Consider the following 144,179-nt stretch of genomic DNA (forward strand, 5'->3'; position numbering starts at 1 on the left):
CAATTACATATGAACTGATTCGTATTACTGAAATATACATGGAAGAATAAGAAGCTATTTTTGTTTCTTTAGCCCTAGCAAAATAATTCAAGCCTATTACTATATATTATACTGTGATTATAGTTCATATATTCATGGAGATTGTACCAAAGTTACCCTATGATACCCATTAAATTCAATGGTAAATATAGTAGAGAGTTTGAAGTACACTTTAAATGAAACAATTCAAGACTTATAGGCAGTAAAATTAAAATCAATTAAATGAAACTTCATTTAGATAGATCACTCTGAACTCAAACATATAGGCATTTTTCTTTGTAGAAAAGTTTACCAGCAAAGCATAACATTTCCTTTTCAATGGGACTCATCAAATGGACCAGCATTAGATCATTATCTACACTGAAGTGCTATCATGTTCAATTCACTTATGAGTCTACTTATTTAGATAATTTCTTCACTGTTGACAAAATTCTTCAGTCATTTTCTAATCAAATCTAATCACCCTATTACTATACTCTCATCCTATTTCAGTACATTCAGAAGTAACTACTTTCTGGAGATCTGATGGGGAAATGACCTAGAGGAAGAATTCCAAGGAAAGAAAATTCATAAGGTAGTAAAAGAAAACAGGACTTTAAGCCAATCAATACTAGTTGAAAACTGTTAAAAACTGAGAATGAGATGTGCAGATCACTCATTTAAGCAGAAGTTTTGAAGTGGGCTCTTTGGTTTGCTTTCAGACTCCAGAAATAAACTTTAAAGGGTGCATGAATGTTCTAAGTTATGAGCAAAGATTTTATGGTCACAAGGATTTTTAGGGAAAGAACATATGTTTCTTAATTTCAAAATCATTCTTAACTATCCAAAATATCAAAACCACATATGTAGAAAAAAGTCATGGATAGGTAAAAATGACACTCAAAATAGAAATTAACTTTGAAATGAATAAGTGAATTTTGAATATAATGAATTTTCTATTATTGCCTAAAGCAAAATAGGCATTTAATTTATCTAAAAATGGTTATTCCAAAAGTAATTTTTATATGTCTTTGATACATTTTTTTAAAATTTTTGCACTTAAAAGTTATGGTATCCAATGTTTGAGTAAATAGCAACATTTCAAACAAAAGTCACAATTATACTAAAACTTTTTAGCTCAGAAAGAATCGACAAGCTTTAGCCAATTAAGATGTAGATTTCTCAGAAAAGTTGAAGGTAACATGTTGTCCTCAAGAAGTCAATCCACTATACAAAATTTGAGAGCAAGAAGTCACTTGGAATAAGGCTGACAAGAATATATAACAAGCAATATTTTCCTCTGTGAAGAATCCTGAGCTGACTTAAAGGAAATTCTTACTTTCAGTTCCTTTGTGACACCATCATTCTAGAGTCTTATTAGAATGGGGCTATCATGCTCTCCAAATTCCTTTAGTTTTCTTTTCTTTTAAGAAGATAGATAATTAACACTTCCCCTGTCTGACATAGCAAAAAATCTTAGTCATATATGGAACACTATTTTGGACAAAAAAGAAGAAACAGGAAAATGAAGTGTTTTGAAATTAAACACTGATCTATAATTATATGAATTGAAAATTTCTTCTGCCAGTTTACCATTTTAATATTTAGGCATAATGCATTGTATTTTTCCTCCATAGCTATTTAGATTATTTTTCTGTATTTTAGTATCCTTTCAAAAATAATTTTATAAAACAACCATATATACCCATTCAATAGTAATTTCTTTGGCCCAAAAGTATTGAAATAAATTTATTAATTGATTTACTCCATTTCTCATTTTATGAGGAAGTTTATGTGAGCATATACATATTATACCATTACCTGAGAAAACAAAAATTGCAGTAGTCAAGTCAATCAAGGAAAATCAAATCAAAGTCTATTCGGAAGTATAAGTTAACCACGTTTTTGAAAATAAGTTTCATATCTTTCAATATTTTTTATAAAAGTTGGGCAAGAAACTTTGGCAAAGACCTGAAGTACAGGTATTCTGGGATTTACCTAATTTGCAATTCTTCACTTTTTTGGTAGTGGTGGATAAAATAAAAACACTATGTCAGTCTTTGAACTTTTACAGTACTTTGGTAGAACTCACCATATTGTTTTGCAATGTGTCTCCTCAAGGGCAGAGAGGAAATCTCATTTATCTTTGTATCCCAGCATCTAGCAAAAGAAGTGGAGCATAATGAAATTTTAATCCATTATGCTTGCTGGAATGAGCCACTTTGCAGATTTTTCGTAGAATCACCACCTGTCATATAGCTTGAAAAAGGTCAAGGTCATGAGCCAATTAACATGAAGGAACCTAATTTATAGTCAAAGTTTTCCTTTGGCATCAAATTGGAAGCATTAACCTGAAACACTGTATCAAATGGTATAGTCATGGGTTTAAAAAACAAACACGACAATGGAAAACCATGCAGAACAACTTTCAAAATCTAAGCATATGTGTATGATGTCAAATCAACATTCACACAATGGCCTATGAAACAATGGCCCTAGCTTACATTGTTAACTGAGTGAGAATTAAATTGGTAGCATCCAGGGTCTTAAAATCAGCTTCCTCATCATTTAACATGGAGCCATGTTTAAAGTCATAAAATGAAATCAAGGTTCCCAACCATGGTAACAAATTCTTGGAGTAGGGCCTATACATCAGTAGTAGAATATGTAGGTTAGTTGTGAGCTGCAGCTTGCACAGAGAGTGAATTGCAAATAATAGTATGGAAATACAGAGTGCAGTAACCTGCAGTATGCATCCAGAGAAAGTGAAAAATCAAAATAAAATGAATCAAATTCTTAAACGCCTGTTAATATTGTACAAACAAAATGCTTGTATGCTTAACACTTCACCTGACTGAATAGAATATTCTTGCAACCATATCAAAAAATGAACAAAACAAAACATGGAAGAAAATGACAACCTTTCCTATATTCTACGAGTAGCTGCTTTCCCAGAAAACCATATCTCTAGCTCCTTGCTTTTCATACTTGGTCCCCAGATTAGAATACCTGAGTGATTGTCAGAAATGCAGAATCTGAGACCCAACCTACTGAATCATAATCGGCATTTTAGCAAGATCCCAGGTGATTCATAAGCACATTAATGTTCAAGAAGCACTGTTCCAGCACAGAGTTCTAACAAAGAATTTGGCCCTTGATAGGATTTTCAAAAGATTTGATATAACTATGGTATGAAAGTGTTGCTGTAGGAAGACATTTCTTGCACTGTCTTCCATAGTGAGCAAGTAGTTCACTTATATTTTAGGATGTTTAATATTTTTAAGTTAAAAAATGACTTTTTCCCCCAATGTGGGCTTGTATAAACTCCCAGTTATATAATACCTTGCCCATTTTCTGTAAGACTATGAAATTTCCTAAATTAATCCTCTAAATAAACAGAAAGTTTGTCTTCATACCATTACGGAGCTAAACCATACCTGACTGGTTACATTTACATTACTGTGTTTTCAGCATTCTTTTTGAATGACTTATGACCAATTCTACACCTACATTTTCCTCAAACGCTGAACAGTTCAACAGTTCATAAGGTGAATAATTAAGTTTCAAGGGAATCTACAGGTGTTTGCAACTTGGAGGTTCTGGATATAGTATCAAAACATGACTAGAATTGGAACCTTACAAATGAGTTTGAAGAACTGACCAGACCCCTAAGCAGAGATGAGAGAGGTGTTGTTGGTGTTTTTGTTTTGCCTTGCTTTGCTTCCTACGCCGTCTAGATTTGGACGCTATATTTAACGTGCTTAGAAAACGTACCTCGCAGCTACAGACTGTCCTGGAGCATTCTTCGCTAAGATTTTTGTGTCTTTTATCGACATTTGGGAGCAGGGCCTCGGCACGCACCGTTTCAGCACCAAGGACAGCGCCTAGTCGCCTGTTCCTAGGAAGGGGTGGGGTTTCCGTTGGGTTTGTGGGAGAGGATACAAAAAAGAACTCCAAACGAAATATTCAGTCCTCACTTAAATCTATACAGCTTTCATTCTCATCTTTCTCTTCACCTGAGTCCGCGGTCACTGTGCACTGCAAAATACCCGCGGCATAGCTAGGAATGCAGCGAGGAAAGGAAAACAAGGATTTTAGCAATAAATTAATGAATCTCTCACTGCTTTAGGAAGCCAAGATGGTAATGACCCCCTACTGCTTGCCTGCAGAGTGTAATATGAGCGAAAAAAAGCGCTTTTCTTTCCTCCAACCTCTTTCTTCTTAGCAGAATTAGGGTAGATAGAGCCTGTTGCTACTGCGGTTGGTTCCCTTCCTCCTCTCCGTCCCACACACACTGTCAGACACTCTCGTATTCCCACACACGTACACTCACACACACACGCAAATATTTACACACTGTTACACCGAAGAAGTCCATGAACGTTTTCCTGAAAATACACGCGCGCGCGCACACGTAGTTCGCGGGCGCCCACGTCCTCTGTCTCTCACCAACACAGACATTTACACACGTAGGCCAAGAAACCGCTGAGCACGGTCCTGTGACTCCACGCAGGCTACCAGGATACGGTTTTACGTTATTACTGAACCGATCAGCTAACTGATAAACCTGCCAACTCAAGTCTCCTCGCTGGATTTCATCTCCATGGCAACAAGCATGGAAGGTGAGACATCGCTGCCTGCGAAGTAACTTTCTCCCCCTTCCTTCCGCATTCGCTAACACGATTCCAGTGCAGGTCCAGATGAGGAGCATATCCTCATTCTCTTGTATTTCTGAAGCAAGGGGCGGAGAAGAAGGTGGGGGACTGCAGGTGTAGTCAGTACAAATTCTAAAAGGGGAAAGAACCTTAATGTTTCTTTTGCTGCTGCTGCCAACAAGGATTTGTGTGTGTGTGCGTGTGTGGGTTCAGCTTGCTCATGCTTCTTCCCTAATGTTTTGTAGGGAAGTTTCCATGCTTCCTCGATTTAATATGTAAAAAGAGAACTAGAGACAAACAAGGAAGAATGATAATGAAGGTCTAGGATTCTCTAGCGAGAAATTTTGAGAATTTTCAGACCAGGTTTCCCAGTGCTTTTAAAGGAATTAGAGTCAGAGTCTCCTTGAGGATCCATCCACAGATTTCCTCAGAGGGATATTCTCCTAAGTGGAAATCTGTAGGGTTTGGGGTGGATTCTGGCAGATAAGGTTGTGAACCTCTGGGAAGCCCTGAAATGTATGCACTTCATCACCATGAAGACATCTGGGTTTGTACTTCAATGTTTTCCTTTGATTCCAACAGCATCCATTGCTATGATTAACCAGTTCTGTGCAATGTGGCCTTAATAATGCCTTTTTCCCTCTTTACTTTGAATAGGTTTTAATAACCTTGATATTTGGTATGGGGCATGTATATGTGTGTATGGGCGGGCTCATTATTTTTTAAGCATGGGTTTTCCTATATGTCTCATTTCATGAAAAGATGAATGCCATATCCTTAGCATTAGAGATTATTATATCTAATGAACAATATTAAAATAATTTTCATTCAGGAACACTATATTCTAATAGTTGCCCCATTTCAGATATACTATTTGTAATACCATTATTAGATAAACAAGAGGGGGGAAAACCTGTTGATTGAAATAAAATACAGAAGGTTTGTTGTTGTTTTTTTTAAAGGAACCTGCTTTTTGATATTGGCTTCTGCAATTGTACATTGTTGTTCATGCAAATTAAATATTATATTTGAGAATTCATTCTCAAAAATGAATTCTTGTATCTTCTAACTAATGCATTTATTTCACAGAAGAAATAGACCCCATGCATAACACTCATGTATATGAAAGGCCCATGGACAACATTCATGTATATGAAAGGGTATATTTCAGGTATAAAAATACTGTTATCCTTGCTTGGTAACTCATAATATAAATGGCATAAAATGATTTATATGACTGTTTTTATTAAAATGTACTGGTTGCTAACTACAGAGCAACTAAATGGCATCTGGACCTTTTGACATCTACAGGTATACCCTTAGCCCAAGCCTATGACTCATCAAGACTTAGAAATTCCAGTGCCTGACAGTTGCCATGAAGGAAACAATGTGCTTTCAACCCAGTTGCTCATTTGTTCCAGTGACTATGTCTTGAGACAGAATTTTATAGCTAATAGTGGTGTTAAAAATATATTTATGCACTTTAATCATAATGCATTTACTCTGATATTTGAACTGTGTAACGTTGATAATTTTACCCAATATTTTGTGCTTTTACCTCCATCCAGTCTTTATATTCCATTCTTTTTTTGAAAATTCATTTCTCTCCTTCTTTTTCCTCAACTTTTTTTCTCATATAAATATATTTATTCATGGTTTTGTAACCACATGATCTAATTTCTCTCATATTCCTTTCATTTTCTGTTTCCCAGGAAATGGGAGATTAAGTTTTTTCCCTGGGGTAGGAAATAAAATGTCTATTGAATAGAACTTAATGATTTTTTTTGCCATCTCATTAGAGAAAGTAAAAATGTAAATTTCATCCAAAGTTGCATAGTAATTTTGTATACCTTACTAATCATGAAGACATCAGTATTGTAACTGAAGACTTCAATTTGTTCTTAACAATATTTTTATATCATATTATGCTCTATATCAATAGAAAGGGGCAAAGCTCAGAGCATTTGGTAGTATATTCAAAGAAACTTTACGCAGAGTGTTCAAATGGAACAAGTGTTCATTTCACAAGAGCAAGTGAAATGGAAAGTTTGGACAAGTTTTTGAAAATTTTAGGCCTGATACTGGTATTTTAACAGCTACGTATATGGCTTAAATTACCAAGGCCATCTATTTCCTAAACAGATTTATTAAGTGTTGCTTAACTTCTACTTTTAATTGTAATGATTGGGGCCAGACTTCTTTCAAACTTTGAATTTTACCTCTTTATTTGTTCTCCTTGACCTGCATTTTGTTTTCATTTTTAGTAGAAAGTAGAATTTTAAGATTAATTTAAAAATCTAAGTTCTTCCTTTTAAGATAATAATAAAACATCTTTTCTTTCCCAACCTAGTCGTTTTTGTTAAAAAGGAGATTTTATAATTCATTGAACCCCAAATGGATTTGCTTGGCTCTTCTTTTAAGTACTGATTATACAGTCTTTGCCTTATTATTGAAAATAATTAGTCTGAAACTCTCACCTTCTGCACCTTTAACTTTTGAGTAAGTAAAACTTCTTTTCTGTCAGATTTCCTTTATGGACTCTATTTTCTAATTACCCATCCACTACTAAACCCCTTCAACTTAGGGCACTCAACTAAAATTAGGATGATAGTGAAAACATTCAACTAAAATTAGGATGATAGTGAAAAAATTCTCATTGTCAAATCCAAGGCCCTGTAATTCTGTGCTTAGTTTCCTCACCACTGCAGAATTTGACACTGTTTACCAATGCCTACTTCTAAAAACCTAAAGCAAATTGATCTAGTTTCCTACTAGATAACATTTCAAATATTTGAATGCAGTTGTTGTCTTCCTTGGTCTTCCCTTTCCTAAGCAAAGCTCAGTAATTGTTCACTTCCCTTAAGTTTTGATCTGCAGATGTTTTTAAATACTGGGCTCTTTCAAATCATGGAAACACTCTTCTACACATATTTATTTTATTTGACAATAATACCCTTAAATTTGCTCTCCACCAGCAATGTTATGCTGGATAAATTCACGTAGATTAATACATTAAAATTTGTCTTTTCAGTGTCTACTCTGTGCCAGGCATAAGCACCACAAGTTCAAAAAACCCGGAACTGAACTCTATTTACTTTCTAAACCTACACTTGGCCTGTTTTTTCTTTATTTTGATAATGAAAGCACTATCTTTAGATTCAATCCAAGCTTAATGCAGTGGAATCATTTTTTTATGCCTCTCTCTCCATGGTCCAGAAATTTCATCAGTTTTCAAATCCTATCCCACCTCCCTTTACAAATGTCTCTCAAACCAATACTCTTTTCCACACTCCTATTCCGTAGTCTGGGCCCTCATTACTTTTTTTTTTTAAGATTTATTTTTTATTTATTTCTCTCCCCTTCCCCCTTCCCAGTTGTCTGCTCTCTGTGTCCATTCGCTGTGTGTTCTTCTGTGACTGCTTCTATCCTTATCAGTGGCACCGGGAATCTGTGTTTCTTTTTGTTGTGTCATCCTGTTGTGTCAGCTCTCTGTGTGTGCGGCGCCATTCTTGGGCAGCCTGTACTTTCTTTTGTGCTGGGCAGCTCTCCTTACAGGGCACATTCCTTGCTCTTGGGGCTCCCCTATGCAGGGGACACACCTGTGTTGTACAGCACTCCTTGCGCGAATCAGCACTGCACATGGGCCAGCTCCACATGGGTCATGGAGGCCTGGGGTTTGAACTGTGAACCTCCCATGTGGTAAGCGGATGCCCTATCCATTGGGCCAAGTCCACTTCCCCCTCAATACTTTTTATACAGACTTTTCTCATGATGAGCCCTCCCTCAAATCTATATCTTCTTCAGTCTCATCAACAAGCCATTCAACCTTTAAGAAGTTTCCCATCCCTTGAAATATATATTTCAAATACTTTACCTGAGAGCCACAATATTCCACAATTTAGCTTCAACCTACCTTTCACATTTTATTTTCCATATTCCCTTTGCTTGGACCAAATTTTTCACTGTCCTATGAACAAACCCAGCTCTTTCCTGCCTTTATGTTTATTGACATGTTGTTTCCTTCTCCACAAGGGTCTAAATCCTTCCATTTCTCAAAACTCAGTTCAACTTCGATATCTTAAAGAAAATCTTTCCTGGTCTTCAAATAGTGAAGTCCCTATTCCTTCTAAATTTGTTTTTCTTTTTTGTCACTCCCTTCTTTCACCAAGGTAATGAAGACAGTAATATCAACTCCAAAGTTGTTGTGGAGATTAATTAATAAAGCAGTATTTGTATACAGTAGATGTTAAATATAAGTTCGTTTCCTCTTCCCTTTTTTATTGCCTTTATAGATGACTACATTATTTTATAATTGTTTATGTCTGGCTCCTTTCCTTTATTGTTTGGAATCTCTTTGAGTAGACTTGTTCATGCCCAATTCAATTTATAATTCCCAATGTTCCTGGAACATAGTAATTAATAAATATTTCTGGATTAAGGTATAATGAACATATATTACTTTATATGGCCTGATCTGTGCATAAGAACAGTGCTATTACCTTCTATTGTTTGTACTGCACTCAATATAAGGCATCATTTGATTTTTCAGTAACTACTTTATATCTTTGGCTCATATTAACTATTGATTAATTGCAACTTGCAGATTTATTTCACATAAATTGTCAAGTAAGGCCTCATCCATTTGGGATTGGTGTATCCTTCCCCCCATGCCTATGTAAATACAAGCTTTTAGAAATGTTTCTATTAAATTTTATGTTCTGGCTTCAATCAAGAATTCTAGTCTATCAAAACTGCCTTGAATCTTGATTCTGTTAGCTACCATATAATCTTCAGACCTGCATTGTGCCAAATTTAATAATTGTCACATCATTGTCTTCAACCTAGTCCCTGGTGGAAAACACTGAAGAAGGTGTAGATAAAGCCAGAGTATTGTAATTCTACATTGGAGACCTGTCTCCTTGATTACAGAACCAGACATTTATTAGGTAGTTCAGTGAACTATGAATCTACATAAAAATTCCAGGCATATCTTACCCTCTTCCCTATGAAGCTACCATGGGAAGCTTTGCCAAAGTTGTGCCAAAATTAATAAACCATGTATGGACTATTTCCATGATTTACTGTATTATTAGTTAACTTTCAAGGAGGAAGTAAAGTTCACATTACTTCTTATTAAACTCATGTTGATTTTAGGTGACTTTTTACATGTTGACAAATTACCTGTTAAATAACTAATTGTAGATTTGAAACAAAGATTAACTCCAAGCTACTAATAGATAATTTTCATAATTTTCCCCTACATTTTTTTAAAGATTTATTTATTTATCTCCCCCTTCCCACTGCCCTGTTGTTTTTGCTGTCTGTATCCATTCCCTGTGTGATCTTTTGTATCTATTCCTCTTTTTGGTCTACTCTTCCCATTCTTTTCTCCTCTACAATTCACTAAGATTCAATCTGGGACCTCTGATGTGGAAAGAGGTTCCCTGTTAGCTGCGCCACCTCAGTTCCTGGTTTTGGCTGTGCTTCACCTTGACTCTCCCCTTCATCTCTCTTTTTGTTGCATCATCATCTTGCTGCATGACTCACTTGCACAGGCACTGACTCATCATGCAGGCATTCAGCTCGCCACACAGACACTGGCTTGCTGCGTGGGCACTGGCTTGCCAAACAGGCATTGGCTTGCCACACAGGCACTCTTTCTCTTCTTCTTTTTCACCAGGAGGACTCAGAGATCAAACCTGGGTCCTCCCATACGATAAGTGGAAGCCCTGTCATTTGAGCCACATCCGCTTCCCTCTACTTCTTTCGAAAATGAGGCTTTTTCTGTCCCCTTCCATACTTTTGGAAGCTTTCTAATGGGCAATAATTTCTCAAAATTCTTGAAATTTTATGTGCAAATTATAAATCATCTGTGCCTGGGAGTTTAAACTTATTCAATGTTGCTAAGTAATTTGCTTACATTCTTGTCCTCTTGTAATGTTTGCTTTTCCTATCATTTCTAAAGACCACTCTTCCATGGTTAAAAAGTAAATAGTTCTGCCTTCTCTTTGTCAACTATTAATCCATCTTGCACAAAGTAGTGGTTTAATCCTTCACTGATCAAATTCTTTGGTCTGAATATATAATATATGAAATCCTCCCACCTCTAAGCCTTTGCTAGAACAGTCAACCAATTGAAAAAGACAAGAGCAGGAGAAGAAGGTAAGTTTATACCAGAAATCTTAAGCTAACAAAAGCCACTGCAACTGGATATAAAACCAAAATATATGATGGCTACATACCTTTCTTTATACAATAAAAGGAAATTCATAAGGTTGTTAAGAAAGATCCACTTTCTCTGCTTTTGACTATTCTAGAACACATGATTCTTTCAGGGACTATTATATGAAGCAATTTGATGGGAAAGTCTGAAAGAGCTGTTGAGTTTTTATACCTATTTTCAAGACTCATCCTTGAAATCAAATTAAAATATTCTTGTTCATTTTAACTAAATGCATTTCCATATTTTCTAGATGTTTAAACATTAGAATTTTTTAAACCACAATTTTATTTATCAAAAATTGTATCTTCAACAAATTTAGTTTAACTTAATTCAAATATTTATTGAGCATCTATAATGTGCCAGGAACTTTGGTCACCACTTGAGAAGTAGTTATTTTTCCACTAAAAATAAGTGTCTCATAATTCACATATTCTCAGAAAATCTAAGAACTAAGAATTACTGGTATATGTTTGATAAATCATAAAATTTAAGAATTTTGTATCTCTAGCTAGGAAGACATCTTGTTTTCATTTAATAATGACAAATGAATCAAGTATTTTGTTGCTACATCAATGAAATGTCTCATAACCTTTTGTTGGTTTGTTGGGTCATGGCTTTTATTAAGAATAATAGAGTCTAGTGGATTAGTCACTGACCAAAAGTGAACAGAATTAACTGCTCCAATGACCAGCTATGATGTTACATCTGCTTTAATTTTTTTTTAATTTTTAAAATTTATTGAAGTATATAAACATACATAAACATACATAAACAATATATGTATAGTAATAGTTATGAACTTACAAAACAAACATATATAACATCATACAGGATTCTTGTACCTCACCCTACCACCAATACCTTGCATTGTTGTTAAACATTTTTAACTAATGATTAAAGAGCACTGTCAAAATATTATTACTAACCAAAATATTTTCCCCCAACCCACCCTATTATTATTATTATCTTTATATCATTTATATATGAACATAGGTAAACAATAAGTGTATAGGAAAAGTTGTGAGAGCTTACAAAGTAAACATGCATAACATCATACAGGGGTCGCATACATCAACCCTCCACATACACCTTGCATTGTCATGAGACATTTGTTACAAATTATGAAAGAATATTATCAAAATCTTACTACTAATTATAGTCCTTATCTTACATTTGGTGTATTTTTCCCCAACCCACTCAATTACTATTTTTTAAATATACTTTTTATGACAGAAGCTGTAAACTTGTGAAACAATCATGCACATGTGCAGAATTCCCAAACGACACCCCTCTAGCAACACACCACCCCATGGTGGAACATTTTTTACAGGTAAGATAATACCATTTGATTGTTTCCACGACCATACTGTACGTTTGGCACATATTTTCTATACTGTCCCATTATCAACACAGTACGTCTTTGGCATAGATGCAAGAAAATTATATAATTACTGCTAACCACAATCCATAGATCACTCCAGTTTTATTTTTTTCATGCTTCTCCAAATTCCCACTGACCTGCAATAGTGATGTACATTTGCTCTAGCTAACAAAGGACACTTGCATCTGTACCATCAACCACAATTCTCATCCACCTCTTTGTTTACCATGCAATTCAGTTCCTAGATTATTCTCCAGCATTCTGTCAGTTGGCATTTACATACCTAGACTACCATTTTCAGCCACAACCCTATTTACAAACTAACTGTTACTATGTGTTACCATCCACTCTATACATTTTCACACTTTTTCAGTAAAGCTAATTAAAATTTCTGCATACATTAAACATTAGCAGTCCATCTCAGTCCTCCTCTTATCTCCCATAAGAATCCGCCACCTAATACCAGGTCCTAAGGATATTTTCCTACAATTACTTCTAGAAGCTTTATGTTTCTTGCTTTTATTTTTAAGTTTTTGATCCATTTTGAGTTAATTTTTTGGTAAGGTGTGAGATAGGGGGTACTCTTTCCTTCTTTTGGCTATGGATATCCAATTCTTTCAGCACCATTTGTTGAATGAACTGTTCTGCCCGAGCTGCATGGGTTTGACAGTCTAGTCAAAAATCACTTGACCATACATGTGAGGTTCTGTTTTTGAACAGTCATTTTGGCTCCATTGGTCTATGTGTCTGTTTTTATGCCAGTGCCATGCTGTTTTTACCTATAGCTAGGTAATATGATTTAAAGTCTGGAGATCAGGCCTTGCTTTTCTTTTTTATGATGTTTCTGGCTATTCAGGACCCATTACCCTTCCAAATAAATTTGATAATCATGTTTTCAATTTTTTAAAAAATGCTGGTGGAATTTTACTGGGATTGCATTGAATCTGTATATCAATTTGAGTAGAATTGACATCTTAGTGATATTTAGTCTTCCAATCTGTAAGCATGGAATGTTCTTCTAGTTATTTAGGTCATTTTTAAATTTCTTTTAACATTGGGTTGCAGTTTTCTGAATATAAGTGCTTTAAATCATTGGTTAAGTTTATTCCTGACTACCTGAGTTTTATCTGTCATATTTTATTTTCACCACTTTTTTGACAATTTTAATTACTTTTATTGATACAATCTTCATTTCTAGACTCTCTTCCAGGCTTCTCTCTCCTATCTTTTCTTTTCAGGCTCTAGCACACCCTTTAGAATTTCCTGAAAATCTGGTCCCTTGGTTAGAAGTTCTCTCAGTTTCTGTTTATCTGTGAATATTCTAAACTTGCCCTCATTTTTGAAAGACAGTCTTGCGAGATATAAGATTCCTGACTGAAAGTTTTTTTCTTGCAGTATCTTATATATATCCTACCATTGTCTTCTTGCCTCCAGGATTACTGATGAGAAATTGACACTTAATCTTATTGGGTATCCCTTATATGTGATGTATTGCGTTTCTCTTACTGCCCTTAGAATTTTCTTTTTGTCTTTGGCATTTGACATTCTAATAGTATGTATCTTGGAGTTGGTCTGCTCGTATTTATTCGGATGGGAATACGCTGTGCTTCTTGGCATGGATATCTATGTCCTTCAATAGGGTTGGGAAATTTTCTACCATTATTTCTTCAAATATTCCTTCTGCCTCTTTTCCCTTCTCTTCTTCTTCTGGGACACCCATGACATGTATGTTTGCATGTCTCTTGCTGGAATTTAGTTCCCTGAAACCTTGTTCAATTTTTTTCCATTCTTTTCTTCATCTCTTCTTTTGTATGTTCACTTTCAGAGGCCATTTCTTCAAGCTCACCAATCCTTCCTTCTGCCTCCTCAAATCTGCTATTATATGATTACAATGTTTTTTAAAATTTCCTTTGTTGCACCTTTCATTCCCATAAGATCTGCTATTTTTCCACGTACGCTTTTAAATTCTTCTTTGTGCTCATCTAATGTCTTCTTTTAAAAAAAATTATTTACTTATTTATTTCTCCATTGTCTGCTTTCTGTGTCCATTCACTGTGTGTTCTTCTGGTCTTCTTGTATTCTCATTGGGTGGCTCCAGGAATTGATCCTGGGACCTTCCAGAGTGGGAGGAGGTGATCATTCTCTTGCGCCACCTCAGCTCCTTGATCTGCTGTGTCTCTTATTGGGTCTCCTCTGTGTTTCTTTTTGTTGTGTCATCTTGCTTCACCAGCTCTCCATGTGGGCCAGCACTCCTGTGCAGAGCAGCACACCTGCATGGAGCAGTACTCTGTGCAGGCCAGCATTCTGCACAGGCCAGCACTCTCTATGGGCTAGCTTGCCATATGGGCCAGCTTGCCTTCACTAGGAGGCCCCTGGGTCTCAAACCCTGGGCTGCCTACATGGTAGACCAGAGCCCAATTGCTTGAGCCACATCCACTTCCCCCAATGTCTTCTTAATATCCTTAATCTCTTTAGCCATCTCATTGAATTTATTAAGGAGATTGGTTTGAATATCTATGATTAGTTGTCTCAACTCCTTTATGTCATCTGGAGGTTTATCTAGTTTCCTTAACTGGGCCATAGCTTCCTCTTTCTCAGTGTGGATTGTAATTTTTAACTGGTGTCTTGGCTTCTGGCTGACTAGAGTATTTATTCTGGGTGCAGTTTTTCTCTTTAGTTTAGGGCTTCCTGTCCTTTCTCCCTTGCTGGTTGGGCAGTAGGAGCCAAGGATGTAGTTGGTGCTATAAGCTGTGGAGGCTCAAGTTGCCCTCATTACACCTGGGACCAATGATTCTTCTCCCAACTTTCTCCTTTGCCAGGGGTAGGAACAGAGTCACATCTGTGTGTAATAATCCAAGTCATGCGGGCTTAGACTATAGTAGCCCAGAGAGACTGATGAAGTTTCACAATCCTTTCTTCCCTACCTAGGGCAGGGATGCAGCTGCAGGTGTGGACAGCAATCTATGCAGTGTGGGTCTAAGATGACCAGAGTTGCCCTGGTAGAACTCTGATTATTCAGTCTGTGTCAGTCAAATGTACCTATAGTTACCTGGATAGGCTGGTGCAGGGCCCACTAGCTTCCTCCCTGCCAGAGGTGAGACTGAAGCTTAGGCTAGGGCTGCAGGTCAATCAGGGTGAAAGAAAACAGTTCTGACCATCACTGTGATTTTCAGTCAGCCCAGCTTCCCCTCAGGCTGGGTGCAGAGTCAAAATGGTGGCCACCAGCTCCTTTCTGACATGAACAGGTTCATACTTTAGCTATTCTTACAGTTATACTTTAGTAGCCAAATTTATTAATCAGTAGCTGAAATTGGTGGCCAACAGTCTCTTCCTCCCCTGTTTTAGAGAAATGAAGCTTCAAATTCCAGCCACAGAATATCTCCTGGGGCGGCTTGAGCTGCCAAAGTAGGATAATCACCAGCCTCTGTGGCTTGGCCCATAATTTCCTGGAATGGCTGGCACCAGTTCCCCCAGCTTCCTCCCTGCTGGAGGTGGCTCTGGGGCTTATGCTAGAGCTGCAATATAACCTGGATGGAAAGAAGCTGGTCCTCACCAGCACTGTGATTTTCAGTTCACCCCACTCCCTCTTGTGCCAGACACAGAGTTAAGATGGCAGCTATTGGCCTCTTTCTGACTTGGACAGGTTCAAACTTTAGCTGTTCTTAGGATTATACTTTAGTTCGCCAAATTTACTCATCAGTAGCTGAAGTTGGTGTCCAGTCATTTCTTTCTCCCCCATCTTTGGGAAGTGGAGCTTTCAATTCCAGTGACAGAACAGCTCCTGAGGCAGCTCGTGCCTCCAGTGGAGGATGGGCACTGGCCTCCATGGCGTGGAGCGCTCTACTTAAGAGTCTTCTCTGCAGATGCGCAGTCTCCTCCTTCCATTCTTTCAAGTATGTTGCAGGATGCTCTTCTGGTCTCCTGGAGCTCCCAAACAGGTGCTTCAGCTAGCTCCAGATAGCTCTGGGTATTTACTAACTGCTCTGTAGCAGGAGCTGGCTCTAGGAGCTTCTTACTCCACTGCCATCTTGATGGTTATCTCTGTTGTTTAATTATTAAAAATAATAATAAATTTAGATGATACCATAACTTTATTCAATTTAGGCTGTTTCTACTTGATGGCAAAATGAACTAGATGAAAATTGAACATATCATTAAAAATGCCCAGGTGTTTTCAGTTTTCTGATACCAATTATTACAGGTTGTGTTCCTCAGAATCAGAACCTGAGACAGAGTTTAATGTGCAGGATGTTTATTAAGCATGTGCTTTAGATCAACACCTGTGGAAGAATGGAAAATTAAACAGGAGTGGGCAAAAACTGAGCTGTAATGTGGACCCAAACACAAACAGTGCTGGCACTAGAAAAGCCCTTCAGAGTTGTCTCCCTTTGGGTCAAGATGACGAGTCATTGAATATGGTCTGCCCTGGGAAGGGCTGTGACCTTGGGTAAGACAGTTCTCTTGCAGTTGAGGCAATCCATGTAAGGTGCTGACAGCTGAAGACTGCTGACAGCATACCCAGCTTCCAGACAAGTCCTTCATTGACAGGAATCTGTTGGGCACACCACAGTGTCCAACAATAAACCAAATTTATTGCCTCCTCTTACCCACATGTCCCCTGAAAATTTGAAATATAATTGCCTAACAAGGTCATGACTCTAATGAAAAAATATTACTTGGCTGAATCAATCAGTACATGACAAATGTTTGACCCAACATCTCCATGTAAAACATCCTGCTTTTCATTTACTCCATCTAAGAAATAAATTAAGCAGATCATGTATGGATATCAGAAAATGATCTTTAATTGACAAAAGCAAGAAAACTAGATATTTAGTCAGAAAAGAATCTGGTTAAGTACCAATTTCATTAGATATTCATCCCAGTCTCTTATGTCTTTTATAAGACAAATAGTACAGTGAGAACTCAATGCTCAGAAAGATCACTCTCAGCCACTTAAGTAATTCTAAATTAAGAAAAATTTAAAGTATGTTTACTATGCCATACTTACTCGGGCAAAAAAATGATTTGGTGGAAAGACAAACAATATTTTCCTTTTTATTGCAGAAAAAAGCCAAATAATCAGCAGACTTGAAAATGTATTGAATATTCCAGCCACTTAGGGTATGAAGATAGAGCTCTTTTTAATCCAAACCATTGTAAAATAAAGTATTGACTAGTATTAGTTGGCATTTTAGATGGCAAATAGTTTTGAAAGCTACAAGTCTATTCTTATTCATACTCTTTTTCTCCACTGCCTATCTCTTTTTAAAAATATATTTTTATTACCGAAGTTGTAAACCTACAAAACAATCATGCACACGTTTACAATTCCCATACAATAATCCTTCACCAACACACCACACCGTAGTGGAACATTTCTTACAGATTATAAGATAATATCATCAGACTATTACCACTAACTATGGTCCATATCCACTGCCTGTCTTTTATCCCTTGTTCTGTCTCCGTTATTATCTGAAAATAAAGTAAAAAAAAAAAAAAAAAACTCAAGAATCAGTCACTTTAATAAACACAATTCTTGAAAATTATCAGAAACAACAACAAAAGAAAATGCCAGCAGTCTATCAATTCTCAGTTTTGTATGACAAGTACTATTTGGCTGTGGGTTAGTAATCATTTGTTTTCACTATATGGTAATTAAGATATCAAAAGGAAATACAACCCATTTACTCTTTGAACACTTTAGTTATAGTTTTAGAATCTCAATATTTTAGAGTTTTAGGAATGGAAACCTTATTGGGCTAGGGAATTTGTCCTAAAGCTGAATTTGCATAGAATACAAATTTAATAGGTTTAATGGATTTAATGTTTATTTAGGGTGTTCTGAAAGCTAATGGAGATGGAGGAGTGATGACCGATGACCCATAGCTATTGGTGATTGTTACAAGGAAGCTGCTATGTTGGGTACTGCTTGTCTTAATGTAATTTTTTTTTTTTAAAGATTTATTTATTTATTTAATTCCCCCCCCCCCCGTTGTCTGTTCTTGGTGTCTGTTTGCTGCGTCTTGTTTCTTTGTCCGCTTCTGTTGTCGTCAGCGGCACGGGAAGTGTGGGCGGCGCCATTCCTGGGCAGGCTGCTCTTTCTTTTTCACGCTGGGCAGCTTTCCTCACGGGCGCACTCCTTGCGCGTGGGGCTCCCCCACGCGGGGGACACCCTTGCGTGGCACGGCACTCCTTGCGCACATCAGCGCTGCGCATGGCCAGCTCCACACGGGTCAAGGAGGCCCGGGGTTTGAACCACGGACCTCCCATATGGTAGACGGACGCCCTAACCACTGGGCCAAAGTCCGTTTCCCTTAATGTAATTTTTAAAACATAGTTTCTCTCTGTCAGAAATTGATTTTTGGTGTATGGAGTAATAGCAGAGAAGAAAATACCAATACATAAGTATAACTTAAGGGAGTGAAAAAGAAGGAAGACATTATACCTTATCAAAAGGATCAGAATGTGTATCAGGCAAAATAACAGTGGAACTAGACTTTGAAACATGTACAGCTAGACCAGCTCACACTCTATGCTTATTAATGGTATTGTCCACATATGCAAAAATGAAGTGAAAATTAGATGACAATTTAGGTCAAGGAAACAGTGACTTAACTGCTTACCAACATACCAAGAGTTTGTAGAGTTATTTAAATATACACATTAATACTGGATTTTAGAGTATGTAGGCACAGTTTTATGTGTGCACGCAGGCAATTCTGTAATTTCTACAGTGGAAGTAGACACACCAATGCTCATTTGATTTTGATCCTTATCTGCTGTTATGTTCTTATGTGATTTAAGTCAAGAAAGTCTGAAAAATGCCAGATCTCAAAAAAACAACTACCTGCCCAATACTATACATGGATGAAACTAAACTGAGTCCAATTTTGTACCTAGGGCAAGAGGTGACTCCAGCAGAAATTGTGAAGACACCCAACGATGTGACAGTGAATAATGAGTAATACGTACTGTGACAATTCTTCAGCTAAGATGAGTGTCAACGAAGTATCAGCTTTTTCATTAACTCTGGAGCAAAAAACTGGCTTTGCTTTTGTCGGGATTTTGTGTATCTTCTTGGGACTTCTTATTATCAGATGCTTCAAAATCCTGTTAGACCCGTACAGTAGCATGCCTTCCTCTACATGGGAAGATGAAGTTGAAGAGTTTGATAAAGGGACATTTGAATATGCACTTGCATGAGAGTTCTACCTTTGTGGTTTCTATGGTTATACCGTTGGGGCTCTAGTGGTTGCACTTATAATTACCGTGAATGTGCTAGAGGGCCACTCGTTACATTCACTGAGTTCAATAAATGTCAGTGGGTAAAATATCCACCAGCCTGTGTAAATGATACCTCACTGTTGGAATTCCTCAATTTCCTCTGTGCCCACATGAGGTTTGAGGTTCTTAATGAATAGAGCACTAGGAATTAGATCCTTGTGCTCCAGTCATCTTTATTCTTAACCTTGAACGTCTGCCATAAATCTCTGCTTCCTTTCTTGTGTTAATGAACTATGTTAGAGTCTTTCTGCTTTTCCCCCTCTGCAATGCCCAGGCATCCACATTCCTGATTTGAGCACCTTTAACTTTATGGGTATCTTAAGCATAAGGCACTCTTAGCCCAAAGAATGAACAGAATATGATTTTCCTAATAATAGTCCATGGGTCAAAAAAAGGTTTGCAAGTGAAAAGATTTTCAAATAGCTAACCCCCGAAGCCTACAAGGAGCCACTTGCCCCAAAGGTCTTCAAGTCTCACAAAATCCTGAACCTTCTATTTCTTACAGTTCTGCAATCTTTTGCAATCAAACACCCTAGTCCTGTGGGCTTCAGAGGTGGCTAACCAGAGGATTCTTAATTTCCCTGTCAACTCTAGTGTCTTATGAACTCTACAAACAGGGACCAGAAAACTCAGAGATCTGAGATGAATGAGGACTTAAGATGCCATGAAAATTTTCTCAGGTTAGGACTCTCAACTCAGAGATCTGAATTCTAATGTTGGCTGAAAACTACCTTTATGATCTAGAAAGTCACCTAAGGGAAGCTTATTTTCCACATCTGCAAAATGAGGATTAAAAAAAACCCAATTGCCTATCCTGCAGGGATGTTGTTTGGACTAAGTGAATAACAGTGGATGTTAAAGCAATTTGAAACTCATAAAACATTGTTTACACATACCTTACCATCATTATTTATTATCCTCATCAGCAGTAGTAATAGAGGTTTTCAAACCCTAAAAATCAGTGTGACTCAGTGTAAATTACATCTCCAGTCTTCATTCTCTTCACTTGAAAAGTGAAAAGATAGAATTACATGATTCTAAAATTCTTTCCACCTTCAAAATTCTGATTCTTCTATGATGAAGGAATATAACAGGAAGAAAATAAACACAAAAATATTTGTGTCACTAGAGAACACAGAACTGACAAACATACCAAAAAGGAATAAGACTATCTAACATTTACTGATAATTGGTACTAAATTAGGTGCTTTCTATTGATTATATGATTTGATATCTTACCAATCCTTTGAGTTCAGGATTGCTATCTCCATTTTATTATTATCTCCATTTTACAGGAAGGAACTAAAGTTGAGAAAGATTAAGTAATTTCCAAAGGTCACCAACCTAGGGAGTAGTTACATTAGTGTACCCAGATTTTGTCTAGGTTCTTGGCTAAGCTGCAAGAAATGAATTTCAAGAGCAAGCCACATTGATTAGGCCAGTAATTTATTTAGGTAGGGAGGGAACAGAAATGGGAGAAAATAATAGCTCATGGGTCCCAAGTAGGGAGGAAGGGGCTGAAGAGGGATAAAGAGGGCTGATTTACAGATTACAATTCCCTATTATAGATTATAAATGCCCAGGTTTTACTCGCGTGGCCATCATGTCAGGGGAAAAACAGTAAGAGCCGGGCAAGGAAAGTAGGAACTGGGGCAAATTCAAGAAGAAGAAAACTGATTTGGCTTCCTGCTTGCTTTTAAACCACTAATTATTCCATCCCTTTGCTAATGGCATGGGAGGAATTCCAGCTGTTTGCTGTTTTGATTGATTACCCTACCCATCAATCCCCAGCAAGGGCCCAATGATAAGGTCCTTGGAGAATATCCAGGGCTTCTCTTGGCTTCTGGAAGAAATCTCATTCTGAATTGGAATTTCTTATGAGAGTCTTCCAGCTGTCATTTTGGGGGTACCGAAGGACACATGTTCAATTGCCGTGGTTTTTTTTCTGCCCAATTTCAGATCCATTGATTCCCTATCTAGCCTGCTTCATCTGGAATTAAACTTGTCAGTCCAACATCAGAGTCCTTGCTAGCATTCACTTTGCTATATTCCCAGGCACTATCCTTGGCATATCTACATATCTTATGAACATGGTGACTGCTCAGCTCTATGGCACTCCTTAATCCAGCTTTCTCAGTGAGACTCCCCGATGCCTTCCATAGGCTAATAGATTTAGAACATATCTGTGTTGGGCTGTGGATCTTGTGGCCCAAAACCACAACTCTAGGAAGCTCTTTAGTCCCCTTTAGGTACAGAAGTATAGTCTTGGAGCATCTAGCAGACAGCTAATGATTTGACCTAAGAACATCTCATTGGACCACACTTGGCTAGACTTACTGACAGCTGTATGCATCAAGACTCTAGGTTCCCCTTTGCTATCCAGATTTTTAAAGTGTTCTTAAGGATGTACATCCCAGTACCATATGTGCCATTTGTCTCCCAGGGAAGACATCCATCCATACCCATGATTTTGGTGAGTATATATAACAAGGCCAGATATTTAGTTCAAAATGAAGAAAGGCCCCAAAACCAAAGACTGAGAAAACTTTGAGTATGAACATTTATCCTAGAAGGTCAACTAGCACAAGCTTTTCAGATATTATCAATTCCATCCCAATATTATTTCCAACCCCACTGAAGAAAATCTTTATGAACAAAAAGTGTCTTCATCCATGGCCTATTGTATGCTTTAAAGTATTTTAAGGGAAGAGGACACACAGTAAGGAGAGGTCAGCATCTGTATTAATCCAAGCTAGAAAAAGGTAAAGGACAGATAAGGCTGGTTACAGTAGTATAACACAACATGAAAATTTCATGAATACTAATCCTCCTAGGAACAGATGTCCCATTCCACAGCTGGATCAGTCTCTAGCTACCTTTTCCCCAAGATCCTTATCAGAGAGGACAAGAGGAAAGATAGAAGAGTGTACCTCCCACCAATGTGCTCCTGTTACTTTACTCACTTGTCCGAACGGCTTAAATCAGTTTTACTTCTCAAGATTGGTCTTATGGATCATGTAATTTCATCCATATCCCTCAAATCATCTCCCATCTGCTTCAAATTGTCTGAATCTCCTTAACAGAGAACAAAGACTTTCATTTCACAGTTAGAGATAAAAGGCCTAGATGAAAATGTCTGGTTGATATAAGACCAAGACCTAATTTGCACTACAGCGTAGTCAGGCAGTTAGTTGGTCAATGTGGAAAAGAAAATTGACTGGTATCAGAGGCACTCACAATTTGGTAAAGGAATATGGTTAAAGAATAAATCAGTGGCCTCCTGAAAGGGACACTGGGTTGGGGAATTATTGAAGGAAAGGAAGAGAAGAGGTGACAGAAGTAACTGCAGATCAGTTCACAGTTGATGTCTCGATTAGTGAATAGGACTTGTTTTGGACCCCAGTCCCATCCTAACTACCCCTACTCTTAATCTAAATAACTGGCCACACCCAGCTAAATCTGAAATGTGACTAATTTCTATGCCTAATTATCCTCTAAATGGGGAGTCAGCACTCTCTGTTAAAAAGATAAATGGTTGTGCCAGTGGTCTTTCATAGCAGGGTGAGTTATAGTCTGTCTATAACTGTAAATGTGTTATCATTGTAAGTCTGTCTCTATTGCAGATACAGCCTCATGACATTAGCCTAACTGCTTAGCTTGACATCTACATGACTGAGAACATCTAAGGGGTTTTATTCTTGGGTACCTATTCCTAATCCTGTAATTTGTTCACCAACCTATTTTCCCCTTTCTAAGTAGGCATATTCCTATCTGAACATTTAATGATTTGCCCCAGAATCTTGGATGTGACTAACTAAAAGTCACAAGTCAACTTTAAGTATTGCTAAAAGAATAAAAGTCACCACTACGTACAAACTGGTACAGTTCAAAATTCTATACACAAATGAACTTTAAATAAATTATCTTCACAAGAATTCTACGACAAGGTAAGTACCATCATTATCCATATCTGCATTTTACAGATGAGGAAATTAAGGCAGAAAAAGACTAAGTAACTTGCCTAGGGTTACACAGGACCAGGACGTGACCCAGCATTTTGACTCCAGAGTCCTGCTGTTAACCTTAATATTACACTACACCATAACCACGCTTCTCAGACAACAGGAAAGCATCTGGATAGGACCTCATAAGATGTGAATGGGGACTCATTCAATCATCCTGACTGAAAACCAATGACAGAAGCTGCAGGAAGGAATTGTTTGTGCTATATTATTAATCACCAATACACAATTCTGAGCAAACCTTCCTCTCAAAGAAATGCAAAAATTGAGTTTGATAAAGATATTTTGCCAGGAGGAGACAAAATGTCATTCAGCAGTGTCACTGGGAAACTTACCCACAGCTTGGTTCCTGCTTAAGACAGTTATTCACTAGGTAGAAATATTTTTGATAAATCATTGATTCCACTCTCAATCTGCTCATTTCCCATGCAGAGAAGATCAAGGTAATATCTACTATAAGCAAGATCAAATAATTTCAGATACCATTTTCTAGCTACAAAGTATTGTCTCTGGAGAACTATATTTTGGTGGACATGCTGAACAATAAATAGAACTCCTTTGAAATGAAATGATAAGATTCAATTTACCTAGCTCCAGATAACTCAAGCAATAGTTGATATTTTGTTGGATAATTTCTGTTGAGCAATGTGATTCCCCTTATGAATTAAAGAAATTTTCCTTTACTTCCTGCCCAAAAGGATTAATGGTTTACTTCTAGTTACCAGTTGATGTGGTACTTAAGGTTCCTCAGGGCTAACAGCTGGGCAGGACTCACAGCATTCTTCCAAGCCAATCACTGTACAGTCATCTCTTTCAAGTAAGGTTCTAACCAATAAGAAGAAGCCTAAAGTTCTGGGCTGAAGCCTAATCGCCCCATATATGTCTGGGTGATGCTGAAGCAGGTTATGCTTCCTCAAAAGGCTTCTGGGTGGTAAGTTAAACATTTCTGGGCAGTGTAAAATCACATTTAATATTATATTATAAAGTAGATTCTAAGGTTGGGGTGAAAATTAAGATGTCAAGGACTATGAAGAGTTGTCAGATGTTCTGTAAAAAGCTAAAAAGATAACAGCTTCACTTTTAATTTTCCTAGGACAGGTTATTTGAGAATTGAAGTTGAGAACTTTTTCCCCCCGAAATACAGCTTTAATAATTGCATAAAGGAGGCAAAGTTTTGTTTGTATTTATCTCATCATTCTAGAACTTTCTTTGAAAAGCCAAATTTTAAGGTAAAAATATTATTTTGTTTTTCAAATTTATTATTCATTTATTTTAAGGTAAGAAATATTATTCTAAAAAAATGTCTTAAGATGGGCTTATATCATAGAACTGTGAAAATGAGATGAGTCTCTTCATCTCACAGTCAAATATAAACTTCTCAATGAAAATTGAGAATATTTCATGAAAAGGAGTCATATTCTACCTAAATATGGCCTGTAACTTCATTAAGGGCTATGATTCATTTCCTTATCCCAAATACTCATATATTTTAAAAGGTCTCATAATAGCATTTGCAAAACAAACCTATGAGCAAACAAAACATTTTGAAGCCCAGTAAAAGATCTAAGAATTTACAGAGACATCATTTGGATGGCGGTATTTTTAAAATTTATCTTTAAAATATAGTTTTCCACTTTTGCGTGGGTAACAAAATATTTCTGGAACAAATATATTACTTGAATATAAACAGATTTTTACAAACTATCAAGAATGTGTAGTATTTTAAAACATTACAAAATATGTTTTTTAATTTTATTTAGTAGTGTAATATATATATTCCCATCAATAAAATGCTTTATAGTTTAAGCATTCAGTACTATCAATGAACTGTATTATAAGTTGAGAATACATTTTTATCTGTTCTTACTATACTGGATTGTACAGATACATGTTTTCTAAAATCATATTGAATCCAACCGCACTGAGTCCAAGCAAATGCTATAAGCACAGGTAACATTTTAAGGACTCCATTGGAAAATCTGCTTGTCAAGCAGCTCCCCAGATATTTGATTGCTCAGGTGATTAAGTTTCTTGGACAGGTAATTTTAGTGGAATTAATTTAAAAGTTTATGTCTTGCGAAAGAAGATTATTCTTCATACTCCCACCCCCGCCTAAATATATTTGTATTACTTGGAACATGCTTAATTTTCTTTTTTCAGTGAAAGCTTTGAAGAACATTCTGAAGATTGCTTAGGAAAGAATACATCAAGGATCTATTTATTGAGTTTTTCTAGAACAAAAACCAGGAGATCTTTAATGTAATGACATTAGTGTTTACTTTGAGTTGGAAATATATAGGTTGTTTTTTAACAGTCAGATTATAGATTAGCTCAGTCGAAAAACTCCATTTTGGAAGATGTCACTGAACAACTCTTCCAATGTGTTTCTGGATTCAGTTCCCATTAATACCAATCGCTTTCAAGTTAACGTTATAAATGAGAGCCACGAGAGCAGTGCAGTCATGGATGACAACACTGACCCTCCACATTATGAAGAAACCTCTTTTGGGGATGAAGCCCAGAATAGACTCAGAATCAGTTTTAGGCCTGGGAATCAGGAGCACTACGACAATTTCCTCCAAAATGGAGAAACTGCCAAAACAGATGCCAGTTTCCATGCATATGATTCTCACACCAACACATACTACCTTCAAACCTTTGGCCACAACACCGTGGATGCCGTGCCCAAGATCGAGTACTACCGCAACACCGGCAGCATCAGCGGGCCCAAAGTCAACAGACCCAGTCTGTTAGAGATACACGAACAGCTTGCAAAGGTAAGCTTCGAGGGCACAGACAAGTATCCTCCCTCTTTCCTCCTCTTTAGTAATATATCAATGTGAAGGAGTCAGACGAAGACTGATGTCTGTTCCAAACTGTCCACCTTACTTACACAACTGTCCGCATTTCCCAAGAAACAGAAAATGTGCAAAACACATTTCACAAATGTTTACTGACTGAGGAGAGAGCACTGAAGAATGAATTCAGTGTGTCAAATCCCCTTTACAATTATAGTCTACTCACCTTACCGTTGGGTAAAAATGTTAAACTGAATACCAAGCTGGTTGGGCTTTAGTGTTAATGTCTCCATTCTAACGAGGGGGGGTGGGGGGCAGGGAGACTCTTCAAAGGGAGAGCAGAGATTTATAAGATTCAGCATTTTATCCCTTCCTTTTCAAAACATTGCCTGAGGCTCCTGAGCGCACTTAAGCACATAAAAGTAACTAAATTAAATTTAAGTGCAGAAGCAGCAGAAGTGACTAAACTTTTCATTATTTAAGGAATACAGCCAGGGTTTTGCTAGATGCATGAGGCAGCACTTTTTCCAATCTTGCAGCAGATCATTTAGATGCTTAGTAGATTTCCTCTTCCCTAACTTGCTCTAAAATATGAACTTACATTCCTCCTTTTCTGGAACACTGTTTAGAAAGGGTATCATTCTTTACTGGATTTTAGTTACTTGCTATGAAGAATAATTAGCTGTTACAGATCCAAATGCTGTTTACCCTTGCCAAAGTTTTGTGGTGAGGAGAAGAAAAATTGACTGGAAAAGTTCTCTTCATATTCATTCATTCATTCAAAATTTTTAAAAATTAAATGATTATCCCCACCCCCACCAAGGATTCTTTGAATATTGAGCTAAGGAAAATGCTGATAAAGGAGAAAACCTCCCTTTAGTTTCTGCTTTCCTTCTTTTCACGAGGAACCCTATCTATAAAACTTACTCCCTCTGACTGCCTCAGGGATACTACCACCAGCGACTTTCTGAGGAGAATCCCATGCTCTAACTCTGCTCCCTTATGCCCTCTCCTTCCACACTTATCATCCTATGCTCCCTATGGGTAGCACTCTGCTAAATGACTAGTTTATTTTTTAAACTCAAGATTTAGATTTTATCTGGGCCTTTTAGTGCTTTAATCAAAAGAAGTTAGGAATGTGACTAGTTGAGACAAACTGGCAGTCCCAGTGCATGGAAGATTTTGGGGAAGTGGGGCCTGTTGAAGCCCCTGGTATCCGCTGAGGTGCCATTTTCCTATTCTATGTGAGGGGAAAGGTAAAGAGAATGGCAGAAGATAATAATACGGAGAAGGAAAAGAGGGAACAGAAGATTGAGAGAAGAGGTGATAAGGAGTTTCCAAGATGTGAAAGGGGCAGAAAAAAAAAATGGGAGCATTATAGAGAGATTTCAATTTATTCTGAAGTAAAATGAACCAAAGACCTTCCAAAAAAGATCTGAAATTCCATCCCATCACACCGTACACATGACTCATAATTTTAAAGGTACGTCTTTTGCTATAATTGTGATCAATATTTAAATATTCTTTTTCACTACCCTTCCCCAAATTAAACAAAAGAGAATAAAATGTTAACTCTATAAAAAAGGTAATGACATAAATTGTTTTTATGACAGACATTCAGGGAGAGAAAAGTAGCTTATTTATAATTTCTAAAACCATTGCTTATGTAAATCTTTACACAGCCATATGAATGACCTTAAAGTAGGAATACCATAGCTGCATTTGACAGACTTGCTATCTGCTTGGACTATCATAAAATATCTGAATAAAATAGGTGACACTGAGGAGTTAACTTTGACTTAAAGCAAAATTTTTCTCAGAAACAAAGGAATGGCAAATTAAATAGATGAATAATTTGGTTTAGTTTCAGTGCCCTGAATAATCATTCCAAAGGAGTATAGTAACAAGTTACTCTTCTTATGGACTCATCTAGAGTACTTCGTCTTGATTAAATCAGACATTGGTATCCATATAGCCAAACTGGAAGAGGAAATCGGTTATAAGTATGGAGTCTACAATGGACACATTCCTGTAGATAGGAACATTCTAGAACTATTGAATTTGTGTGGACCAGCCCACCTCTCCATGTCTGCTACTTCTGCACTAGCCTGGAATTGCTCACATTAGCAATCTGAGCCTTCTTCAATTCATCTCTTTCTTCCTTACAAGTGAATTGGATTCGGCTATTCCCCAGTCTTTTTCCTCCCAAATAAAGATGAAGACTTGCAATGTGATGTAGCTATGCTGCCACCTCCTTGTGGCCCTTGACATTTTAGGGTAGTTTCTCAAATGTAGGAATGATCAATAGAACAAATGTTACATAATGACAGTAAGACACTTCACAGGTTTTGCATGCAAAAAGATATAAAAATCGTGTTTACTTAAGTCAGTTTAAAATAGAAAGTAACTGTCAGTAAGAGTAGGCACTATTTTTTGATCCATGATTATAATATTTTAAAAATCCATATAGCAATGGTGCATTCATATTGAATGGCAAAACATATTTAACCAGAAAATGATTGGATTGTGTGCAAATCCTGGTAATAATTTCCAAGTCAGAAAAAATTACGTGACAAGGTTGTCCTTTTAGGTAAAATGAAAAATAGATTTGAAAGATATTTTTAAAGTCTCTACTTTAAGTGTAACTCTTTGGAGTGATAGATATTGACAGAATTTGTAATCCCAATGATTTGAGGTTGTAGTTGTAGAAATTCTTTTCATTTTCTATGTAGTAAAACATTAAATGCCTATACTGGTAGTTAAGAATTATGAATTTCTGAAAGCTCAAGTTAAAAGCAGAAATAAATGACTCAGTTCCTTACTTTTTCTGCAATATTGTGTGAACTACATAATTTCTCATACCTTAGAGGATGCTTGTTAGAATTAGAGTTTATATGCATACAAAGTCTAGCAAATTGCCTGCAATGGGTTGACTCAATAAATGGCAGTTGATGATGATGGTAAAATTTATAGTAACTTTTCATTTAAAAAGTAAGACATACACTGATGAAATATTCAACAAGTACTAAAATATATACCGTAATGAAAAGTCTCTCTTCCAACTCAAATCTTTAGTTCTCCTCCCCAGGGTAATCATTACTGGCAATTTCCTGCAAATCCTTCAAGAAATTATCATGCTTATACCAACATGCATATTTGTCTATAAATACCTATATTCCTATCTATATAACTTCCATCTATTCTTTTTACAAACACATATCAGGGCATGTTTTATACATTGTTCTATGCTTTGCTCTTTTCACCAACCAATATATCAAAAAATGTATAATGATGTTAGACATCTGGCAAAAGATTAATCGAGTATTTTTACTCTGTAAAGAGAAGTCTGCTTTTGGTATCCAGCCTTAATTCTAGAGGCCACCTTTTCAAATACAGTTCCTAATTGCAGTGTAGCCAAAGTGGAACTCCCTTTCAGCATTACTAGCTACCACCACACTAGCTAGCCTTTCAGAAAAAAGATAATCATAAAGGATTCAGGAAAACATACAGATGTTCTATCACAGTCTGTTGTTCTGATGTTATAGAATAAACTGTTTGAGGAAATATTAAAAAACACTATAAAAGGTGCCATAAAAGATAGAAATACTATTCTTAAGGAAGCCGATCATAGAGAAACTGACCTCAAATGAAAACAACTAAATAACTTCACGTTTGGGTCATTAGACTGTTAGAAAATATAAATAAATGAAAAAGAAAAGCATTAAGAGTGACTTCAATTTAATAAGAACAAACTGCTCATTGAGAACTTTTGATGTGTCAGGCACTGTGATTCACACCTATTCACACCTGACATAAATTCTCATTCAATCCTTACAGGAAAACTTCAAGGTAGATAGTACTAAAATTGTTATTTTTTAATTGGTGAAGTTTTTATAAAATCCTAAGGACTGTCTAGAAGAGAAAACAGAGACTTAACAGAAGTCAATAACCAACCCCAGGTGACATGGCTAATAAGTTGATCCCTGTCTGTATGACTCCAGAGGCCCTGCTCCTCACCACTAGCATACTCTCCTCCTGACTGTGTCTTAGCTCTTCAAGCAATTGAAAATGGTGGAACAAACAGGAAAAGCATACCTCACTCAGGCCAGGCAGAGCAGGTGGTCCCAATTCATTCCTTATTTCTGAGACTGTATCAAAAGAGCATATTGCTTCTCCTACAGAATTAATTGTAGGTCTCAGTAATCTTCATTGTCATCAGAAGCATTAAGTATTTATTTATAAGAGGTGCTCTATAAAACGAGTTAAAAGATATGGCCTCTACCTTCTGGAATTTCATTATATAAGTCAAATGACATTATTATGGATAGGAATGAAGAACATGTAGTCAGGCTAATAAACATTAGACCAAATAAATCAATGTACTTAAATGTTCATATTTTATAAAATGACAAACAAAAATGTTTTCTCTAGAAAATAACTTTTCTAAATTGTTTCAGAGTTCAAATCTGGAACTTTATCATTCGAGTTGGGGATGTCTGAAATGTGAAATAATCTAACTACAGTCAAATAAAATATACATTAAAATCGAGGAAATAAATGCCTGAAAGTCCAGAGATGAGTGGAAATCACCCCTAAAATATTTGTTGGAATCAAACTCTGTGACTAAGAGCTCATTCTGAAACTTATTAGAGTTTCTCAGTACCTAAGACCAGATCCCCTGTAAACTTATGCTATCAAAATAATCTGTGGATATGCGGGAACCTCTTATACTTTTTAATGTAACATTTTTTTGTGATCTATCTATCTTTTAAAAAAAGACACTTTAATTTAAAAAAAGCAATTGGACATAGAAAAAAAATAATCTGTGGAAGCAAAACAAAAGTGATTGAATTCTATTGTAAATAGTTTAGTGATGGATGGTGACTACAGTGGGAGGTACCTTAAAGATATATTCTGAAAATATAAAAAATCTTTTAATTTTATTTTTTATATTCTTATTTATTGCACATAGCTAACTTTTGGCCTAAGTTATCAAAACTGCAAGATAAATTTTTCTGTGAGCTTTGTGATACAGTAAAAACATTGCAATTATAAATTGTGACTATTGGTACTGATTAGAGACATGCTTATAATAACTTGCAAAGCAAGAAAGAAACCCTCCTCGTCTTCATTATTTAAAATGCTTCTAGTTATCACAAAAGGATAGAAATACATACAAACATAGTAGTGTTGTGCAATAAGACAGGAAAAGATTATTAGAATGGTATGTTTTCATTCTGAAATGGGCCTTAGAAATCATAAGGTCCTTACTGAGCATGGTTTCAAAATAAAAATAGGGGTCAACAGAGTAGAGATGAAATAAGATTGACCAGCTATTGATACTTACTGAAGCTGATGGATGAGTACACAGAGTTTATTATGTTATTCTCTTTCTTTTGTATGTGTTCAAACATTTCATTAAAAAATAAAGTTTAACGCAATGGAGGAAAATCATCTAAACCTAAATATTTATGGAACTATTTCCTAGTGATGGTCTAAGAAGTCTACTGTCTTGATATTAAAAGCTCAAAACTTGAAAATATGTACAAGTAGCAAATATTGTCTATTTGAAATTTAAAGAATAGTCTTAGTTTATTTTGCTCTGATGATACCTATAAAGGTATTTATCTTTCTGAAGTCTGAAATATCACATTACATATTAAATGAAATAATTTAGTCTTTCATGATTTATTTTTCAATCTAGAAGAACCCATTAGGAATTTTCCCCCTTAAACTGATTGTGATTGAAGCTTCACTAAGTTTACCAACATTGGAGAGGAAAAAGCCTTTTATCAAACAGTCTTCCTTCCTTCTTCTTTTTTTAAAAAATGCACTTTATCTACTCTGAATATTTAATGTACACGTAAAACTCTCAGTAAATAAATCATTCCCTAAAGCCTCACCACTTAAAATGCATTTATGGAAGGTTACAGGGTCATCGTTGTTGTAAGGGAGTGTGAACAAATTAATTCAAAGTAGGAAGGCAAAATCTGGTTTCACAGAGAAATCATAAAACCTTCAGTCTTTGAGGCTTTGGTCTCAGGAACATGCACCAGTCAGGAGTCTCGTGAGCCATTGGTTATAGCTCGTAGCTGTCAGGGCTCCATACAACTCCAGCTCCAAGTCATGTTTAATATTTTGAAGATAAGTTGAGCTTATAAACACTATTCAGGCTGACTAGGGGGTATTTATTAAAGAGTAAAACCAAGTTTTGCTTTGCCATGTCAGAAGAGGAAGACGGCAAACACAGTAAAATGATTCTGCCCAAGAGTGAACTGCTTTAAGATACAATATTCAGAAACCTCTTCGATTTATCATCATAGCCAGTATTTAAGAATGTCTAATCATCTTGCTGGAGGACACACCCTGAATTAATTACATTGCCAAAACTAGATTCCAAGTCTCCTAACTTATCCAGTGCTGCAGTGTTTTTTGTTTCTTCATGAGAGTAAGCAATGGAAATGGATTGTTGTTTTTTTTTTAGGTACCAAGGTCAGGTATTAAACCTGGGACCTCTTATGTGGGAAGCAAGCGCTCAATCACTGAACCACATTGGCTCCCCTGAGTTGGTTTTTGTTTTTTTTTTTCTCATTTTTAAAAAAAGATTTATTTATTTATTTATTTCTCTCCCCTGCCCCTCCCCCCACCCCAGCTGTCTGTTTTCTGTGTCTATTTTGCTGCGTCTTCTTTGTCCACTTCTATTGTTGTCAGTGGCATGGGACTTTGTGTTTCTTTTTGTTGCGGCATCTTGTCGTCAGCTCTCTGTGTGCGTGGCGCCATTCCTGGGCAGGCTGCACTTTCTTTCGTGCTGGGTGGCTCTCCTTATGGGGTGCACTCCTTGTACGTGGGGCTCCCCTACACGGGGGACAACCCTGAGTGGCAGGGCACTCCTTGCGCGCATCAGCACTGCGCATGGGCCAGCTCCACATGGGTCAAGGAGGCCAGGGGTTTGAACCATGGACCTCCCATGTGGTAGACGGAGGCCCTAACCACTGGGCCAAGTCCACCTCCTCTCATTTTTTTATTTTTGTTTTGTTGTTGTTGTTGTTTGTTTGTTTTTAGGAGGCACCAGGAACCGAAACCGGGATGTTTGGATTTTTTACTCACAAATTTGCTATCAGAACCTTTATAAGCAACAAAAGACAGCTTCAGGGTTTTCCCTCCCCTTCTATGTTATAAATATACTTAAAACTTTGAAACTCTAGCTGGATGAACATATTTACCTAGGGGAGAGTTGAATATCCTATACAGATTCTATTTTTGAATAATTGAGATGTTACTGATTTCCATATGTAATGGTTTCTCTGTCATGCCCTCAAAGCATTATAATTCTGTAGCATTTTATTGGGATGCCATAGTGATAAATTGAAGAACTGTTGAATTTTGACCAGGAAGGGCAGTCACTGGAAATGTTCATTTAAGGGGAGATTTTAAATATCTTATTCACCCATTAGCCTACTTTGTAAAATGCTTTTTACAGTCATTGGTTTTCTCATTAATCCAAATCCAAGGATCATACAGTCACCATCGGAGTTGATCTGGGGCCAAGCAATTTCCTGGACCAAACCCACAAGTTCAGATTTAATCAGAAAACAAACATGGCTTCTATTCCCAAGACTGCCTTTAGGAAGGCAATGACTAAGGCCGAGGCTCATGGGATCTCCAATTAATCTAGAAAAAAAAGAAATTGCCCTTTTCCTGAAAGAGTAGCTGCTGATAGTCTGGTCACAGGATCTTGATTAACTAGAATATTGCCAATTTCATAAAAGTTTCACTTGAATCAAGTCAAATAAATGAATCTCCTAACCAAATATTCTCTTTAACATTCAAGGTCATTTTAACAAATTCCTCAATTCCCTACTCTTATTGATTATGTTTCAGTTATGGAAAATGAAAATTACATTTGACCCATTCACCTGTGTTATGTGTATAGAATCCTTTTAGAGAAAAATAGAATTTTTAAGTGACTAAAAAAATGGCCTCAAATGTTTCATCCATCTGAAGTTGGATGTATGACAGATGTATTATATAAACTTGCTGTCCAACACATTAGGCACTAGCCACGTTGGGATACTGAGCACTTGAAAAGTGGCTAGTCCCGATTTAGATGTGTTGTCAATATAAAATACGCACAGGATTTGAAGAATTAGTAAGAAAAAATGCAAAATATTTTAATTTTGATCATATATTAAAATGATAAAATTCTATTTATATTTGATTAAGTAAAATATATTATTAAAATGAATTTCAGCAATCTCCTTTTTCTTTTTCTTTTTTGACATAGCTATTAGAAAATTTTAAATTACATACATGGCTTGAATTTGTTGCTTGACTATACTTCTATTGAAGAGTGCTGGTATAGATCACCATTTTCTGTCATACCTGTTTATTCTCAATTTCTCTGGAATTTTTAAAAATTAACATCTTTACTCTAAGGTGAATACCTGAGGTCGGCTTTCAATTATCTGTGCAAATAGAGACTGAGGATGCTTAAGATTAAGACCTTGCTCAGGTAATTAAAAAACTAAATTTTAACTATTAAATTCAGCCTCCTCTTTCTCTATTTTTCCCCAGTGCTGTCAGAAAATAACAAAGTGATCTCGCTTCAGATTCATTCCCTTCATCTCCTTTTTTAATGTGGTGTACATAGGGGAAACAATGAGAGATGGAGTATCCAAAAGGGAAGGAAGAGAAAAGAAACAGGAGGCAAGGATGGATAAGAAACTGGGTCATCTGCTCCTAAATGGCAGAGCTCAGTGGCCTTCAAATCCAATTTATGGATTTAACAGCCATTTATGAATGGCCTGGTATATGGCAGACCCTTGGTTGGCATTAAAGCAACTAGTCTGTGTGATTGCCTTCGCCCAATTTAGTTGTCATTCAATGACTCTTTTTTGAAGTACCAGGATGGAAAGTGAACCCAGACCCTCATATGCGGGAGACCAGCACTGGTTTACTTCTTTGTTCTTGTTTTTTCGTTTTTGTTTGTGCGTTTGTTTTAGGAGGCACTGGGAACTGAACCTGGGGCCTCCCACGTGGGAGGTGGGTGCTCGACTGCTTGAGCCACATCTGCTCCACATTCAGTGACACTTATCTCATTGTATAACGTTATCGAAGTGTCAATGTTAGTCTCATGAGCAAAGATTTATGGGAGAAAAAAGCTGGGAAGAATTCCTATTTAGACAAGGAAAAGAGAAGAACATCCTGGAAGAAGACAAGAGGTCACTTGGAGTAAACAGCCCAAAATAGAGTCGGTTTACAGTGGATACACTAACAGTATAACCAAAGCCAAAAGAAGTGAGAGCCTGTAGATATGGCAAAGATAATGGTAAAGAATGTCAATTACCAAAGAATAAAGCCCTTATTATAAATACTGATTATTAATTTCACACCAGTCCTATTCTAGAGGAGAAAATTGTCATTGTTCAAGCCTTCTTAGCTAGTAGTATCAGGCATATCATCCTAGGCTTAACTCCAACTTAAATAAGATAAAGTTGTTCTATCATATTGGTAATTAAATGCTGTGTCTAAGAGACTTCTCAATTGGTTTCAAAACCCTTACTGGAAAAGACTGTAAGATTTTAGCCCTTACATATAGTCCTTCCTTCTTATTTCGACTCAGCCAGCCTTCTTAGTAGTCAATCATGAGACTTCTTGTACAAGAACACAAGCTACAGGGAAGTGGACTTGGCCCAATGGATAGGGTGTCCGTCTACCACATGGGAGGCCCGTGGTTCAAACCCCGGGCCTCCTTGACCCGTGTGGAGCTGGCCCACGCACAATGCTGATGCGCACAATGAGTGCTATGCCACACAAGGGTGTCCCTGCATAGGGGAGCCCCAGGCGCAATGAGTGCGCCCCATAAGGAGAGCCACCCAGCGTGAAAGAAAGTGCAGCCTGCCCAGGAATGGTGCTGCACACACGGAGAGCTGACACAACAAGATGGCACAACAAAAAGAAACACATTCCCATGCTGCTGACAACAGAAGCAGACAAAAGAACACGCAGCAAATGGACAGAGAGAACAGACAACTGGGGCGGGGCAGCGGGGAGGGAAGGGGAGAGAAACAAATAAAAATAAATAAATCTTAAAAAAAAAAAAGAACACATGCTTCAATTCTCAGGCAGAGGCACATGAAATCTGGAAGAAATTTCCCTTCATATAGGAATAGTCTTCTTGTAGTCGCACAGTGCCTTTCAACTTTTTAAGAAAAAGGTTATATATATATTTTTAAGCACTTTTTCATGGTCCTTCATTGAATTGTCTTAAAGATGCTCTGAAGTGAATAGAGAAGTTTTAGCATTATTATTTTAAATGAATAAAAGGAGGCACAGAGAGGGTGATGGAATGAAAGCCAGATCCTTCACCTAAGTGAGGAAGATTAACTTTCCCACCCTCCCAACATGCCTTCTTTGAGACCCTCATTCACTTTCACTAGGTTTTCCTCCCTTATTTGCTCCCCTCCTTCTCTCTTTTGTTCTAAAATTATCTAAATCTGACCACTTGCACCTAAGGAAACTCTCTCCCTAGTGGAAGAACAGCCCAAGGTTTCTGTCTCCCCAGGTTCCTTCCACCTCCCTTTGAAGTCTTAGTGGTCCCCAAATCACTGACCAACGAAATGACCCCATCACCTCTCAGGGCAAAAAAGTATATATCATTTTACTTAAGAAGACTGGAATGTGTTTCTTTTCTCTTAAAGTTCTACGTCAATTGTTTTGACTTGTCGTTGAACATTTTGGGTAACTGTTGTTAACCAAAGGTGATGTTTTTGCTTTCTGTAAAAATGCAGAATGTGGCTGTGGTCCCTGGTGCAGCTGACAGGGTCGCTAATGGTGATGGAATGCCTGGAGAGGAACAAGCTGAAAACAAGGATGAAGAAGATAAAGCTGGGGCTGTGAAGTTTGGCTGGGTGAAAGGTGTGCTGGTGAGAAAGCTCCTCTGTTTACAAATGAAGACTCTATGTTAAATGTGCCTAGAGGATGAAGTGCTAACAAGGTCTGAACATCACAGTTACCAATACTGGGTTTAAAGTCTCTTTCCATGCCCCTTAAATCCACAGGTAAGATGCATGCTGAATATCTGGGGTGTCATGCTCTTCATTCGTCTCTCCTGGATTGTTGGAGAAGCTGGAATTGGTAAGCACTTTCCCTTCCTAAATAACTTTGACTGTAAATTATAAAATGCCATAAGCAACATTAATGCTGAATGCGAGAAGAGGGTCACAGACGTAGTTTACACTCCAGCTCCTTCCTTTTACTTTACCTCCTTGACAGTGTCTGTCAGCAGGGGAGGTGAAACATTAACACCTGTGAAGCTGGAATTTTCCAGCTTGCCAACCAGGTGAATGCTCAAGTAAATATTTTGATCTTTTGATAGTTTTAGCTATAAAGGCATACAAAAAATTCACTTTTTAACAATAATACTCATATTTTGGGACATATTGACAGCTATCCCTCATTTATCACAGAATATTTCCCTTATGATTACTGGCAAAACTTCCCTAAACCAAAATAACTTGTGGAAAAACTGGTGAAAATGTGACCTGACTAATAAAAATGCTGACTCATTGAACATTTTCCAAATAAAGTAATTGTGTTACTTTTGGGTACTAGGAGTAAGAAAATAAAGGTTAATCAAATATTGCCAGATATAAGCTTAAAACAATAGATTTGATGACTCAGATAATATGTTCAACAATGCTAATTTTTCAAATAGAAAACAGATGACATTGAAATTAATTTAAGATGAATTAATGTTTTAAAATATATCCCACTTGAAGTATTCTTTCTTCTATAAACTCTTTTTTATTGAGAATATTTGTAAACTTCATGTGAAAAATTTATTTGAATTTTATCAAAGTTCCTGATTTATGTGATAAAAATTATTTATGTTTTACTCTCTGTATAAGCATGTATCAGGAAGCTACATTAGAAATCCACTTTGAGGGAAAGACTTATAAATCATTAGTATGAAGAACATAGAGGTTCAGATGCACTTTCAGATACTGCTCCAGACTGTATCTTAATCCACATTTAAAAGGTACTTGGTCATTAATTATTGCCTCTTCTAAACACATTTGGAACCATCAGAAGACCAACCCCCCCAAAAAAGGACTGAGTTGTAAACTGAACTGCTAAAATCAATTCCCATAGTTTTTCTGTGTTTCATGTTTGTCAACTGCTGGGTTCCTGACAAAGAACTGCTTACCAGTTTTATGATGCGTGTCAAATGAATGCTTGCAGCCTCAGGGTCCAAACTAAGTGTACACTGTTTCATGGAAAATCTGCATCTTAATATTGCCAAGTTTTTGCTCCAGGGTTTCATGCAAAATTAAGTTTTTAAGGGCAGTTTAGTAACTTATTGAGATCATCAAGAAACATTACTCTGTTTGGAGGTGTGAGAGTAGCCAAGGGCAAGAGTAATTCTTTTTAATGCAACTTATTTAACATCCATATGTTTGGGCAATAATCTGAACTTTAATCAGATCTTCTGTTACTCTTCATAGTCGACCCAGTTCCTCATTTTATTGCAAAATTGTAAATTATGAGGATTCCTATCCTCGGCTAACCTGCTTATTACTTTTAGACATTAGTGTTGTTTTAATAAGGACCTTTTCCATAAGTAGTCAAATAGTGTTTTAGAGGAGAATAGCATTCTACCTGAATGGGTGGCCAGTGGGTTTTCTTTTGTATGGATGTTGTTGGATTTTTTGTTCTGTTTTGTTCTCAGAAAAGAGACTTTAGTGAATAGTAGAAACTTATTATCACCTCTCCCTCAATTTTACTAGCCTTTGCTGTGACCCTAAAGCTACATGAGTTGATTAAGGCACCATCTGGAGCGCTTCTTGGTTCCTTATTGGAAAAGAAACGAAAAAAAAATTTTTTTTTGCCTTGATTTGAGGATAGTTTGGGGAAAGAAACATGAATATATTTTCAAGCCCAGACCCTGAGGATAAAGTCAGAAGGAAGCTGGCACCAGGGGTAACAGTAGCTGCAGCCCTTGGGTAACCATTCTGGAGTTAGGAGTTGGGCTATCTTGTTCCCAAAAGGTAATGGTAGAATAAGCCAATAATGCTGTCTACTTGACCTTCCCTGTTTTGGAGACCTTAGTCTGGGGCAAGATGGTTTCCCATAAGCTTAAACAACAGGCAGAGAAGAAAGGTGTGAAATACAGAGGAAGAGGTTTGACTGAATCAAGTCACTTATGCTCTGTGAGTTTCACTTTCTCATCTAAAAATGAGGGAGCTAGACCAGTTCTTTCCCAAGCAATTATCTGAGGAAAAAGCTAAAGGACTTGACTTAACAGGCAAACACAATTGGACATAGGCTGAGGGTTGATCAGTAGTCTTCAGACTGTGGTATGTACAAGAATTACCTGGAAAGTTAGGCTAGAAAATGCAGAATCCTGGAATTCATTTTTAAAACTCCAAACTCGATAGGTCTGGGTATTTTTAATAAGCACCTGACATTTCCTGAAGTGGATGGTTCAAGGAACACACTTTGAGAAAACAATGAACAGAATGTTCTCTAAGCTGCCTTTCACCTTGGGATTCTACTTTTGATTGTGTGAGAGGAGCAAATCCATCATTGTTCAAAAGTATAAAACTTTGTTGCAGGACTTCAAACTGTTTACAGAAATATATATGATGCAAAAGGGTAAACAAAGGATGGTTAGGAAGATAGAGGCCAAGGGAAAGTAAGGGTTGGGAAATAAAATGAGAGTGGATTTAATCCTATGAAATGCAAGCTCTATGGTTATGTACAGTTGCTGGGGATGAGCTAAACATTCAATACCAAACTTCCTCAAAACCAAGTCAAGAGTCAAATAATGAGCAAAAGATAAAAAGAAATCACCTTTCGTGGCACAAAGCCCGGAGGCCGCAGAGTGATGTAGGAGTGATACTTACCACAGGATCCCTTCCATAGATGTGAAGAATTTAGTGCAAACATTTCTCATAACATCTAGCTTTTAAAAGTCCAGAGGGGCCAAAGTAATACGGTCCAACATCGCAGCTGGTATCCCACAGTTAGCCTTTTCCCAATACACTTTAACCTGTAAAATAGGCGAGAATCTCCCATGGAAGCCCATGTGTAGTTGGGAGCGTCAAAAGGCCCTGCCTCCAGCACCTCATTCCCATTTCTGTCCTAACCTCCCTCCACTTCCCCTTCTCCCAGGGCATGGCCAGAGAGATTACGGCCTCTCTTGACAGGCTACCACTCTAAACATCCTTGATCCAAGAGAGCTTGCTAACGACTAGTCTTGAGCATCCTCTTCACATAAGGTAGCATATCAAACAGTCCCAGGTCAGAGTATTCTGAGATGCAGCCTGGGTAAGTTTAATGGCCATGGCCCCAGAACATACCCCCTGAGTTCTGAGCCAGCCTTCATTGACAAGTGTGAGCTCCTGGCTGCCTATTTCCTGAAGCCGAAGGCATACTCACTTTCCTCTGAATTCTGGCTTTACCACTTTCTCCTTAAAATTATTGACCTTTAACCATAAGATACTTGAAGGCAGGGTTTTACATTTCATTTGATTTTGTTTGCTCCTTGCATTTCCTATATAACTAACACACAGTCTGATGTATAGCAGACTTTCAATAAACAATAGCTATTTTGTCCATTGTGGATATGATAAAAAAGAAACTCTATCATTGATTGTGTACTGTGTTCTAGGCACTATGCTAGCCATTGTCCACATGCCTTATTTTTAATCTCATTGCCATATTTGGCTCAGAAGATAAGTAACTGACTGGAGATTATACAACCAGTATGTTTCTGAGCTCAACAATTTGCTGTACTGCATGTAATTTTTTGCCCAAATTTACATGAAAAGATTGTTTCCTGGAAGGATGAGCATTTGATCTATAGTCATATTAACAGTTTGGAATTGTATCGATCAATTATCATGGTTATAGGCGTCTAGAACTTCAAAATTGGGATTTACATTACTTTTTTTTTTATCTTCCCCCCCTTTGTGGCTTTTATTTTTACTTGCTCTCTGCTCTCTGTGTCCATTTGCTGTGTGTTCTTTTATGTCTGTATTTATTTTTATTTATCCCCCCCCTTGCGGCTTGCTGCTTGTTTGCTCTCTGTGTCCATTCACTGCGCGCTCTTCTGTGTTTTTGCTTGTCTCCCTTTTTGTTGCATCACCTTTAGTTGAATCACCATGCTCTCCAAGGCACCTGGGCCAGTGGCTCTCCACAGTGTGTGAGCTAGCCTGCCACAAGGAGGCCCTGGGACGCGAACCCAGGGCCTCCCGTGTGGTAGACGGGAGCCCAACTGATTGAGCGACAATCACTTCCCTTATTGTTCCATTTAGACCATCCTCAGTTGTTCAGTCGTGTGCAGCTTAGCATTGCACATCTTAACTCTTGGTTTCTTGGATCTTGTCACTAGTAGAGGCACTACAAGTAAGAGCTGAGCACTTGTTCAGTGGTGATTTCCAGGGCAACTTGTTTAATTCAGATGTGGTCCTTGAGTGATTACCCCAGACTTGCTGCTTTTATGTAAATGATCTAATGGGTTATTCCACTGTTTAATTGCCTTTATTTTCCTCTCTCAACTGAGGTCTTGGTGTGATTATCATCGGCTTAGCCGTGACAGTGACTGGTATCACTGGTTTATCTACCTCTGCTATTGCCACAAATGGATATGTCAGAGGAGGTAATTAGACTTGTGACTCGCACAATCATTTGTAAGGTAAAGGCAACACAAGCTCAAATAGTTCACCACTGACCTTTCTGGAGTATTTTCAAAGGTAATCCAAGTTCCTTTGTTTTTTTTTTCTAGGCAAGAGGGATGCAAGAAAAATGGAGAAGGATTTAACCTTTGTCAACCCCCAACTCTCTCATTCAGGTTACTCTTCAGCAAGAGAGAAGGTCACATGTCATGTTTTCTCTTTTCACAGCCAAGGTAGTTTCTCTCTGAGGACAAAAGCATAAGTCAACTTTTCCTTTCCCAAGGCTGCATTTTAGATGGTGTTTACTTTTCGAAACTGTCCTTCATCATAATGAGCAGTTCTCCGACTTGATCTTTATGCCAGTCATACCAGTTTCTCCTTACCACAAAGGAACCCAGTGGGGCCCAAGGCTTAGACGTGACAACCTAAATTAAAGGAAGTGTAGTTTGCAGCAAGAAGAAATACCAGGAAGAAAAATAAAATATAATATCTTCTATCTCTCATTGCTAACAGGTCTTGGAGTTCTCATAATTCTTCTTTCCACCATGGTAACTTCTATTACTGGGTTGTCAACTTCTGCAATAGCAACTAACGGGTTTGTTCGTGGAGGTAAAAATCTCTAAGATATCTAATGCCCTCATCACTTGCTACGGGTAGGCAAAAACTTTTTATATATTTCTTTTTGATGAGACCAAAGAAGTAGTTCGATGATCTTGAAGTCTGACAGGCTACGTGGATGAGCTGGCTGCAGAAGGAAGCAGAAGGTACTGTGAATAAAGTTCAGACTCAGAAGGGTCAGCTCTGGTTTCTTTTCTAATGGGACTGCTCTGGTGCATTTCAGGACCTGGCTTCCAGATGCTTTCTCTTTCAGGATACTCTGCACACCTCCTGTTGTTTTTTTAGAAATGATTCCTGGGCAAGACATCAGTGCATTTCAGGTGATTCCCAGACCCTCATGCAATGGGATCTTTTAGAACATTTCAGGTTTTTCATGAGGAGACTGATCCTTCCATGACAAGATTTGGACTGCTGCCTCCTGAAATTCTGGTGACTTCCCTCAGTACTGGAACCAAACACCTTTTTTGGGGGATTTTGCAGGTCTTGGAGTCATCATCATTGGCCTGAGTGTAGTAGTGACAACACTAACAGGTATTTCTATGTCTGCCATTTGCACAAATGGAGTGGTAAGAGGAGGTAAGCCAATTAATTTACTTACAGCTAAGTTTTTGGTTGCGTAGTAATGTTTATATTGGATTAAAATTGGAAGTAAAACTGGTATCCTGTTAATTAGTCCCCAAAGTCTAAGAAAAAGGAAGAAAGAAAGAAAACCTAAAGTTTAAATAGCAGGGCAAAATTCTTCTCAACTAAACCTGAGGCATTTCTAGAAAAGACTTCTCTGACCCATTGCCTCTGGTTAAGCATGTATATATAGTGGAAAGAGGCCAGTTATCTATTGGGAAGGCACAGAGTATTAGAGCAAAGCACGTGGCTCCTTTGTGCCTTGAGCAAGCTCTGCTGGCTCACTCCCTGTTTCCATCAGTGTGTTTTCTGGGCCCAAGCCTACACTCTAACACTTCCTACTCAATAAAATCCCTCCTGCACCCAACCCCCAGGATTCATCCCTAATACTGTGTTTCTAGTGGCCAACAAGCATGGGAAGGTTGTTAAAATAAATAATAAACAATAAAATAAATACAAGCAAACAAAGAGGTATTTTCATTTTCAAGTAATCCAGAAACAGGCAGGCTTTAGACAAAAAATGAACTGCGTGAAGTTTATCATTTTTCTTCTAACTTCCCTTCTTCCCCCTTGGTTTCTCCGGGTCTCTACCGCATACCTTAGCCAGGTCTCCCAACTTGGGGCCTTCTTGAACACCATCCCACACACTCACTGCATTCCTGACTCTCACTCCCTCTTCTGCTCAGTCTCTCATCTTGGCCGAGCCTTGATAACTGGCTGGCTAATATGTTGAAAATAATCTGGATAAAAGAAATAATGAGGATGTTAATGTTACATTTTTTAGAGAGTACTTTGACCCCTTAACCTAAAGGAGTTACTCTAGTGGAGGAAATCACATCTCAGTAAAAGATAGTTTGGACTTTCTGCCAGGTATGTTTGTTGAATATCATTCCTGTTCCAACTCCATCTACCCCTAAGACAAGCTCAAAAGAGGAGGTCATTAATTTTCTCTGGTCTGTGTTAATCGGGCCTCTCCATAGTCACTTTTTTTCCTTCAGAAACCTGCTTTAGGGAGTTAACCAGTCCTATTGGGTCATGTGTACAGAGACAGACAGAACTGCCTTGGACCAAGGAGTTAGCGATTGTTCTAACACCTTCCTACCTTCCTTCCACTTGCCAGTCCCCAACATATATGAATATTTGGTAATAACCATGACTTCTGTGGGCTAAAAAAACAGAAGACCAATTTAGATTATATATTGAGTAATTCATAGTGCTATACATGTATCTTGTTTTAGGTAGCAAACATATATACCACAAACATACACGCGTGCGTGCGCACACACACACACATCTGTACACCAGAAAGGAAGAAACCCGTTAGAAGAACTGTGATAAAATCCGCTCACTTCGTTTTCTGCCTAGGCCTGCCTATTCTGGGAAACTTTGTATATTAACTTAATCATTAGTTGCATTATTGCTTAAATGCTGATGAATACTTTGAAAAGACAAAGGATTCTTTCATAAATATTTCTGTGTTTCCATTTGTAGCATTTGTGTACATTTAGCTTTCAATAAATTGGGTTTTGTCAAGTCAGGATACTCCTATTTTAGATTATATGCAAAACAAAGGGAAGGCCTGCTATTCTTTAAGGTGCCACAGGTTCTTAAAATTACTAGGAAGTGATAATATTTTTATTAGAATAATTAATATTTCAAATGTTCTTAGACTTTCAAAATCATTTGGTCACAAAAGCTTAGTCCCTTAGCAGATTCTCAGTGTAAAACTTGTTTATTTCTTGTTTCAGGTGGGGCCTACTATCTTATTTCAAGAAGCTTAGGGCCCGAGTTCGGTGGGTCTATAGGCTTGATCTTTGCTTTTGCCAATGCAGTAGCTGTTGCTATGTATGTGGTGGGATTTGCTGAGACTGTGGTAGATCTTCTTAAGGTAACTAAATGCTTTTCTTTCCTTCAGCCAAGCAAGATAACTCAGTTCAGTTTGTTTCAGGGCACTAGGGGATGCCACTATGCAAGATGAGAGGAGATGAGTTTATTCTGCAGAATGTGAAAGTTGGAGATAGTGGAAGGAACCCTGGGCTTGGCACGAGACGATCTGGATTTGAGTCCCGGCTCTCATGTTTACTAGCTGAGAGACTTTGGACCTGTCCCTATACCCATCTGAGCCTCATTTTGCAAATCTGTAACATGGAGAGGGATAGTAACAATGTGTAATAACAATGTTCTCTTTCATAGATATGGGATACAAATCAAACGAAATAATGTATGTGAAATATTTTGTAAAATATAAAGCATTTGGGGAGCAGATGTAGCTCAAGTGGTTGAGTGTCTGCTTCCATGATGAAGCCCCGGGTTTGATCCCCAGGACCTCCTAAAAGCAAAAACAAAACAAACAAGCAAATGTATGAAAAAAAACAACTCAAGGGAGCTGATGTTGCCCACCAATTTCCCACATACTAAGTTCTGGGTTCAATGCCTGGCCCCGGTACCTCAAAAAAAAGAAAAATATTATGTATATAGTACTAGAGAAATATGGGAGATTATCAACAGTAATAATACTGTTACAGTATTACAGTTATTATTATTCTCCACAGATGCTCAAACATTAAAAAATCTCACTGGAGAAGACTGACATTTCGTAGTTTAGATGCCTCGTCTAGTATAGGGTATATGAGAGCAGGGCAATTAGCTGGCAGATGGACTAACCTCCAGTCCTCCTCTCCTGTTAATAATAACAGTTACTCAATTCAATTGGTAAAAGTACCTCTATTTGAAGATTAGATGAACAAATGAGTTTTTTTGTATAGTTCATGAGATGTGTTATCTTCAAGGGATGCATTATCCAGTTTGCTTCATCTATTCCTTAATTAAATAGCATTTATTTTCCAATATTAATGTTGGAAACCATTCGTTTTTATTCCTCTAGATTTTCCCCTGACACACAAAAGTAACACCATTCTTCTGAAACAAAACTTGATACATGCATGCATACATATTTAGTGCCACAAAAGCTTCAAAAGCTGTGAATAGAATGAACTTCTAAAATTTCCAATTCCTTACCTTGGCTACAAATAATAGAATGCTGGGTTCTTTACCTTTTCATATTTATAAGTGCTTCATTTTTCTATTATCCTATATAGCTCAAGGCATTAGTAAATGGTATCTCTTCTTAACATTAACTGTTTCAATAAAACATACATGCAAAAAGGCTGTACCTCGAACCATTTCTGTGATTTTTTTCCCAGGAAAGTGATTCAATGATGGTGGACCCAACCAATGACATCCGGATAATAGGTTCTATCACTGTGGTGATTCTTTTAGGAATTTCTGTGGCTGGAATGGAATGGGAAGCAAAGGTGAATTTTTCAAAATGATGTTATCAACAACGACTGGTCTGGTCCTGAACAAATTACAGTGGGGAGAGAGAAATAGAAGGAACCCCATATTCAAAGAGAATTACTATTATTATGGGCTATTGTGAGAGGAGCACGTTAGCACTAGTGGAAAACCAACCCTCAAAAGCACGAGGTCTGGGCAGTCATGAACCACAGCTTATACATCCCGTGAGCAGGCCTGTGCTTGGTTCCTCTGTGCACTGTCCTCACAGGGCCACAGACACCAAGGTCATGGCCATCTTCACACACAGACCTTTAAAATCAAGGCAACAGTGCATGCTGGAAACCTGTATCTCTGTCACAACCCTGGTGTCCCCCTTTGAAGTTGGCTGTGGGTGCTGAAGCCCCAAAGAAATGGCAAATGTGTTGGGAGAGCATAAGAGAGGCAGAAGCCATCATTCTCCCCAACAACCCCAGGACCTGAGCAGTGACTCTGAGGGCACCATAGGCCCTGTAACCAGAAAATATCTGGGTTACTAGTAATAAAACTGACAGTAAATTTCCGCATGATGGGAGCATGTCTTTGCCACCTTTGTAACTCCCTGCAGTGACTGGTGTAGTTGAGAATATTCCTATATAACTTGAGATGCCTCAAGTGTTTTCCAGAAATGAAAGATGGTAATGCCTCCTGTCTATATAAGGCAACAGGGAACATACCTGCATGGCATTTGTGCATTCACACATTAAATTAAAATTAAGATAAGTGCTTACCTTGTGCCTGATATTCTGCTAAGCATTAGGTGTTTGGCTGTGACCAAAATGGACACATTCCCCATCTTGGTCAGCACCTGGGATGACTGAGTGGGAATATGAGTAATAAAGAGCAAGTAAAAAAAAAAAAAAAACACAAATATAAAATGGTAAATTATGACCAGTGTTTTCAATCAGGGCACCAAGATAGAAAATAACAAGGGAGCCAACCTTATGTTATTTGACTCCCTTAAGATGGCAGTTAGTTAGTGACAGCTCTGCTGTCAAACTGCCTGGATTTCAATTTGTTTCTGTGTGACATTGAGTAAATTACTTAACTTCTCTGTGCCTCAGTTTCCTTATATGGGAATAATAATATTACCTTCTCATAGGATTGTTGGTGATATTATTTACAGGTAAATTATATAAAGTTTTACATCTGAGTCTGTTATATTTTAAGCCCTTAGTGAATGTTAGCTGCTATTTTTTAGATTGGGTAATCAAGATAGGCTTCTCTGAGAAGGACTTAAAGGAAGAAAATGTCTTTGCAAAGAGTAGGAAGAAGTGCACTCCAGGCAGAGAGAACAGTATATGGAAATGCCAAAACAGTAAACACTTTGGGATATGGAAGTACTGAAGGAAGATCATTTAGCTGGTCAACACCACAGACGCTTATGCTCGGCACATATTGGCAGCCTGATTTCCTGGGCACTGGGCATCTTGGGCGTTCTGTAATCCTTCCGTATTCTTGTACTCTTTCCTGCAGTTAAGTACTGGGAAGGGAAGGAACCCATAGGTGCTCTGCCTAATAAAGACCTCAACTCTATCAGTGTAAACATTTTGGCCCCAATTACAGTCCTGGGGCCCCTGAGGAATGTTCTTGAAATGTCACCTTCAACTGCCCAAGCACATGCTCTCATTGAAACTGTAACATCTACACCCAGGGAAATAAGACTTTTTAAAATGCTGTTTAGATGGACACGCTTATTATCTACCCTGAATACCAGAATCTTAACTGGAAAACTCAGGTAGAGACTTTCTTCAGTGGACACAAATAATTGTTATAATTAGATTTTTAAAATGTTAAATAAAGGTAATGTCCTCTTCTTTTATTTTGCCTTTCCAGGCTCAAGTGATTCTTCTGATCATTCTTCTCATTGCTATCGCAAATTTCTTCATTGGAACTGTCATTCCATCCAATAATGAGAAGAAGTCCAGAGGTTTCTTTAATTACCAAGGCAAGTGTGACAAACTGGTTATATTGCAATAAATGATTCTACATGCCCTCCATAACTCTATCACCATCTCCAACAAAACCACTCCAGCAGTTGGAATCCTAGTGTGGTCCAGAGAAGAGCCTGGAGTTGGATTCAGGAGACCCAAGGTTGAGTCTCAATCTTGCCATTTACTGGACAGGTCACCTAATGTATTTGGGCCTCAGAGTGTTCTGTTGAAGTGTGAGAAATAATAATACCTTCCTGAGGGGATTTTGAGAAGGAAAAGAGATAATGGAAGTGAAAGCACTTTGTAAACCTTAAAAGCTCATCAAATTGTTGTCACTGTCAAAGAGTAGAAATAGAGAGCACGTGCAGGGAAAGAGAACACAGCTTGAGCAATTTGTTCAACCATTGCAGAGCACCCAAGTCAAATATAATCATTTCTTTTCCCTTCCTACAAGACTTTTTGTACCTTGCTTATCTACAGCACTAACTAGTTAAACAACACAGTTGAATTTTCAAGCATAAAGGACTGTGGGAATTACTTGATATAGTATCATCCTGTGATAACTTGGCTGAATATAAAATTTGACTTCTCTCTCCTCTTCTACCCCAGCTATCCAGTCTTTCCCATCTTTCCACCCTAGCTTACTCAAGAATTCACTTGCTTAGTTTTTATATATTTCCTTTCATGATTTACTTACCATCAATATTGTATTTGTTTCCTTTGTATATTAAATCATCTTTCTTCCTCATTTTGTTTTCTTTTTAAAGGTTATCTTTTGTTTTCTTTGTATTTTATTATCCTTTTCCTTTCCAGTCTATTCCCTTCTTTCAGCTCTTGTTATATTTTTTCTGATGTTTTAAATTTTTGCTTATTTTTGCATCCCAGATTTTTTGTTCACATTTTTCCTTTCCTTTCCTTTCTCCCTTTTCTTCAGTATTTTTCTTCAAGATAGTTTCCTTTCATCTAAGTAACTTGGAGGCAACCATCAGTTCTAATATTTACCTGCAGGTTAGTATTTTTTTATGACCAAAGTTCCTCATTATAAATTCTCCCATACATGAGATCTAGTATAAAGACCTAAAATTCAATCTCTGGGAGTGAGAAGGGGGTTAGGAAATAAGTAGCAAAATTATAGGATAGCCTTACCCACAAAATTATCTTACAATTAAAAGAAAAGTGATGTATTGATACTTTAAAATATTTAGGTGTATGAGAATGTAGTTGGGCTTGTGCGTGTGTGTGGTATATTTGAGGGGCCATCAGTCATGGTTATGAGCGATTTCTCTATCTTCTCTTTTTTCCCCATCTTTTAGATGCAAAGAAATCAGGCAGCCTGGGTCTCCGTTGCCACAACGATTATTGATTTTTCAGAGTTGTTGTCTTAGAGATCTAAAAATTTGTGATACATGTTTTGACTATGGTCAAATAGTCACATAATGTCTATCAGAAATACAACATCTTCAAGTTCATTCCATTTAGAATCTAAGCATACATTTGCACTGAGGGCTATAGAAGCAGAAGGTGACTTTATCTCCTATGTTATCATTTTCTTATTTGCATTGTAGCATCGATATTTGCCGAAAACTTTGGGCCAAGCTTTACAAAGGGCGAAGGCTTCTTCTCTGTCTTTGCCATTTTTTTTCCAGCAGCTACTGGAATTCTTGCTGGTGCCAACATCTCAGGTGATTTGGAGGTATGTTGCTTTTTCTGTTTCGTAGTCCTGGGCAGCAAGAGGAGCTATAGAGATTCTCGGTGGTCATGCTTTTCTACTGAATTGAAAGCTATTCGATTTATGCAAGGTTTCCTGGTAATTTAAACATTTTCTCTTTTAATGCCAAGTTCTGACTCCTATTCCAAATAGTTCTTCCAGAAGTCTTATTCAATGGTATCAGATGAAAGAAGTGTATTGACAGTGTGTCATATTTCTAACAAAAGGAATATAATTCAGTGACAACCTATAGATACCATCCTTTCTCTTTGTAGCACATAATGAATCAGAACATGGAACATTCAGGAGTAAAAAAAACAAACCAAAATCATTACTGATACCTATGTCATTAAATTCATAGATACATTTATTCATTTAGTAGGCATTTAACAGGTACTCCATTCATATTACTTTAAGTATGTAAAGAGCATTTTATTTGTTAGGATATTGATTTAAATGTTTTAAAAGAGATCAATATCAGTGGCCTAACAAGATAGAAGTTTCTTTTTCTGGCACATAAGAATTCAAGCTAGTAGGCAGTCCAGTGGAGTAAGAAAGGTCTGCCTCAAAATGCAGCCAAGGAATTCAAATGACGTCTTTCCTGTTGTTTCATTAGCCCCAAGGAGTTTGCTCTCATCTTCGAGGTCCAAGAAAACTGACCTCTTCCAAGGCCCCTTTTAGTCTACAGGGAGGAAAATGAGGAAGTAGAGGGCAAGCAATTCTTGGAATTTGCACATATCTCTTCTGCTCACAGCACATTGGCCAGAATTTAGTCTTCTGGCTTTACTTAATTGCAAAGACATGAGGTCTCTAGGTGGGCAACTATGTGCACAGATAAAATTCTAGGGGGTTCTGGAATTAAGAGGAAGACAGTGAGAATGGATATTAGAAGACAATAAGCCTTCTATACCATAGACACAAAAAATAGAAAACACAATTTTTACCTCAACAAATTTATGGATGGATTAGAGGGTGGTTGGAGATAGGTAGGGAGACTGGAGGCAGAAAGGTCAGAGATTATCAATAGTCCAGACAAGACATGGCTGGGCCTGAATTAAGCCCATGGCAGGGGAAGGAGATCAAAGGGGTTAGTTAGGGCAGAGAGTTAGGAGAGGAATTGGAAAGGACATTTTTGCATGTGACCCACAGTGAGAAACATATATCACAACCCAATGCACACATACGAAAGTTTCTCCAAACAATTCTTTGCTTTGTTATAAGCAAAAGCTTTCTGATCTTTTCACATCAGTTCTGTTCTATTCTATTCCTTTCCTTGAATGCTGTTTGTAACCTAGTAAACTGATTTTATGCTGAAGTAAGTGAGGAAAAGGAGCTCAGATATAGCCACTGACTTTGAAATGGCAGAGGGACATCAGCGTGGAGCTGTCCCCAAATAACTAGATTTATGAGTCTGAAGCTCTGGAAAGGGGCTATGGCAGGACAGCAGGCCATAGGCATGGATGAACTCACCAGGTATGTGCAAGAGGAAGGGCAGCAGAAGACTTCACTCAGGAGGAAGCAAACATTCAAAGCATCAGTTGTGGAAAAGGAGTCCATGAAGAAGAAAGAGCAAGAGCTCTCTAAAAGGTAGGAGAAACCAGATGAGAGGGGGGGATCATCACAGTCAAGAGAGGAGGATGCTTTGAGATGTAGTCATTAATATGGTTAAAAGTCAGAATGGTCAAGTATGTTCAGAACCGAGAAGTGACCATATGTTGGAAGATGACAAAAGGCCTTCAGTACTTCCAGACAATATTTCTCCCTGAGAGTGAAACTAGAAATAATTAAAGCATAATAGATTCGGTTTAACTTTGTAAACATTTATTACTTATCCACCATAAGTATATGCAAGATGCTGACGCCTGCTGAGAGCTTCAGAATTCTTCCCAAGACGGTGCTTCAGGCTGCCAGTGATAGCTGACAAGAGCTGGCACATGGGGATGCTACAGATTTCCCATCCTGAATCTTCTATTAGCTAATTACACCCTAAGAGATGATCTGTAAATATGAGCCCAGAGAAGATTTGGGAAATACCTAAGTTTAATCAAGAGAGTAAGGTATGATCTCAGGGATACAAGATTAGGATGCGGATGACATACCCAAAACGTCAGTCATCTAATAGAGTTTATAAATCCATCTTAATATAGAATTTAATGAGGAAAGGTGAAGGAAATTCAGATTTAGGATTTCTGCTGGGGAGTGGGAACTAAGATTTAGAGTGAAACCTAGGAATAAGATTTTGTCAGGGTCTTGAGCCCTGTCTAGGGGGAATGTAGCCAGATTATACAATGTCAACATATGGTCATACATTTATATATTTGCATTCAAATTTACTAGGGTCAAGTTAGTTCTCACGTAAGTTCTAGGAAGTAATTTTAGAATTTGTAGAGTTTTGATGTAAGACTGTCTTCCATCGTCAAACCTCTTACCCTTACATATATTTCCTTTCTTCCACTTAAATCCATTCTTACATTTCATTTGGGTCCAGAAATCCTTAATCAATAATATTAATTTCAGAAGATAACACGAATTGGGGGATTGAGTGGGACCCACCCACTTCATCCACAATTGCCTTCTTCCTTTCATGACCTGCTCATTTGCACACACCTGCCACATTCACTTTTAGAATCAATAGTTTAGAAGGAGGAGGCTGAGTAGGTATGTGTCAGAACAAACCCAGTCTGCAGATATTTCTAAAAGAATGAAAGGAATTAACGCTCACAGAGCAGCACTGGAGGCGCCTGGATTACTCTCATGTGGAGGCGTATTGCTTGGCTCAGTTATCATTTTCAGCAGTCGGGATGAGTCTGCATTCACCATGAGTTAACTTTTTTGTTGGACTTGATTGGCAGATTTAAGTTTAAAAAATGCTCAGGGTTTATCCGAGTGCATTGAATGATTATTTGTGTTGATGAGTCTCATATCCTCTGGTGGAGGGACTATTGCCTATCGGGATCCTGCTTCTCTCAATTCAGTAGTTGTTGATTCTTACTACATGCCAGGCACTGTCCTGCATAAGCAATGACTACATTAAAATTCCTATTTAATAATCCCTGTTAGGTTGAAATGAATTTCCCTAAATTGAACTGAATTATTTAAACAGGTATGCTCCTTGAGAATTGATTATGATATGATTGAGCTCCCAAATAGGATATAAAACAGAATATTACATATGATGTGAGCTCAACTCAGTAAATGTATTTACTTTTACCACGTGCCTCTTCCTTTATGCCTGCTTATGGAAATTAAATTTTTCTATTACAGTTATTCCTGAACTAGATTCCAAATAAAAAAATTGAGGAATTAGAGAATTTAGTGGATCATCCTTTTGCTCAGTCAAAAGTGATTTTTTAAAACAAATCTGAACTTAACAGAAAACTAAGATACACACACAAATGTTGTCACTGTGCCACAAGTTTGTATATTTTCCTCTAACACTTCAAAGTCCAATATATCTGCATAAAATCCATAGGTGATAAAGAGAAGAGAGAGACCTTAGGGAGTGACTAGTGTACTTTTCTATAAAACTCCCTGAAAACCTCCCTTCTAGACAGAGAACTCTTCTGTTCAGCACAAAGTCTTATAGAATTCTTTAATCATTCAAAACCTGTCTTTGTTTGAAATGATCTCCAGCTTACCACTTTGCCATTGCCTAACCTTTTCTTTAGAATTCGCCTCAGGAAGTTTTGCCAACAAATTTGAAAATATAGGAAAAATTCCAAGTGACCTCTGTTTCTTATTCTACCCTCTCTTCTCCTACCTCCACATTATTTTTCCAAGGATCCCCAAGATGCCATCCCCAGAGGAACCATGCTGGCTATTTTCATCACCACTGTCGCCTACTTAGGAGTTGCTATTTGTGTAGGTAAGTTTTTCAAATGTCAAAATGACAAGGCATCCAGTTACTTTTCATGTCCAGTGGACTTCTAATGGAACAGAAGTAGAAAGTTTATTTTAAAGGCAACAATTTAAATTCCCTTCTTGGTACATTAATATTAATAATTTGGCTGCTTTAGGGGTTTGGATCCAATTAAGCTGTAATGCAGGTGTCTATGGGTCAGGCATAGGGTAGAGCTAATCTGAGTGTCATTCTACCAGAACATGAAGGTCCCATGTTCCTACTCAAAGTGATGATCCCACTGCTAAGGAAGCTACCACTTCCAACACCCACCACGCTTTGCACTGGAGGACAGTTCAGGAACAGAGCAAGAGACAAGAAACCCAAAGGGAAAAAAACCTCAGGAAAGTATGAAAGATGTAGAATTGATGACTGAGTCTCATCCTTGCACTGCTCTCCCAAATATGGAAATATCACTGTCACCAGTTGGCAGGAAATCAGAAAAAGACCCAGCTCTAGCAGTGTGGGCAGCCAGCCCCACATTGCTCAGTGAGCAGAAACTATGTGAATTATCCTACGGTTCCAGAGGCCGACTTCGGTTCCACCTGCCACCTGCAGCCACACCCCATCTGGGTTGAGTGCCAATTCATACTTACGATATAGTAGGAAAGAAAGAAATGTGGTTTCCCAACATTCAGAAAGGAAACTCCTCTCTGTGCACAATAGGGATATAACTCCAGGATGGACCACTGAGAAAGCCAAGATGACCATTTAACCAAAGGACACGTCCAAGTCATCACTCTGCTTACTGAAGGGAAAGAAGGAGTGTGCACTTATCTTGGGTTGGTTTCTAGAGAAAAAAAGGAGGAAAATTAAGTCAGGTTCTTGTCTCTTTCATTGCTTCTTATTTGAGAAGGTTGGATAAGGTGGTTAACAATATTGTTGTGGCATTCCCCAATTTTGTTACATGTAAACGAGATTTTGTTCTAATGCTTTAGGAAGCCAACACGTTTTTTAAATGACATCGAAACCATCTAGAGTTAATTTCCCAGATGGTTTTCTTGTTCACACAAGGTGAAAATGACAGGATAGGCAAAGTCATGGATGTGATTTCAGAGGTTCTTCCAGTTTTCCCCACTGATGAGAAAAGAAATCCCTCTACTTGAAAACACCCAAGCAACAGAAAAATGAATTGAGTACATATTACGCACAAGGCACTGGAATAGGCGTTGTGAGAGGGAAGAGAGAGAGAGCCCCAATGCTCAGGTCTCTTGCAGAGGTAGGAGAGAGCTAAGACAGCAACCATTCAGGGCAGTGTAAGTACCAGCCTTTGTTAAACAAGAAATGCTACCAGGGTTGAGAGGATGGTAACCTTCAGTTGTCAAGTCCTAGGAAGATTTTCAATGAAGGTAGGCTACGAAATGGACCAACTCATACTTGAAGTAAACTAAATATTTTTTAGGAGAAAACCCTCGGGGAGCAGCACCATCATAAAGAAATGACAAGCCATGGTTGTTTCCACAGGAGCCTGTGTGGTCCGAGATGCCACTGGGAATATGAATGATACCATCATCTCTGGGATCAGCTGCAATGGGTCAGCGGCCTGTGGGCTGGGCTATGACTTTTCAAGATGTCGACACGAGCCTTGTCAGTATGGGCTGATGAACAATTTCCAGGTTCGGCCTAAAAAAATGTTTATTGCTGTTGTTTTCGTTTCTAGAATATCATGCAGAATAAAACTTTGGACTCTGCAACTGACTATCTGCCAATTTGAAATTGGCAAAAAAATAATTTGTGTGGAAGGGAAGGGATTCTTACAGACATTATGTGATTATGCTTAATATGGTGGGGAGAGAATAGGCAGTTGTATGAATTGCCATAGAAAGACAAGCACCCAACACTATGTGTCCTGTGATCAATTACTCAAGAGTTCATGGTGGGGAGGGGAAACAGGTTAGTTAGCACTTGGAGTGCATTTCACTCAGGGCTTTCAGCTGAGGAAAAGCCTCTGAGCTGGCATTGGAGTGCCTGGAAAACAAGGCAGGGAGGGAAATTGTGAGTGGCGGAGAAAAGATAGAGAAGGAAGGTTAAAGGGAAGTTGCGAAAACTGTAGGACTTGAAACAAATTCATTTGCCTGAATGATTGATGAGCAGAGGGAAAGGCAAATTTGTCATGAAAGTTTCATTCATCTATTTTAAAATATCAACTAAGAGAAATTAACACAGCCAAAGTCATAATTCCAAAGTATGACTTAAATTGATAGAATCTCATGATGTCTCAGATAAAAATTATGTTTAATGAGTACAGAAATATCAGAGGTTTGAAAAACTGCAGGGTGCAGGAAGAAGAAGAAAGGCTAAATCCTTATTTGAAAACTGGTAAACAGCTAAGGCCTTCCCCAAACCTTATTGAAATACCACTTTATGCTGGATAGAATTTCCCATCATCAAAAAAACATTTCACCACAGGGAACGGAGAGAGGGAAAATGTTGTGAAAACCCTTGAAATTATTTCTATTCTTTTCAGTATCTTCTGGGTGTATTATCATGAGCATTTTAAAAAAATAAATAGCCAACTTCCCACCTTTTTTTCTATCTTGAAAAAAAGAAACATTAAGAACTTGCGCTGAAGTAGGAGAAAAACAACTAGCTCAAAGAAAGCCGATTCCAGTTCACAGAAAATGGAAGCGGAAGCATTTGCTAAAAATTTTGCTAATTTTTTTTCTGCCTCTTGGATGAGTCTCATCACATGAATCTCTCTTTCTCAAGGTCATGAGCATGGTGTCAGGGTTTGGCCCCCTCATCACTGCTGGAATCTTTTCTGCTACGCTCTCTTCGGCCCTGGCCTCCCTGGTCAGTGCGCCCAAAGTGTTCCAGGTAATGCAGGCACTAGAGCATACTCTTCTCTTTGGTGCTGTTTCCACAGAATGGGGATCAAGCTGAAATATTCATTCTCTCTGACAGTCATTTTCCATCATTTTTCTGAAACAGTTTTATGTTTGCATCTGGCTCAAGTGCTATGTCTGATGTCTGCCACATATTCAAGATGGACTCGAATAATATAAAGAATGATAAACTACAGTGTTAACGTGTGCCTCATATTGTAGATCACTTAATCTTTCCTCAAATCTTCTTGTTTGAATCCCCTAGGAAAATGACTGTGCATTGATACAAATGACGGATTTCTCTCCTTCTTTTCCATTAGGCTCTGTGCAAGGACAACATTTACAAGGCCCTGCAGTTCTTTGCAAAGGGATATGGAAAAAACAATGAACCCCTGAGAGGATATTTTCTCACTTTTGTTATTGCCATGGCTTTCATCCTTATTGGTTTGTAGTTTTCTTGTCCTCACTAAAAGCCAAAGAATTCTTCCAATTACTCATAGGGCTTTCCTTTTAGCTTGAAGAATTATCCATTTTATGTTTAATATCCCACTTGGGAATACCAGAGTCTGTCTAAGAAGGAAATGAGAAATCTTGTGTGTAGAGACTCTTTGAGGAACTTGAGGTGGACTTTGAACTTTAATCTGCTCTTTGAATCTGAGTATTGGAAATCCATCCAACCAAATGCAACTGATCCCTTCCTCCAAGCTGGGCAATCTCACCTAATCTATAGCTTCCTCCAACTGTCACCTGTCTTTACATCTCTGGGACTGGCAGGTAGCAGAATTTTGGTGTTTATGTTAGTGTTTCTCAAAATATGTTCCATTGACCATCTATTATCAGAATCGTCTGGGGCATTTATTAAAGCATAGATTTTTCAGGTCCAACCCCAGAGTTACTGATTCAGATTCTTAGAGAGATAAGCAATCTGCATTTTTTCACAAGCTCCTCAAGAGATTCATAGATACACCAATGTTTGAGAACCACTTACCCAGACTAATCTCTGCTTCCTCTCCCAAAGCAATACAGAAACAGTGGCATAATCTTGGAAAGGCACATTCATCAGCTTTAGCCTGCACATTCTTCACTCCTCCCTAAGGCACTACCTTTCCTGAAGAGCAAAAAGGCAAGGGCAGTGGGAACTACTCCTAGTGGAGCAGGGCCTTCCTCTGCACGGTGGTGCCAAATGGTAAGAGCTCCTCATCAGTATGGAACTCAGGCGCACGGAGGAGGAAGTGACAACAACTAAGGAATCCTCGCCAGAGTTCTACAGAGTTGAAGACGGGGAAATATTACTATGTTAGATGTTTTAAAAATCTGAAACAAAAAATGATTATGTACAGAGACATCTTTGATATGTAATTTAACCTTTAAGACCACAAATCATTGCCCTAAGCTGCATTTTAGTGATCAAATAGCCAACATCGAAACATTTTTAGGGGGTATAAATTAGGAATGTCCTTAAAAATCACTCTTTCACAACAGTATGGATTAGCTTCTAGACACAAGCCTCAAGGCAACTATTTCCTGTTGGCATCCTTGTTCTAGAATCATACCTAGCTGCCATGGGCATTTGCATCACTGAAGTTGTCTCTATATTATTTCTTTTTTTTTTTTTTTAAGATCTATTTATTTATTTCTCTCCCCTTCCCCCCTGCCCCAGTTGTCTGTTCTGTGTCTATTTGCTGCGTCGTCTTCTTTGTCTGCTTCTGTTGTTGTCAGCGGCACAGGAATCTGTGTCTCTTTTTGTTGCATTATCTTATTGTGTCAGTTCTCCATGTGTGTGGTGCCATTCCTGGGCAGGCTGTACTTTCTTTCCCGCTGGGCGGCTCTCCTTCTGGGGTGCACTCCTTGTGTGTAGGGCTCCCCTACGCGGGGGACACCCCTGTGTGGCACGGCACTCTTTGCACACATCAGCGCTGCACATGGGCCAGCTCCACACGGGTCAAGGAGGCCCGGGGTTTGAACCGTGGACCTCCCATGTGGTAGAGAGAGGCCCTAACCACTGGGCCAAGTCCGCTTCCCATCTATATCGTTTCTTATATTACATAGTAAGTAATCCAGCTGGGATTAAATTACACTGGATCTTTAGCCTTCAGGGTAAAAGTCTTTTGGAATATATGTAGAACTTTCTACAGAGGTAGAAAAGTACAAATGACTAAAAATAAGTCCTAGAAGTCAGAGAGAGTGCACTGGGTATACTCAAAGAGATGTACAATTGGAATTTTTTTGGTGCACTGGTATTTAATCTGTCATTCTGCAGAAATCTTTTGATTGTATATAGAGCAGCTAAAGAATGTTGGATTTGATGCCTCCAGAACAGCAAGAAGGGAATTTATCATCTGCTCAGGCCCCAAATGCTCTACCCACTCCCACCCAAATTTTCTGTAGGTAGAGTCTTGCTTTCCTATTTTCTGATTACTAAGTTTTTTTCTTCTTGCTTTATGAAAACTCTGACTCAGAATATCTTTTAAAATGAATGCAGCCCCTCAAAAAAGTCACTTACGTCTTAAACTTTGACAGATGCTAGCTATGTTTTCAATTTCCAAATAAAGTCAAGCTTCCAGGCTATCACAGCTGTTCAGCCCCTGGTCTCATCACTCATATGTACATGCTCAATTTTGTTTTTTTTTTAACAGCGGAACTGAACACCATTGCTCCCATCATCTCCAACTTTTTCTTGGCATCATATGCACTTATTAATTTCTCCTGCTTCCATGCCTCTTATGCCAAATCTCCAGGTAAGTTGACTTTTCACAACTAAAATAAGCAGTTATCTTAGCTCAATAAAATGAATAAGTCAGTGAAAAGTGCTAAATCTGTGTTTATAAGTTTCCTTATATCCTAGTGGGCAGCGTAATCCACTTTATTTCAGCAAGTTGGGAGATGACTTCAGAAATAGAAAAAGAATCATTTGAGCGATGGCCTTTTTGACCAACCGTAAAGTCAATTTTCTCCTGTGGCAATAAATTATTCATTGCAAGAGAAACCACATTTATTTCAGCAGTAGAAAAACACCACTATTTATTTCCAGGGTGAAAGTGACCACAGAAGTGGAATAAATGTATATATTTGAAACTTCCCTACTATCAATTTGTTTCCTGCCCATGGTGCAGAAGAGAAGGATGAGTAGTTCCCATAATTACCTGCTGAGTGCAGTAAATGCAGATTTGTGTTGGGTCTGACGTTGATGCCGGTGACCTCAGTACACTCCTTGGGCTGTGGTTTAAAGTGGTTCCAAATTTCAACCAGAGAACTTTTCCCTCTCTAGTCACCCCTCACCTCTCCTTTGCTTTCATTATCTAGCAGAGTTTTTTCAGCCTTTCCACCAGTAGAGACTTATCATTACTGACCTTCAGAAAGTTCTTCACCAAAATAACTTTTATCTAGGAAAGGTACATATTTCCACCCCTTTAGGGGCTGCCACCATCTCAAGGCTCCTTTGGAAAATCTGCTGTGAATAAGACAAAATAAATATCAGAGGAACCTTAATCCGTCAAGGGCCACTAAGCTACAGAACATAATAATTGAGGGCTGTTTTTGTGTAGTTAGTCTTTTCCTAGAGATCTTTTCCTTTTTGTTTCTATTTTGGTTTGGTCTTTTAAACAGAAAATAGAAAATTCTCTTCAGATAATAAAACAAATCATAGAAACGAGTCTCCTCTATGCTATATTACAGCAACTTTTGAAAACAAGATGAAATGTAGAACTGGGCAGAGGAAAGAGTGAAAAGGATGGAGGGAAAGAGAAAGAAGAGGAAAAAAGAGAGAGGAAATACAGAAAATCACATGGGGGAGACCACGGAGATACAAACCCAGAGAAAGTCTTCCTGTTTCACATGAATTCACAGACACACACACATTACACACACATCCAGAAATAGACAGAAAGCCAGACTCAGAAAAGTTAAGAGAATTTCCAGCGATGTCACTGAGGTGTTATTTCCATCTTGTGGCCATTTAGGAAATTGCTCACAAAGGGTTGTAAAGCTCTGTTGTGTTTTGGCAACTCCAAATATAAAACGTATTTCACCCATAAACCAAATGTGTCCTTCAAATCACAGTTTTCCCATCCTAAGCACACTGTCTCCCACTTCTTTCATTGCAGGGAACTAATAGAACATGGAAACCTCCACGCTTGTATGAATCATGTAAAATAATTTCATTGTAAAATGCATGGCATATTAATGCATTGGTTGTAAGAAGCCATTACTAGAAAAATTTCACCCTCTTTTCCCATAGATTATTATTTCCAAAAGAGTATCTTCTTAGGGTGATGGAAGAGCAACTAGGAAATCAAGTAGACTGACTCTTGACAAATGTTCTGCCTTCCCAATGGGAACAATATATCCATTGTCTGAATCTTCTCTTTCTTGGACATCACAGGGTCCTTCCTCCCCACCTGTCAGGCTCCCACCCTTACCATCCCTCCTACCTCCTTTCAGCTCCTGCTGGCATCAAAACCAGATGCTCACGGTGGTTCAGGAAGACAATCATGGGGCATGCAGGAGGTATAGAGGGGTCATGAATGGCACATTTTCCAGATGCTTAACATTTTCTATATTTTACCATATCCTTATTTAATATAAGTACCCCTTCCTAGGCCATGGACCCAAGATTCCAGGATAACAGAGTTAGAAACTTGACCTAAAAGCTCTGATTCTTTACGTCAGTAAAAGATTTGTTGCTTGCATCCTAATGATGTACAGTGGTGTGATGGTGGTTTTGTGGAAATTTTCCTGTGTACGTAAATATATATATATATATATATATATTTATATATATATTTTTTTTACTTCCAGGATGGAGACCTGCATATGGAATTTATAACATGTGGGTATCCCTCTTTGGAGCTATTTTGTGCTGTGCGGTCATGTTTGTTATCAACTGGTGGGCAGCTGTCATCACCTATGTCATTGAGTTCTTCCTCTATATCTATGTGACTTATAAGAAGCCAGGTAAGATGATGGCTGTATAGTATGGTGTTTTCAAACAATCCATTCATTCAACAAGCATTTATTGACACTTTCTATGTGCTTAGGTATGTCATGTGTTCTACGGATATTAAAAATACAATAATAATATTAGCTAATTTCATTGAGTACCTGTTACATGCCATACACTTATATTTTTTAACTGTTTAAGTTACTTCTTTTTTTAATTATTTTTTTTTATTTTTAAAGAAATTTTATATTACATAAATGTCACATAAAAAATATAAGGGATTCCCATATGGCCCATTCCCTCTGCCTTCCACACTTTCCTACATCATTAACATCCCTCATTAGTGCGATACATTTGTTACAATTGATGAACACATATTGAAGCATTGCTACTAACCATGGACTACAGTTTATAGTTTGTACTCTGTCCCACACAATTTTACAGTTTGTAACAAAATATATAATAGCCTGTATCTGTCACTGCAATGTCATGCAGAACAATGCTAATGTCCTGAAAATACCCCCATTTTACACCTATTCTTCCCTCTCCCATCCCACTGCCTTTATATCAATGATAAAAGTTCTTCCATTGCTAGAATAATAATAAGTATACAGTAGAAGAATAATAAGTTTACTTTAGTCCAGTGTTTATTCCTCCAATTCCTCCAGTCTTGAGGATTTGGGGATGGTGGTGCCCATTTTCTTCTAACTGAGAGAGAGTTTAGATCCCATGGGGCAGATGGATGGAACTATTTTGCTTGCAGTTGCAGACTCTCTCTGTTCCTTGGAATGGGCATTGTCCATCATCATCACCTTGTTAGTTGTCCTGGGTGAGTCCAATAAACTGTAAAGTAGCTATTGCAACTCTGCTGAAATTCAGGGCTCAACTGGCACATGGGTAATTCAAAGATTTACATATGTGGGACCTATATTCATCAAGTATAGTGCTAATTTTAGGTCCAAGTAAAAGGGACAGAAGAGCCAGGTGTAGAGAACTTATAAATGAGTCTAACTCTGTTACTTACATAAGTGTAACCTCTGGAATGACCCCAACTCATTTTGAAGTCTTTTAGCCATAAAAACTCATTTGTATTTGCCATTTTCCCCTTTGGTCAAGGTCTTTTTCCAGATGCATTGCTAGTTGGCCCTTGGTAATACTCCCTTGGTGCCAGGGAGGCTCATCCCTGGGAGTCATGTCCCACATGGGGGTAGGTGGGGGAGAGAGTGGGTAGAACATTTATATGCTGAGTTTGGCTTAGAGAGAGACCACATTTGAGCTACAAGGAGGCTTTTAGGAGGTAACTCTTTGGCAGTATATAATACTAGGCTAAGTTTCAATTTCAGAAGAAAAGGTTCATAAGTACAATCATCAATATCAAGGGCATAATGGTCTATCTTCCATCACTAGGCACTGCCCTTGTACTTGGGGGATTCTTGCTATCCTATTAGAGAATGGAGCAGAAATCCTCAGGATGGGAATTCAATATTCTTTTGGTTATCGTGTGGATCTCCACCCACCAAGACAATGCCCCATGAAGACTTGAACATATTCATATGCCTTAGAGGCATGCCTCAAGCCATACACTTATTTAATCCTCACAATAAAACTGTAAATTGAATATTATTAGTCTCATTTTATAGAGGAAGAAACTGGGTTCAGAGAGTTGACCCCATGCCAAGGTGATAGTAAGAATGTGAGAAAGCTGACATTTTAACCAGAGTATGTATGATACTAAACCCCACAAACTTTCTATTATATTATCTTCGGCCTTTAATGGTCTATTGAATAAGATATAGTCCCTGTCCTCAAGGAGTTCACAGACCCACACAGAAGCAATTAACTACAATACAATGTAGTAAGTATCAGGAGAGTGGCATGAACAAAATGCTGAGAAAGGGCAGGAAGCGATTAACACTGATTAGAGATGTCTGGGAAAACTTTCTTGGTCATGGCTTGTGTCCCCAGGGCCAAGCACTTAATAAATATTTGTCAAATGAATAAGTGACGCTAAAAAATGAAAGATGACTAGGGGTTAATGGGCTAGAGTCAGGGAAGGATATTCTGGGCAGTAGGAAAAGACTGAGTGAAATCAGGAAGCACACGAGTGCATGGCTTATCTGGGAAGCTTCAAGGCCATTAGCCCAGAGGGAGTTCTCAGTCAGAGGGAGAGGGGCTGGAGGCAAGCCTGGAAGAGTAGGTTTGAGTCAAATAATCAAGTAATTGAAATATTGCAGTGAAGAAACTGGACATTGTTAGCAACAAGAAGCTGTTATAGGTTGTTAACTGGAAGAAATGTAGTTAGATCTGAACTTCGAATGTCAACTTTGGAACCAGTGGGAAGGAGGGATTGAAGCAGGCAGGGATGAGGACTACAGAGTATAAGACTGACCAATACAGTCTCGGGAGTGGACAGATGCAGAGTCGTCCTTACGCCAACCCTTACCCTTACTTCACTAGGATCAGTGTTTCTTGTGTTTTTCTTTGTTTACTTTACACATATGTATATCATTTACATGCAGTGAAAGCCACCCTTTCCATTTATTTTTAAAGATTCCTTTTTTTTTTTAAGATTTCTTTCTCCCCACCCTCTTGTTGTTTGCACTTGTTGTGTCTGTTTGTCTTCCTTGTTTCTTTTTTTTAAGGAGGCACCAGGAACTGAACTTGGAATCTCTGATTTGGGAGGGAGGCACCTTATCGCTTGAGCCACCTCTGTTCGCTGCTTTGTTGTGTCTCTCATTGTGTCTTTTTTCTTGTATCTCTTGTTGCGTGATCTGGTTGCGGCATCTTGTGGCACCTGCCTATCACACAAGCCCCCTGTGTTCTTTAGGAGGCAGTGGGAACTGAACCAGGAACCTTCCATGTGATAGGCAGGAGCCCAGTCCCTTAAGCCATATCCGCTTCCCCTACCCTTTTTAGATGCACAGTGTAGAAATTTTGACAGAGTTATATGGTATTGTGACCGCCTTCATCATCAAGATTAAAATATTTCCATCATCCCTGAAAGAACCCTCAAACCTCTTTTGTAGCCAGTCTCATCCTCCCACCTCCAGCCCCTGGCAACTACTTTTCTGATTTCTGTCTCTAATGCTTTGCTCTTTCCAGACTATAATATATAGGGAATCAAATAGTATGTTGCCTTTGTGTATGCCTTCTTTCACAGAGTAATGCTTTTGAGATGCATCCATGTTGGTGTATTTTTAATTAGATTTTTCTTTTTTATTGCTGGATAGTATTCCATTGTATGAATATATGACAAATTTTTAAAAATACATTCACAGGTGATGAGCACTTGGGTTGCTTCTAGTTTTGGATGATTATGTATAAAACACTATAAACATTTACATACAGGGCTTTTGTGTGGACCTATGTTTTCATTTCTCTTGGACAAATATGTAGAGTGGGATTTCTGATTGTATAATAAATGTACATATAACTTTATATGAATGAACTGTTTTCCAAAGTAGCAGTACAATTTTGCATTCTACCAGCAACGAATGAGAATCCCAGTTACTCTGCATCTTTGTCAGCATTTGGTATTGTCAATTGTTTGTTTTAACATCATTTTAATAGATGTATAGTGTTATATCATTTGATTTGAATTTTCATTTTCCTAATGACTAATGATTTTGAGCATCTTATTTGCCATCCATATGTCTTCTTTAATGAAACGTCTGTTTAAGTCCTTTTTTATAAGAATGAAGTTTATTATTATAATGTTTTTATAAGAATAAAATGTGGGGAGTGGATGTGGCTCAGGTTGTTTGGCATCTGCCTCCTATATGGGAGGTCCCAGATTCAGTTCCTGGTGACTCCTGGAGAAAGACGAGCAAACAATGAGCAGGCAGATGAGATAACCATCTGGGGAAGGAGTAGGTGATAAATTAAAAATAAATAAAGTGGGAAACGGACTTTGGCCCAGTGGTTAGGGCGTCCGTCTACCACATGGGAGGTCTGCGGTTCAAGCCCCGGGCCTCCTTGACCCGTGTGGAGCTGGCCCATGCGCAGTGCTGATGCGCGCAAGGAGTGCCCTGCCACACAGGGGTGTCCCCCGCGTAGGGGAGCCCCACGCGCAAGGAGTGCACCCATAAGGAGAGCCGCCCAGCGCGAAGGAGGGAGCAGCCTGCCGAGGAAGGGCGCCGCCCACACTTCCCGTGCCAATGACGACAACAGAAGCAGACAAAGAAACAAGACGCAGCAAAAAGACACAGAAAACAGACAACCAGGGGAGGGGAGGGGAATTAAATAAATAAAAATAATAAATCTAAAAATAAATAAATAAATAAAGTGAAAAAATAAACCCAACCCATTTGGGAAAAAAAAGAATAAAATGTCCTAAGGAATGCCAAGCCTAGTGCATAATCAAAACTTAATCAAGACTAATCTTCTTTATCTCCAGATAATTATCACAAGTTATTTCTGACTCCAAGACCAAGACTAGGGAGAATGGGCCTGTCTACACATCCCTATGAAGGACTTTCTCTCTTAAAATTTAAAGGCTCCATTTAGTAATGAAATGTGTTTAAATAAAGGCAAAGGAGTGTTATGCTCACCTCCATAACTATGAAGATTAGGTCTTAAATTAACCAAAACTAAAATATATGAGGAAGAACCTTAACCCTCTTCATGGGCATCATGAGCTTTTCTCATTCAGCTTTTCTATTCAAAATATAAAGAATAATCTACACTGACTGTGTTCACAGAATGCCTCTTTTTTTTTCAATTTAAGAATTTGTGGTGATATCTTAAATTTGTTCAGGACCATCTTCCCAAGCCTATGCCTGTGCCATGGGAACATCATACAACCTCTCCCAAAAAGAAATGTTTCCAGGGCTACAGCTTTACAGTCTGTTCCTAAAGTGGAAGGAAGTCTCACTTCTAAGGATTCACATAATGTTCCTAGAAGAGCACACTGCTTTTTCTAGGAAATGCTACACTATATTTTCTCTAGTTTGGGTGCTCATCCACCACTAACATAGCTGTAGAAAATCACAGAAGGAAATGACTTGTAAAAACTATTCACAGTGTCCAGAGGAAAGGTCAATGCTATTTATGTGAATTTCCTCCTTTGTCTGTAGATGTGAACTGGGGCTCCTCTACACAGGCTCTTTCCTACGTGAGCGCTTTAGACAATGCTCTGGAATTAACCACAGTGGAAGACCATGTGAAAAATTTCAGGTAAAGCTGGCCTCTGGGCAAATGCTGGTGCTCTACATTAGAGGTGGCGAAGGTGGACAAATGCACTAGAGCGATTATAAGCTTTATGAATAGATTCTAAAATAAGTGGTCATACAAATCTGCCACATTTTCACCTGTAAAAGAGTGCTGAGTCTTTTCTACTCTGAACTATGCCCCCCTCCAACCTTAATCCCTCATAATGCCACATGTCACCCCTCAGATGAGGAGATAGACAGGTGAGCTAAGTGAAGTGTTTTCAGAGAGATCTCACCAAATCCCCACAGACCTTAACCACTGAGGTTGTCTCCATTCAGCTTAAGACTTTGTGGTTTAATGGAATTCTCTTAGGAGAAGTAACACTTTAAGCTATTCTTTAGTTATAATTTATTATGAAATGAGTCTCCAAAAATAAGCTTGAAAGGAGAATGGAGGAAAACACTGGTTAAAGAGGGACAGGTTTGGTTGGGGGTTTGGTATAAGGTAGTTTCCTAAGGAAAAAAAGACAGGGAAACTCAAGACCACCTTTTCCTTACTGCATGCTTTTGACATCACTAACAAAACTGAAGACATGAAGATGGCAAGATTGCCCAGCAGATGATTCAAGAATCCTGGTGGAAAACCTAAGAAATAATTAGAGAAGTCGTTGTTCCAGTTTGCCAAGCATTCTGTACTTGCCATTTACATGTGTTGTTCTGGACTACTGGCTTCCTACAATGGCCAATGCTCATGTCTTGTTTTCCCATTTCCAGGCCCCAGTGTGTTGTCTTAACAGGGGGACCTATGACAAGACCTGCTCTCTTGGACATAACTCACGCCTTTACCAAGAACAGTGGCCTCTGCATCTGCTGTGAAGTCTTTGTGGTAAGAGTCACTTCATTCAGGGAAGGTGCTTTTTCTCTCCCAGCTCACCTGGTGTTGTTTTAGGTGAGCGGAGCAGGTGCTTGCAGTGATAGGAGAACAGCCAGGCAGATTGGACAAGTCTGTTCCTTGATTCGTAGAGTAAGAACTCAAAAGGGCCTGTGATCCTGAATTTAAACGAGTGGTTGGAATGTGTTTCAGATTTCATAGGAGACCAACTAAAAGTGATAAATACTTCCAAACAATGGCCTTCGAGTAAAGAAAAAGAGAACTGGTCTCAGAAATAAAATGAAGGCATTTGGAATGATAACTGTCCATATGGATATAAAGGGTTGGAATGAGCAAGATAGAGAACTACTATATAAATTAACTGATGAAGAGAGAACCAGACATGATGGCCTTAAATGACAGCACATAGAATTTAGTTGAAATATTTAGATATACTTGATGACATGGCAGTTATCCAGGGAATTAAACTACGTTTATCATGCTTTAGATAAACATTCAAAGCTGATCTCTGTTCAGAGAATAGGTGGTGGACTAATTATAACTTCTTGGTAGTGATCTAGAAAGTATTCAAAGTAGGTGCAAAAAATTTAACCATAATTATTGGTCAATCTTTAAATTGTAAAGAAAGCATTTAAAATATTGTAAAGTAATTTAGACCTCCTAACCAGCCTACCCTACTTTGCAATGTTTCCCCATAACTTTCTTCCTTGCTTTCTCTCTTAATCTGTGTCTCTCTCACACATCCACCCAGTTACCCTGCTCAAAATTTCCAACTAATTCAATGTATTTTTACAGTACTTACCTATTCTTCAAAGCACTTTCCTATAGTTTCTCTTATTTGATCCTTATAACATCCTAGTGAAGTAGGAAAGAAAAGAAAAGCCCTGTTTTCGTTTTCACAAATTGGGAGAGTGAGCTTCAGGAAACTCAAATTCTTGCCCAGGGTCCCATGACATTAAAAAACCAGGATTTCAATCCAGGCCACCTGGCTGTGCTCTGCATTATGCCACATGAAAAAAGCCTTCGCAGACCCATGTCCTTACGCACGCTGTTAGAATCAGCTACCGCCACCTACACCTGTAGTGTGTGCCAAGGAACAGGGCTCTTAGGAAGTTGTGTGACCTTGGTGCCATCAACTGTGTCATAATGCAGGGCATCAATCTGCCACATGTCATCATGACAAGTACTTAAACATCTTTTCACACTGGCGAAATTCTAAATGCTATATGAAGCAAGTTGGTCATCTTTTCTTTCCTCTCAGTACTTAATATGACACTAACTCAAACAATATTATAACTCAATGCAATTATCCAGTAAGGGGTGGAGGGAATTCCACTGACAGGTTAAGTAATGACCAGCAGTGACTCCAGAGGATTTTTAGCAATCTGATCAAGCATCTTTCTCCCACATTATCAACTTTCATGCCCTAGATTAGTGGATTTCATTTTGGCCAATATAATACAGGAGCCGCTTTTGATGGAATAAGCAGTTTGGGGTGTTTTTTTTCTCCAGCAATTTAGAGAAAACTTAGTTTAGCAGGCAATAAAAAATCCTTAGGACAGGAGAAATAAGCTGGGAGTATAAAAAGCCATATATTGGCAAGGGGGAAAAGATTCATTGTATAGAGACAAGAGATACTGCTTTTAATTAACCCTTTGCTGCTTTAACAATAATGAAAGGTATGGTCTAGAATATCATTTAATTTGAAGTGAGTATCTGAGTCTGTGCCTCCAGCTGACCTGGTCATTTGGTGTGTATACTAGACCACATGATACATTGCTGTGCATGTTTCTCTAAGTAGAAGCTAAGAGTCTTGCTCCGAGGTGTTGAGGTTCTCTTGAGGACAGAAAATAGTTATGCATCAGTTAATGACTTTCTAGTTAGTTACTTTCTGTGAGCTCCTGGGGCTGCAGATGCTGTCAGCATTTTCAGACTCCAAACTCAGTCGTCAATCATTTTTGCAAAGGAACAGATGGAAGGGGATATGAGGGGAGCCAGCACGCTATTAGAAAATTGTTTCCAAAAGCACAGGGGTTGTTGATTAGGCCAACCTTGTGAAAAATGTTAAATTGTAGTAATGATGTTAAGTGAATAACGATTTAATTTTCAACTTGAGGAAGCTGGTGCATGGGCTTTTGAAAAAGTCAAGTTTTGAGTCACTGTTTTGCCACCTATTAGCTGTCAGCTCCATGGGCATGTAATTTAGACTCTCTGTGCCTCGATTTTTTCAATTATAAAATGGGATGGTAATAGCACCTATGTCACAGGATTGTTGTGAAGATTATTTATGATAAGCTTTCTGGAGCTCAGCTTAGGGTTTGTTGCATAGTAAGTGCTCAATTAATTTCCATTGTTATTGTTGGCATTGTTATTGTCATTATCATCATTATTAGTATACCATAGTCACTCTAGGCATTCCAGAATTATATTAACGTCAACAAAAATCTAAGCCTCCTCTTTTAGAAAAATCAGATCCAGCCACTGGCTATTGGACATTGTAGATCTCCAACAGTTTGATCATGGTGGAACAGTCAGACATACACTCCCACATGCCTGATCACAGGACAGCCAGGCTCTATGCACTGCCCCTTCTGGTGGCCTTTGGTCATTTGAAGTGATAGCTTGAAGTGGGGTTTTCACTGTCAGGAAAAAGCAAGACCCAGAGCTCACTGGCATTTTGTTGCTTATGGGTCGAAGGGTAGCAGGTGGCCACAGCTGCCACCACCTGCATCAGACACATTTTCAAAGGGCTAGAGATCATGGCTTTTGAAACTGCTGGAACTGAAGTTAAGAGAGTTATTCTTTTAGCTGGGCTCCAGGCTCCCACTGGGGCCTCCAACTATCCAACTCTTGCACTCGCCCATCAGAGCCTATTCCTCCCTCTTCTTGTCTTTTTCCTGTTTAGCCTAAAGATTTCAGAGGAAGAACTCTTCATCGAGACAAATTTGGGGATCCTTTGTAAGGAATCTAGGTTGGTCACTTTAAAAAACACTGCTTATTCTTCTCCTTGGAGCTACTACATAATAAATCTGTGACATACCTACATTCCAAGAGGGCTTTATATACATGGAAGTAATTTTGCTCTTCTTTTGAACCTCATTCCTAATACCGTAATAAGACTGGAAAGAATAGGACTCCACCTTCTAGAAGCCCCCCCTATTTCCAAGCATAAACAAGTTCAACTGCTTCTGTCGTAGATTGAGAGATAATAAAACCATCATCGCAGATATCTTAGTTTAGATTTATGTATCCTTAAGTCTTTGGGTAGACTGGTTCAATTCTCAAAAATCTCATAATGTCAACTGACACCTTTGCTGTGTAAGAGAGCATGATACTTCGGCAGTCACTCATTCACATACTTCTCAGTTTTGCGTTCAAGAACAGGAGTTTTATTTGTTAAAACAGATAAAAAACAGATGCACTTTTAAAGGTGGCAAGTTGATTCAAATGATCAGGGATTTAGAATGAAAACCAGGTAATTCTATTATTCTAAGAAGAAAAAGTCACGTACCTCCTTTCTGAACTGATCTTGTCTTAAAGTTACAAAAGATTTTCAGTTACAATACCATCTTTTATTAAGTACTTTGTGTTGTGCTAGTAGTTGAAAATAAAGACTTTTTAAAGATTGCATCTATATTTTATTTTGAAAAAGATTAGGTTGAATCCATATGAAGTTTACATTTTTAACAGTCAAAATCTGTTGAATATTGGCAATTTCATGTGGTCAACTATATAGAATGGAAATGACACTTACATGCTAACTCTTTTAATTAAGAACTGTAAACATTTTCCCATAGCTGCTTCCACTCACTTTTAAATCAAATAAACTGTCCCGAGTATGACGAGGAGCTATGTAAAAACGACAGCTTCCTGCTGAACTGAGGTGCATACGCCAGACCAGAGAAAGACTTAGACAAATTCTGTTTGGCAAGGATGAGCATTTATTTAGGGGGCTTACGTGGGGTCCTCATCCTTGGTAGCAGGAAGAGAGACAGCATTTTCCAAGCTCAATCGTCTGCATTCCCAGCCAAAAGAGAGGGGTCTTTCATAATGCACGTCCACGTGCAGATGCAGCAGGCATGCGAGGGGCAGCAGGACTTCTAAAGACTGCAGTGTTACTAGATTTACTGATCAGTCACCAGTACACAAACAGTTCCTGAGGCTTGCTTTTTAACTATGTAAGAATGGAAAGGTGCTGTGACTGGAAGGGTAAAGAACTGGAAGAGCTGAAGGAGTAGATGCAAAGTCGTACGTGCCACATAAACCATTTCAAGTCAAGCTTAAGTCTCCTTTATGACCACCCTAGCCCGATGGCTATCTCCCTCTGCAGAGAGTATATTACCATGAGTTTTATGGCTATTCTTGTAGTCATTTCACAAATATGTACCAAGGTGGAGCTCTACTTTGAGTAACATTTTTTCCACTCTTTAATTTTTCTTTAAAACTTCATTGTCCTCTCCTCTCATTGTAAAGGAAAAAAGGAACAGCCTTGGACCATCTTCCTTATTCCTTGTAAAAAGTTTTCTCCCTTACTGTTTCCCTTTCTCTCCTTTCTGAAAATTTATAAAATAACTTAATGAATCCTAAATCTCTCTTTGTTTTTTTTCTCCAAATTCTACTCAATTTATTCATTTTTCAAAAAATATTACATTCAAAAAATATGAGGTCCCCATTCACCCCCACCGCCCCTACCCCACCACTCCCCCCACAGTAACACTCTCCCCCATCATCATGACACATCCATTGCATCTGGTGAGTACATCTCTGGGCATCGCTACACTCCATATCCTGTGGTTCACATCATAGCCCACACTCTCCCACGTTCCATCCAGTGGGCCATGGGAGGACATACAATGTCCGGCAATTATCCCTGGAGCACCACCCAGGACAACTCCAAGTCCCGAAAATGCCTTCTCACCTCATCTCTTCCTCCCCTTCCCCACACCCAGCAGCCACCATGGTCACTTTTTCCACATCAATGCCACATTTTCTCGATTATTAACTACAATAGTTCATAAATAGGATATCATTAAGTCCACTCTAATCCTTACTTAGTGTATTCCTCCTTCCTGTGGACCTTGGCTTGGTTGTGTCCATTCCACATCTATGTCAAGAGGGGGTTTAGATTCCACATGGATACTGGATGCAATCCTCCTGCTTTCAGTTGTAGGCACTCTAGGCTCCATGGTGTGGTGGTTGACATTCATCAACTCCATGTTAGCTTCCCACCAAATCGATGTCCAGACACCTCCTGCCCTGCAAAATCCCAAAACAGCCTGGTCCCGAAGAATTTCCAACACTGCCCAGCCACTTCTTTGCAGGAGAGGTTATCAGGTGCGCTCACTCAGCCACCATCTTGCCCCGCCCTCCTAAATCTCTCTTTGAATTGAAAAAAAAAAAAAAGGTTTAATTCTATGGCATAACAGAGAACAGTTCAAGCACAGATGATCTCACAAAAACTAAAATTCTCTTTTTCTCTTCTTTCTCTAACCCCTTCTTAATCCAACCTTTACACCCACCACAAAGAAAATGCACTTTCTTTAGATGCATCTATTTTCCTTTTGTTAGTGAGCTTCTCTCATGATCTTAATAAAATAGTAACATGAACAGATACATAAAGAATGAAATAACCTGTAAACAGGCACCAGAAAGAATGGTGAGAATTGAAATGTGGACCAAATCAGTTCCAGAGCAGCAACGACAGCAAAGACAGACAAATAAGACTCTGGATGTTTTGGGAAAAAAAGTTGGAAAGAACACTGTGCTTGGCACAAATTACTCTGGTCAATCCTAATGGTGTCAAAGCACCTTTACAAACTCTCTCTTATAACAGTCATTTTTTTTTAAAGCCAGCTCACATCGACTTCTTCTCCAGACTAAAAGTTATAAATTCTCTACCTTTTTCTTAATCAGTATCAAAGTTATAGTATGTACAAGATTTTTAAAACTTCTTTATCTATTCAAATCCTGAACAAATTTATGTTCTTATATTTTGGATCCTAACTGAATCTAATCTATCATATTTTAATTGGGTGGTAAAATCCATTTTTAAGACTATGACATATTTGGGTGTTGAATAATCATCTTCCAGGGTGTCTTCCCTCTTTGTTAGGTTGCTTTCTCCTTACTACATTTGTATTTCAGCCTTGCCTCACATTAATATGTGTGCTACAAGGATATTATAATCACTCTTAGCAAAGAGAGACTGCATGAAATATTTTTATGACTTCTCAATATGGCAAATTTAGGCATTAAAGTAAATCTCTCTGTCACAATTAATGTTTAATCTGGATTTTTGTAATACTAATAGGCACACATTAGACTATATTTATTTAAATAAATGCCAGTTTCCCCAGGGGTTCATAGTTCCTGTGGTACACTCAATATACAGATGGTCCAATGTCTTCCCTGCCTGTTGGTTATTCCTCTGACTCATGACCGGTGCTATCATTGTGTTTCCTTGAACAAAATATTCCTTCTTTCTTTTGCAGTTGATGTAGGCTAGAAAGGACCAAAGAAGGACTAGTGGTTCATTATGGCAGTCTGGACACCTGAGCTAAATTTCATCTACAGTGACGCAGTTTCCTTAGGCTAGGTCTTTTGGTTTACTAACTACCCTCCCCATTGCTCAACCACCTCTGCCTTCATTGAAAGTTCTCATTTTTTTAACTTTAATCTAAGTCATCCAAACTATTTTGAAAGATGGCAGGTTCTAGAAGCTATCCTGGAAAAAAATAAATATATGAAGAATCTGATCTAATTTAAATAGAATCTTAATTCTACTTAAAGATCATCTAGACCAGGGCTGAGTAATATTATAGAAATATGTCATTTAAAATTTCTAGTAGTCACATTAAAAAAGCAAAAAGAAACAGGTAAAACTATTTTTAATGATCTATTTTACATACTTTTTTTGTACTAGGGTTTCAAAATCCAATGTATATTTTACACTTCCAGCATATCTCACTTAGGACTAGTCACATTTCAAGTGCTCAGTGACCGCGTGTGGCAAGTGACTATCACACTGGGTAGTGCTGAGCTATACCATTTCCTTATTTTTATAGATGTAGAACCTGCTGCAAGACAAATGATATATCCTGCATCCTGACTCCAACTTCACTGCTCTTTCAGCTCCATCATAGAGCAAACACAATGGTAGAAGTAGGTCTGAAACTTTAATGCGATTGTGAGCGCTCCTTTAAGACAATAAAGATTAACTTTGGATGAGTACCTTCTGTATTCCAGGCATTTTACATTCTCATTTGCTGTATCACTACTACCTAAAACAACTTTGCAGGATAGAATTTTTAATCCATGTTTTCAGAATATGTTATCAAAACTGAGAATTAATTGCCTGAGAAGGTTAGATTGGAAACAAGTTCTGTCTGACCAAAAAGCCTGGACTTTTTTTATACAGTCCAATTCTTTTTCTCTCCAACCCAAGACCCTCTAATACTCCAAATGTGTTCTGAGGACCAGCAGCATCTGGGTTACCTGGAGCTTGTTAGAAATGCAGAATCATGGGTCCTATCCTAAAGCTACTGAATCAGAATCTGCATTTTACTAAGATCCCAGGTGATTGCTGTGGAACCAAAGACAGTGCAACAAAAGGCCAGATCTCTCTATGAGTTGAAAGACTTTCCCAGGAAATAGTAGATTCACACCCTGGCAGGCACTTTTTGGATTGAACTGAAATATGAGGATGAAAGAGCTAGCTTGAGTTTTTAAGCAAGGAGAAACACAAATAGTTTCAGGAACTCAAACCTTGAAATTATAAAATGCTTCATCTACTACCACAACCCCTGCCCCTCTTCTCTCTAATCTCCTACATTCTTCTTATCTTATAGGCATGTGGACTTTATTCCCACCAAATACATTGAGTGAGAGGGAAATGTTAAATTTATTTGAATGGAAGTATGTCAACATAACACCAGGGAAATGGTACAAGGGCATTCTTACCACAAACACACGCAAAACAATGAATCAGCCTAATAGAATTGTCAAGATGTGGTAGTTCATGGCAGAATTTGCAGTTCACATCATGTCCTGGACTCCTGAGAACTCTATTTCTCGAAATTGGGCTGAAGCTGAGATTTCCTTCGTGTTGCACAAAGTGGTGCTTGCTATTCCAAGGTTGATTGTGTATTTATTCTGAACCTGTGCAATCACATTTGCAGTATTTTCCTCATGTGCCATGGTGCCCTCTGCTCTTCCTTTCATTCCAAACGAGGCAGTTAATTAAGCAGGTGTTAATAACTCCAGTCCTTTTGCATGGAAAGTGCATCATGCGAGCAGCACAGTCCTCTCCAAAAGGTTGAATCCGTGTGAACCTTGTTTAGTGAGGTGTTTTTTCCCACTTTCCCATTTCTTAACTCAATGGGGCATTGCTGGCTATTTTTGTGCTTTAGAAAACAACAGCAGTGTGATGTATGATAGCAGGGTTTCTAACCAATATTTCATTGTGTCGTGCAGGGACCGCGCAAGCTGTGTGTTAAGGAGATGAACAGCGGCATGGCGAAAAAGCAGTCCTGGCTTATAAAGAACAAAATCAAGGCCTTTTATGCTGCAGTGGCGGCAGACTGTTTCAGGGATGGTGTCCGAAGTCTCCTTCAGGTAAAGCTGGCAGGGAGGGAATGAGTACAAAAGCAAAAGACAATTAGCACTCCATGTTAATGAGGCTCCCAAAGCTAATGGATCTTCCATCACAGATCAATGCCAATGGTTAGGAAATTGGTTTCCAATTCCTGAGGCTTGGCAAAGCTAAAACAAAAGTAGAGAGGTTCTACTGCAATGAGCTATGACTCATACAGAGGAAATGGAAAATGAGGTTGCCTTTGGCCACCAGCATACATTATGTCCCCAAACTTACATTGAAATGCAAATTTGTTCTGTTGGTCGACGACATTTAGGATACTATTAAAACTTCAAACTATTTTTGCACCTCATGCTGCATATAGCAATGCTCAAGTCAGGCATTCTTTTCCTTTTTTCCTTTTGCAAATGGTGTGAGGATGGTTGTTAGGCTCAACTAAATAAATGACTGGTGATCTGGGCATAAAATCTCTGCATTCTCCTAAATTATTTCCAGAATATTGAATAAAATGTAACCATCTCTGGGGCTCAACACTAAAGCCCACAGTTCTTCTGCCTTTTCTCCCTTATTCGTCCATATCCCTTCTATAATAAGTACATAACATCTTTCTCTGGTTCTGAGCCTTATTATTTATAGTGCCAGAGAATTCTTAAAGCAGTCCAAGAGACCCTCAGAAATTGGAGGACTTGGGTTTCCAATGATTTTAGCTTAAATAGGTTTGAAAGCCCACATTCTAAGTACACCAAATGGTGCATTTGGCTTTCAGAGTTACCATACTCAGGACTGTCAGAATTCAGGACTGAATCCAGGTAACGCTAATTTTCGTACAGGCAGAAAAGAAAGATATTGATTAAACTGTAATATTTTGGAGATTGAGAGTCTTTAATGCATTCCTGTCTCTAATGTCCCTGAAGAACACTTGCAAAGTAGCTACACATGCAGACAAGCCATTTCTGAAAAACTGATTACCCCCAATGAGCCATCTGTTCTTAATTCGCTAACCCATAGAAATAGATGTCATTGCAGGATGCTGATTTTTTTTTTTTGGTAGTGTGTTACTTTTCTTTTCAGTCGCTCTTTGGTTAAATATGTTGGAAAACATACGTTTAATGTAAAATTCTCATGAAAGATCTGTAAAATAATAAAATTTTCAGCTAGGAATGGGAGAACAGACAAGGAATTAGAGTAGGGAGAGAAAAGACATGGATATGGAAAAGAATTCTTGTATTAATCAGGAAGTTATAGATAAAAATTTGACCATGCATAAATCTTGTCCACATGAATTTCTTAAAATAAAAATGGAGTACTGAAGGGTCATAGCAAAAAGGATAGGACAAAGTGGTATTAAAGGGAAACACTGCAATTACACCATTTTGGGTAAATTCTTGTCTGCGTCTGAGAAGTTTGGGAACAAACAACCACATCCCCAAAATGTAGAGGGCAAGATTACATCCACACTGCCACGCAGCTGCCGAGGAGCATATGACAGCTCTAAGGAACTTTTCTGCTACCTGTACGTTTCTAAGACCAATACCCCAAAGGCAGCAGAGCCAAAGTTTATTTCTGGCACCCTCTGCTGGTGCCTATCTCCTTCTGTGTTCTGCGGTCCCCTCTAAAATATTCAGCTCTGTGAATTTGTCTCACTATTTCTATCACCCGGAATTTCCTTCCTTCACTCCCTCTGCTCTGCTTATCTTTGCCTTTGTCAAAATCTAACCAACCTCCAAGACCCAGAGCAAGTGCCACTTCTCCAATGAAGCCGTTTAGGAGTTCTCAACTGGAATTCACGTTTTCTTCCTTTGTGCTTCCATATGAGCTCCTATTGCATTTAGACTTGTATTATAATTGTCTGTCTCAGTTTACCAAGCTTCTTAAGGCCAAAGAACACATCTTGCTATTCTCCCACAGCTCCTGACATAGCACTTTATAATTAACATGTGCTTAGAAATATTGTTGAAGTAAGTTTAATTAAATGGAAACCATATCCTATCATCTAATGGAGAGACCGAAACTTCTGAAATGGAAGATAGTTATTAACAATACTGCCGTACAAGTGGATTAAGTTCTGGAAACATATAGCCCGATTACTCTTCAATAAATAATATAAGTAGAGATTTCAGTGATCCTTGAATATAAGAATTTTCCAAACACGGATTTTATTGCTAATGACATTACAGATATAAACAGGTAGAAATGAGCTTTGAACCACTAAGTTACAACATGCATACCAACAGCTAACCAGCCCTTGCTTGATTTTAAATTATTGAACCATTTTAATGAGTGTGTCAAAGGAAATGCAAATGACTGCTAATTTAGAAAAGCTACATTTCTGTCATCTAAAATCCATTTATGCCTGAGATGATTTAGAACTAATCTTTCTATTTTATGCTTGGGTACGAGCATGAAGGACATGCACTAAAATGTAATCTAATATTCAGAATCTTCAGAACATTACTTCAGTGATCTTTTGGACATTATTTTTCATTTGCAGCAGTGGTTTCTGGGTATGGTGAGGATTGCCCATGTTTATATGTTTTCTGTTTAGGCCTCAGGCTTAGGAAGAATGAAACCAAACACTCTGGTGATTGGATATAAAAGAAACTGGAGGAAAGCTCCCTTGACAGAGATTGAGAACTACGTGGGAATCATACAGTAAGTGATGGCTTTCAAGATATGTTCTTGTTTATAAAGCACTAACCAGGGCAGTACATAGCTGGCACTGTTGCGCCAGATTAAATTGCCTGAGCAGAGCACATTCCCCTGTTTCTCTGAATTTTTTCCCAAAGTGAAAATAACACCGCCAATAAGAGAACTTGAGGGAATCAGAATGTCAGAGAAGGCGGGGTGGGAGAAATATCACTGTCAAAGAAAAAGGTAAATAGAGTTACAACATTGAAACTTATTTATAAGATTAAAAACAAGGACAGCTAGATAAGGGAGGATTTTTTTTTTTTCTTTCAAAACACTTGAGATCTTGGTTTGGCTGGTGTACCCAATTCAGTCATTGTCTTCTTCTGAGCCTTGGATAGATAACATGTTCACTATCCCGTGATCTCAAATCTCGCTGTGCTGGATTCATATGCCAGGTGCCTCCAAGTATAGCAGATTGGTTTATGCACAGAATGTGAGTTTTAAATGATATTTGATGTTTCATCCCTAAACATTTGAAGGGTCTTGGTGTAGAGGTAATGATATCGAACAAAAATGGGTTCTTGCCCAATGCACTTCAGGAGTTTGAAAGAGAGAAAGATTTTGTTGCTAGCACATAGGAAGGCATTCAGATGGCCTAAGGGCCTAAAGTCTATCTCCCCAACTGCAGTAATTCTGATAGTTTTATAAGTATTCAAAGACAGGCAGGTTTATGCTAATAAGTAATTGGGGTGGGGCTGGTTCAGGTTCCCTCATTAATAGGCATTAAGGGGCTGTGTACTGTACATACAACTTTAAAGTTGTAAAAGAGGTTGGAGGGTGGATACAAAATTAGAGTGAATCACAAGGTTTTTACAATTACAAGATAAGGGATATATAGTTTTATAATCATTATCAGAGATCAAAGCATCTGGATTCTAGTTCAGCAAGTTTCAGTAATTGCAAGTATTTTCTTTTGGCTCTTCTACAATATACTAGAAAGTAAAAAGGCATTATTTACTGTTTAGGTAATCACATTCATCTGTTAATTCTTAACTCTCAGTTACAGTCACAATGATAGTCCTTATTAAGTGCCAGGCACTGGGTTAATGTCTTTAATGTGAATTATTCCATTTAATTCCACAAAAAGCTTTTGAAATCAAGTGTAATTGGTGTTTCCATTTTACAAGTGGAGAAACAGACATTAAGAATGAAATAACAAAAAATCACAGTTGGTAAATGACAGAGTTGAGATTCCAACCCAGGACCATCCAAATTCAAAGTCCAAACTCAACCACAGTGCTATGCTACCTCCAAAAGTACATGCATACATGAAGTATTATCTAACTCCTTTCCTTCTTTTGAGTCAGAGAACACAAGGACTACACATAAAGAGAGAAGCAGGGTGTCCTCAATGACCAGGCTTGAAAATAATTAACCAGACTCCTCTCCACAGACGCAATGTTGGCTAAGTTCAACAGCCATCTTTTGCACAAACAGAACTGAAAACAGAAGATTTCTTCTGCCTGAAGTCTGGCTTTACTCTGATTTCACCCCTACCATTGCATTTAAAAGTCCATACTACGCAGAGAAGAAATCCTCACCCCTTCAGAACAAGCATATACTTAGTGCTTCGTATGCAGGCTATTTCCTCTGCTGCCTGCTAGAATGAGTACCACCGTTGTTATTGTCTGGGAGAGCTTTGCACAACATAATAACAAAAGCATTCTAATATTAGTTCTACTGTAAAGAAGAATGAGAGAATGGTTATCTTCTGAAGTTATGTGCATCACTAACCAAACAGAAATTTACTTAACAGTATTCCTAAGGTGGGGAGCCTACATATTAAATGCATTTTTCTGGACTGTGATTCCCAAACGTACACAGCTGGGATGCCATGTGCTGCTTTCTGGCTCCCAGGAGTCCCCTAAATGCACTAGGTTCAAGCTAAACCAGGCCTGATTCTGGTCAGGATCAGAATTTTGCCAGGTTCAGAAAACATCATTTTGGTACATTTATAATCACAGTCACTTGCTGACCAGATGTTTTGGGGATGGATTAAATCTGTATTTTGTTATCCAGATTCTTTAGTAAAATTCTATCCTCACCTCTGAGAAGAAAGGGGGTGGAAAAAGAGAAAAGATAAGCAAATAGGAAGAAGTGTGTAAACCTTCAAACAATCCATTATTTAATGCAAATTTACCTGGGACCATCTTCAAACCTCCTCACCATCCCAAACATACTAGAAATTCAAAATGACCAAAATAACTAAACCCAATAATACTGAACCAAGGAGGTCTCTGGCTTTTACAATAAAGAATGGTTTTCTTGGTAGCAAAGTTCCTATACTTGTACTAGTAAAAAAAATAAAAATAAAAATAAAAACTAGCTGGCTTGCTAAAGTTAAATGACTTTACTACATCAGCAATGGGGTTAATAAAGAAGGAAGATACTCATACATCTATATTATATTTCCCTTTCTAGTCTTTTTGATGTTTTATGACAAAGTAAAACATGATGTTATTATTAACCAATAGAGTATTATTATAATAATATAATATTTTACCGTTTTTCTTTGAATAAAAGATTTTAAAGGTCTGCAATATTCTTAAGAGTGATTGAATTTTAACTGGAATCTATATTAGTTTTTCTATGGCTACCATAACAAATTACCTAGAATTTAGTGGCTTAAAACAATGCAAATTTTCATCTTACAGTTCTGTAGTTTAGAGTCTGACACTGGGATAAAATCAAGGTGTGAGCCTGGCTACATGCCTTTCTGGAAGCTCTAGGGGAGAATTCCTTGCCTTTTCCAGCTTCCAGTACCTGCCCACATTCCTTGGCTCATGACGCCCCTCTCAATCTTTAAAGCCAGTAAATGGTGGTTTAAGTCCTTCCCTCATCACATCGCTCTGATCTCCCCTTGTGCCTCCCAATTTTACTTTCAAGAACCCTTGTAATTTCATGGGGCTCCAGAGGATAATCCAGGATAAACTCTCATCTCAAAGTCTGAAACTTAATCACATCTGCAACATCCCTTTTGCGATGTAAGGCAACATATTCACAGGGTCCCAGGATTAGGACATGGATAACTTTGGAGGTCCATGCCTAACACAGAATCCAAATGTGGAACATGTTGTCTGTTTTAATATTCAAGGATTGGCTTATCAAGAATTTACTTTCAGGCTGCTTTTGCTGAAATGAATCTGTTACATTAAGTGATGATCAGTTATGGTTTAATTTTGAGTGAATTTTCATGTTACACTGAACTTATTTATATCACTATCTGAAAATTCAGATTTACTTTGGACATTGGAAACTTGTTGCATGAGATGGGACAATCACAAACTGTATTGTGTCTGGGAAGGAGTGACCCAATAGTAAGAAGTCTGGGATTTCAAGTCCATAAAAGATTAAAAAAAGGAAAACCCAAGGAGAAAATTTTAAATATACCCAAAGTATTCATTGATTTGACTCTATTTGGAGCCAGAGAAAACATAGTCCTCATGAACAGAGAGAAAAGAGAGGGAACTATCTTTGCCTTCTAGATAATCTTATTCCATTGGTTTGAGAGCAGAGAGGGCAAAACAACCATCTTGAAGGTGACTGTGAAAAACTACTGTTTCAAAAAGCCTGTGCAGAGCCAAGGGTAAGAGTTCCTTAGAGGAAATGGAGACATTTTTAACCAGGAACTTGATATCATAAATGTTATAGAGGGATTCCTCCTCAATGGATGAGAGGTTTGGCAATCAATTTCAAAGGGTCTTGGCAGACTGAAAACTACTCTTTGTTCTAAATATTTCAATGATTGTTTTGCTTACTTTATAAAATAATTATTAATTTTAAAAGATGTGGAAACCTCTTAACAAAATTCTAGTTGGTACTTTATTTGGATAAATTGTTTCCAGAGTGAGTGATTTAATTACCTCTACTCAGAAAACATTTTTTAAAAGGCTATAGAAAATAGTTTGGCTATTCCTCCAACAGTTAAGCATAGCATTTCTATATGACCCAGCACTCCCACTCCAGGTATATACCCAAGATAACTGAAAGCAGGGACTCAAACAGAGACTTGTACACCAATGTTCATAACAGCATTAGTCACCACTGTCAAAAAGGGGAAACAAACCAATTGTCTATCAGCAGAGGATGGATAAGCAAAAGGGGGTTTATCCATACAATGGAATATTATTCAGCCATAAAAAGAAATGAAGTTCTGATACATTCTACAACATAGATGAACTTTGAAAACATTAATAAGCCAGACACAAAAGGAAAAATATTGTACCGTTCCAATTATACCAAATACCTAGAATAAGAAAATTCATAGAGACAAATATTAGAGTAGAGGTTACCCGGTTGCGGGTAAAGAGGCTGGAGAGTAATTGCTTAATGGGTTCCGAGTTTCTGCTTGGGAGATGGAAAAACTTTGATAATGGATGTTGGTGATGGTAGCACAACATTGTGAATGCAATCAATACCACTGAATTGTACTCTTAAAATGGTTAAAATGGTAAATTTTAGGTTGGATGTATGTTACCATGATATAAAAAAAGGTACAAGGGGAGAACAAACATATAAACAAAAAAGGCTCCAGCTCTTAGCTATACTCTAAAGTGTGAATTTCAATAGTTCAATTATATCACAGTCCTAGAAGCTAGTTTACTATTAGTCCCAAACTTGAGGATTAAGGGAGCTATTTAAATCACTAACCACTTCGCTTCCACTTCCAGTGACGCATTTGATTTTGAGATTGGCGTGGTCATAGTCAGAATGAGCCAAGGGTTTGACATCTCTCAGGTTCTTCAGGTGCAAGGTATGTACTTTTTTCAGTCAACCAACAAATATTTATTGGGTGCTTACTCTATGCCTAACAGTGTTCTAATTGCTGGTACAGCAGTGTATGGTACAGAAAAAAAAAAAAAAAAACTAACAAAGGAACTTAAATTCAAGTGCTGGCCCATGGTGTCGCTTCTCCCTATACTTTCCCCATCTCTAACATGAGCAGCCTTTGTCCTGTGAAGCAAAAATATAGAATAATTCAAGGTAGTCATCAGTTGTTTTTTTTTTCTTATCACAAAACCACAATGCAAGCATCACTGAAAGTAAATACCTTTGGGGAAGTAAACTGATGAATTAATTTCTGCAAGATGTTTCAGTAATTGAGAATAAGAAGAAATGAGTGAAAGTTTAAAATAGTCATGATGAGGGACAAAAGATACCAGAGGATGCAACGAGTGATCTGCTTACAATAGTGAGAACCCCAGTGTGGTTGTCCAGTTTCCTCGATCAACATTTGGTCTCAAGAGTACAAGAGTAGAGGAGGAGCTGAGATTTGCTGGGTGGGTGCAAGAGATAGGAAAAGTGTGGAAGGGTTTTGAGAGCACCAGTGCCTGCCTGGTGCTTCAGATTCCATTTGGCTCTTTCATGATTGTCTCCATCAAAACAGGAGGGAATTTGAGTGGATTAGGTGAATTTTCTATGCAATCATTTTAGTATGTTTGGGGGTGGGGGCAGAAAAAATAAAAGAAGGAACTAGAGACCAGCATTTGTATAAGGTAGAGAGACTATGATCGTATGTATATAAAGAGCCTTAAAAAAATTAAACTGGGAGTAGAGTCCACCCTGTGCAAAAGTGTAACATGTAGGTTATCTTTGGTGCTTCCAGCTTCCCTTGTCTATTCCCTTTTTCTCTTTTATAAACCTTTTATATGTCCAGATTAGATTTACTCCTCCGCCCTGGATGTTCATGATTAATTTTCATTCCTTCCTAGTGGAACTTAATAAATTAATAACAACAGTAGGTGACATTTTTGAGAACATACTTGGTGCCAAGTATTATGCTACATGTTCACATATATTATAACATTTATCATCCCAAATATTCTATGAGGAAAGTATGCTATCCCCATTTTATAGCTGATAAAATTGAGGCTTACCCAAGATTCACAAGGCAAGTAGTTGGTAGAACTGGGATTCAAATCTGTGTCTGTATGAAACCAGAGCCCATTGTTCTACCACTTTCCTACACTTTAAAAAGGAGATCCAAAGAAGACAATGACTTAAATAAAAATGAGTAGCCGTGGCGAAATTGAGATATGGGAATATGGCAAGCTATTTCCATGCGTACCTTCAAACATCCAACATAGGGACTGCCAATCTATAGAAAGATAGACCCCCCACTTTGAGCGTGATTATAAGAACCTAATATTAAGAGACCTGTTCTGTTGCTAACTTCCCAGGCTTACTTTCATTTTTTTCTGCCTTTCTGCTATGTTGCTTTCCATCTAAAAAATGAGAATACAAAATACAATTTGTATTTAGATTACACATTTGCTTTGTATGTTATGTTGATCTCTTCAAGCTGAAAGATGTGATGTAGCTGAAAAATATTGCTCCCACCCCTCACTGCTCCATCTGCCAAAATGCACCATCAATTTAGTTCAATAGAACAACACAGCAACTGAATTCCATAGTATTTTTGAAAGAATCCTGGCAGTGAACGGCAGTCCCATTTTAATTTCCCAAGGGAAGTATCCTATTTAAATCAACTCTGATGTTTGAAATATTTCAGTTTCTTAGTTCAGAAAGGGAAAATACAGTTGGATGCTAATAAAATAATTATAAGTACCAACTATCTAGGGTAAACAAAAACAATGTTACCCAAATACTTGAAGAGCATGCGGAAAAATAACAGGATAATGATAGAAATTAACGTTATACCACATTTCCATGCATTGTTTTGAAGTTTATGTAATTTACAACACAAACCTCATATTAAATTTTGAATTGGAAGAAATAAGCTTGTGTTTCATTATGTTACCCTGTAATATGGGGCTTAATAAGAGCCTGATAAATCTTAAGTATTGCATTACACTATGTTAATGATTATCACTATAGCTTTTCCAACACAGACACCATAGTGTCATCACAGATTATAATTTAAAGGAAATATTAGCAATGTAGAGTGCCCATATACTGTAGTTAATAAAGCAGTGAATAGAAATCAGCTTTATAGGTAATTTACCAGCTAATGACAATTATTTCTATATTGTGTCACTGGCTTATGTGAGAATAACTTTTTGTATAAATAAGATCGATGCTCATATCATTCCTCCTTGCATGCCATGGCAACTCATTCAATACTGATGGCTGATAGTTTCTCTTAATAAATTAATTTATTGCCTGACAACACAAAAGAACACTGTATTTATTTCATGTGGTTTGTTTCCCAGAGGTATTTAGCAAGTTTTGCCAACTACATCAGAGTCCAAATTGTACTAGTAGGAAATAAAATGATGAAACGTGATCTGCAATATATTGTGGTCAAGTATTCTATGTAAGTACAGCACGATTTATGACCATCTCAGAGCATAGGGATACTGCAGTGTCTGATCGAGTAGCTTAGCAAAATAAAGACAGATGGCAGTGTAGTAAATAATTACTTGATTGGAAGGCAACCACTGCAGGATTGCTTCCTGCCTTCAATTCAACGAGACTTCACCTGGGGTATGGCACATTGATTCTTAGGAACATTTGCAGCTTTGAGTTGATTGACTCAGGAAAGAGCCATAATTTAATAATTAATAAAGAGAAAGGATGCTGTGAAATGGGAGGGGATGCGATTCCCCGGTGGGTTTCCCTGCTTTCCCTTCTGTTGTCAGATAATTGACTGTTTTATCTCCTTACGATTTTTAGACTCTTACCTAATTCTAAAAGACACCTTTTCACAAAGACTGGGGATAGAGCATTTGAGGCCATTTTGACAAGTAATTTAATTCCAAAACATAGTCACTCCAACAGATTAGCATACAATCAAGTTATAAAGTACTCTTCAAGTTATAAACCCCTTCAGGAGGTTTTGGCCTTTGCATCAAGACATGACCCAGAATTCACTCTTTGTTCCTACTTGAGAACTGTGTGGGGGTATGTATGAAGAGATTGATTAGAAACCTACCCTCAGCTGATAGAACCTAAAGGTCTAAGCTTTTTCTTCCACCTTACCAGAACCTCATGGAATATCTTCAAATCTTGGAAAGAGAGAAGGGCAGGCATTCTCTCTCTCTCTCTCTCTCTCTCTTCCCCCCCCCCCCCCCCCCCCCCAGTGTTCTGGTACTACCTGATGCCCAGGTGGTGGCCCTTTCCAGAGGACCCTTCTCCTTCCCTTCTGATCAATCCCACCTGTCCTACCTTCCACTGACTGCACTATTAGCCCTAGCATTAACTCCAATTCTTCAAACATTGTCTGCTGTACCTACCCGACCCTGCATGCACACTTCTACCATTTCCATCCTCAAGAACCATTCACTAGGTATGTCTTCCTTTTCAAAGAGAATGCTTTCAGAAGTGTTGAAGTGTATTGAATAGTACTGAACTAGTATTTTTTTTTATTTCAACAAACTATTTTTGAGTGCAATTTTGTGCAAATATTGTGCCAGGCACTGCTTGGGGTAGAAGTGGGGGTCAGGGAAGGTGGATCGGGAAGGGTGTGCACAGTCAAGAATGTGAAGTTCCAAACATATGCTTTGGAATCAGGTAGATTTGAATTCAAATCCCAGTTTTGACAATTTTCGATTCTTGCAACTTTGGTCAAATTACTTATCCTCCCTGTGTTTCACTCTTCATGTTGTAAAGGGGAATAATTATAGTACCTACCTAATAGATGTGCTATTTGGAGTTAAAGGACTTGATGGCTGCCAAGTGTTTGACATTGTTTTTGGCACCAAGTAAACACAACGGTGGTGGTAATGATACTTGATAGACGCCCCACCCTCCGGGGGTTTGCAGTCTAGAGCAGGTAAAGTAGTCATATGTCCTCAAAGCCTGTTCTGTGTCAGACAGTTATAGTTTAATAACTGCAAAAAAAGGTTTAAGCAGAGTATTATGGAAATTTAGAAAAGGTTAATTCTGATTGAAAATTTGGGGGGGGGGGGTTCTTGAAAAGAATGCAAATCAGTATTCTTTCAACAGGCAGACATCACTAGAATGGAAAGCAGAAGACTGGGGTTGTTAGATGGGTGACCTCGAGGAAATCACTTGAACTTCCTGAGCCTAAGTATTCTTACTGGATAAAATGGGAAGAATAGCATCAGCTCTGCCAGCATCCAGTATTGTTGTTGGGATCAGATGAGATATTCTGTGGAAAGGGCTTTGTAAATCCGGAAGCACTGCAAATGCAGCAGTGGTAGCAGTTATGGATGAGTAACTTTTACTCCCAACCTAGAGGAAATCAGTTTATGCCTATCTATCCACACAGTTTTGCAAGTTAGCTGGCCAGCACTCCTCTTGAAAGAAATGTTTTCACGAAGTCTAATTTTGATTTCCCATGCAAACAGAGGCAAGCAGTACACTGGTTAGATAATTCAGGAGAAAAGATAATCAAAATTCACTTCTATTAGTGCTGAAATGAGAAAAGGAGGGAGTGCTCAGAAGGAGGCCTCTGATCACCTACAAAGTGAATAATTAAGATTAACACTAATAAGAACTTGCAAAAATCACTGCACACATGGTGATCACACCATTGTGTGGATCTGAAAATCCAAGATGGCAAAGCGAACAGATGTAAGCCTTTAGAATAGACTCTGTCAGCCCCACTCTCTGTCGTCTTTGAGGGAACTGCTGATTCTGAATCATTAAAAAAAACATTCTGGTTTTGTCTCTCAGTCTTGCGATTTTGCAGTTCGCTCTGTCCTGGATGGGCTGTGTACATACCTTTCACTCAAATTATTGGAGTAGCTCCCAGCTTGCTCAGCCAGCTGAATCCATGAAAAAGGAGGATTTCTTTCCCTCCTCTGTCCAAACCAGAGGACAAAGAGCATGGAAATCTGTGGCCAATCATCAAGTATGTTAAAACCTGCCAAAAAAAAAGAGAAAAGAGCTCCTTCCCCACAGCAACCCTTAGAGTTTCCCCAAGAAGCTCACTAATATGCACCTTATCGGATGACTGCAAAGAGCAGGTTAGCCAATCAGTCAGCTCCTGCGATGCCCCAGAATGGTGGATAATAGCCAGAGTGCTATCACTGGGGCTTTTATGACAAAGTTTGCTGCTATTGCTGCAACCCATCATATATACTCTCTCTTTGGGGTCTTCCCTTTAAAATTACATGTTTCAGGAGGCACAGTTTATGGGAAATAATTTGGCATTATACCAATGCCTGAGAGCATTTAGATTTATCTGATTATGAAGAAAGAGTTCAAGGTAAATAAAACATCCCCCAAATAATAGTAATAAGCCAAAACAAGAACATCTTCTTAGAGAGCAGCATACAGGCTTTGAGTAAAGCAGATGTCTTTGCATTTGAACCCCTTTACCTGCTGTTACAAGTTACTGAACCTCTCTGAACTTCAGTTTCCTTGTCTACAAAATGAGGATAGCAATACTAACAATCTCACAGTTGTCTGAGATGTAATAAAATGCAACGCAGTCTCTGGCACCCAAAGAGAGTGCAGTAAATAATTAATAAATAAATAAATAAATAAATAAATAATAAGCACACAAACTCCCAGGTCTAAATACCCTATTTGCTTTTCATGACTAAACTCATTTCCAGAAGTGGCGTAACTATACTACCTATAGCATGCACTCCTGGTATTCTTTAAGGAGCTCCAAAACTCTATGCTGAAACTCTTTGTCCTTTATACAGAGTTAGGAGGGTGGGAGAGGGGGAGTGTTACAATACCCAATTTCACAGATAGGAAATCTGAGGCATAGAAAAATGAATGACTTGTCTATACCTTAATATTTAGAGCTATTATTCTGAGCTACTTGTTACTTTCTGGATATAATTTGCTAAAATTCATTTCTTTTTAATAATTGGTCATAAAGCCAGCAGCAAGGCTTGGATTGGTCATGACCCCCAGTGCAAAGCAGCTTGTGGTCATCTCCACAACTTCTGCCTGAGCTTTGCTAACATCGGTCTAATTTCTCAGGTTTTCTACAGTTGCTGATCTTGAGAACCTTTTGAAGCTTTGGGGAAATCACATGGGTGATTTGACCTTAAAGCATGTGCCACTGGCAAAAGATTAATTGTTAAGACCTGGAAAGGGGCTAGACAATTCTGCACAGCCGAGTAACAGCACCATCTAGGGACGTGACCGTCCTGACAGATTTAGTTAGTACATAATTGATAAATCTAGAGTTTGTATAGCCTGGCTTCGTGGAGAGATCAGGCACCAAGACACAGAAGTCTGACATTTACAGAAGCCTTGGCAGTGAATCTATGCTTTCTACCCTCTTCCTGGGAACAATGGTCATTTTCTAGGGCTCTGTTCTTAGCAGGCAGAGAGATGATGGGCTCTGACCAGAGTGCCACCTTGCCCAGTAAGCAAGAAAGCTGTCAGTTTGGACCTGTCACGTGACTAATTTTAGTCTCATTTACCCTACATCTAGTGCAGGCTGAGGTCACAGAGGAATTCATACATTACATAGTAGTTAGAAATTTTGCACCTCAATCAGAATCCAAAAAAAATAAAAGGCAGCCAGAAGCAACATTGAAACTTGAATTGTGGATCTAAACCTTCGGCAGGCAATTTTGGACAGCTCAAATCTTGTTCCAGACTTCAGTGTTATCAGACCCTACTAACAATTTCAACTCTGGACAGAAACAGAGAAATCTCAGCTCTTAATTCTTTGGCTTTAGTAACCCACTCCAGAACCAAATCCATGCTTATGGAAGGGAATTGGTGGTGGATAGTTTTCTCCGTAATTTGTGTTCAGAACCTGTAGAGTTCATCACCAGATTTGTTATTTTGCTTTAATTCTTGCTCTCTAGTTTTATGTTTCAGTTCAGAAGGCATTGTTGAGCACCTGATATATACCCAGCGCACTTCTATAATTTTGCCACCTCTAGGTGTAAAGTATCTGACCCAGTATCTTAGGTCAGTAAATCAGTGGCTTCCAGTGTACAAATCTTATATATAGTTGGTGTGTTTTTGTTTTCACTTTTGTTTTTTTCCTAGCAATAAATAAAGACTGCATTATTTAGCCTTCTTTACCCTCACAAATAAAAACCTAATGATTTCATGCATTATAACTTAATATTTAGAGCTATTTTTCTGAACTTATTACTTTCTGGATGTAATTTGCTGAAATGTATTACTTTTTAGTCATCATTCATAATCATTTTATCATATATACATAATTTTGATATTATAGAAGTTTATAAGATTTTTCCTAGAGCCTCTATAGCCCTGAATTAAGTAGGTTATTCTTGTCTTCCTTTATCAGAGGAATTAGAGAAATTAGAACAGGAGAGGCTGGCACTGGAAGCCGCTATCAAAGACAATGAATGTGAAGAAGAGGGTGGAGGCATCCGAGTCTTGTTTAAAAAAGCCAGCAAGTTGAACATTACTAAGCCAACTCCTAAAAAAGGTAAGTACTCTTTTAAAAATTACAAGAATGTTTACAAGGTAAGACACTACTTGAGTATCTGTAGGACTCAGATATCAATTTATAAGATGTTGGGATGTTGAGTATAGGTAAGGATTAAAAGACATTTCTTTTGAGAAGATTGTATTTGTAGAGGGTGAAAGTTATTGTCATTTATCAACATCAAGTACTTTGTTCCATCCTACTATAAAAACTTTATCTTAAAATAACAATGTTTGGTTTGGGAGTTATCATGCTTAAGCAGATTGAGTGCCATAAAACAGAAACTTAAGGGAAGCAGATGTGGCTCAAGTGATAAGGCCTCCACCTACCATCCGGGCGGACATGGGTTTGATCCCTGGGGCCCCCTGGTGAAAAAGAAGAAGAGAAAGCACGTCTGTGTGGTGAGCCAGTGCCCACATGGTGAGCCAAGTGCCCACACAGTGAGCTGAGTGCTCACTCAGCGAGCCAAGTGCCTGTGTGAATGCCCACGTGGCGAGCCGAGTGTCTACCATGCAAGTGCCTGCGTGGTGAGCCAGTGCTCACTAACTTCTTAGTTAAGATGAAAATTGGATAGAAATTTAAGAACAAATACCCAAACTAATTTATCTGCCCCTGCCCACCTTGCAGACATTTCAGGGCATTGAAAGTTGACTATCACAGGTAAATAGAAGATCCACTAGAACCTTAATTTCAAAAAGCGTCTTGATTACAACCAGATGCTGGATGGGGTTGGAATTTCATTAAATACTAATCACTACCCATTTTGGCTAAGTCTGTTTTACATCCCAGGACAGAGGACCAGAAGATGGGAGAGATTAGCTTTTATGTTTTTATAAGTTTTATAAATGGGTGATTGCAACAACTGACTCTGAAAATTGCTCTTTCGGAAAACACTCTGAGTTTAAATTTAGTGAGGTGCACAGAGACCTCTGCTGGTAGAAAATTGGAATGTTAACAGGCATTTCCCTCATGCACAAGTGTTCAATACCTACTGGAGTCATAACACTGGTGAGAGTCCGTTAAAGATCATTTCACTATGAGGCTCTCGGAGTCAAATAGCAGTATCCAAACAGAGACTTAGTCTCTGGTCTGGGTTGGCATAAACCATGTACAATGTTCAGCCCTTCAAAGAAGTCATCTCCTGCAAACGTCATCTCTGACCCCTTGGTTCTGTTTGCTTGTTCTCTTATTATAGTCCCAGGATGAAATTTTATCTGTAGTACAGTGCTTTAATATATTTACAGAGAGTGATGGGAGTGTCCAATATTGCTCCCCACTTCAAATCCTAGAAGTATCATAGGGTACCTGGAATATCCTATGGGGTATGGGAGTGCCTACTACTTACTGCCCACCTAACAATGACATTTCCGAGGAAAATGATGTTTTTGAATCTAAAGTTGGAGATACCTCAGGACTTCCGGGTGTAAAAATCAGAATACTATTGTTCTGGAGGCTAAATACTATTTGCTTTCCTCTACAATTATTGTACCCATGGAAGGAGTTGCAAGAGTAGACCACTGAATCTGCTCTATTAAATTGTACAGTATGGAAAAGCATGGAATGTTCAGAAGTTACAGCCCAAAACTGTTCTACCTGATGGGAGGTATGGAAGTCTTTATTAACAGAAGCAGGACTTGTTATTTATTCTGAAATCCTGTTTCTGCATTACAATACTTGTTTTGGCAAAAATGTACTCCTCTGAAAATCAACATGTCTCACTGTTTAGAAAAGTAATAATAATGTTACTCTTATTTTCGATGACTAAAGTTTCAAGTACAGCTCTAAAAGTAGGAGCATTCATTACTCTGGGTTTTATTTAGTTGGTTGATGACTCTTTTGAGTTCTAGATGAAAACCAACCCTGCCTCCAGGTTTGATTTACATGTAAGTTTGGGCAGGATTTGGTCCATTTTGTAAATAAATTTACTTTCTCCCTCAGAAGTCCTAGAGATATAGAAACAATATAAGAAAATTGCTTCAGAACTGACAGACCCAAAACATGGAAACAGTAAAAAGCAGAACAAAGCATCTTCAGAATTGCTTAGATCAGAAAGGACGCTCAGAAGTGGCTGTCAGCTCTGCTCTAAGCACTACAGTGACACCATCTCTTTGAAAGAGAACAATGAAGTCATAACTTTAAAAGACACAGAAATTAGAAATAATGTAAACAGTGTAGCAAAGAAACACCTACCAGCAAATAGGAATAAGGACTCTGTACAAACACAGACCTAGTTCCCTGGCTATACTTTTACTGTGTGTTAGGATGGAATTATGCAAAAAAAAAAAAAATTAAGTATTTTCTGTGTACTCAAGCATAGGTATTCTAGCTCAACTACAGGTATTTTGTCCTCCCATATTTCTTGCCTTTTTCCATTTGATTCTCAGAGATTCAAATATTATAGTTTAAGTGGCATACAGTTAACTTCACAAAATTCCTTGCCGAAAAAACAAAGGAGTAAACCCGGACAACCAGGGGGTCCAAGGATCAGTCCAGAGAGCAAGATGCACGTGGGCCCTGACAACCTTTAAAATCCAGATGTTCACTAAACTTACACCAAAACTGTGCTCAAACGAACAAATCCTCTAATAGAGGAATGTTTCTGTTTCTATTCTGATTCTATTGCTTATCTTTAGAGAACCAATCACCATATATTCAACTTTCAAGTAAATCTAAACATATTAAATTGATTTACACTTGAAATTTGGAAAAATTAGCAAATTTTTACTATACTAACAGATAATTTAGTATTATTACATGACTAAGTGATAATTCCACTCCATAGCAGATGGCCAAGGACCCGAAAAGAATCCACTGCTTTATAATTAAAACTGTTATCACAAAACCACTATCAAATTATTATGTAACTATTGAAGATGGTCTGAATTATGAGGAATTCAAGCTTTAGTGCTCCTTTTCAGAGAATAGCGCTTACCACCTTTCTATATGTATAAAAACATTTAATAAATACGTCACCCTTCCTCTGTTTTCATCAACAGATTTATTAGAAAGATATTTTGTTCCTGTCCTCCTAAGACAAACAGATGCCTCATTTTCTCTTTCCTTTCAGACAGCAGCGTTAACACAATACAGTCGATGCATGTCGGGGAGTTCAACCAGAAACTCGTGGAAGCCAGCACCCAGTTTAAAAAGAAGCAAGGAAAAGGCACAATTGATGTTTGGTGGTTATTTGATGATGGAGGTAAAAAAATTTCAGCATATACACTTGGGAGCAGAATTTCTATGTTGATAAGTTTAATAAACTGTATGAGAAGTTATATCAAAATGCTTCCAGTTAAAGAATTCGATTTCTGTGTTCTCCAAAGAATTAAAATTATTTAGGAGCTGTGAATGTGGGAATGAATAAAAATGTAAAGCTATTCATTTCCTTTCAGTTGGATATACTCATCCTTTCTGTTCATAATTTACTTTTTATTTCAGGGTTAACACTCCTTATTCCCTACATCCTGACTCTCAGAAAAAAATGGAAAGACTGTAAATTAAGAATCTATGTTGGAGGAAAGATCAACCACATTGAAGAAGAAAAAATTGCGTAAGCAAATTATCACTCACATGTTAGATCATTTAGGATGTTTGTTGTCACTTTTAAGAACTTTCAGTGATTTTGAGGCAAAATAGATTTAAAGACAAAGCCACCAGGATAGGTCTCCTGATTACTTGGTTTTATGGTTAATAAATTAACCACATAATTTTTTTAATCACTATCTTCCAGTCCTCTTATTTCTGGCCACAAATGCTTTCTAAGAGGAATTTGGCACAGAATCATCCTCTCAAGTCTTGAATGAGAATATCATTGTCTTGCATAATGTTTATTTTGTTCTGATTAGTAAATGCATCCAAGAAAGGAACAGCCTGAAGACATTTGTGTCCTGTAGTTTTTTCTGGGAGATCCAAACGTGTGAATTCATAGGAGCTTCTCTTAGCCCCACATGCTGAAAAGGCAACTAAATGGAGACACTGCACGGGGTTCCTCACCCCAGCCCTGTCACCAGCTAGATGCAGTCCTCATAGCTGGGTTTCCAGTTTCTTATTTGTAGTAGGAAAGAGTTTAAATGGATGACTGGTGAGATCCCTTATAACAACAACAAAAAAAAGCAACAACAAAACTCCCTGCAGTTAATTTAGCCATGGAGAACTGATGTGTAGTTGTAAGGAGAACAAGCATGCTAAGAACATGGCACTTTCAGAGGTCTCTGGTGGAAATCTGAAATCTAATGATCTTCAGCAACCCTTAGTCCTTCATGGCATATTTAAGTCCTAGGCCCTTCCTGGAACCTCTACTTCCAGAAATCACAAAATAATGACAGGCTTTTATTTAGTAATTTTTAATAGGTTTCCCTCGTAGAAGGATGAAAAACATCCATATCATATATGTGTGCATGTGTTTGTGTGTGTGTATATATATATGTCTAATGTTTATTTTCTCTTAAAATAATATAATATTCATATGTATGAATAATATTCGTATGTAGGAATATTATATATATTTAATTCCTCTTGAAGAAAGCCATTAAAATGGAAACTAACATGATGTCTTGATATCTTTCTTAAAACTTCCAGTACCTTCTTGGGACAACTGATGAAATTTGAAAATCATTCGAGGATTAGATGACAGTACGGCATCAATGTTAAATTTCCTGATTTCAAGAATTATACTCTGGCTATATAAGAGAATGTCCTCGTTCTTAGGAAATACTCACTGAAGTAGTTAGAGCTTAAAGGGGTCTGATATCTGCAACTTAATTTAAAATGGCAGATAGGCAGGTAGGTAGGTAGATAAGAGATGATAGAGAGATAGAAGTAGATAGATATAAAGAGAAACAAAGAATGTTATATCAAATGAGGCAAAATGTAAACAATTGGTATATCTGGGAGTTCTCTGGGCTATTCTTGCAACTTTTCTGTAACTTTGAAATTATATCAAAATTAGCAGTTACCAGGAAAAACCTCTAATGTATAACTATATAATGCTTAAATAATAATTTGTTTGTTAGTAATTTCTCAATAACTCCTTAAAATTGATGACCAAGGGAAAAGGACTTGGATAGGGCATCCGTCTACCACATGGGAGGTCCACAGTTCAAACCCCAGGCCTCCTTGACCCGTGTGGAGCTGGCCCACGCGCAGTGCTGATGCATGCAAGGAGCACTGTGCCATGCAGGGGTGTCCCCCATGAAGGGGAGCTCCATGCACAAGGATTGCACCCCGTAAGGAGAGCCGCCCAGCACAAAAGAAAGTGCAGCCTTCCCAAGAATGACGCCGCACACACGGAGAGCTGACACAACAAGATGACGCAACAAAAGGAAACACAGATTCCCAGTGCCACTGATAACAATAGAAGCAGTCACAGAAGAACACATAGCGAATGGACACAGAGAGCAGACAACTGGGGTGAGGGTGGGGGAATGATGAGCAAGATAACAGTCAATAAGTGTTAAAACTAGTTCTATCTTTCAAATGATAAGGAAATGCATACTGCTTTGTATTATCCTCCCTGAAACATGAATACATGGCTGGTTTGGTCTTTCTAATCTCTGTACCTATGTGACTTTCTTTCTGTGTTCTGTGGAAAAGCTCAGGTCACACTTAATGTATCCATCAAGTACTATAATGAAAATTAAACACTAGCAAAAGACTAGATAAATTGGCTTGTCTGAAAGCTAAGCTGAAATAAGACATGATTGCTTTTAATCTCTTAGATACGAAAACTCTTTGATTGAAAATAGTTAAATATGCAGCAATGAAGTGCTTTTCTCTTATATTTTCAGAATGGCTTCCCTTCTGAGCAAATTTAGGATAAAATTTGCAGACATCCATATCATTGGTGACATCAACGTTAAGCCAAACAAAGAGAGGTATGAAACATTTAACAAGGCCCATTTTTTCCTCATGGTATTCACTCAGTCTTTTTTGTGTTGGTTATCAAAGAGTAAAAATGCTATATATTTACTGCAGTGACTTCTTGATAGGATATAATGAAAAGGACCTTTATGTAATCCTGACAGATAGCTAATCCTGACACATAAGAAGTACATTCGAATAGGAAGAAAAGGGTTGATGGTGAAGGTAAGCTTGAGGGAAAGTTGCTAAAACTCAGGTTAGTTAGCATTTTAGGATTATCTTTCATGTTCTTTGTGTCTATGGTGTCAAGAATAGCAGGATCCATAAGGCCAGGTTAATCCTCTGAGCGGTCTGTGCAAATGTTCATTATTCAAACCTACTGGTAGGGCATTCCAGATGGGGAACTCTGATAGGGCAGGCGTGGAAACAGCTTGTCTCTTGCTGGCACAATGACAATACATATCTTCCAGAGCCATTTTAGCTTTTAGGCCAACATTTAGGGCCTATGAACTATTGGGGGCCTCTAAAACTATTTGAAGCCAGTCAAGGGAAGGTATTCACCAAAATAAAAAATAAAATGGCAAAATTGAAATAATAATTGTTTAAATGTCTTTAAAACATGACATCATTTTAACCCTCATTAATTGCAAAATTTATAAAGTCTGTGAAATTTGAAAACAATTTGCAAGTTAGATCTTCACAGGAGTTCCCAAGAATGCAAGAGGATTGGCTGGAAATCATAGCTCTTTGCAAATTAAATGAATTGATAAGAGTCATTTTTGGAAGCATAATTATAAAATGTTTTCCATTGTTTGCGGTCTAAAATCATATTTACTGTTGCATGTGAACAGAATTTATTATATTTGATTTGTTGGGGAGCAGGGCCTTCAAGAATACAGAGGGACCTGAAGGTCTCAGAATGGCAAGTCCTCACTGACCTGTTGGACCTCTTCCCATTTCTGTTGACCAGCATTTCTCTTTCCTCTTGCAATTCTTGAGAGGCTGCAGTTCCAACCCCTCACACTATGCAAGTCTTCTTGCCTCTTCCCTTCTTTTGAACGAATGTTATCCTACACAAGCTTGATAACTAACTGAAAATTATTCCCATCTAAAGGCATTCTTATTGACTAAATGACCTTGAACTTCATGTTCTTTGAGGGTATTCATGATTCCTCCAAGGCTGTAGCTTTGCAAAACACTTTAACTGTGGTAAGAATGCTGTAATTGACAGTGTTGACCTGAGTTGTTACTTTATAATATTTCTTTATATCATATATACTTCTAATTCCTAGAAATCCCATATTTCTACTGTTACAAATACTTAAAAAAAATTAAGCTTCCATCTGCCCTATACTACCTAAGCCCCCTCTCAATCTGAAGCAAAGCAGACATCAAGACTGAGGAATGAATAAACATAAGAGCAGACTGCAGCCATAGACCAAAGGGGACTTATTGTTATTGTAGTTATTAGTGTGTGGGAACGGAAGAACTTGGAACATAGATCTAAAGATAGAGGTTACCAGAGGTTCTGAGGGAAGGGGGAGGGAAGAACAGGCAGAACACAAGGTGTTTTTAGGGCATTGAAATTGAAATGCATACAGGCCATTATACATTTATCAAGACCTATAAAATTGTACAACGCAAAGTATAAACCATAATGTAAACTAGACTTTGCTTAGTTGCAGTGCTCTAATATTGCTTCATCAATTGTAACAAATGTACGGCACTAATGCAAGATGTTATTAATGAGGGAAAATGTGAAAGGGGGAGGAGGTGGGTAATATGGGAATCCCCTACACTTTCTTTCGATTTTTTTTTTTTAGCAGGTACCGGGGATTGAACCCAGACCGCATGCATGCAAAGCAGGCGCTCAACGACTGAGCTACACCTGCTCCCCCCTATACTTTCGATGTAATTTTTCTGTAATCTAAAACTTCCTTAAAAATAAAGTTTATTATTATAAAAAAGAAAAAGAAAAATGAAGAACCTATTTATACGTCTCCTTGATAGAGTTCAGTCTGGCATGAACTGGGTTGTCCTACAATAATCTCTGATAGCCTTCCACTTTTCTTTCAAGGAATTTTAATTCCTTACGTGATTTATAGGGATTTGATCAAATGGGTTCATCCTATGGCCCAATTGTTGAAAATGCATTCTCTTTCACAGCACAGCAGAGCCAGTGTTTCCCTAGCACGTGCCCCATAGCAACTTTTCTGTTGTCTAGAAGTTAGCCACTGTGTCTCCTAATGACTGGATTTTCCATTAGCCCTGACCCAATGCTGGGCACAAATCAGTCACCCACTTCATATAGTTTCATACTTGCCACCATTGGCCTTACCAGCAGCAAAAGACTAAGCTTGCCAATTGTTCTGTTCCTATATTCTTCTGTTTCTGTCCATCAACCTGATGACCTGGTTTCTTCCCTTTCTTTCACAAGTCTTGGCCCAGCTGCCATGGTGCTGCCAGCTCATCCAGCCTTTCCATCCTATCTTGAGGATGTTGGTGGATCTACCTCTTCTGTGAATGGAGCCTCTTCACTCTTAGAGTACCTGTCATAGTCTGGGCATTCTCCACCTTACCAACCCTGACCTTTCTCCCATGTTTTCTTCTTTTCAGGGAGCAAAACTCTATGAACAGTAGTAAGAAAAGTAGGACCCAGAAATTTTTGTCCTGGTATCTAAATATGATTTGGGATAAACATTTTAATTTGGTGTTTCTAACCATTCTTCATCATCCTGCAACCAAGAGCTCTACTTCCTTCCTCAGGAAAAAAGTCAATTATCACAATTTTGGAGTTTTTACTTCTGATATTTCAAGGTCTTATGGAAAATTCAGGAAAAAAAAAAATCCTGCCTTACTGGAATAAAAGAATCCTTCAGCTAGCATAGGTATGAAGAAAGAAGGCCCCCAAGGAGAAATGTGCTTGAAGGGCCATCCTCCTCTCTTTATCCTTCTGCTATTCCTGGTTCCATATTACTTTATAAAACTATCACATATCTGATACTGGCAATAGTCATTTCAATATATGAAGGTAGCCCTATTTTAGAAAAGATAGGGAATGGTATGGTCAGTAAATCTCACAAGTGGCCACCAGGGGCACATCTGACACCTCTGTGATAATTAGAAAAAGGCCACTCCTCTGGGCACCTAATTAGAGAAAGGGAACCCTTCTTCTGGGCTGACTCAGTCCTGGTCCAGGGCCCAAGGTTAGGGAGTGGAGTACTGGCTATATCTGAGCCCCACAGAGGCCTTCCTGGCTGGGTAGCCCTTATTTACCTTTGACAACTATCCCCTGATTGCTCCTCTTGGCCACTCAATCACCAGTGATACACATGCCAAAAATAGCTTGTCAGTGATTTCCATGTCTGAGGCTAATGTTAAATGCCCTTAAATTGCCTTTAATAACTCTTTCAACTACCCGTAAAACAGCAGTGAACCTTGATGGAAACATTTTATCATAGAAACATTATCTATAAATATAGCAGGGCAAGAGTGAAAGGGAGTACAAAAGCAAAGTTAATGAGAAAATAATTGCACCAGGAGAAATTGAAAAGTCTTATGGTTAAATTTCATTTTTTATTGTATAGACTGAGTTAAAAGGAATGGACCAAAAAAGACAAAATCTTTATATGGAAATCAAAGAGAAACTAGAAGCAATTAAGTAGATACTTTAGTTTAAAGATGATAGAATAGTCACAAAAAACAATTAGTACATTACTTTGAGAGAAGAAAAGAAATCTTTGTGTGAACTTGAGGAAAAAAATGTATGTAATTAAATTTTTTTTAAAACTTTAATATGAAGAATGGGATAGGGAAGGCAGGGTAGAGATTAATTTTATAAATTGAATTATTCTTATTTATATTTAATAGCATGTATTACTGACTTATTCTAGGATCAATTAAAATTTATTTATTAGAAAAATGAGAGTCCGTGAAAATTTATATTAAAATTGGGAATAATCTTGAACCATCTTTGTACCACCTAGATAGGAGAATGGAAAAGCAATGGCCCAGCTTTGAAGAAATTAAAGATGAATATGTCAAGGAGCAGTAAGAGATAAGAGAAAAGAAACAGGCAAATGCAGCCTCATTATAGCCCTCACTGTCACGTAACATGCTTTCATTATGAGTAAGAAAACCTAACTCACAGTGACTTAGGTAACAGAAATGATTGGTATACCTAACTGAAGTCCAAGTGAAGCCTGGTTTTCAGGCAGGGTCTTCGGTCTAGCTACTGTCCTCTTCCATTGTGAAATCACCAACCAAGGTGACTTAGCTTTAGAAACAAGATGGCTGCCAATAACAACCAGGACTATATACTTGTCCAGCTATGTTCAGTGAGAGCGGAAGTGTGTCTCTTCCCCTGTCCTTGACCTCCAGTCCTGGGCTTCATTCAGATTGCACCATCCCTGAGATTCACTGTGGCCAGCAGAATACCAGGTGCCTATTGTTCCCAAACTGCCTGGGTTATTTGCCCATCCTGACCAATCCCTCTGGCAGAGACGGTAGAATTATGCTTGCTGGCTGGCGTTGGGGATGGAGTCAGGCTCACTGAACGACCATGGGGGAAAGGTAGTGTGGATGACAAAATCCATCTCACTTTCTGCCTTTCAGGAAACTATGTCTGACTGTGTTTTCAAATGAGGTCCTGCACTGAGGTGTGAAGAATATTCTCATGCTGATCAAAAAAAGTACAAGGAGAGCTTCAACAGAGACCCACTCAATTCAGCCCTTGCGGCTATTAAATAAAGTGATTGCTTTGCTTTTACAGAGCACTGTACTTTTCTGAGCACTGTTACCCAAATCATCACCATGACCCTCACACCAGATCTGAGCAGCCATGGTGACCCCCTTTTTTATAGGCAAGGTTGTCCAGGCTGAGCAGGGCAACAGAAGTGCTGCACTAGAAACCCAGGTTCTTCTCTCCAAGTCCAGTGCTGTTTCCCAGTATTCTTTCCATCGTACTGACCACTGCCAAAGGTCTCTGAAGGCATGATACTGTTGGGAGGAATAGCAAATAAAAGTATTGGTGTAGTTGAAAGAATAATAGAGCCTATCAGTCTTATTTCTTCTCTGCCTTTGTCTGCACTTCTAAATAAGTCAATGCATTAGAAATTCACTACACTAAGTATCTCTTCAGTCTCTTAACAAAGGCTCACTGGTAGGTGCAATCCTGTCCCTTTGTAATCTGCACTTTTATCTTCAAATCCTAAATCAGGCTAACTGATGAGATAATTGAACTCGTTTCATATTTTAATTTCTTAACCTTACAGCACATCGATTCTAATTATCACTCATTTTAAAGTTACTAAATTATAAGCAAGCTACATTATATAACCAAAGAAAATTGTTCACACTTGAGATCATCTTAAAGTAACATACTGAAGATAACTATTCCCATAAATTGTAAGGTTTGCTTTATGTGACTGTTTTAAAAGTAAATCTGAGATCCTTATGAAAGACAAGCATGAGATTTTTCAGCAATTTTTAAAGTATTCTATAGCTCCTATGTACTTATTTTCTACTCAATATGTAATTTTTAATCAATCTAAAATGGCCTCAGATTTTAAGACATTAAAATATTATTTATTTTCATATTTAAATCACCATCCAGTACATGGATACAGATATAATATAGAATTGAAAAAAAAGCTTTAGAAAATAATACTCTTATGAGTTATGCAATCTGATATTTTCTCTCCTCATCTTATCTCTTCTGTCCTGTCCTATTTCAATTTCACAAATGTTAGTTAAGATCCACTGGGTTCATTTCATGACCTATGTGTCTCAAACCATATCTGAACCCTGATCTAGAGAACCATTATGAATATTTCAGCACTGTTTCTTCCAGGACCTTTCAGTACCTTGTGTTCTTGACATAGATGAGATCACAGTATATATACTGTTGTGTTCTGCTTTTCTCATTTAATATTAAATAAATGTATATATATATTATTGATTTTTGTTCTTTCCCCTAAAGTGCACCTGAACAATAGTCTTTTGAAAATCTCAGGCAGCAACATCAGACACCCGAAGGACAAAGGGCACATTCTTTGCCGCAAGCCTCCAAGTTGTTTTGTAGTCATTACACTCATGGAGCTCTTGCTATTCTCCTTGTACTTACCCACAGCCTCCTGCCATGAGTGGGAGTTGCCTTGTGGACTGAAGGGAAGGGTGGTCTTACCCAGCTTACAAGGAGCCTGGATTACCTCCCATGTTAATTCATGTCTCCTGTAGAGCATGTACAATAAGCAGGTGATAACTCATCTGTGGGCTAATGTGTCTACATTAAATATAACTGTCTTTGACTACACTATGAGGAAAATATCTTTGCAGAACAATTATTCTCTATGTGTTTGTGTGTTTAAATTCAGTATCTAATACCTCGTAGGCTAATAAGACCTCAAGCATGTTTAGGTCTTACGGTGGAGAGGCAGTATCATAGCCATTGGTTTTATTCACAGTAAATTCCCTGCTAAGATAATTCTTAAAAGATTTGCATGACATTCAGCTCTGATTCTGTAGCCAGCAGAGCCAGTCATACCTGGAGTATCTGTGAAATAATGAGTTAGTTTCCCACTATGAGGCCTCCTTTATAATTCCAATTTTAGCTGGAAAGTCTTTGAAGAGATGATTGAACCATATCGGCTCCATGAAAGCTGCAAAGATTTAACAACTGCTGAGAAATTAAAGAGAGAAACTCCGTGGAAAATTACAGATGCAGAGCTGGAAGCAGTCAAGGAAAAGGTAAGGACTTGTCCTTAATTTTTGCTTTGCTGTCTAACTAGCTGAAAAAACACGGGTTGATTTAGAGATCAAGAAGTGAGGAACTGGTTATCGAATTTTATTCAAAATCCAGGGTTTTGGCATTTTTAATGTTTTTTTCAGTTACGTTTCTGGGTATGAGGATTTAAAAACTTTTCTTTCTTTTTTAAATAAAATCGATTATTTTTTAAAACTTCAAAAACAGGTCATCGGTACACATCGTGAAGTCTTCTTTCAAAATTAATTTAAGAGAGCAGGAGACAGACCCATCAGTTTGAAATAATTTAAGTCCAGTCAATAATGTATGCAAAGTAGATAAAGGTAGTTTGACTTACAATTTTTAAGATAATAACAAAGAATTTTAACCTGATAAAGATAACGATGAAAAAACAAGCAAAGGGGTCTATAAGGGGATGTCCTTAGATAATTGGTTGCAACAATTAATAGTAACACTGGAATGTACACAAGTTGCAGGACAGATGGGAAATGGTGAACTTTTCTAGAGAGCCCAGTAAGATGGGAGTTACCCTGCCTGATCTGAGCCAAATGAAGTTGGTGGGAGTGAGGAAGCAAGAATTAGGTCAAAGAATTAATATTTGAATTGGACAATCAAGAAAAAGACCACAAGCACCTCTACACTACAAAATCTAAATAAACTATATTAGGAGATGAGCATAGGACAAATTATAGCAAGAAAATAAAAGCAATTCAGATTTACTGGGGAAATAATGAATTGGGAATCATAAACTCTGTGTGTAACAAACTGCCCAACTCTAACAAAGACTTTCCATATAATTGAGCAAGTCAGACAATTTTTATGAGCCTTAGTTCTTAGTGAAATATAATAACTACTACTTTCATCACTACAAAATAGTTAATGTGGTTATTTTTCTGAGGAGTCTTTGGTGGTTTCTAAGTTGAAGCTGGTCCCTTGTACTGATAAAGTAGTCAAAGAGCTCAAAGAAAGGTAGACTAGAATATAATCTGTATTTTTAGGAGAACGAATAGATAGCAAGACTAAGTCAGTTTTCTTCAACCACAAACCTGTTTCCTCAAACCAGCCATTCTTATATTCTTTTCACTGTAATCCATGCTGTTTTTTGCATGTTTGTTTCACCTGGAATTTAGTAAGCCATTATGATAATAGCACAATGATAATCTGGCCCTATTCTAAAGTTTCTCAAGAGTTTTCAGAATACTATAAATTTCCAAACCTGAATGAAATCAGTGTAATTTTTTAAAATGAAGTTTTCTGCTCATCTGTAATTTGAGGTGAAAAGATAAATTCTAATTCACACAACCTGGTAGAACTTTCCCCAATAAAATCTTTAATGTTGTTTGCAGTGTTACCGGCAAGTTCGACTGAATGAACTCTTACAGGAACACTCAAGAGCTGCTAATCTCATTGTCCTGTAAGTATCACTGTAAACATTTAACAATCTTAGATAGAAATTTTAGGGTAAATGGGTTAATCCATTTAAAAGCTCATGGCTATTCAGATGGAAAGTTAAAAATATTTGAGTATGTGAGATTTTAGAAAGTGAAGGAGACCCTGGCAACTGGGGCCTGTGTGCGTTAGAAGTCCTCTTAGCCCTTCCCGATCATGCCCTGCCCATGAGGCCTGGAGGAAGTGCCCACCTAGAACCCATGTCCTTCTGCACTCTGACCCAGGCACCTGGGACCCTGGAATTCCCTGCCTAGCCAGCCCCAGGTTCACTGGCCTCTTCCCCACACGGGTCCCCCTGAGGTTTCTCCCAAATAGAAGAGCTTTAAATTACTGTGAAAAATCATTTACACACACACACTTACAAAACTGATCAAAAAAGGTTGAACAGATTCTCTATTTAAAGAAGAGCAAGCATTAAAAACCTTTTTTGTCTCCTCTCCTGAGCCTAATTTTCTGTTTTAGAGATATGTGTGTTATCTGAGAATATATCAGTTTAATAGCTATACTCAAAATAATTTCAGTGGTTTCTTTCTTTTTTTTTTTTTTTGCAAAAGTTTCAGGCCACTGGTTAATAAACAGCTCAGAAATATTACTGATGTTATTGCCTGTAATAATTCTCAATTTTGTTTTTTGTTTTCTTTCCATGCTGTCAGGAGCCTTCCAGTGGCAAGAAAAGGATCTATATCAGATTTGTTGTACATGGCTTGGTTGGAAATCCTGACGAAGAACCTCCCTCCTGTTTTACTAGTTAGAGGAAATCATAAAAATGTCCTAACATTTTACTCTTAAAATATGAAAGATTAGAGCACATTTTAACTTAATGTACTTTACGTTGCAAATCTGACCTATAGATAAGTAAACCTAGACTATCCTAAAATTTGTCTTTATATTTTTTAATCAGCTAATGGCTATAGTTACTTTTTCCCCTCTGTCAGTTTAGGGGGATGTCAAAGCTAATGCTACCCCAAGATAAACATTATCACTACTGTTGCTATAAATTAATGTCTGACTTATACTCACGAAAACCACCAACTGGACTGTAAGCTCCTGCAGGCAAACAATCTTTTTTTCTCTATGAAGTTTGCATCTAGGCCTGGTATAGGCCTCAGCCCCACAGCGGATTCTCAATAGTAACTGACAGGCTAATATAGTAAACAAGGGAGGGGGTTTTCAAAGGAAAAGACCAAATTGGTAGGAAACATGACTATTCTTGGCCTCCTGAGAGGTTCATACTTACAAAGAAGACTTGAAAATCAATAACTGAAAACTATAAGAAGTTATTGAGTCTGCAAAATGTTTAAAGTGGTTACTTAAATAGGGTTATTTAATGTGAAAAAATTATATACTTAGATCGATCTGTGCAATCCTTGATAACACACAGCTTGAACTTGCTGCTGACTGAAAAGCAAATGAGCTAGATTAGAGGAAAACATATGTTCCAATGATATGAAATATATTCCACTTTTAATACATAAACTTTAATTGTCCTCTCTACTAAATATTTTGAAATTTCTATCATACTGTTACTTTACATATTTTTCTTAATTAAGAGGTTAGCACAGATGAAATCTTTATAGACTTTTAATTGAAAACCAAGTACACAAATTTTCAGGCTGATATAAACACATCCTGAATCACATGTTTAGTTAGTTTATAACATGATTATATGGATTTAAAAGAATAATTAAAACATGAAGTGAAGAAATTTGGAATATACAGATACTGATTTTTCTCATTTTTGTTAACATACCTATAATATTTAATCACATTGAGAAACCAACAAACAATTGTTTTGCTGTTGAATGGCTTGATTTTTTTCCTGAAGTATGTTGGCTGATAATTTGAACTAATGAAATATGTAGGAAAAATGAACCTGAAATAAAAGTGTTCACATTCATTTGCTTTGGCGTAGGTCATGCTTTTACTTCTCGGTCCCTAAGATTCTCATGCAATGATGTATTAAATATGAGCCTGAGCACCTCAATCAGTTGCCTTGTCTGCATACAGGTCATTTAAAGAGAGGATTCAAGATTAGGGCTTTCAGGTCCCAGCCTTTCAACTCAGAAGGATGACCAGGGAGGAAAAGGGAAACAATTGGCAAAGTAGAAGCAGCAGGATATCCCTATTCATCCAGGCTCCATTTCATTATCTCATCACCATGGCCTCAACATGAACTTGGCTATATTTACCAAGAGTTATTCCATCTCTGAAATCCTAAACAGAACTTTGAGCATAACCCCTTTCCTTTCCATTTTCTGTTGCCTTCATTTCTTCCCAGTACAGCTGCTCTTGATCTCAAAACTTCATTTCTTACTGCTACCCACCCCTTTTCTCTAAGTCCGTGTCCTTCTCCTTATTAAATCTGGAACCCAAGGGACATCATTACAGTCACTCCTTTGCCAATAGTCCTTAGCGTTCTGCCCCTTGCCCTTCACTCTGTCCAGTGTTCTGCCCCTGGAATCCTTCACCCAACTCCATTAACCCAACCATCTATCATCTGCATGTCTACACTCAGTTGGGTATTATTACCCAACTTTCTCTAGCCCCTCACTTTGTACACATTTCTCATCAGCATCCCTACCCACTCCTCACAATGACTTTTCAAAAAACTTCACAGCTTTTTTACTTGATGACACTGCCCCATCTCTACAAACATATCCATGCACCTTTAGACCTAAACATTTCTTACATAAATAGGACCATACTGGAAGCTCAGTCTTAGAACTCTCAAGAAACTTAAAAAATAGACCCACCAGGGAAACGGAATTGGCCCAGTGGTTAGGGCATCCGTCTACCACATAGGAGGTCTGCAGTTCAAACCCTGGGTCTCCTTGACCGGTGTGGAGCTGGCCCATGAGCAGTGCTGATGTGCGCAGGGAGCGCCCTGCCATGCAAGAGTGTCCCTGCGTAGGGGAGCCCCACGCGCAAGGAGTGCACCCCGTAAGGAGAGCCACCCAGTGCAAAGGAAAGTGCAGCTTGCCCAAGAATGGCGCCGCCGCCCACAGGGAGAACTGACACAACAAGGTGATGCAACAAAGAGACACAGATTCCTGTGCCACTGATGACAACAGAAACGGACAAAGAAACAAGATGCAGCAAATAGACACAGAGAACAGACAACCAGGGTGGGGGGTGGGGAGGGGAGAGAAATAAATAAATCTTTAAAAAAAAAAAAAATAGACCCACCAAATCAAAATCTCTGGGTGTAGGGCCTAAGAATCTATGTTTTGGTGATCCACCAGACACTGGAACTACTGCTCTAGGCAGTCTTGACCATTTCCATAATTTGACTTCCTCCATACGCTGATATCTTTCATATTTATATTTCTACTCCAGATTTCTCCTAAGTCTCAAATCTATATATTCAATCACTAATATTTTGATATTTCCCCCTGAATGTCTCCTTAAGAATCCATTTCTCATAAGTAAAATCAGAATTATAAAGTGATTCTAGCTCTTTGGGTAGTTGCAAGGATATGAGATAATGTATTTTAATTGCTGAGTACGGTACCTAGCTGAGCAGTTTTTATCTAAAAAAGATTAAAAGAATAAAATATAAATACACAAGTTTACAAATGAGCAAGGGACTATGGGCACAACTTCAGAAATGAATGCCTTTTAAGATTTTAGTTTGGTATATTTTGAAATTTCAAAGAAATATATAATTTTCTAGTCAAATATAAATGACCAAAATTAACTAAAAAAAACACATAAGCAAATCTAATACTTCCAAATAAAACACAAATATGGTCAAAGAATTAGTTTCAAAAGAAGATTTCAACTTATTTTAGTTTCCTAGACTGCTCAGTTGAATACCATAAAATGGATCAGGTAAAACAATGGAAATGTATTTGCTCATGGTTTGAGACAGGGAAAAAGTCCATCGAGGCAACAATAAGTTGATATTTTCTTCCTAAAGACTGTGGCATTCTTGGCCTGGCTGCTGGTGATCCTTGGTCATTAGTTGTCCCATGATAAGGCACATGGCAGTGTCTCCCAGTCTCTCCCCTCCCGTCCAGTTTCCATTGGTTTCAGCTTCTGGGTGCTCCCTCTGTGGGTTCTCAATGTCTGTCTGAATCTCACTCTGCTTATAAAAGACTTCAGTAATAGGATTAAGACTCATCCTGATGGTGGTCATGGTGGTCGGCCACACCTTAACTGAAGTAACCCCTGTGTCCAATGGGTTCATGCCCACAGGAATGGATTAAATTTAGAACATGTTTTTCTGGGGGTACATACAGTTTCAAACCACCACAGGACCCAAAATGTATTTTTTTCTAGGTGGTCTCTTTTAAACTTTCAAGGAAAACATAATTACCATCCTTTTAAAGTTATTGCTAAATAGAAAAAAGTAAAGCACCTTTCCCTTCCTCAGATATTCTGTGAAACTAGTAAAAGCTTACTACCAAAACATGACAAACAGGAAACTGCCTGTATGAGTAAAGATGGAAAAATAAAAAATAAATCACCAACTCAACTTTAGCAATATATTAAAGAAATAATCAACCATAATCAGAGAAACAGATATTCTTGGGATATAGGTATATCTGATTGTTAGGAAATCAGTTAATCTAACTCATCACATTCAGTGAGTATAATGTGTTACCATTTATTTATTCATATTTACTTGACTAATATTTATTTGTAAATGCATAGAATATCTCTAGAAGAATTTAAAAAACAGTAAGGTTTGACTTTGAGAGGAAAATGAGATGAAGGAGACAGGTAAGAGATTTAATTTTTACTATATATAAATAATAACTATTCAAAAATATTTTAAAAATTAAATCTATAAATAAATTTTAAAGCTACTTGCCTACCAGGATGTGCTTAATTATTAATTCATGTTTGAAGTAACATATATTTAAGGTCATACATAATAAATTAAAAAGTATATAAAGCACTAAAAACATGTAAGTTATATCATCATCATTATTCTGTGGCATTCAGATGTAAAATAATTAAAACATCACCCTTACAGAAAGTTGACCCTCCCACACACCTACTGATAAGTTGAGGTTTATCGTTTATTGATAAACCTGAGGTCTTCTGCAATCTATGGTGATCTCCTGGGTGAAGGAAGTAATAGATAAGTGTTGAGCTGGATTTACCATTATAATCCTGTAAACATTAGTTTCATATTGCGTATTTTACTTCCTGAAGCTTAGGAACAGGCACATATAATCTTACTATGTTCTGGGGTTTTATTTCCTGGACCAAATAAAACTCAGAAGTGATATTATTTATAGTAGGATGGAGTAATTTTAATAATGTGATTGGGTTTGCATGAACCCAAATAGCATATAAGTGCAGTATGCTATTTTGCCCTTTTAAACACAATATCCAAATATGATGCTGTATTAGTTTTCTATTCCAGTATAATAAATTATCATAAATGTAGTGGCTTAAAACAACATCCATTTATTATCTCACAGTTTCCATGGGTCAAGAGGCCTGGCCCAACTTAGCTGGGTTCTCTGCTCATGGTCTCACAGGGCCACAATCAAAGTGTTAGGCAGAGTTGTGATCTCATCTGAGGCTCAGGGTCCTCCTCCGAACTCACGTAGCTGGCTGAATTAATTTCCTTCACTGTAGAACTCAGGGCAGCTTGCTCCTTGAAGGCCAACAGAAGAAAATATCTCTCACCTCATCCTTTAAAAGATCTGTCTGATTAAGTCAGGCCCAACAGGATTATCTCCATTTTTATGAACTTAAAATCATCTGATTAGGGACTTTAATTACTTCCGCCAAATGACTTCACCTTTTACATATAAGATAGCATAATCATTGGGTGACAAGCTATCATATTTTTAGGTACTGCCCAGACTCAAAGGAAGATTACATGGGTTGTGTACATTATGGGCAGGACACTTGGGACTATCGCAGAATTCTGCCTACCAGAGATGCTATGTCACATTTCTGGAGGTCATATATCAGTGACTGAGAACCAACTTGGGAATCCAATAATAAATTTTAAAAAGGACCATGAATAGTCTAAATAAATGCACCACTAACTACAGAGCATTTGTATACAATAGATTGGGTCCATTTCTCTGGAAATCTAGAACCATAAAAATGAGTTGGGAAGCATATGTGGCTCAAGCAATTGGACTCCCATCTACCATATAGGAGGTCCAGGGTTTGATTCCCGGGGCCTCCTGGTGAAAAGTGAGCTGGACCACACAGAGCAGTGGCCTGTACAGAGAGCTGGTGCAGCATGATGATGCAACAAAAAGAGACACAGAGGAGAGACAATAAAGCTTCAGCAGACCAGGGAGCTGAGGTGGCACAAGAGATTGAGCACCTCGCTCCATCCAGAAAGTCCCAGGATCGGTTCCCAGTGCTGCCTAAAGAGAAGACAAGCAGACACAGAAGAACACACAGAGAGCAGACAGTGAGTGCAAATCAATGAGAAGGGAGGGGAATAAATAAACATTTTTTTAAAAATGAGTTAAAGTTGCAAAAGACTTCAGAGATCCTCTAGTTCTAAAACATGGTTCTCATAAAGAATCTTTGTACACAATTCTGATTGTGTGGTTTTCCAAACTACCCACAGTGACTAAAGAAGAAATAGAAGATCTTAAAAAATCAATAACAAGTAATTGAATCAGTAATCAAAACTCTTCCAACAAAGAAAAGCCAAGGACAAGATGGCTTCCCTGGTGAATTTTACCAAACATTCCAAGATTTACAACCAATTCTGCTCACATTCTTCCAAAAAATTGAAGTGGAGGAAATACCACCTAACTCATTCTATGAGATCAACATCACCTTAATACCAAAGTAAGACAAGGGTACCACAAGAAAATAAAATTACAGACCAATATCCCATATGAATATAGATGCAAAAATCCTCAATGAAATACTAGCAAACCGAATCCAACAGCACATTAGAAGAATTGTACACTGTGATCAACTGGGATTTATCCCAGGTGTGTAACAGTAGTTCAACATAAGAAAATCAATTAATGTAATACACTGTATATTAACAGAACAAAGGGAAAAAAACACTTGATCATCTCAATGCAAAAAAGGCATTTGACAAAACACAGCATTCCTTCTTGCCTAAAAAAAAAGAAAAGGAAGAATAGAAGGAACCCAATACTCACATCATTCTCAATTGTGAAAAACTGAAATCTTTCCCTTTAAGAACAGAAACAAGACAAGGAGGCTCACTGTCACCACTATTATTCAACATTGTACTGAAGTCTTAACCAGATAAATTAGGCAAGAAAGAGAAAAAAACACATCTAAATTGGAAAATAAGAAGTGAAACTTTCCCAATTGCAGATAATATGCTCCTATATATAGAAAATCCTGAAAAATCCACAACAAAACTATTAAAGATGATAAATGAATTTGGAAAAATGGTGGGGTACAAGATCAACAAGCAAAAATCAGTAGTTCCTTTTCTTTTTTTTTTAAGATTTATTTATTTATTTATTTCTCTCCCCTCCCCCCCCCACTCCGGTTGTCTGTTCTCTGTGTCTATTTACTACGTCTTCTGTGTCCACTTTCATTGTTGTCAGTGGCATGGGAATCTGTTTCTTTTTGTTGCATCATCTTGTTGTGTCAGTTCTCCGTGTGTGCGGCACCATTCCTGGGCAGGCTGCACTTTCTTTCACGCTGGGCACCATTCCTGGGCAGGCTGCACTTTCTTTCATGCTGGGCATCATTCCTGGGCAGGCTGCACTTTCTTTTGCGCTGGCCAGCTCTCCTTATGGGGCGCACTCCTTGTGAGTGGGGCTCCCCTACACAGGGGACACCCCTGCGTGGCAGGGCACTCCTTGTGTGCATCAGCACTGCGCACAGGCCAGCTGCACATGGGTCAAGGAGGCCTGGGGTTTGAACCGTGGACCTATGTGGTAGACGGATGCCCTAACCACTGGGCCAAGTCCGCCGCCAAATCTGTAGTTTCTACACACTAGTAATAAGCAATCTGAAGAGGAAATCAAGTAAAAAAATACCATTTACAATAGCAACTACTGAAATCAAATACCAAAGAATTTAACCAAGGATGTAAAGGAATTGTAAAGGGTAAGCAAAAACATTGCTAAAAGAAATCAAAGAAGACCTAAATAAACGGAAGGATGTACTGTGTGTTTGTGGATTAGAAGATTAAATATCATTAAGATGTCAAATTTTCCCCAAAATGATTTACAGATTCAGTGCAGTCCAATCAGATCCAACAGCCTTCATTGCAGAAATGGAAAAGCCAATCATCAAATTTATATTATGGGTATGGGTACTCAAATAGCCAAACCATCTTGAAAACAATCAGAATTAAAAGACTCTGATTTTAAAACTTACTACAAAGCTAAGTAATCAAAACAACATGGCACTAGCATAAGAATATATATATAAACCATTGAAATTGAATTAAGACTTCTGAAATAAATTCTCCTATCTATGGCCAATTGGTTTTTGACAATGGTACAAGTCCATTCAATTGGCAAAAAAATAATGGTCTTTTCAACAAATGATGCTGGGAGAACAGGATACCCATATACAAAACAATGAAGATGGATCCCTACCTCACACGATATACAAAAATTTATTCAAGGCTGAGGTGGCCAAGCCTAAGCCTGGGTCGACCCAGAGATGTCGGCTTGGCAGGCCCTGCAGTATGCAGGTCCCCAGACCCAAAGTTATGAGACCCGCCACTATGGACCAGCCAAGTGGGTCAGCACCTCTGATGCAAACATCCAAGCTAGCTTTACAAAACACAGGGGCTACATTGAGGGCAAAAATGAGAAAGAAAGGAATGCAGATGACAATCCCAGTGACAAGTTTGGTGGAACTGGATTCAGGCCATTTCCCTGCACCTTCCCTTGTAACAGCAACCTAATTTGCCTTCAGAGCCCAGCACCTTCATCCAGGAGAGCTGAGATGATGGTGTTTGCCAGGTCTTTCAAGAGATTCTCTAGTGCCTAAAATAATCGAGAATAACTCTTAATATTAGCAAGCATTTTGAGGGAAGAAGGCATTTACAACAATCCTTTCAAATTGTTTAATAGAAATAATTAAGTGATTGGTTCAGAAAAATGAACCATCCAAGGAAAATGAGAGAGACTGAAAGAGAGTTCCATTGCCAAGGGCAAAGCTTGTGTTTAACATACATTTAGACTACCTATAAGTAAAGTGTGTGTCTAGAATCTTCCAACTGAGAGCAACTGTATGGATTGAATTTATTTCCCATATGCATTTTTAATGCTCAAACCTTTATCTGGGTACACAGAACAGAAAACAGGTGCAACATTCTATAAACACTTAGATTGGTAATAACCGTAGTGATCTGTCTTTCTATGAGGATCCACAGAAATGGGATGCTGCTTTTCCCTCCTTTCCTCCAACACAATGGGTTGTTTTTTGGTTTGCATCATTTGGATGTTATCACCTCCAGATACTATCAATAAAAATCTTAAAGATGTGTTCTTCGTGTAACTACTAGGCTGCCAGGTCTGGAGAGGTGATGTTTAGTTGGACACAAAAATCAAATTATCTTCTCTGACTGCCCTGGCTACAGCCTGTGATGAGTCCTTTCCCCCATCCCCCCACTGCCCCACCATACAAGAAAATGCTCACAAGACTGTATTAGTCAGGGTTCTCTAGGGAACAGAATCAACAAGAGATATCTGTCAGTAGTATGTGATTCTGTAAGTCTCTCATGCAGCCATGGGGATGCACAAATCCAGGTCCCACAGGCAGGCTGCACCCAGGGGCTGCAATGAGAGTCCAATGAAAGTTTTTGATGAATTCTGGGAGATGTTGGCTGTCCAAAGACAAGCTGGGAAATTCTCTCTCAATGCTGGAATCACTTCCCCTTTTAAGGCATTCAACTGATTGGGTTAAGAGTCACTCATTGCTGATGGCAATCTCCCTGATGGATATAATTATAATCAGCTATCTATGATTTACCACTGCAGTAAAGTCAATGGTGACTAAAGTCCATAAATGCCCTTGTATTACAGTTAGCCCAGCACTTGCTTGAGCAAACAACCAGGCACAATTACCTGGCCAACTTGACACAATAGCTTAACCATCACAAAGACCCTAAAGTGTTAATAATATTTTGGGATAAAGAATAGGTCTTTGAAGATAGGGATTCTTAACCTATTGTGACACCTTATAAAATGTACCTTTTTTGAAGAAATGTATACAAACATAAAAAATTTTTCAAAATGGATCAAATATCTAAATACAAGAACCAGGACTGTAAAACTCTTAAAATAAAATATAGGGGAACATCTTCAGGACCTTGTTTTAGGGAATGGTTTCTTAGACTTTATACCAAAAGTATTAGCCACAAACTAAAATATTAGATAAATAGGTCTTCATCAAAGTTAACAGTTTTGTGCCTCAAATGACTTCATCATGAAAGTAAAAAGAAAACCTACAGAATGGGAGAATATATTTGGAAACCATATATCTGGTAAGAGTTTAATATCCAGAATATATAAAGAACAAAAAGCCACACAACCCAATTTAAAAATGGGGCAAAAGACTTGAGTAGACAGTTCTCCAAAAAATATATATAAATGTCCAAAAAGCAAATGAAAAGATGCTCAATATTTTTAGCCATTAGGGAAATAAAAATCAAAACAGTAATGAGATACCATTTCACACCTACTAGAATAGCTACTATTAAGAAATACCAGAAAGTGTTGGAAGAAACACTCCTTCATTAGTGAGACTGTAAAATGGGGCAGCTGCTGAGGAAAACAGTTTAATGGTTGCTCAGAAAGTTAAATATAGAGTTACCATATGATCCAGCAATCCCATTTCTAGGTATGTACTCAAAAGTAGTGAAAGCAGGGACTCAAACAGATATTTGTACATTGGTGTTGTGCAGTAGCATTATTCACACTTGGGAAGCAACCCAAGTGTCCATCAACAGATAAATGGATAAACAAAATGCGGTATGTACATACAAGGGAATATTATTCAGTCATTAAAAGCAATAAAGTTCTGGTACATATGACAATATGGATTATCCTTGAAGATATGTTGAATAAAATAAGCCAGACGCAAAAGGGCAAATAATGTATGATCTCCCTGTTATGGAATAATTAGAATAGGCAAATTCATTGAATATGAAATGAGAATAAAGGTTACCTAGGGCAGGAATAGGGAATGGGAAGTTAATACTTAATTTCTACAGAATTTCTGTTTGGGATAATGGAAATGTTTTGGCAATGAATGGTGGTGATGGTAGCACAACATCGTGAATGTACTTAACACCACTGAATTGTACATGTGAATATACTTAAAAGTGGAAATTTTAGGTAGTATATGTGTTAGAATAAAATCTTTTTAAAAAAACATAGGACCGTACAACACAAACAGTGAACTCCAATGTAAACTATAGTTAATAGTACAATTATAATAATATTCTTTCATCAGCTGTAACAAAGATACCATATTAATCAAAGTGTTAATAATAATAGGGGGAAGTGAACTTGGCCCAAAGGATAGGGCATCCGCCTACTACATGGGAGGTCTGCATTTCAAACCCTGGGCCTCCTTGACCCATGTGGAGCTGGTCCATGCGCAGTGCTGATGTGCGCAAGGAGCGCCCTGCCACATACAGGGGTGTCCCCTGCGTAGGGGAGCCCCACGTGCAAGGAGTGCACCCTGTAAGGATAGCCGCCCAGCATGAAAGAACATGCAGCCTGCCCAAGAATGGTGCAGCACACACAGACAGCTGACACAGCAAGAGATACAACAAAAAGAGACACAGATTCCTGGTGCTACTGTTAAGGATAGAAGTGGTCACAGAAGAACACACATCGAATGGACACAGAGAGCAGATAACCGGGGGGTGGGGGGGAGGGGAGGAAATAAAAATAAATCTTAAAAAAATAATAATAATAGGGAAACTGTTTCTAGATGGCAGTATATATGGGCACTCTTTATTTTCTGCTTGATTTTCCTGTAAACCTATAACTTCTCTAATAAAAAAATAATTGTGTAAATATTTTTAAAAACTGGATAAGATTCACCTTAGACTGAAGAGAAATGAGTTTGTGCAGTCTAGTAAGCAAAGGTTGTTTCACAGGGGCAAACTATTGAATCATAATCAGCTGAAACCCCAGCAAGCCTAATTCACACATCTCCCTGCATGGATACTCATATTTTACCACTGTTTCCATTTCCTCCTTTCTTTTTTTTCATTATTACTCTGGAAGATAATTCAATTTGCATTGCATATTTCCTCACAGCAATTTTGAATCTTATGAATATAAAAATCATGGACTTGGCCCAATTTTACTTTAATCAGTTTTTCTGTTTCCTAATTCAGGAATAACTTCCTAGGATTTATGCACAGATTTAGTAGCAAGAGTGACAGTGTGCACAGCAAAATATGGAGAGTTTCAGCAGCAATTTGAGTTATGGTAATCATTGAGTTTATTTACACAGACACAGATGAAAAGCATAACCCTTTTGTTCCTGTCTTTTTTTCTAATTTGGAAAAATCATGTGCTACCAACAGAAAATTCATACAACAGTTGTTGAATGTCACGGAGGAAATAAGGTGCAACCAATGAGACTGAGAAATAAAGAGATCAAAATTGACTGAGGTAGTGCCTTAACTTGGTATCCTTTCTCCTGGAACCATCTCCAGTGGACAGAGAGGCTCTTGTATTCACATTCTGCTCAGAATGATCGCTTCAAACTTTATCTACACCCAAATCACTACCCAGTGGATACCCAGTGTCCTTGCTTGCTCACCAATTCCAATGTGGCACTAACTCCATCTTGCATTTCCTCAATTATCTCCATGCCTTGCTCCTCAGCCCCATTTGCTCCAAAGAGGAATGGACCCAAATAGTAGAAGAGGATGGAAGGGAAGAAGATGTCCCCTCAGCAATTGGGAACCAATTCAAAAGGCACCGGTGCTCTTGGAGAAGGTAGGAAGATAAATCCATCTCTCAGAATACTCAGGAACAGACCAGGCCTACTCTTATAAGATTTACTGATTCCAGATCTGGAAGCTTCTCTGAGACACCCAAGTTCCTGCTTTCATGACTACTGGGATGATTCTCTTAAAGGCAGTAAGCAAAGACCTTTACATGTCTTCTGATGATTGAAAAAGGAGCAAAATTCCCTAAATAATTAATACCTGATCTCAATAACTTCTCCCATATCATTTTTCTGCCACATTGACATTTTGGTCCTTCAACCCAGCTAAAAGGGAAGTCTTACTGAATGCTTAATGCATCTGTCCTAAGTCCTTGTGGTAGGCAGAATAATGGTCCCCAAAGATGTCCACAGCCTGATCCCTGGGAACTGTGAATATTTATTTTACTTTACATGGCAAAAGAGCCTTAGCAGATATGGTTAAGATTAGCAACCTAGAGATGGGATTTTGGGTGCCAAGGCAGTCAGCATTTACTTATACAGAGCAACAGGATAGTACTGGGCATCACAAGTGAATGTCTCTCCCCATTTCTTTTTTTTTTTTTTTTTTTTTTTGGATGGCTGGGTGGGGGAGATACCAGGGATCGAACCTGGGACCTCGTACATGTGAAGCAGGCACTCAAACACTGAACTACATCCACTCCCTGCTGTCCCGTTTCAAGGGCCACTTTTCTCTAGCATGCTTAAGAGTCCATCTGTTCTAAAATCTGGTTTTCCATTGTTGCCTATTCTTTCCCAGAATCCCAAGCTCATCCTTGGGCCTTCTGTTGTTTGCTGAGGGGATTCTAGGGTTTCCCTAATGCAATGTTGTCCTTCCCAGACAAATATGAAAGGAGGAAAGTATGTTCCTTGGAGGGTATACTCCCCTTTTCTGCTTTATCCTTTCATATCTTAAAATGTCCCTAATTGTATAAAACATGCTTTAATGAAAGTTTGGGGATAACTGGAAAGGCTTACAATGTAGACTAAAAATAAAAATAGAACAAAAAATAAAACTGGATGCTAAATTTGACTGCAAATAAAGTTCACAAAGAAAGAGAAAAAAATTATTCTCAAGGTTCCTAGGAGCTGCCTTCTCTTTCTGAGATTTGGTAGTCCAGTTCCTTCTCCGACTCAACAACATACCTCATTATTCTTACAATAAATTTTTATTTGTTGATTAAGCTAGCTCAGGTAGATTTGTGTTACTTGCAAGCAAAAGACTACTAATACAGAGTTGGAAAAATTAGAAATGGTTCTGTGGTCACATATGTTTGGGCAACATTGGAGATCTTAGGGCCCCATGTTGGAAATTCACAATACCCATTCAAGACTGAGAAGTTCTGCATTAGAGAAACTACATTACTTAATCCATCATTACCAATTGTATATGTCCCAAACTTTTGTGTATGTGGAACTCCTATAAACATCCTACAGAACTAATATTTCACTTCAGGAAATACATGAATACTAGTCATGGAGGAAATCACATTGTTATTCCAAAAGAATTCATCATATTAGCGTGGTCACATTCCATATAGCATTTTACAAATCATTTGCATGAACATATTGATTAGAAGTAATAGGGATGTTACTTTGTGAAGTACCCTTCTTGAGAATCCAGGTCTTTTTTTTTTTTTCTTTTCCCTTATTCTTCAGGAGCTGGAGGGTGATATCTCTCTATCTATCTATACATATATATGAAGAAAAAGGATGTATATATAGTAAGGAAGGTCTTAACCCTACAACAGGAAGGAACAGGATATCAGCAGAATTGAGGCGCAGGTCCAAGAAATCCAACTGAAGATCTTGGCTTCCCCCTGCTACCCCTCTCATTCCCCATCATCCAAAATACGGGGGTGGGGGTTAGTCTTTGTTGCTTTTCTGGGAAATTTTCAAGCTCCCTTAAGGAAGCCCAATGCTACAGAAATGTGATTTGGTAAAATGGTGTGGGCAAGCCGCCGACACCTTGTTAGATGTAGGAAAACCTCTCTAACTATAAGGCCTTTGGGATTCCACCCAAAAGATGACACCGAGGCATGTGGCGGACATGCCCAGGCATGTCCCTCGGAAATCTGCCTTTCCCCCAGCAACTAGAGCGCATGAACCAATCAGCCTTGCTAAATTAGCATAGCCAGTAAGCTGCTTGCACGTTGCCTCACGGTCTATAAAAGCTACTACACTTCCTACACTTCCTGCACCCCCAGCCTGCATCTCCAGAGTGATTACTGTGTGTTGTCTTACTCTGTTCATCCTTACCTCTTTGGGAGTGGAGCCTCTGGATGGCCCCACAACATCTGGCACCCGACCAGGGACCCGAAAACCCCGGAAACAAGATCAGTGAGCTATCAAGTGCAGCTGGGCATTGCAGTCAGTAAGTGACCCTCGGAATGGGTAATCTTTCCTCCTCTGAGAAGGCTTCCCACCTGACATTTTTTGGACTATCCCCATTACCCAAGGTAAAGCATTTCTCACTCTCATAGTGCAGGGCAAATCCATTACTGGGCAAATAGACGCCGGAGCTGACTTATCTGTCCTCTGCTCTTCTGACACAGACACTTCATGGCTGCTAAAACTAGGTCCCCTAGTTCAAGGTGTGGGAGGCCTAAGACCCTCACACCAGCTTATATCAACATTGACTTGGACAGACCCAGATGGCAGAACAGGCAACTTCTGCCACCTTGTGTTACCCAACCTTACTCATACCCTTTGGGGGTGTGATGTTCTCCCCAAAGTGGGAGCCATCCTCACTACTAATCCTACAAATTACCCCCAAGCATAAAGGCCACTGGCCATCCGCCTTTATTTACTTTATCCAAACCAAAACCTATAAGATTAACATGGAAAATGCAAAACTCTATTTGGATGGACCAGTGGCCACTGTCTTGAGTAAAATTAGAACAACTAAAACTCCTTGTGCAAGAACAATTGAACTTGCAGCACATAGAACCCTCTACTAGTCCTCATAATTCTCCTATCTTTGTGATTCAAAAAAATCCAGTAAATGGAGGCTACTACATGACCTCAGAAATATTAATATTCATATGACAAAGATTGGCTCCCCACAACAAGGCCTTCCTCATCCCTCAGCCATCCCATGCAATTACCACATTATTGCAATAGACCTCAAAGATTGTTTCTTTTCCATTCCTCTTCATGAGGACGACCATCAATACTTTGCCTTTTCCGTACCCGTCACAAATAATTCAGTCCCCCTACAACATTGTCTGTGGAAGGTACTCCCGCAAGGAATGAAAAACAGTCCAGCTATGTGCCAAATATTCATTAGTGAAGCCACCCATCCCCTTTCTCAGTTTTGTCAAATCGTTCATTATATGGACGACATCCTCATTGCTCACCCAGACCCAATTCACCTACAATTCTGCTTGAAATCTCTTCTACATAGCCTTATGCAACTGGGCCTCACCATGTCACCTGAAAAAGTACAAAACTACCCGCCTTACACCTTCTTAGGCTATACCATCACGAGCTCTATCAGTTCTGCCATCCTCACTATTGTTTTGCCCCATAAGTGTACTCTTAATGTGCTTCAGCGCCTCTGTGGTGATATCAATTGGTTGCGTCCTCATCTGAGTGTAACCACTCATGAGCTAAAATCTCTTTTTGACCTCCTGGAGGGTGACCCTGACCCCTCCAGCTGTCGTTTGGCGGGCAGCACTGAACGAGCCTGCCTGAGCCTCATAAATGACAGAATTAAAAATCTTTACCTAGCTGGCTTTCAACCAAAACTCCCTCTTTCTGCTCTAGTCATCAACTCCCCTGGGATGGGTCTTCTATATCAGGATTCCCCCCTCTTTTGGGTACACTTATCTTTTAGTCATTTAGGTAAAATTACCTCTTATTGTGATGCCATATGTATCCTTGGGAGAAAACTCAGAAAAACAGCTGTTCTCTTGTATGGCATCGAACCCGACACCTTAGTTCTACCATTCACTGAAGAACAAATACAACATCTTTCCCAAACTAATTTGAACATGCAAACTCTCCTGTCAGGATTCACAGGTCAACTTGATAACCATTTGCCAAAAGACAAACTCATCACTGCCATGATTCTTATTCCATTTGTTCCTTCCTCTCACTCCTTTCCTACAACTTCTCCTATCCCTCACACTGCTACAATCTTTACTGACACTAACAAAACTCACTTTTCTATAGTAGTAAAATCCCTCGGTGCCTCAGATTCCATCCATGTTGAGCAACATACTGGCTCTGTTCAACAAAGAGAACTACGTGCTCTCCTCCAAGTTTTCCTACATCACCAATCCATCCCTTTCAATATCTTCACTGACAGTGCATATGCGGCTAATACTATCCGTGTGCTGCCACATGCCACATAAAAACAAAATGACCATTCAAGATAATATGTTGCTTTTTTTGAAATCCCTCCTTGAAATCGCAAACATCCTGGTTCATCCAACATATTCGTTCCCACACTGGATTCCCAGGACCTCTTGCCAGTGGCAATGCCTTAGCCAATTCCTCACTCACATTAAAATTATTAACCGCAGACCTAGACCAGGCAAGACTCCTTCATGCAAAGTGTCACATGTCCGCTCCTTCTCTCCATCATCTCTTCCCCTCCTTAACACAGCAGCAGTGCAAACACCTCACTCGTGCATGTAAACAATGTGGCCCTCTCCTTCCATTAGGCCCCCTTCAACCTCAGGGAATAAATCCTCGTGGCCTCTGCCCGAATACCATTTGGCAAAGGGATGTCACACACATACCTACTTTTGGAAAAACTAAATTTCTACATGTCAAAGTAGACACCTTTTCCAAATACACCTTTGCCACTGCTCTCGCAGGAGAAATGTCAAAGCATGTCATTACTGCTTGCCTTCAAGCCTTCAACCAAATAGGCATACCATGGACCATAAAGACTGATAATGGTCCTTGCTATGCTTCCAAATCCTTCCAAAATTTCTGTGCCTCATGGCGCATCACACACAAAACTGGTATCCCATACAATCCCCAGGGCCAAGCTATGATAGAATGCACCCACCTCACGCTTAAAAACCAAATAAAAAAAATGAAGGGGCAATATCCCCGAGATACCCTCAGGGATGTTCTAAATAAGACTTTAATCACTATGAATTTTCTCACATTTGACAATGAACGCTGTACCCCAGCAGTCAGGCACTGGGGAGGACTTAGAAATACTCCAACCCCCATGCCATTAGTTAGATGGAAAGACCCCCTTACAAATGCATGGCAAGGGCCCCATCCCCTACTAACCAGGGACGAGGGTATGCTTGTGTCTTTCCAGAGAATGCACAACAGCCAACCTGGGTCCCCAGCCGGCTCATTCGACCAGCCACCAGAGATGAAGTCGATACACAGCACCAAAATACTGAGGAGAAAGAATGATTCCAGACTCTTGCATCAATTACAGGCACCAGGACCACTGTTATTCATTGGGTGTATCTTTCTCTTAATAATTGCTCACACCACTTCAGGCACACTCCTTTGGATCACTCCATCCCTCTGGACCTCAAGCCCTGCCCTTCCAGCCATGGGACATCCAAATCAAGGCCGCGACCCCCGCTATGCTGTGAGGACAGTCTTTGGAAAATGGATGCTCTGCAGACAAAATGCCTGCTTAGATCTTCATCCATTCATAATGATGAATGCCACGCTCACTAATGGAATTTGGGTTTCTTCACACATGAATGACTCAGACTGGGCAGCCAGCCTCAATAAGACTGCAAATGCCACCCTCTCTGTGCACAACTTACCCTGCGTAACTCTTCCCTTTCTTTTTATAGACTCAAGCAACCAATCCTTTGACTGTAACATCACCCATTGCGTCCTTTCCAATTGGTGGAACCATACCAAGCATCCCTATGCTATTATTGTTAGAATTCCTTCCTTAATATGAGTTCCCGTTAATGCTACTGAGTGGACTGACCCTTCTGAATTAATTACGCACTTACATTTTAGGCAAAAAAGAGCAGTTGGTGTAGTTGTAGCTCTCATCGCAGCTATTATAGCTAACCTAGCAGCAGCTGCCACTAGTATCACTTCTATAGTCCAATCCAATTCCAATGCTAACACAATGAACAACTTAGTAGAAAAAATGGCCACCCCCTTGCAAACACAAAACCTGCTCAATAATCATATTCATGGCGGCCTACTTAATGTACAACAACAAATAGATTTACTAGAAGAAGTACAAATGATAATGCAACTGACAAGACTGCCCTGTGACATTAATTATCCACACATTTGTGTTACCCCCATCAGTGCCACCAATGGCATGGTAAACTTTACTGCAGCCAGAGCAATGTTAAAACAAACGCTACTCAGACATTGGAACAACGACTTCTTAAATTTAACCACTCAGCTCACCCATCAAATTCTGACCCCTAACAGCACCCGAGTGGCTACCATAGACACCACACTGATCACCAATATTCTAGCTAACCTTCAATCCCTTTTCACTCCCTCTAATCTCATAACATTTGTTATAATTGGATCTGTTCTTCTAATGTGTATACTCTGTATAAGATATGTACTGCGCAAAGTGCAAAACCTCCACAAAGATGTTAAAACTTTAATACTTGTCCAGCAGGCTATGGTCAGCGCTCTAGAAGCAGAAGAAGGCACTGCAGAAACCGTTTCTCAAGCCGCGAATATCTTCGGCCTCGCAGTCCTGCAGAAAATGCAGAGATAAACACCGTGCCAGAGAGCTTGGCTGGTAGCCAGTGATGGGTAAGATCGTAAGATCCTCAGAGGAGGACAACCTAAGACAGGCACATTCACCTTGGCACAAAACAACACCGGCGCTTTGCCTTGCCTCTAATAAAAGAAAAAAGGGGGAATTGTGGGCAAGCCGCCGACACCTTCTTAGACATAGGAAAACCTCTTTAACTATAAGGCCTTTGGGGTTCCATGCAAAAGATGACACCGAGAAATCTGCCTTACCCCCAGCAACTAGAGCACATGAACCAATCAGCCTTGCTAAATTAGCATAGCCAGTAAGCTGCTTGCACGTTGCCTCATGGTCTATAAAAGCTACTACACTTCCTCAATAAATCAGACCTGCGCCACCAGCCTGCGTCTCCAGAGTGGTTACTGTGTGTTGTCTTGCTCTGTTCATCCTTACCTCTTCGGGAGCGGAGCCACCGGATGGCACCACAACAAATGGTAAAATTGGTTAAATGTCACAGGATTCTTTCCTGAATGTCTTGGCCTTGGCAGATTGTCTGGAATTAAATCTCCTTAAAGCAGGGGTCCTTAACCAGGGATGGGTAAATGAATCTCTCTAGAGACTGCAAGTCATGTATGTGGTGGGCCTGGACATGTACACTTAACTAAGCTCTCTAAGTGATCCTCATGTGTGCCCTGCCTACTAACCCATTAGATTTTTTCCTTTTACTTCTTTAAAATTTAACAAACACTTCAAAATAAAGAATGACCACTGCAATTTCAGAAATATTGCCTTCTGGTACTTTGACACACATTGGCATAATGCAGTCAGGTTTCATGATGATTATGTTAAAGAGAGCTTGGCTAACCAGTGTAATAGTGAGAACTGTAGTTCCAAGTTTGTGGGTTAAGTATATTGATCCCCTTGAGCCTTTATAAAACCATGAGAAGGAATTTGTGAGTTAGTTCAAAGTAGTTTTATAGCAATAAATGCTTGTTTGGTTGAGTATCTCCTAACTTGACATAAATGCCACTCAATTTATTGTCAGTCTCCTGAGCTACCTGTGGATTTATGATCCCTGTGTTGCTGTCATGAAATTGAAAATCTTTGAAAGGAAGATCTTTGGGTTCTTCCCAAGAACCTGGTTGGAACACTCTTATGGGTTTCACAAGTTATACTCTGGTTCAGTGTTTCAAATTGAGTTATGTTTAACACAAGACATTCTAGGAGGCATCCCATTGGCATTTTGGATGAAACGGTTTTAATAGAATCAGATAACTGATATCCATAGGTTGTTTATTTTTTTCTGAAATCAACCTATCTTTCCCATCTCTCCTATTGTAACTGCCTTTTTACAAAAAAATAGGCATGTTTCTCATCCATCCTGAATCTTATTCTGGAGTTTTGTCCCATGGTGTAAAAATATCTGCTCTTAAAACAAAGGAACACTTCTAAATTTTGATACCAGAACCCAAAGTATGGTTCCTGTCTTTTCCTGGATTATACATATTTCTCTTGCAGGTGAACCATAGCATGAAAAATGAAGTATTTTGGCCCATCTGCATTCAGATATAACAGAATTGTTCAACTATCGATGAAAATTTTCCATTAAAATCTCACCTTTTCCACTCCTGAACTATTGTCAAAGAATGTAGCACTCCCAAGGGAGTTCAAACTGTTAAAACTGACAAAAACTGAAAAAATTCATCTGCTGGAGAACATTTCTAGAGGAGGTTTGGGCAGCAGGACAGATTCCCAGATAGAGATCTGAGATGCAGAGCAGAGAGCAAAGAAAGTAGTAAAATGTGTGGATAAACATTAAAAAAAAAAGCCTGCAAAAATCAGGAGAAAAGATAGACTTGAAATACAAGATATTAAAAGCATATCTGTCACAAGAAACGTTACTATGTTATCCAGGAGCAATAGAATAGTTTTGATTGATTTTAGACGCACTGATGAATGAAGCATATGTTTTGTTTTGTTTTTTAAAGATTTTATTTTTATCTCCTCCTCCCTCCATTGTCTGCTTTCTGTGTCCATTTTCTGTGTTTGCTTGTATTCTCATTAGGCAGCTTGGGGAACTGATCCTGGGACTTTCTGGAGTAGGAGAGAGGTGATCATTCTCTTGGGCCATCTCAGCTGCCTGGTCTGCTGTGTCTCTTATTATCTCTACTCTGAGTCTCTTTTTGTTGTGTCATCTTGCTGCCTTAGCACTCCTGCGCAGGGCAGCACTCTGCGTGGCCCAGCTTGCCACTCAGGCCAGCTTGCATTCACCAGGAGGCCCTGGGTATCAAACGCTGGACCTTCTATATGGTAGATGGGAGCCCAATTTCTTGAGCCACATCTGCTTCCCTACATGTTTTAATTTATCTAAAGTAACAGAACCGGAGTGTAAAACTTCCAAATTGGTAGAGGGGAAATTACAATAATAAAAAACATCTAGTAAATTCAAAAGAAGGCAAGAAGAAACTGAAATAAACATAGAACATCTAAAAGAACCCAAATTAAGGTAGATTAAACCCACCATGGAGCTTCCATGTTATTGGAGGAAACATACAACTAACAAATAAAATGAATAAATATGTAATTTCATGTAGCAATATAAACTATTAAGAAAAATCAAATAGGTGATGCCTAGGAGGAGACTATTTTTAGATAAAAGATCTGAAAGACAGCAGGTAAGATACCAAGGTTTTTTATCTTGAAGGGCTGAGAAGGAAAGTAGGAGCCAGAAAATATAGAAGTGCCAGCCAGTGAGAAGACAGAGAAGAGGTAGCCAGTGAGATGGAAGGTAACAAGCATTAGGAAGCGGTGCTGTAGGCTTATATACATAGAAGCCTGTAGAGTTTAGTGATTTAATGCAAGGACTCTGAAGCCAGACTACCTGAAGTTGAATCCTGGCTCCACTGTGTTCTAGTTGTATATGTGTCATCTTGGGCAAATAATTTAAACTTTCTGCACTTTGGTTTCCCCATTTGTAAAATGGGGGTAATAACACCACTTGTTTCCTGGAGTTGTGAGGATTAAATAAGTTAATATTTGTAAATCATTTGAATACATCTGGTATGTAAATCTCTGCTAAAAAGAAGAGAGATCCCGATAATGGCATACATAGGAAGGACAACTTTGCTTGTAAGGTAACAAATTGCCTTCTCAACAGGTACAAGCTGGCACTAGACTTAAATTAATCAGCATGGCTGATAGGATAACTGTATTCTGACACAGACAACAGCATGAAATAAACTATGGCTGCAACATGTCTAATTATTCTTACCTGTAGTATTTTAAATTTCAAGTGTATGTTCAGCACTCATATCAAGTTTTTGTTTCTTATTGTCACAAGAAATGTCCTATGAAATAATTACTGGTTCAGAACCTTAAGCTGTTATTCTTTTCCGGTGAAGATGATATTTTCTCTTCTTAGTTTAAAATAACATCAGATGAAGAGTGCTAACAATAAATACTTTCTGTATCCAGAGTGAATGAAGAAATAGCAGAACACTTTCTCCGTGCTGGGTATTTTCAGATGCATCAAAATTTATGATTCTAATTAGTTTGAAAGATAAAATGCATAGGCATGAGATTACACAATGACTAAGTTGTTGAATGACTAAGTGTTTTATTTAAGATATAGAGGAGACAAAGACTATTACTGGGTTGTAATAAAGTTTTACTAATGAACTGGGATTTTTATCTCGATCTGGGAAAAGGGAGTCATTACAATCATTAAATTTTCAGATACGCAAAAACGCAATCTATCTCCCATGTGAATTTTCTTAGATTCCCAGAGAAAGTGCTTTAGCAAAATAAGGGCGCAAATTAAGAAAGATTAAGATATCAGATCTAGAAGATCAGGGATCCAACACAGGAGAGCGATGATGGGAAGTCCCAGATGGCAGCACATTTTAAGAGCCACCAGTAGAGGGTTTAGCAACAAAATGGAGGGAAAGACTGTAGGGTTCATCCTCAAACTCAATGCCGGGATTGAAACCAAGCTGTCCTTGCAGTTACGCTGAAGACCCTTCCTTTACGTTTTTCATTCCGGGTGCTGTAAGGAAATAGAGCACACTGCCTTGCCGTGGCACTGGGAAGCAGCACCTTCGCTTTTGCGGCTGGAGATAGAACGCCAGAAATTATGGCCGCGGGCGGCACTGCCCCAGGTAAGGCAGCAGAGGCGCAGAACCCGACTCGGGCCCTGGTCTTCGCAGATACTGTCAGAAAGTGGGGCTCGAGGAAGAATATTAAGGGCGAGTTAGACAGCCGGAAGCGGAAACGAAATTCAGGACGCAAAGGACGTCATTTTCCTGGTAGCCCAGGGTCTGCACCAGGCCCAGCACGACCGACTCACCGCCTCCGCGGGCCCCTCGTCAGCCCGTAGAGGTTACTGCTTCCGAGGTCATTTTAACCAAGACGCGCCCGTAGAGGGCGGACCAGGTGGGCGTCTTGCAGAGCTGAGGGCCAACCAGCAGCAAAACCTCGGGGGAAATGAATTCCCTCTGCCCTAGCCTCGCGCTCGGCTACTATTTCCTTCCGTGTTGCTCCACTCAGTGTTTTTTAAAGACGGGCGAAGCGCACGGCCCGGAGTCCAGGCCGCGGGAGATTCCGGGCCAGGCCCCTGGCGGTCCACCCACCCCTGGGGCCGCCCAGCCCCGGCATCATGCTGCTGGGGTCGCTCCGGCCGCTATCCAGCGCTCGCCTTCTGAGCCGAGGCTGCAGTGGAGGCAGTGAAGTCGGGGATCCAAGCAGGAGGGGTGCGCTTTTTCTAAGAGGTTGGGATGCTAGAGCTCGGGCTGGGCGCCCGAGGAGGAGACACGAGGGTAACCCGGACCTGATGCAATCTACTAGGAAGCCCTCCTTTCCGCTGCAGGGGGAGTGGGAGGGCGCGCAGTCCTGCGGCGCGCGGGAGCGAGTCTATTCGGCTCCCCTAACGGGGGGGGTGGGGGGGGCAGGGCGGCTTTCTATTTTGTTTGAGCGAGGTCACCGAAGCTGCCTCCCTTCGTTTAAGAAAGGTTAAAAAAAAAAACACCACAATCTCAGTAATTTCCGATCGTAAACGTGCTTTCCGAGATTGGCTTCTCATTCCAAAAGTTGAATGTAGCCCCTCTCTCAGCCAGTGTTGGTGGGCTCGTCCAGAGCGGGGGCGGGGCGGGATGGAGCTGGCGGGAAATTAGAACTTGGTCTTTTGCCTCCTGGGGGCCTCATCTTGTGCTCTCTTTTTGGGTTCTCTCTACCGCCATGCCCTGCTCTGAAGAGACCCCCGCCATTTCCCCCAGTAAGCGGGCCCGGTCTGCGGAGGAGGGCGGCGTGCGGATCCGCTTTGTTCGGCTTTCGGAGCATGCCACGGCCCCGACCAAGGGGTCCGCGCGAGCCGCGGGCTTTGACCTGTACAGGTGAGTGGGGAGGGGGTGGTCTCCCCGGGCGGCAAGGGGAGACCGATACTGAGAAAGGCCGCCTGGGCCTTCGCGTTTCCTAACCTCCAAGAAAAATCCAGTTCTGGAGTTCAAGAGCTCCAAGTCATGCAACTTAATTTTAAGTCAAGCTATCTCCTGCCACACCTGAAAATATTGACTTCAAAGTTGCAGAAACAAATAAACGTTTTTATGCTTTTTTATGCTGCCTTTTTATGTTGAAGAATTTAGCTTTTGCCTTTAGTGTAGATCCAATAAGGATTTCGACGAAGAGCATAAAATGGTAAATAAATATCTGTAAAAATATTTGCCGGACTGTTGTCTGCAACACTTATGTTTCCAAGTGGAGGGGTGAAATGAATTAAGTCCTGCTTGGCCCTCAATGAGTGACTTGAGAATGATGCTGTGCTAAGTAGAAACGACACGTGAGCCTGAATTCAGTCCTTTATTCACTTGACTACTCAGCTCATTTCTTAGGGCCATTCGATGAGAAGTGCAGTTGGAGTAGGGGTGGTTATTAAATAACTGAATCACAAGCATCAGGATTTATTAAAAGCAGTGCAGGTTGTTTAGGTCATGAGTACAGGCAAAGAGGTAAGATGAACCAGTGATGGTAGTAACAGGGAAAAGGAAAAAAAAGAAAAGCAAGATATGGACTTAGAGCCAAAGGGAATAAAGTTGAGTCCCTTAATTTTACATGGAAAGTAGAGTGAAATAGTTTTGACTTCCAAAGGCTGGGCACTATTGTGAGTTGTAGAAAGATTTTGATTTAAGATACTTTAAACATCCTCCTAATAAAATACATAGACCACTTTCTGTTACTGAGATTAACATGGAAATAACTGGTGTCTTTAATAAATTAGAGAGTTTAATTATTTAAAGAGAGTTCCATTGAAAGAGTGAAATGATAGTACTACTTTACCAGGCTTAACTTCCAGTTCTGTTTATTATAATAGTCTCTAAAATTTCCATAAGTAGAGGGGCTACAACTGTTGTGGAATTTGAGAGAGGTTCAATTATTTGCATATAGAAAGGCCAGGACTTAGGAATGATTTTGAGAAGGAAAAATGGTTTATTGACGGCCAGTGGAACCCGGTGGAACAGGGAGCTTTCTGTTTAAAACCCAAGCCTCGAACAGGATTTTTAAGTTCCTTTTATACGGGATGGGGAGTCAAATGGTGCTTTTATCAAAGAAAACTACTTTCTTTGTTAGTTAAGTCTTTGCCTGAGTACCAGATAGATTTTGAATTAACATATCACCCACATTTCTGGTGAGCTTGAATTAGCATCTTGCCCACATTCCATCTGGATGCAACTTTGAATACACATTCAGTTTTACATCCTTTGTGAACATTCAAAGCCCATATCACTTAACTGGATTTCTCGAGACCAGGCACACTTGGATATAGAATTAGATGATTTTGAATTTATGCACAGGCTATATTATATTTCCCACTCGAGGCCAAGTCCAAGTTCCCATAAGTTTCGGCATCACCACCATCAGAGTTTCCCTGGACTGACTGATATGTATATAGAGTTTGCATTGCTAAATGGCCTCCCGGGACTGGAGTCGTTGCTATGGTCACCAAAGGCAGGGCTGCAGCTTCTTACCGTCCCACACCCACAAGTCAGGACAGACAGCTTAGGTTATCTCCGAAGAGACAAAGAGCCTCCCACTCATAGCCCACATCACAATAACAGTACCAGTAGGAGCATGTGTTAGACGGACCTTAAGAGAATCAGTTCCTCAGAAGTGTCAGTCTCCAGAGACTGTTGACATTGATTAACCCCATCCCTCAGCCAATAAGTCCATGGCCACAGCTTCGTAAACTATACCCAGCCAAGCAGAACAGATAAGAGATAGCACACTGCCTTTCGCCCTCTTATTTTTGTCCATCCGCTTTTCCTCCTTTCCTTTCCTTCTGCATGTTTTCTCTAGTCTTTTAAGAGAGTTGTGAGAATAAAATGAGTTTATATATAAAGCGGTTAGAACTATATGTAGCACATAGTAAGGGCTCAATAAATGTTAGCTATTATTAGCTATTATTTACCCTTTTCTATTGGTCCTTTCTCTTTTGATGCTGTTAGCAAAGCATATGCCTTTTAAAGGCCCATCTTTCTGCTTATATGTACTTTCATTCCCCCAGCAAACTTGTTGAGAAAATATATTTACTTGTTAACACCTTTCTCTTGCCACCAAGAAAATTCACAAGTTGCTATCTCTAAAGCTTTCATAATTTTAATAAATTAGAAGTAAACATCTACCTCTACCTTCTTCATAGACTTTTTGTGTGTGTGTGGTTAGGCCCTTAAAAATAATTTATTGGGAAATGGGGGAAAAGAACAGAGCTTGCTGAGAAATGGAAGAGGTCAGAAATACACAAACTGAGATTTGGTACGGGCTCCTATAGGCAGAGCAAGTTTTGGCTTGTGTGGTCACCTTTTAAACTATTAATTATTCCTCTCCTTGCTAATGCTAAGGAAAAGGGCCTCAGCTGTTATTGGTTACTCCACCAATGGTGAGTCCTGTTTGGAATATCCGAGGCCTCCCTTCGGTCCCAGAGAGTCCCAACTAGGACCCCAATGTCGAGGTCAAGGTCTCGGCAGGGTCTTGTGGCCATGTTATCTGTCAGCCATGGTGTCTGCCGGGTCAGCCTTCTTCCCCATTTCACTTTACTAACCTGCCTCACTCCCGGCTCAGAGAATTCATGCCCTTATTAAGGGGATGCCGAGGGGCATTGGTCGTTCTCCTGTAGTTACTTCCTACTGGTTAGGGCTGTAGTCCGTCACCCTGGTTGGAAGTGGATGAAATCTCCGCGTGACTAATAAAGCATTGATTCTGTAACAAATAAACTTAATTAGAATTTTGAAGATACATGGTCCCACTAAAAGGATAAAGAGGATGGTGGTAAGCAGGCCCAAAAAGGGGGCCAGCTATGACATACTGGACCACGAGAGTGGGAAATGCTAGGTCCCTTCAGAGGCTGCATCCTCCCAAAGTTAATGGGAAACAGCATTCTTCTTGCATCTTTTTTTCCTGTTGGTTAACTCTAGGGAGAGGTTATGGTAGACCTATTGGGTTTGAACATAAACAGCCAACCCCAGTTCCCACAGCAGTGGTTATGCTTAGGACAGCCAGGAGAGGTATGAGGAGAGGCACTGCCCTGGACATAAACTCACAAAGACAGGATAGGCAACAACAAGACAGGCATATGGCAAGCAAAATAAAGACACTACTTGAGAGAGCCATTTCTTTATTTTATAGGCTCGTTCATTAAATGGATTAAGTTTACCAGGACTTTCAATATCTTCAGTATCCCTCTGCATGTGATCTAGAATAGAAAAGATATATTAATCAGGCATATAGATACAGTACTTAATACAAATCAATGTACAGGTTCCTCTTCGAGCTGCAACAAATAGATCTAAGCTCCAGGTTTGCAATACCATACATGTTATCTCTCCATGGGAGCAGGCCATAATGCCAATTGTGTTTAAGTTCTACTTAAATCACTCTAGTAATTGTTGCTCCACTTAGTATGTATGCCTTTCACACAGCCAGCATTCTGCAGCACCATTGACCCTAGAGAGAAGTAAGGAAGGTAAAGCTCCGGTATTTCACCAGCTTGGCACTTTTCGTATATATATTTTTTTCCCCAAAAGTAAATGGAGGGAAGCAGATGTGGCTCAACTGATACAGCGTCTGCCTACCATATAGGAAGTCCGGGGTTCAGTACTCAGGGCCTCCTGACCTATGAGCTGGCCCATGTTCAGTGCTGCTGCGCGCAAGGAGTGCCTTGCCACAGAGGGGATCCCCCCACATAGGGATGCCCCACGTGCAAGGAGTGCACCCCACATGAAAAAAGCACAGCCTGCTCAGGAGTGGCATTGCATACATGGAGAGCTGATGCAGCAAGATGACACAACAAAAAGAGACGCAGATGCCCGATGCTGCCTGACAAGAATGCAAGCGGACACAGCAGAACACACAGCTAATGGACACAACAGCAGACAAGGGGGGTGAGGGGTAGGGTGTGAAGAAGGGCAGAGAAATAAGTTTAAAAAAAAAAAGAACTTCATTCTTATTAAAAAAAAATAAATGGGAAATTCAGTGAACTATGAGAAAGACTGGTTATAGAAATCTAAGGTTGCATGAATTAGTTTATGATTATATAATAAAATATTGTTAAGGTGAGTCCATATGCTTGGTCACAAGGAAAGAAAAATGTGAAAGCAATCTTATGAATACTGTTTTTTTTTTCTTTCACTATCTTCTTAGTGCCTATGATTATACAATACCACCCATGGAGAAAGCCCTTGTGAAAACAGACATTCAGATAGCCCTTCCTTCTGGATGTTATGGAAGAGTAGGTAAGTGATTTAAGAAACAGGTAACTTTGTCAAACTCATCCTTTGTGGTAGGCTCCATCATCTTAGTTTCACTTGGGGGATAAAATGAATGAAGGGAAATAGCTTGTCCTGCTTCCTAAAAAGAAAAGCTGCGTATTATGGCACATGCAGCCATTTGAAAACTTTCATGTACAAATCTTCTGCCTTGATTTCATTTTGTCTTATTTCTGACTTCTTATTTGACCTTTAGGACATTCACATTGGCCCAGAAGGTTGTTCCTACAACACTTCACTGTGAGAAAAACTGAAAATATAGGTGATTTTTACTAACAAGCTTCTCCCACTGTTACTGTTAACGCCCTCCTTCAAGGATCAGATCTTATATGAGGCCAGGTATCTTTGTGAAGACAGTGATAAGTGGTTAATATTTTTTGTATATGAGAAAATAGAAAATGGCTTAGGGTGACGACATGAGATTTTATCTAATGAGAATAAAACTTCAGGCCCCTTTTGGTTCCAAAGCATATCAGCTCACAATCTTTTCCCATTTGCTTATCTTTCCAGGGGGTATGTTAGGGTAAGGGATACTCCTTATCATGCTAGAGGGAAATGCTTCATAATGGGAGGAGCTAGGACAAAATGCAGATCAACAGGTTGCCACTGGAAAGAGTATTCATAAATTCTTTTTAAGAGGACAATTTTCTGATTAACCTAAGAGTAATCATAAAGGAGCAAACGGAACTGTGGCACCACCCTCCTGGGGGAACCTAGACTAATACTATCTTATTAACCATGAGCTTAAGAGCTGCTGATACTTTACCACTTCACCCTTTAAACAATTAACAAAACTGGCTCTCTCCTCATATCTTTTTGGCAGCATTTACTACATTTTTTGGAATGGCATTCAGGAGATGGAGTGAGGTAAAGGGCATGGCAGGAATGGGCAGCATTTATTGAAGGACTACCTGATTTAAATTATTCTAGAGTAAAATACTGAAAGTCAAGATAATTAATGATGGGCATGTCAGCAAGTATAAGGTACAAGCTTTTTGGTTTTTTTTTTTTTCCATTTTAAGAATAACAAGCATTCTGGAATTGAATTTTTGAGGTTTAGTTTTTGACATTTTGCTTGGCTGATGTTAAGCCTTTTATTTTACATTGGTCCATTTGTTTCATAGAGACATGTCTTTGGCATCGTAGGCTAAACTCTGCTATGTTTATTTAGTTAGTTGCTATCTCCCTCTGTACCTTCTTCCACGTTGTGACATATTCAGATCTCTCTCAAAGACTTAAAAGAAAGGTCTTCCTAGTCCTGTGTTCCTGCCAACTATTTAATATAATTCCTTCATTCTTCCCCTTTGTGGCCAGACTTCTTGAAAGTGTTGTATATGATTGTTTGCACTTGCTAACTTTACGGTTCATTCCAGCAATCCAGCTTCCGCTTCTATAATGCCACAGATCCTCAAATGACGAAAGTCATGTGGAAATGGTTTAAGTTGATTTTTAGTAAACTTTAAGGTCTTTTTTAGTTTCATACCTTTTTCTAAACCATTCTTTTTTCCTGCTTCGGTGTATGGTAGGATAACTATAACTCAGATCATCTGCTAAAGTTAATATGAAGAAGGAAGTGGACTTGGCCCAGTGGATAGGGCATCCGTCTGCCACATAGGAGGTCCACAGTTCAAACCCCAGGCCTCCTTGACCCATGTGGAGGTGGCCCACGTGCAGTGCTGATGCATGCAAGGAGTGCCGTGCCACGCAGGGGTGTCCCCCACGTAGGGGAGCCCCACGCGCAAGGAGTGCGCCCCATAAGGAGAGCCGCCCAGCGTGAAAGAAAGTGCAGCCTGCCCAAGAATGGGCCGCACACACGAAGAGTTGATGTAGCTAGATGACGCAACAAAAAGAAACACAGATTCTCATGCTGCTTAACAACAGAAGTGGACAAAAAGAAGAACACGCAGCAAATGGACACAGAGAACAGACAACTGGGGCAGGGGGTGGTGGAAGGGGAGAGAAATAAATAAAAATAAATCTTAATAAAATGAAAAATAAAAAAATAAAGTTAATATGAAGAAATAACATTATAGGAGATAAAAGTGACGTGCTTAAATTATGTCAATTATATCCAATATTGTGCACCCCCCCCCCCAAAAAAAAACAACCAATTTCTCCTTTTTTCTTTTTTAGCTCCGCGTTCTGGCTTGGCTGCAAAACACTCCATAGATGTCGGAGGTAAAATCGTTACATTTTTATACTGTAAATATTTGTAACTATTTGCCATGTCTTTGCTTCAGCACTAGTATTCAAAGAACAAGTTTTGCTTTTATTTTCAAGAAAAGGAAATGGTTTTCGGTTTGTCTTAGTTCTTTAGAAATTTCCATACCTATCCATATCATAATTCTATATAATAATTGTCTGTGTTTAATTTTTAAATGACCATTATATAACATAAAAGTGCTAACTGGGTACTATCTGATAAATACGATGTTTGTCTTTGTTCAGTGGTAATCAGCATTTAGTCCAAAATTCATTCCAATCTTTGAGGAAAGCTTGTTATTGCAAGAGGAAGGAAAGCTTTTCATAAGTAATGATTTAATCAATAGGTTCTAGAAAGTACAGGTTTATCTTATAGTAAGTAAGGGTTTTTCTTTTTATAATCAACTTTATTTTTAGAAAAGTTTTAGATTTACAGAAAAATTACACCAAAAATATAGGGAATTTCCATATAACCCACCCTTCCAAACACACACATACATAGTTTCCTTTATTATTAATATCTTATATTAGTGTGGTACATTTGTTACAATTGATGAATCAATATGAAAGCACTGTTATTAACCAAAGTCTATAATTTACGTTATAGACTGACAAATGTATAATGTCATGTGTCCATAATTGCAGTGTCATAGTGAACAATCTCATTGCCCTAAAAATGCCCTGTGTTCCACCTATTCATCCCTCCCACTCTCTTCTGAACCTCTGGTAACCACTATCTTATATATCAATGTTACAAGTTCTTCCATTAACACAAGATAATAATTATAGTAACAATAAATCTACTGGGGTCCGTGGTTATACTTCCCCCTTATGTTTCTTCATTCCTCAGTCTTGAGGGATTTGGGATGAAGTCTGCTCTGACTGTTTCAGGCTGAAAGGGGACTTAGATATTATGGAGCAGATGGAAGGAATTATTTCCTTGATTTTTGCATGAGACTTGTCAATCATTGTTATTTTGTTGGTTGTCCAGGGCAAGCCCAAAGAACTGGGAGTAGGACTTGGCTGCAACTCTGCTGGGCATTACTTGTGATTGGTCTGTTGAGGTCTTCTGTTACTTTTGTCAGTGTAGGCTGCTCATGTGTTTCTAGAAATTCATCTATTTCTTCTCAGTTGTCCAACTTGTTGGCCCGCAGTTTTTCATAGTATCCTCTTAAGGGACTCATTTTTGTGAGGTCAGTGGTGATGTTCCCTCTCTTGTTTTCTGATTTTATTTATTTGCATCTCCTCTCTTTTTCTTTGTTAGTCTAGCTAAGGGTTTGTCAATCTTATTACTCTTCTCAAAAAAAAATGCTTTTGGTTTTTAAATTTTTTCTTTTTTATTCTCAATTTCATTTAATTCTGTTCTATTTCTTCTACTTACTTTGGGATTAGTTTGTTGTTCTTTTTAGTTCCTCCAGATGTACAGTTAGGTCTTTGGTTTTAGCTTTGAGTTTAGCTCTTTTTTAATGAAGGCATTTAGGGCTATAAATTTCCCTCTCATCACTGCCCTGACTTAGCTGCATCCCTTAAGTTTTTGTTTTGTTTTGTTTTTTGGAGGTACCGGCGACTGAACCCAGGACCTTATATTTGGGAAGCAGGCACTCAACCACTGAGGTACATCTCCTCCCCAGTGAGAGTTGGTTTTTTCATTTGTTCGTTTTTTGTTTGTTTTTTTAGGAGGTACCAGGGATCGAACCTGGGACTTCGCACTTGAGAAGCAGGCGCTCAACTTGAGCGACATCTGCTTCCCATCCCATAAATTTTGGTATGTTGTGCTCTCGTTTTCATTCACTTTTAAGATATTTACCGATTTCTTTCAATTTCCTCCTTGACTCAACTGATTGTTTTAGGAGTGTATTGTTTAACTTCCACGTATTTGTGAATTTTCTAGTTCTCCATCCTTTATTGGTTTCAAGCTTCATTCCATTGTGGTCAGAGATAGTGCTTTGTATAATTTTAGTCTTTCTTAATTCATTGATACTTGTTCTGTGACCTCACAGGTGGTGTATCCTGGAGAATAATCTATGAGCACTTGAGAAGAAATGTATATCCCGCTATTTTGGTGTGCAGTGTTTCTCTATATGTCCATTAGGTCTAGTTCCTTTAACTTATTATTCAAGATCTCTGTTTCTTTATTGATCTTCTGTCAAGATGTTCTGTCTCTTGCTGAGAGTGGTGTGTTGAAGGCCCCCACTATGATTGTATAGGTCTCTTATTTCTCCCTTGCCTTTTGCTGGTGTTTGCCTCATGTATTTACAGTCTATTTTGTCCAATATTAGTGTAACTTCCCCAACTTTTTTTTGGTTATTGTTTGCATGAAAAATCATTTTCCAACCTTTCACTTGCAACCTATTTGTGTCCTTAGGTCTAAGATGAGTCTCTTGTAGAAAGCATACAGATGGGGTCTTTTTTTTTTTTTTTTTTGGTCCCTTCTGCCAATCTGTGTCTTAATTGGGGAATTTAGTCCATTAACATTTAATGTTATTACTGTAAAGGCAGTACTTACTTCAGCCATTTTTTTCTTTAGGCTTATTTATGTCGTATTTGATTTTTATTTTTGAGGAAAGGGAGGAAAAATTAAAATGGTTTTCCTCTCAAGCCTCTGGTGCCTGGCAGTGGATCACCCCACTGCCGGCCATACCGCTGGTGCCTGTCTGGGCACCTCTACACTGCCGTTAAGTGTCTCACATCCTTCTGATTGCCCTGCTAACCACCATTCCCCTGATGCCCAGCTGTGCCCCTTCTCTCCAGCCTCTCTCTCTGATCACCCCCATGACCCCACAGCTTCCTCTTTGCCCCACAAGCCTTCCTGCAGCTTCTGGAGGAAGAATGCAGCCGGCTGTTCCCCTATTTTGCCATCTTGGATCTCACCGTAAGGAAGCCATCCATATTCAGCAAAATACAAAAAGAATCTTTATTTAATGTTTGAAGAGAAAATACTATGCTTCCCTATCCCTAAAGTCCATGCCAACAAAGTCCTTAGTGGTATCTAGCTCCTGTTTAACAAAGCCATACTAATGTTTTCCAAAGTTGGTAACCTCCTTTTGTAACTCCTTTCATGAAGAAACCTCAGATTCCTCTGCTAGTTACCATAACTATAGGATCTCTAACATCCCCCTCACTGTAGGGGAATTCTCACTCTCTTGATAGGTCACCCCGCTTTGGATCTCCTCCTTATTAGGGTACGGACCCCACTGACAGGGTCTCCATCTCCTGACCCTTCTTTACTCCCCATTGATAGTGAGTGACTGCTTTATTAACAGGACATCTTTGCCCTGGTTAAGTGGGTATGCTAAGTCCTCCACGTCCCCATCTTTTTTACAAAGCTCCTTTCTCAAGAAGCCTTCCTAGAATAAGGCAAAGTATAAATAAATATTATTTTGACTGCCCATTGTGCATCAAGGCACTTTGGATACAATGTCTAACTTGAATGACCCCATATGCCCCCTTAACAGAAGAAGGGTGAATCCAAGTGTACATTGCTAATAAAAGCTGGAGTCTCAATCTGTGTGATTCCAAACCCCTTGTTCCTTACACTGCAGTTAAATGCTGGGGTTTACCCTACTCACTAACCAAACACAGTATTCAGTTAAACCCCTGTGGTGACACAGAACAGTAATTTAGCACATGATGAAGCCTTGGCCCAGGGCCTTCTCAGGCCTGTCCTCCGACTTTTTGGAAGGGCACAGTGTCTTACCTTGGTGTCACTAGGTGGTGCTGTGGGGCAAGACAGGAACCCAGAGGTTCTTGGAGACTGAGGGGAGCTGAATTTTATGTAGCAGGGATTGACAGCCCACTGCCACGTTGAGGAACTGCTGGGCTCACTAAGTTATGTTTGGTTTTCAAAAGTACTTTTATCAGCTTAAGTATTGTAATTTGGGACTAGAACTTAATGTTTAAAAAGATGAGATTTTTAAGGAAGTTTCAAAGGTTATAAAAGGAACATGGGCTTTAGAGTTATAAGTGGATTTGGGTCTCAGCTCTGTCACTGACACCTAAATGTTACTTAACCTTTCTGAGCCTCAGTTTACTCATCTGCAAAATGGAGATTAGTGTGCCTGCCTCTGAAAGGTATGAGAATTAAATTATGTACAGCATCTAACACAGTGCTTGGTACATAGAAGATCCAGTAAATTATAGTTCCTGTCCCTTTAGGACTGCACTGATGTTTATATGTGGAAACTTTTTGCCCTTGTTACTAATTTTTACTCCGAAAAAATTCATGTAAAAGAAATGGAAAGTTAGTTTGCCTGGTGGTTGGTGTGGTGTTATTCATAAAATCTCACTGTGGTGTGTTCTTGGATGCACATTATCTTAAAAAAAATTTCTCTTAGGCACAAGATTATCATAGTTGGCAACAGTTTCTATTTCTGAACTGAGATGTTGTTAGAAATCCCAGGCTGTAAATAAGGGTCAAAGGGAAAAGTTGAGTATGTAGGATTCTGTTCAGAATTCACATCTGGTAGGTGTGGATAGTTTTCACTAAAGTAGGTTTCCAACAAATGACATGCCAAAGTCTTGACACAGTAAAACTTTTGCCTGAAGTCAGTTAATCACTTTGCCAGTTCCAATGTATGATTTTTCCAGTGATAACTTCAAGATACTTTCTGCTTTCTTATGAAGATAAAGGTCCCTAAATCTTATATCCCTTATGTGGAAAAAGATTTAAGTCCTGGGACTGTTGAATTTTTTTATACTCTTAGATTCTTGCTAAACAAAGTAGTAATTGAGGGTCTCTTTTTTTTTTTTTTTTTGCCATGTTTTATTTGACTTCAAATGAATTTATTGCTTTTTAGTCAATTAAATCTTTTCATATTTTTGTGTAAGATTCCAAGCATAAAAGAGGAAGTCTTTGGCAGATCACCTAACTTCCACAGAATTCAAGACACCCAGTTGTTTGAGTGCTCCTTGTTCTTTACAGATATATAGGAAAGGTCTTTACAAAAAGGTAGTGCTGTCGTGTGGTTCAAAATACCAGAAAGTAAAAAAAATAAATAAATTCTTGTATATGAGAAGAGGTAGAGACCCAAATGGATAAGAAAAAAAATCATCATAAACAAGAAAATGTCCAAGAAACAGATGGGGACAAAAAAGGTCCAGCTTCACTAGTGGTCACTTAATGGCAAAGTAAAGCAATGAGATACTGTTCCTTACTCATCACATTTGCCAGAATTAAAAAGATTACTACCATCTGGTACTGGCAAGGATTTTGGAAATGGCAGTCTCAAATATTGCTTGTGGAAATTTGAATTGTTTTACCTTTTTTGCCAAGTTACCTAGCAATATTCATTAAAATATACATACGCTTTGACCCAAGAGTGCTTTTGGGAATCTATTCTATAAGAATAAAAAGCATTAATATTGCAAGGATATATGCAGAGGGCTGTTTTGTTTTTATAGGAGAAATCTGACAGCATCCTGAATGCCTGACAGCATTTAAGAGAATAGTTACATAGAATAATGGTACTATATTCTAGAACATATTATGGATCTACTAAAAAGAATGATTAAAATTTATATGTATTAACCTGAAAGGATGTCTGTGATATTTTAAGTGATGAAAGAAGTAATATGTAAAATACATTACTGTAACATTGGCCACTTCTGGGATAGTAGGGGAATATTATCAGTTTTATCTTTATATATATTCATATTGTTTGGGTAATTTAAATTTTTTCTAATATAGTAGGAAAAAAACATAGGTCAGTCAGTCTACAATATGTTTATCTAATTCATTCTAGGTAGATGATTATTTTGTACCTCCAGATCTCCCCGCATGGAGATTCCATAGTCTGGTCATTTTTTCCATCCTGGAACATGATCTACTGAGGGGTTTCTTTGTTTAATCTAAAATGTTCCTACTGTCAAAACCTCCATATATGTAGTATAGAAAATAGCCAGTCCCATCCTTATATCAATTCTTTTCATAAAGATTGAAAACTGTATTAATGGTCAACTTGAAGTAGTAATAGAAACTAGAGATCAGTATTCTCTAAATTGGGCAAAGCTTTGTTGTTCTACAAAGAGAAAACAAGAGACAGTTTCCTTCAGTCTAGACATGTGATAAACTGCCTCTGCTGTTTTTTTTACCTGTTTTTATATTCACTCTTTTCCTCACTTAAAAATTTATCTACCTTTGATTCAAATATGTAAAAGAATTGCTTTTATCCAATTTAGCTCACCTTTCCTTAGAAATTTATTCACAAACCACAGAGGTTCATTTAAACCTCTTCTGTAATCCACTGGAAAAATATTTTAAAATGTTAGTCTTTCTGAGTATTTTTTAAAATGGGCCTTTTTTAAAAGTTTGCTTTTTTCCCTATAGGAGAAAATTGAAAGGATATATTTAGGAATTACCATAGATCTTTTTTAAAAAAGAAAACAAATATTTTCAGTTGACTTTCAAATAATTAAGAGTCTTACTAACCAGCATCAATACCCATAGAGCTAAATTCCTGGTTATATATATTTTCTTTTTCTTCCTTTATAATGTTTTTTTTGGGGGGAGGGGAATGGGGGTGGGATTAATAAGATGTGAGATAACTACATGAAGCAAGATTTAACTAGGTTTACTTGAATCTTTGACCTTTCATAACTAAGGGGAAAGAATTAACATGTATAAAAAGTAATTGGGGATGATGAGGGATGAAGAGTGGCTCCTAATAGCATTTTCTTTTGTGGGGGTAATGAAAATGTTCTAAAATTGGTTGTAGTGATGGCTGCACAATTTATAATACACTAAAAACCATTGAAGTGTTTACTTTAAGTGGATGAATTATATGGTTTGTGAATTCTATCTCAATGTTGAAAAAAGAAAATGAGAAGGCCTGGTGTACCTATATTACTTGTACCTGCATTTATGGAAACATTTAAAATTCTTGGCCGAAAAATAAATGCTGTACAAGTCTGGTAAATGTAGTACTCTGGCAGGGCCCTATCTCAAGTCTC

The 144,179-nt window shown here is 38.5% G+C and overlaps 2 protein-coding genes, 1 non-coding gene and 1 pseudogene across 12 annotated transcripts in view; 3 read left to right on the forward strand and 1 right to left on the reverse strand.

Moving 5' to 3' along the window:
* The first annotated feature begins 4,312 nt into the window (after positions 1 to 4,312).
* SLC12A1 (solute carrier family 12 member 1) lies at positions 4,313 to 107,544 on the forward strand. Of its 7 annotated transcripts, XM_071214180.1 has the most exons (27): positions 24,288 to 24,520; positions 25,750 to 26,366; positions 37,178 to 37,312; positions 37,448 to 37,523; positions 42,581 to 42,676; positions 45,055 to 45,194; positions 46,510 to 46,620; positions 48,476 to 48,587; positions 50,139 to 50,266; positions 54,062 to 54,146; positions 55,644 to 55,795; positions 56,889 to 56,996; positions 57,325 to 57,448; positions 59,641 to 59,742; positions 61,802 to 61,957; positions 67,019 to 67,118; positions 67,868 to 67,979; positions 76,458 to 76,598; positions 79,124 to 79,230; positions 83,940 to 84,022; positions 91,433 to 91,576; positions 94,644 to 94,775; positions 95,015 to 95,126; positions 97,363 to 97,449; positions 104,047 to 104,182; positions 105,545 to 105,612; positions 106,301 to 107,544. In XM_071214180.1, exons 2-27 carry the CDS (start codon positions 25,947 to 25,949, stop codon positions 106,434 to 106,436), a joined length of 3,303 nt encoding a protein of 1,100 aa, XP_071070281.1. In that variant the 5' UTR covers positions 24,288 to 24,520; positions 25,750 to 25,946; the 3' UTR covers positions 106,437 to 107,544. The 7 variants fall into 7 exon arrangements, with proteins under 7 accessions (XP_071070284.1, XP_071070285.1, XP_071070286.1 ...); XM_071214183.1 differs by lacking the exons at positions 24,288 to 24,520; positions 25,750 to 26,366 and adding an exon at positions 4,313 to 4,640; XM_071214184.1 differs by lacking the exons at positions 24,288 to 24,520; positions 25,750 to 26,366; positions 42,581 to 42,676 and adding exons at positions 4,401 to 4,640; positions 41,956 to 42,051.
* On the reverse strand, positions 99,257 to 99,327 carry TRNAA-UGC (transfer RNA alanine (anticodon UGC)). Its single transcript has one exon. It is a non-coding gene; the product is annotated as a tRNA-Ala (tRNA).
* A 6,704-nt stretch (positions 107,545 to 114,248) lies between the features above and the next one.
* On the forward strand, positions 114,249 to 114,723 carry LOC111765753 (heme-binding protein 2 pseudogene; annotated as a pseudogene).
* A 14,518-nt stretch (positions 114,724 to 129,241) lies between these two features.
* Positions 129,242 to 144,179, forward strand: part of DUT (deoxyuridine triphosphatase) — a 17,727-nt gene continuing 2,789 nt past the window's right edge. Inside the window, exons 1-5 of one of the 4 annotated variants that reach the window (XR_009185094.2) lie at positions 129,759 to 129,986; positions 130,469 to 130,607; positions 134,905 to 134,996; positions 137,163 to 137,207; positions 138,909 to 138,996. Coding sequence is in view for 3 of the 4 variants with exons in the window: in XM_004448076.5 (XP_004448133.1) it covers positions 129,875 to 129,986; positions 130,469 to 130,607; positions 134,905 to 134,996; positions 137,163 to 137,207 (388 nt within the window). In the remaining variant the exon portion in view is untranslated. Of the gene's footprint in view, positions 129,378 to 129,758; positions 129,987 to 130,468; positions 130,608 to 134,904; positions 134,997 to 137,162; positions 137,208 to 138,908; positions 138,997 to 144,179 lie in introns of those variants that run through there. The other 3 variants (XM_004448078.5, XM_004448076.5, XM_004448077.5) reach the window with 3 other exon arrangements.

Source organism: Dasypus novemcinctus, chromosome 3, assembly GCF_030445035.2.
Source record: "Dasypus novemcinctus isolate mDasNov1 chromosome 3, mDasNov1.1.hap2, whole genome shotgun sequence".
Classification (NCBI taxonomy): domain Eukaryota; kingdom Metazoa; phylum Chordata; class Mammalia; order Cingulata; family Dasypodidae; genus Dasypus; species Dasypus novemcinctus.

Coding starts and splice junctions, on each gene's coding strand:
- SLC12A1 (XM_071214180.1), top strand. CDS start 25,947: ATGTCACTGAACAACTCTTCCAATGTGTTTCTGGATTCAGTTCCCATT. Junction 56,997..57,324: donor GTGCGCCCAAAGTGTTCCAG/GTAATGCAGGCA, acceptor CTTTTCCATTAG/GCTCTGTGCAAGGACAACAT. Junction 79,231..83,939: donor AACTACGTGGGAATCATACA/GTAAGTGATGGC, acceptor TTCCACTTCCAG/TGACGCATTTGATTTTGAGA.